Genomic DNA, 121,896 nt, shown 5'->3' with positions numbered 1-121,896 from the left:
AATCATTCCAAAAACGCGTGTAAATTTTAAAATGCTATTTGAATGTGTTTGGAGGGAAAATTGGTTATTTTAAAATAGACAGGAAGACCTATCCAGGCGGCATCATGCAGAAAAGATAATTCCGAGCACCTTGTCTTGCCTGACATAAACAATTGTACACACAACACAGCAACAATTATAAGCAACCAAACATTTGCAGCCGATTTCTGGGTCCAGCGTGCAATGTGGGTGTCCCAATAAATCCGAGTAAATTTGTCGCGCTACATGCCGGAAACGTTGCACTGCATATATGCGGAGAAATAGACAGGCACAATGCCCCGCTGTCAATCGTTTGTCCTGCTGAGGCTTTACACAAACAAACAATCCGTCGTAAGAGCGATGGTAATGTACACACCTCCATAACCAACTGTAAATTTATATAGATATTTACGTCGGTGTTTTGTGTTATCAACCAAGTGGCATAACGATGCCATTATGCGCATATACTCTGACTCTAGTAGGATTCAAACACAAGCCTACCAAACATGTGAACTATACAGCAACCGCAAGTCTTTAGGCAGAAATTCAAAAAAAGGGTCTTAGCGGGTCTTTGCACCAGCCGTTATATCAGTAATGGCATTGGTTAAAGTTTTGTACCAGGTTGGCTTTAAACAATGGCAAAAGCATGGTAAAAGAAAAAAAACTTACAGCAAGATCATGCATGGTCATGCTTTTTCACAACATGAATATACATATAAAAGTAAGTTTATACAAATTTCATTTTGCCACGTTGAATTTGTTTCCTCATTAAAAGGCATTTGCAAATAGCCGGTTATTTTTCAGGTTTATACAGGAAAGTTTACACATATAAACGTCGCGCGGGCTTTAGAACAAAAAAAGGCAATTCAAAATGTACAAAATAAATAGGTTACAAAATAAACGAAGGCCCTTTGAAGAAGAATGGTTAATATAAAAACGGTTGCGTTAACAGCTGTTCTGCTGAGCTATGCTGCCAGTTAAAGCAAGTGATGGCGCCGTTTTTACTTGATCGTTTGTTGAGTGTCACTGAAGGGCGTCAGTCCGATCACAACCTCTGCAAATTAACAACGGGGCAAGAATGTCGTTATAATGTCGATAATTAAGTCCTTTTGAATACAAAGAGACGTTGAACAATTTAAATCCGTAGTAAGATGTATAAGATTTAAAAAAAATCGTATAATATGAAGGCCAAATTCCGTCAAAAATCTTAAACGGGTAAAGGGGTATATTTAAGCCAGGGGTTATTAAACTGGGGTCCATAGACCCCTTGGAGGACCGTGAACTAATTTTAGGGGGTCCAAGAAAGCCTAATTAAAATACTAGTGTATATTTAGGAAGCAATCAAGTTTAAAAAAAATAATATTAAAAAAAACGTTCTATAACTGATATATAGTATTTCGACTCTATTTCACTTACACATATGTGTCTCAAGTTTATTTGTATTTTGACGGGTAAAAAATATTTGTGGACCGCGGTAAAAACAGTATAAGAACCCCTGGTATAAACTTTTCGGTTCACTGATAAGTGAACATTCCTTTTGATGTTTGGTAATTAAGTGTATTTGTCGATCAGGTGTATTTCCTCTATATAAATAGCTCTTATCTTACCCTCCATTGTTGGGCGTAGCATAGGATCGGCATTCAGAGAGGCGCCGATTACCTCGTGCGGATGGCTTAAGTCGCCAAAAGTTTCCGCGCGGTGGCAGCACGTGCTATCGTTAGGAATCCTATTTCCGGCAAGTCGAAAAATTATTTCGCACAGAACAAGTCCGAAACTGCAAGAAATAGTTAGAAAATTTAAAGCAGGACGGGAATCAGCTAAATTGCTAATCTACAAGTCAACACTAAGAAAGCTATTTTGTTAATCTACAAGTCAACACTAAGAAAGCCATTTTGTTAATCTACAAGTCAACACTAAGAAAGCTATTTTGATAATTTACAAGTCAACACTAAGAAAGCTACACTGTCATTTGATTAAACACCAAAATTAAACACCTGAAAGGGGCGAAATGTCAGCACGTTTAAAATTAAACATGTTTAAATTCGAGGTGTTTAGGCTTTTGTCGTTTATTCTGCCAGGTGTTTAATGCTAGTATTCAGTGTTTCCAAACAAATTTCACAATATATTATGAGGTATACAATTTTATTATACCAAACGAAACGAGTAATAATATAAATATCGCATTTTTCATACAATGCAGGTGTTTATGCAAACAAAAATGCGTATGTGATAAAAAGAAAAACAGAGAAAAAGAAGATATTTTACAAATTTTAAATCTTTTTTTAATATTTATAATTGCTATGTTTGGCAAATTTTCAAGGTGGGGCCTTTCGTACATTGTTTAAAAACATATAAAAACACAGAGCAGTAGGATGGATAACTTAAATCCCGTGTATATTAACAGGCTCGAATATCAATGAAATATAATTTAACAATTTGTACAACAAGTGTTGTTCTTCCACAAATTTAATGTCCATTCCATCCACTAATATACCAATGCAAAAAAGCTGCTGTGCCGTCCACTCCAAAGGTTTGCCCAATAAAGGCCTCGAAGAGTTTTTCTTTTTAGAAGACGAGTTGAGCATGGCTGCCTAAGAAATAAAATTTAGATCAATATAATACACTGCAGTGATTAAATTATACACTGTCACTAAACAACTCTTTATTCATTTGCTCATAGTAAATTTTTCAAGTTATTCACCAGAAGCACTACATGTCATGTCATAAAAATATGTTTTAGTTTGTCACCAAACACTACAAAAGCATATTATTATGACATGTACTAGGTTTGGTGGCAATGTACTCTTTGAGCATAGCATTAGAAAATGTATTATTTATGTTACACTGTAACCTAAAGACAGCACAATGATTACAAAATAAGTTCATTTTTATTTGTATTGATATTTCCATGACCCTCTAAAATTAAAAAAAGGGTTCACCCTACTATGAAAACCCAATTAAATCATTAAATAATTTCAGATAAAAAGTAAATATGTGAGTCAGAATATTGTATTGGCCATTATGTTTTATTAAAATAATTGCTTAAACTAGTGATAAACAATCTGACCAAAAAAAGTCGCCCATTACTGGGACATGCAGACCAAACGTTATACACAAGTTATGGAACACAACACATAAATTAAAAATCTATTCAATTATATGTATTCACAACAAATTTTAAGGTTCGATAAATGAACTTGGGAAGAAGAAAATTTGAATTTGTTTACCTTGTGTATCAAGTTTAGTAGATTTATACTCTTTTGTTGTTTTCCACTTGAACTTTGTCACAGACTTTTATTTCACCATCTTACACAGCAGTTAAAATTCCTGTAAATAAATAAAAACTCTAATTATGTAAACTATATCATTTTATTAGCGTCAGTACTCAGTAGCATACCAAAAGTACTACATATTAGATTTTACATTTAAAGCTTCAATGTAAGATTTAAACTATGGAAATGATAAATTAAAACTAAAACACATATTAAAGGACTTCAGAAATTTTACAGAGATAAAACAAAAAAATAATTTGCTGGCTGCTACTAACAAAATAAAAGCCAAATGGGAATAAACTATATTAATGTAAAACATGTAAGTAAAATTTACTTACATTTTTAACCTAATCTCCTGTGAACCAAGTTTTTCTGAAGTTGAAAAGAGCAAATGGTTCGCTGTCCTTGATTGCCCTGAAACAAAGCAGTGTAATCTAAATACCTTTAATAATAATGATTTAATAAAAGCATACTTGATTGTTAACAGAATAATTAAAGTGCTACTTTAGACAAGAAATAGCTTACAAACCTGTTTCGTTTAATTTTCCATGTCTACATGTGTATGGCACCAAACTATTATGAAATAGTCTTTTACAACTTTCATTGCTTTTGGATTTATGAATGAAATACCTAAAATTCTGAAACAAAAATCCAATTTCAAACATTTCGTTTTCGCTTGGAAAACTTTTTTTAAACATAAATTTCACACTCTAGAGTCTAGACCTGCCTGTCTTCAAGCGTCTTGCACAGCTAATAAAACATTATCACTACACATTTATGAAAAAGCAAATTAAATAAATAATATATATATAAATCACCACTATACACATTAGTATTTGTTTAACATCAATCTTAGTAACTCGAAAGCCAAAAATACGCAAAACCGTCTTTAACTGTAATGTATAACTTGTACTGGTTAAAAGTCAAACTTTTTTTCGGCATTTTGAATTCCCGCGTTGGTCACAGTCACAGACCAGTGGATATGCTTTGTTGATGTTCATCGGACCGAATCAATTTCAAATAGTTTCAATCATGAGTTGATCTATTGAATGTACTTTGTATGTACAATATGATAAAAACTTGTTTTATAACAAAACAAAATTTACTATAAATAGTTAAAATATATCGTAAATCAAACATTTAATAAATAATACTTACTATTCGTCATACGTTAAACAATATAAGCTTGAAAAATATAGAGGCTTCACGGCGATACAACATTGCCCTAGAAAAAAGTCCTTCCCAAAGATTGTGTTCGTCACGCGTATTTTATTGCTGGCGCAATTTAAGTAGGTCATGGCGGCGCAAGACCGCACAGCTTCGCTTTTTACTTGGGTGGTACAAAGTTATTCGCAAGCTACATAATGAAATCAAATATTGGATTTAATGGCACGTCAAGAACACAAACCCGTATTTTTATGATTGTCGTTATATTTAAAAAAATGAAATGACGCCTAATAAGCCGTACAGATGTTAAGTGAAACCACGAATTAAGTCATTCTGTTTATTGTGATCTGTTACGATCAATCGATCATACATGCAAACTTGTATAGTTAAATATTTGACGAAATCGTACATAAAACAACTGTTCAGTGCTTTAAAATACCTATACCCCTAATCAACATCTTATAACGTCAACATAAATGACTTGAGCTATTGCTTTACAAGAATGTATCGAATTAAACAGGTCTAATAATTGACGTGTTAAAATATGAAGTGTTTAATCGTAAACATGTTTAAATTCGTCTATTGTGCTTAAAATCACCCAATAATCGTTGTTAAACACGTCAAAATATCAGGTGTTTAACATAGAATCGTTCAGGTGTTTATAATTTAAACACCAAAACTAAAATTAAACACGAAGGTGTTTAAATTAGGTGTTTAAGTGTTTAGACTTTAAACGTGTATAGACCGTTTTGGTGTTCAAATTTAAACACCGTTCTGACAGTGTATTTTGTTAAATTTTTGTTAAAGCCCATTTCAATGTATGTGTATAAGTAGAGATATCTGATACTTAACATTTTATTCCAATACGGATACCGAGTATTTTAAGCAAAAAGTACCGCGATACGATCTAACAGCAAATGACGATATTACTATACTAAAACAAGAAAAATTAATGAAAGAGAATCATTTTAAAAGTTTTTTTTTTCAAAGTTATTCAGATAAAATTTTCGGCCTTTTAGATGACGCCTGACAGTGGTTAAAAAGTCGGCGAATAACTAATAAAATTAAGGGCCGCGTTACAACAAATTACGCTTAATGTGTCACGCGGTTTACTTGTAGACATCGGCCTTTACGGATCCTCTTCCACCCTCTGAGTTTTCGGGAGGAAAACAACATCTTTTCTCCTCGTAAAGTGATGACTGTGGTTCGGATCCGGAGAACTCAAATCCAGAAATCTAGGAAAGATCCAAGGAAAACATCGTTACTACTACAGGTTTAACCACAAAATTGGCGGTTGAAACAGAACGAGTTCTGGATAACACATAAATGGACTCCAGCCCTAAGACCGAAAAAAGAACAACGTCAACGTCGAAATAAATCAAAATTCGAAATAAGATCAATTTACGACTAATAGGCCTACCTATATTTGCAATAATGTCTAAACCCTAAACCCGTCGAATGGTCAGAAATCGGGCCTTTGCAACATTTAACCTAACCCCAAACCCCACCCATAAGTACATCACTAACTCCCCTATTATTTTTAACCCTAACCCAATTTCTAGCCCCTACCATATGTCCAAGGTATGGTCATTATATTATTCAAAGGATTTTTAAGCCATAACATGGTTATGTGGCACACTTAACTATACAAACCTCGATTGAAAAATATTATTAAAGTTATTGTGTTTGGTGATTCAAACTCATCCCATATTTTGTCTATATCTTTCTTTACCTTTACACGCCAATCTTCGTTGACAAGGAATTTCGTGGAAGACAGATTGCCGTGTATGACGTCACAACAGTGGACGAAGTACAAGCCGCGCGCGCTCTCGACTGCGAAGCGCGCTAGCACGTCACGTGACAGATCGTGGTCAGCTGTAAGAACCTATTGGGTCAAATGAGTTTCGAAGATGTTAGCCCGAGTTAAGGCATTTGAGTAATCCAACGCTTGTTATTATATTCATGCTCATAGAACGTTTCTTTGCCAGGCAATGTTTTAAGCTCAGAAGTAAAGCTACGTGAAGGTCAATATGTCATACTGCATATAGGATACAAACAAAGCAAGTAGGTATATTAAAAAAACACCACCTCACACCGCTTTTTTGCGTTAAAGCTACAAGAAACGATTTTGCTGAAAACTTATGATATGAGTATTGAAAGTACGGCGTGCGTTAGAGTGTCAAGAGACTTTTTTGCTGAAAATTCATAATATGACTATTAAGACTGTCAACCTACACAGACTGCTTCGAAAACCAGTAGCTCAAAGTACAAGCAATTTGCAAATCACGTCCACACATAAACTAGTACTGTAAGCCTCTAGAAAAACAGGCGACTTTCCAACATAAAACAACTAAGATTGGTAGAAGGTTACCGCGAGCAAGCGTTTTTGTAATGGCAAACATAGGGAAAATATTCCGATTGTCTGTCGAAAGTAGCCTCCTTCTTTACCTCAGCCTTTCTTAACCAGGGGTAAATTTCCTCGTTTTAAGGAGTGAATGAGCCATAATTCAAAATATCCACGTCGGTTGACGGGAATCATTTTCGTTGTGCATTACTTTACCAGACATATCCAACAACTCTTTGCCAAAAAGCAAGGGCAGCCGTCGCATTGAATATAACTGGTGGAATCTGTTTTTGAATATTTGAGCACCATTTTATATATTCTGGGTAAGTCTGATATTCCTCTTTGTTAAAAAGGTAAAACGGTAAAAAAGAACCCCATTTTTTACCTCCCTTAAGCTACCGTGCTTCATGTGTTCCATAACAATAATGAAGGTGTCCTTCACGTCGACGCACAGGCCAAAGACCCGTACCACGTTTTCTGAGTTGAACTGGAGCATGTTTCTGGCGTCGGTGAGGAGCTGTTCCTTTCTGAAAGAAACATAAAAGTTGACAAAATTCAGGTAGACTTCGTACATTATCGTGGTTATTGTAGGTGTAATTAATTTTTAACCAGTTAGAATAACTGTTAAATATTCTGCCTAACCTGGTCAAGGCCGGGTATTTCGTCTCTAGTGTAAACTAAGATTAGACCAGCAGTTCTCAACCAGTATTGGAAACGTTTTAAGGAAAGCCACAGATCATTTTAAATAAAGCTAGATTTATTGAAGAATTGAGTTTGATTTGTGTCACTTTATTTTACAGGAAGAATGGTTTGGGGAGGAGTTGTAAATGAAAATGTAAATTTATTGTTCAGCAAGTATCTCACTAATGCACGGTTGAATAAATAATCTGTTTTGAAATATGTTTTGCTGTTTTTTGTTCTAAACCTATTTTATAGTTTTTTTTTTCTTTTATTAAAAAATATTGCCCCACAGAATTTTTGTGTCACGAAAATGGGGAGGAAAACAGGTTGAGAACCAAAAAGGTTGAGAATGTTTCATTTAATTTGTAGATATACGGTAGTGCTCCATAATGGGGCGTATCTATACGATGGGCTGCAAAAATCCATGAAACTGTTATTTAGCAAATGTGCTCATTTTGAAAAAGAAGCTTTGTCATAAAATTCATATCAACTTCTTTACTGAGATAGATTAGGGCGCTTTGACAAACATAACTAATTAACCGCGATGGGCTTGGGTTTTTCGAGCAATTATTATCTGATTAAACCTTGGCCTGCAAGCGAAGCACATATTATGATGGTGGACTTTGAGCCACAAAGAAATATAGCGGCAAACCGACTGTTTGCATTTGGGTTATGCAACCCACCGCGACGAAGTCAGCTCGAATTTGGGCTTCTTCAGTCGAACAGGTGACATCCTGTACTTGGCTGTGTAGGTAAAGTAAAGATTGGAATCGCCTGACTGTTTCTTCTCCTTGAGTTCTGCTGAACGTATGCAGTTGAAAGAAGGCAGTCCTGGAAAGAAGTTTGTACATATTTCAAGCTACCGGCATATAACGCTGCTATTCGTATGGTTTGTTTGATACCAAGTATTTCACGATTGTAGACGTAAAGATAGAACGGAAACACACAATAAGACCTAATAAGCAATGAGACCTAAAGCAGAATAATCCATAAAACTGCAGTATTAAAACCAACGACATAATAAAGCCAAATACGCAATAATATCTGCAACAGAATAAAAACTTAATCTTCTGAATAAGACATAAACCTGTCGGAATAAGTTCTAAATTCATCGGAATAAAGCCTACAATTGGAGGCCATCGGTCTGGCATCGGCCGTTATGGTGTCGACGTTTGGGCGCCCTAGGTTAAATGTTTTGGCACCAGATTTTTTTGGCTGTTGGGGTTATTGGTGGGTTGGGTTAGAAAATGGGTTGGGGTTGAAATTATTAGGGTAGTTAGTGATGTACTTAGGGGTGGGGTTTGGGGCTAGCTAAAATGTTGTATAGGCCTGATTCTGGCCATGTGTTATTCCGACGGAGTTTAGTTTTTTTTTGCTCTCTTCTCCTTTTTTTTGCCTTTCGACTATTAGGTATTAGTGCTATTTTGGTCTTATTCCGAAGTGTGTTTTATTCCGACGTTGATGTTGTTTTGGTCTTATGGCTGAAGTCCGATAGAACAGTGTGTCAGTGATATGCGACCGCATCAAGTTCATGTGAAACGATGTTCACATAGCGTTATGTTTTTTTTTTGTGCCGTTTTGTTTTTTTAGCTAAGTGACATTACACCACAGCGTGTTATATGTTTGATATAGGCATTTCCGCCACGCGATTTGTTTAGCAGTACGTAGCAGGAAAGGCCTTACCATTAGATGACATAAGCACGAGTAAACAGATTGTTGCAACCACTTTTTGTTGTGATGTTGTTGAGCTTGTTTTACGTGCAGTCTGTCTGGAAAGCTATCACTTTAGGTGGGTTATTAGTGTTGTTCTAACTTTGACTTTAATTAATGTTTTTCTAACTTAGAGATGTAATACATAACTTTATATAGCCGATGAGGCGAGTTTAGAAATACTTTCAAAATTTGTTGAAATGCAGCTTAGCTAGGAATTGTAGCATTAAAACCGATATACTAATTTCCAGTCGAGTAACGATACAGCCCTTCATTATTACGAAGTGAATCTATTTTAACCGCGACCTTACCGAATGCGTTGACCATGTGCTGAATGTCCTTGAGATCACCAGATTCGTCCTTGGTGTCCTCGGTTAACCTCGTACTGGCCGAGAAGGTTTCTTGCACTGTCTTGCGACATTCCACTTGCAGGCCGAACGTCAACGCCGGCACCAGGCTGTTCAGCCGCTCGTTAAGCTCCTCAAATGTCGCCTGTAGCATTTTGTTTACTTTTTGTCAGTTTCGGCCTGACCTCATTGCAAACAGCAAATTTCTGAAGTCTATTTGTATTATGACGTGATTTATGACGTCATCTCTAAAATTCTTGCCTACACTAGTCCATGCGAAGCAAAACATTTTTATAGGGGTCCGCGGTAAAAAAAAGTTTTAGACACACGTTGCAATGATAAAACTCAACGAAGGCTATGGATTGAATTTTGCTTTAAAGATAATACTGGTTATAATAACAGTATACATCGAAAGCCATTGCAGACTAACCGAATCTGTCAATCAATGACGCAAGCAAGGCAGGCTAGAAAAACAATGGTCCCAGTAGGATCGGAGGTCGTGAGTTCGAATCTCACTGTAGGCTACTTGTTTTTCTTAACAACTAGTGTGTTTAAACCCAACAGTGCTACCACATTTACCCCGACGATGCTGCCAAAAAAGGTGTACCAAAACAACATAATGTCAAACTTCATTTTGCGACAATACATTTCGACAAAGTAAAGTCCCGCATATGTACTGATAAATGTGCGCGAATATTTATACTTAAAAAAGTCACCTTGACTCTGTTCGCGTAGCAAACGTCACGTAAACGACGTAGAACGGACTTTCCTTTGGTGAAGGTCTTCAGGAACTGTCTCGCCTCCTCCAGAGTTTTAACCAGGTCGATAAGGGCCTCTTTGTACACCGAACTGTTTCCGCCCTGCAAAGACAAAATATCGAAAAGCTGTGCGTCAGTGGTTGACAAATTTTCGCGTATTTCTGGCTGCCTGAATAGCGTTTTTGCAGCATGATTTGTGTAATAACTGTTTTTGTGAATTTGCTTAAAATAGGCAAATTTTCGGTAGTTTAATTGGCCAACTTTAATCGTCGAGAAACCCTGCCTAAGGCTATTTCGCAAAAAAAGCGGTAACGGCAAACTTATTTCTGTTGCAATATGTATAGGATAAAGCATAAAATCAATAATGTGGTATCAACTAAAAAAGCAGTGCAGACAAACGCATTTTGAATGGCAGCTTTATTGGGCGTTATAATTTAAATCATTGAGTGGCAACGTTCGCACAAAATATATTACAAAAACATATATACCTTGTCAGTTTGTTTGCATCGAAATGAATTAAATTAACTCACGGTGGCCCCTTGGAACCAAATGACATCGCGTTTTTTTGCGCTATAAAGTGGTTTGCCGAGCGACAGTGAGTTTTAAATTGTACAACACTGGTATTCTAGCTTCGCCCCACTAATTACAAAAATTGTAAGTTGGCTACCTTTTTAGCTAGATTTGTCAAGCTTCCGTACCACAACCTTCCACCGCATTCGAAACAATGTTAAACATAAATTCGCCTTCGACGCAAATATGTTTTGCCAGCTTCTATCTCAGGGCAAAATTAATTAATACTCTAATATTGGCTTTCCTTGCATAAACTATAATCGGCACTATACGCCTTTAAACATCATTAAATTTATTAATCAAAAACAGCTCCTCTGGTAATTGTAATGACATATTAACTAGGCCTGGTAGCAACATTCTATATATATTATTAAATTTAGTTTCAATAATTACGTTTAAAAATAGACGTTTCTCTCAAATGCAAGCAGTAGATTATCTTTACTTGACTTTTAAAAGAGGTGATTTTTTTAACGCCGCCATTGGCATTGAGGCGAAAAAAGTTTAATCCATATCAAACGATTTATTTCTCTTTCGCTTCACCTGTTCGACCAAATCATTTAAAGGTGTAACGAGGCATCGTATCCGCTCCGAAAGGCGTTGGCAGCGTTTCTTATTGGCCTGAACCTCGTCCACAGTTTGGTAAATCTTCACCGACACCTTGACAACGCAATTCACTATTTCCAAAGCCATGCTGAAATGCCAATAAACGCAGCTGGGTCGTGACAAACGAACTATATGCAGCAGTGTTTCATTGTCAGGCTGTCTCGGCGAAAGACGAAAAGCACACCACTGTGAACGGGCCTAAAATATACCAGGGGAAGTTTGCTAGCGATTGCGTCAGTCTTGTGGTCGCACTCGGGTGCGAAAAGGCAAGAAGCGAAAAGAGAGGAAAGAGATTGTCCGAAGATGAATGCTCAGTTGGAAATTGTACAGATGACTGAAAAATATCAGGGAACCTTCTGTTGTTGGAGTGGCGTGGCCAGCCGAAAATTTTGGGGGGACCAAAAAGTTTAAATTTTGTTTAGCTTTTGTCATTGTATTAACTGCCGTAACGAACTCAAATAACAATGTTAGCAAACCGTTTCGAGTAGCAACTAACCGAGTGTTAACGCAATACTCAATAACCATTCAAAAACCAAAAACTGTCTAAAACTAGTAAAACTACATTAATGTTTAGCAAACGCAATATTAACTACATCATTTGTGACGTAACAGTGCAAGACAATGGAAGGTGTGGCATGCTGGTGATCGACTGTTGTGGTATTGCTCATAAATGCTAAAAAAGCAAATCATTATGAGTAAAATATTTATAAACTTTTTTGAGGGGCATCGCCCCTCAGGCCCTCCCCCTGGCTACGCCTATGTGTTGTTGACAACGATCTCCGCACAAAACGCGCGACCCACTTAGCTTTGTTTTCAACATTGCGCTAACGCCTGCAAAACAACGTTTAGAACTAGAACTGGTAAAATTAAGAGTTTTCCAATAATAATAGTGCGACACTACTTGAACTACTTTTTAAATTTCGTGACGATTTCATTGAAAAATTGCGTCATGAAGCAGGCCTAAACCGACTTTGTTTGCAGGGATAGTGTGCCAGTAGAGATGCTGTAGCTCCAACCAAAGAGAACTAAACCTCCAACCAAAAAAATGTCAAGTGTTTTAAAGAACATGTATTCTAATCTGTTCTGGCATTCGCTGAAAATATGTGGTTAGATAAGAGGTTCTTTATTTTGTCTTTGAATTCATTTGGTCGTGAAGTTGTGACTGCTGATCACCTTAAGTTTAAAAATAAAAACGTTTAGCGTTTCTAGTTTGTAGCCCGTTTATGTTTTTGTTGGAATTCTTTTAAACAAGGTTGTCTATTTCAACATTTTACCGATTGATTTATAAACCAGAGAATTTTCATTCGCCAACAGCATAACAATTTAAGAACAATTAAAAAACTCAACAAATTTCGCCTATTCGTTATAATTAAAAGTATTCCGTAACTAAGACGCAATCAAGGCTTGCTTCATGTGCAACCGTATCATACGACCAAACCAAAATGCATTGCTTAGCTAGAAACAATGATCACATTACCATGGAGTTGCCACTCATTTGTTTAAATCGCTCTGTTTCAACAACCGACCAGGCGTGCAAACTCGTTAACTCAGCCCAGTCAAGTAATTTCGCCAAACACGGTGTGTCAGTTCTAAACGTCTGTTATATCAGGTGTAAACTGTGGTCAACTGACAACTATTAGTGCGTGAGAGAGTTATACGGTCTACACAAAATAATATTTGTGGATGTCAAAATTTCTTGATAAAGTAATAAACGTTTTGTAAATATACAACTAAAATTATCATATTTTTAGTAGTCGCAACCAGGTATCGAGAAACTGAATCATAAAACTACATAAAACAACACAAATATTATAAAATATGTCATTTTTAAAACAGCCACCCAGTCTAGAGTTCAAAGGCATTGAAACGTATCGAAGCGTATTAAAAAAAATCGACAAGTTTTTGCTAAACCGGATACCACAACTGGATATAATTATAAACGCGAAGGGTTGCTCATAAATTTTCTTACATTTTACGTTTAGTGTGAAGAAAAATTTATTTTAGTTAATTGAGTTACAAAAGTATGTTTAAATAAGGTAAAAAACTTTGCCTACAGTACTGAACTGTAAAAATGTGGTATGCGGTTTAACGTAGCATAGTAACCTTTATTAACCGGGTGGCGTGATCAGATTTGTGTTATGAAAATACCGGCTCAAGTATTTAGTGCTCGCAGTTAAAGTGGCTTGGAAAAGTAGATATAAGTCATGAAACATATCAATATAGTGTTGGAAATGATTTACATAGTTGTATATTGTGATTTATACAGTTGGGCGCTGGTCTAGAATCCTATCACGGCGTTAAAACAAGTAAAAAGCAACGCACATTATCTCGGTTGAGGTGCAGGTTAGCGTTTAGTTGTGGGTTGGTCAAGTATAGTTATTTAATAACATTGCTTAACCTACCCAAACTCTAACCAGCACCCTAATTCAAATAGCTTTCGTTGTGGTAGGATTCTAGACCAGCGCCTACTGATGTTTTAAACTGATTTTTGTGCCCATCACTTTTGTTGTGTAAAACAGGACAGCTTGGCGTCAGGCCTACAGACTGATTCAGTCAGTTGTAACAGCTTTATTCTATTTGCTAAAATAGAAGAAAGGCTGCTCTCAAACCAGTACTAACGCTCAGGTTGGAAAAGCACTACGTAGATAACGTTGGCCTTCTTGTTGCTGGGCGTTGTTTAGCGTGCAACTGATGGAAACGCTGCTGAAGCGTGACGTCAATGAAGGAAGGAAACTGCAAGCGTGATTGTACTTTTGCTGTACTGCGAATTTCTGTTGCAGATAGGAAAACATACTCGGGATTGTTTAGCGGTTTCCCCAATATTCAATCTGCGATATGTTCTAGTTTTTGTCACTGTCTCTTTGAACGAACTGGGTTATTATAACTAAAAGCGTGCAAGTTTTTCTGGAGTTCTGTTAAGAGATTTGGGTCGCCAAAGCTTCGTTGTTATACTGTACTTACGCTCAGTAATTGGATCGCTAAAAGAGAAAAATACTGAATAACAAAAACGGCGCTCGTAGTATAAACTCTTAGTACCGTAAACATCTCTTGTTGTGGTAGGTTAGTGCGGTGGTCTCCGACATTTCAGCTTTCTGTTTCACCAGATTGAAGTTTGGCCGCTCGAAAAGTGTGTTAGTTGCTAAGTTGCTGGTGTTTTAGAGGTAATTTTGTGCCAGAAACAAGATCATTTTTTAATGTTCGCGTTCGACGCGAAACAAGTTGTAGTTATGTGACGTCATATGTACGCGTTCAAAAAGCTGTGGTAAACCTTTTGGCTACTTTTATATCTTCTGTTTTCGTTTTTGATTCATAGCTTTTTGTATGCTTTTTGGGTTATCAAGATTGACTCGCTTTAGAACGGAAAGATTATTTCATTACGTTAACACGTAAGCAGATATTTGGTATCATGTTTATTGTAATGCATTGCTCAAAAATAGCACGGTAATCAGGATAGGATAGGATAGGATATGGTTTTATTTAAAACATCAAAACAAAAATGAAAATCGACGAAATCATAATGTTTGGCAATATTGACATTCCCAGGAGACATCGAAAGACCGTAAGGACGTAAGGTTTATTTTGTCAAGTGTTTCCTGGCTTCGATTTAGTTCGAAAAACTGTCAAATTAAAATGCTAAACCAGGACCGTAACTTTTAAGTTAGGGCCGCAGTGCAAACTACTCCAATATGGAAAGAGGCAGTCCAAGGATATTTTTTGGATGAGTATGTATAAATTTACGTCATCAAACAAGTAACTTCGAGAAACTTGCTGATTTTAATCAAACTCGTGTTAAAAAGTGCAAATGAAAGCAAAGTAAACACAATTAAGTAAGCAAGGCGTCGCGTGAAGGGCGATTTTTTTTAAGTGCATTCGGTTCAAATTGCAATAGTTTTATTCAGAGGACACTTGACGTATTGGTAATAGTTGAGATGCTTTTAGCAAACAAAGTGTAAGTCATTTACCAATCATATGGCAATTGCAAAGACAACAAAATTGCATTAAATACTATAGTTTCGCAAAAATTGCAATTAAACCAGTGTTTCCCAACCTTTTTGTTGTGCCCCCCCTTTCAAGTTTTTTAAAAAAATCTACGCGACCCCCCAATTTTGGTGTTTATCACATAAATCATATTACAATCGTTAATGGGATTTGCAGCCTAAAGCAAATTTACTCGTAATACAGTAGATTGCTACTCAGTGCAAATGGATTTTTACCCGAAACGTACAATTAATGTTCTCCCCGTCTTTTTATTTTTATTAAAACTCTTTGGGATTTTATTTAAACTCTTTGATATAAGTCGCCTCTTTGTAGGCTACAATACACCACCGCTGTCCAGCAATAACACTTGCCAGAAAAAAAATTTAGCCTCTAACTCGACGCACTTTAGACTAAAATTGTTCTACTTATCGAAAAAAAAACATTTTTTTTTCTCTTACAGGAATAGGATAATGAGGCTGGCATTTGTGTTGTTCACTTATTTTCTGCCCCTGGACTTTCCCAAATGGCTGCAGAACCTTTCTGGGCAACCGACAGTTCAAAACGACATCCATTCTGAGAAGCAAGTTAAGAGGTTGGCTACCTAGTAGTTTATTACACGGTCCTAAACGATATAGGTTTTCCTAGCCAAATCAAGTTTTAAAGGAATAGTTAAAAAATGGCCTTTATTCGGCCTACGCTTTTAACGCATGCAAATAGTGTCGAGTCAGCAGCTCATACTTTTTGGGGGTCAAGTAGTCTTACTTAACGTGATGATATGATTCGAAACATTTTACGCCTGAGACTCGAGTCAAGAAGAGCCTTAGCGTTTTAGGTTTCGTTGGTCAGCTGAAATATTTTCTTTCAATATTGTCGTTACAGCACACATACGCTTCATTAACCGCTTGAAGCTTTTAGCGTTTTGTCTGCACTGGTGATTTTTATCGACACGATTTCGTAAAATGTAGCTATACTTTGGTGCATTTTGTGACAAACCGTAAAAACCATGCTGTAACCTGCATAGGATGGCAAAATAAAGGGGCCGTCAGCAATGGGTATTTTTGTTTTCACTCTTGTCTTTGCCATGCGTTTTCCGGTGGGCCTAGAGTCGATTAAAAATATTTGCGTCTCGTTTTAGTTAGTGCGGGAGGTATATAAATTTATGGAATCGAACGCTGTTGCGTTTAAACGAAGCTATTTTTTATTTCGAATCTAGCATTGGACCCTCGAGTCACAATTCAGCTCAAAGTCGAGGACCTTAATTATGCGCTTTGTGTCCTAATCACATCCCATTAACCCAGACGATTTTCTAGTGCTTTAGCAAATGCATGCTGTTGACCTTCCTCAAATCTGAATTTTTCACTAATACTAATGGCAACTTGTTTGTTTCATTATGCGAAAGGACTGACATGGGTGACAAAGTAAAATGGGAATATGTATGAATGTGATAAAAATAGATTGGTTTACCTTTCGACACAGTTAATGACTACGGCAGTCCAAAAAATGAGTCACTGTTTTTATTTTGTTTGTAAGAGATTTATTTATCCCAAAGTATAGGAGAGATAAGCTCTTTCAGACAGTGTTGTTCAAGTGATAGGGATAGCGTTTTAAACAGTCGAAAGCTATATAAAGCAATAAAAAACACCACTTTACTCGCATGACTAACAACAAACCAATCCTAAACTAAGTATTTCGTGTTTTTCCGGCTCAGCACACAAAAGCCAGACGATGAAAAGATCCGGCTCCGCAAAATGCTGCAAGTCTGGGACAGCAGCCCGGGCCGCCACCCCGTCGGGGCCAAGACGGTCGGCCTCGGCCAGATGCTGGTCTGCGGAACCTTCACCCTCGGCCTTGGCGCCACCGTGGTCAGTCTGTCGGTCATGCCCTTTAAATCGGTCGACTCGTACAGCTGGTATCTACTCTTGGTGATGTCCACCTACTACTTATGGGAGCGACTGCTTAAGAACACCCAGAACGCGCTTATTTTCATGTTCGACGACTTGCAGGTGCGTTGGTCAACGATTTGTTCACGAGTGTATTTAAGTTTTTGAGTTTATGCTGTTAGCAAGGTATTTTCGTAACGTCTCCAACTCTCCATACAGCCGCGTATGGCGGCGGCGTTGTAACAACAACTTTGGCTCCAAGTTAACGACTTGGCTTGAGTGCGCTTAAGTATTGTTTTTAAATGACCTGACTTATACTTTGACAAAACGAACCTAGTTAAGATAAGTCATTTGTAAAAATGAAATTATTTTGCCTTAAGTCAATTATGCAAATTACCTAGATTAACAGTATTTGCATTTATTAAATACAGTTTTGATAAAACCGGGAAGTTTTTTTTGGATTTTGCGGTTGCTAATATAGGGATGTCCGTGAAAAAACGGATCGGAGCTGATACCCGAAGCCAAGTATCTATACTTGTCCCACACTATAGGGTGGCAATGGCATCTGTGCCGATCCGATACCAAACATGAATATATAGGCTTTACAGCCATGTTTTGCGATTCAGCGCTGATTTTTTTTTTTTTTTTCCTTTAAAGATAAATTTATCAAAAAACAGTGTAGGTTAACAACAGGGGGTATATGAACTTCTTAAGCAAAGTTTGGGCTTTATAAACTTGGAAATAAAAGTTTAATCTCATCCATTTTGCTTGTTTAGGCATATAGTGATGACGTCATTTTATATGGAATCGGATTGCGACACTTTTTTGTCAAATATCAAGTATTGGTATAAACATAAATGCGTGCCTGAAGTCTCCTAGTAAGAAAGCAACTCGTTCCACAATGAAAAACTTATTGGCTTGCAAACTGTACTGGGCGTCTTTGTTTTCGTATTGGAAATCTTCACATTAGGGAAGTACATCATTATTAAACTCAAAAACAAATTCCAACAGGTCAAGCTCTACCGTTCTTTGCCACTTCGTTCTTTGTCAAGGCAATACGGCCGCTTATGTGACGTTACGGTTCCTCTTTTCGTCCGAACCCATCTTTATCGCCTACTGATTTTCTTGTCTGACATCAATATGCAGGTAAGTGCGAACAGGAATAAACTTAACGCAGCACCAAGTTTTCCTGAGAACAGTTTTTTAACCTATTGTTTTTCGAAAACATTAGCAGGGTTGCCAGATGGCAAAAATAATTAAAAAAAACTTAGCTGAAAAAAAGCCAAATCTACTACAAACTCTAACAAAGCCATTTTTTTTCCTTAAATTAATAAAAAAATGCAATAATTGGTCATGCTTGTACCTTGAATTTCTCTTTTTGTGGCCATTTTTTCTTAATTTTTTGTCTCTTTGTAAATTTTCTTGGAAATTTTTTATCTTTTTGTAAATTGTTTTTGGCAATTTTTCTCTTTTTGTGTTGTCTGATCTCTTCTTAACATAATACCCATAAAAGTTTTGAATAAAACAAAAATAGCCTAAAAAATTCAAATTTTATTGGGATTTTTTTGGAAAAAATAAGAGGTTCAAGAAAAGTCTAAATTTTCAAATTTGGCTTTAAAAAATCCTAACTGGCGACCCTGAACACTAGCTTAGTGCTAACTAATAATTTTTCTTAATTTTTTTTTGTTCGTAGGAAGCGGCTGACCCAGTGCTGGAAAATTACGAGAACGTGGGATCGTTGTTTAGACGAGCCATAAAGAGCGAGTTGAGACCTCTTCATTCTGCCGAGGTACAAATTGATAGGGTAGCACAGTGTTTCTCAGCCTTTTATGGCTAGCGGCACCTCTCAGAAATGATAAATAGATTGCGGAACCCGTGTAAGATTTTCCGTAGGTTATTCACTATAACAGTGTTTCCCAACCATTTTTACACTAGTGCCCCCTTGGGCTCAGTATTATTTCATATCGCCCCCCTCATCTTGCTTTACAGTAAAGTATTATATTAATCGTTGTCTAACATCATATTGTCTTCACTTTCGTTTCGATAAGCTGTCAGTGATATTTTAGGTTGCCTAATACATTCACTATTGGAATTTATACATACATTATTTTACCAGGTTATGTCATTACCAGGAAAAATTCATATCTTTCTGCACCAAGACTTTAAATCCTTTTCTAGTCGCGGGCCACAACCAAACTCATAAATGTCTCTGTGGGCCGCGCTTAATGTTAACTAAGAAAAATGTTAGAACAACCGTGAATCAGGCGGGCCTCGGATTTTTTTATCCATATTAATAATGAAAAGTCTAATAGTGTTTGTTAATCTTTTGAAGTCCGGGCGCACCTGGCGAGCGAAGCGAGCGCGATTTTTGGGGGGTATAACGGCATGTCTTTTAAATTTCCTGCTAGTTTTTATTACATTGGCGAAAAAATAAAAAATGTTAAAAAATATATGTCTAATATTTTTGAATACGTTTTCCGTTTGTCCGCGACACACTTGGCAGCCTTCCGCGTCCCAACGGTAAAGAAGCGCTGATCTAGTCCAAAGACAGCATCAAAACGTAAACAAACTGGACGTAGAAAGATCATTCGCGCAGCGCGAAAATTTTTCGCCCGTACTAAGTTAAAATATTCAAAAAGTATTTAAAATGGACTCGTGTCTAGTTGTCAAAGAGTCGGCGGGTAGAGGGCCGTAGATTGGCGACCCCTGCTTTAAATATACAAACATTTTGCTGCGTATAAAACGGTGAAACGCAACAACAACCAACAGCTTTACATAAGAAAGCCAATTATTACGTAACAATGGTCGGGAAACTACTACAAGTTCGCAGTACGGTAGTTGTCATGTAAGTTTAAAAATTACCTACGTCCTACAGTGCTGTTTGTTACTATTTTTATGTGAACTTTTTATAAAATTTTGATATAAGTACTTTCATGTAACGCCCCCTTATGTGCGTTCAGCGCCCCCCAAATCATGAAAAGACTCAAAACGCCCCCTTGGAACTCGCCAACGCCCACAGGGGGGCGGTACCGCCCACGTTGGGAACCTCTGCACTATAATGTCGCAATAAACGGAACTGGAACAACACACATAAGCTCTACACAACGTAGAAAGATATAATTGGATTTATTCCACTCTAATCATACACAAAAAAAGAGTTGAGCAAAAATCAGATTCCGAAAGATTCTCCAATATCTCAGGGCACCCTCGAGCATTAGAAATGGCACTTTGAGGTGCCGCGGCACCCTGAAAGAGAACCACTGGGGTAGCACAATAACATTTGAAATATTTAAAATCAATCGAAATGGTGAAAGCGAAACAAACTTCTTGCGATTTGTTTTTTTAATTCTTGTGAGCTGAGCAAATACAAATGATCTCTATGTATTGAAAGTAATATTTAAAGTTGCGAAATACAGGTTTTTAATATTTTTAACTAATTGTCGAAAAACAGAAACTGATCCTGTGAAATAAAATATTGGAAAAACGCTTTGTCCATAATTACAAGTTACCGTCTATAAAATTAAAAATTTAAGTCTATAAAAAAAAAAAAAAAATTTTGTAAAACATGTGGCGTCAAATGAGTAAACCGGGATTTGCGTTTCAAATACTGGAGTATTTACAAAGTTTTCCAATCCTTCAAAGTTCGTCTCGCAACACGGAAATCAACTCAATTGCAAAATGCAAGAGGCCGAAGGCTTGTCCATCAAATTTAGAACTTCGCCAGTTCCGTAATTTGCAGCATTGTTACGTAACATAGACTTAATGGTCGACTTTGGACTTTACCGTTCGTCACAATGCTGCAAGTGTTGTGCCCAACTGTCGAAAAGTAGGCTACACTCGTTTTAGTTTCAAACTTTAGGAGCATTTGTATGTCAAAGATAAGATTTTAGTTGCTTACTTTTGTCGTAATTACGAATTGGGTTAATTTTGATTTTTGAAGGTCCACGGCACGCAAAATTTGTTTTAAAAATTTACTGGTCCCTAAGCTAAAAAGGTTGACAACCGCTGGCTTGAAGTGTCCGGCCGAACAGGACTGAAAATACCCGCCACAGCTTCCAAAAGTGTAAACAAAACCATGCAATTTTTTTGGCAGTTTCTCAGTAGCCCGCTGTTTGATGATTGCCGTTTCCTTGCGCATATTAATAATAAACAGCAATGCGTCCGGCCTGCAGGTCACGTATACGCCGGAGAGATGGCCCAGATAAGCGATTGCTTTGCAGCTGTTTGCTAAAGCACTGCAACATATAAAAAAATGCTGCTGCGGGCGATGGGCGAGTTTTTTTTAGCGATTTCAACCCCTTTTTCGACTTGACGAAGTTTTTTTGGCCTGACCAGTGAACTTCCAACTTCCAAGGCAATTTTTCGATGCAAAATGCGAACAATAATGTCAACGTGTTGTTATAACAAATCAGATTACTTCTTTTATTCTATTTAGGCATGTTATTTCCTGTATTTAAATAAATAAATAAATTTATTTTTTATACTTAAGAACCTCAAAGAATTATATGTGTAATTAAATTAAACCCATTAGTGAGAACTGTGTACGGAAAGTGTTACACCGTTTTTGTATTTTATTGGTGCTTAATGATTAACAAGTTTGTTGCAAAAACTAGTTGTCTTTGTTTGGCCTCCTATACGGTTTTGCGAAGGCCTTCTATAGGAAATATATATTTTGATTAAACGCATTCTAGCAGCATTACGAACATCAACAACATAAAACTCACCAATAGGGAGCTACAGCATTTTTGTGCAACGAAAATGGGCCACGAAAGAATAAATAACATGTTTTTAAATATGATCTGCTGTTTTTGTTGTAAATATATTTCATAAAAATTTATTGATCTACAGCATTTTGCGCAACGAAAATGGTCCACGAAAGAAAAAGGTTGAGAACCACTGATCTAATAGATAGCCTCTCCATTGCAAATATGCCAGGACAACGGCTTCTCGACAAAGTCGTACTTTGACCGGAGTCGACCTTGGTTATCTTTAACTTACTCTGCAGGCTTGGTTTGTTTACCTTGTATAACAGAGCTACCGGATACGAATTTAGGTCAATTTGCACATTTTACAGGGTTTCGTAAACTTTTTTACCGCAGACCCCATAAAAAATATGTTTGCCTTGCGTGGACCAGTGTAGACAACAAATTTTAGAGATAACGTGATGTCACAATACAATAAATCTCCAAAATACTTTTTATTCAACGCCTTTCTTTAAAAAAATGATTACTTTTGAAATATAATCAGGGCTTCAGGGACCCCCTAAAACTAGGTCACGTACCCCAAGGGATTCATGGACCCCATTTTAAGACCCCTGCTTTAAACATAATTAAATTCCATGTACGTTGAAATCCCTTGTAGTCCAGATAATCCGCTTATCATTTTAGTTTTTTCCAATTTAGATTAGAATTAGCGAATTCCTAAAAAAAACGAATTTGAACTAGAATAACATTTGATTACTCACAATCAATTTCATTTAAATTGCGAATTATTCTCCAAATAATGTGAATGGTTAATATTTGTGTGATAATTTTTATGCATTTTAGCATAGCTAAGCTTTTAAGACTATATAATCGCCTTTAAGTCTTTCCGACCAAAGAGTTTAAATTCAAATTCTTTGTTTTGACTGAGAGACTAAAAATGCCGTTCGACAAACTAGCATTTTTGGTAAAATCCAAATTAGATTAGAGCTAGAATTAGAGCACACAAGCAATTCACAAATTGGATTAGAATAAGAATTAGCCGCATTTTGCTCTAATTCATTGAATTAGAAAACTAGAATTATCTAGTTGTCCAAGTCTGCTTACTAGGCATACTTGAAACATTCCAGGTGGTGAGCCCGGCAGATGGAACGGTGCTGCAGATTGGTCGAATCGCCCAAGGCGTGGTGGAACAAGTGAAGGGCGTCAACTACTCCCTGAGGAACTTTCTTGGGCCTCGATCGGGCCGCGGTAAGGTTTCTGCTTTTGTTTACCGCCGTCGAGTGTTTTTACCTTTACTGGATCAACCGTTCTTTTTTAGTGGTAAATATTTTACACAGAATATTTAATTTTGATTTGTGTGTTGTCTTTAACCAGTGGTTCCTAACCTTTTTTGTCTTGTGAATCCTGTGCCCTTATAGTCGATAATAAAATCGAATTCCCCCCTACAAATTTGGTTTGCTAAACTATCGTTTACATTAGTATTTTAATGTAATTCCTAGAAAGTACATCCACTTTTTGCATTGCTGCCTTGAGTCGATAATACGAGAACTTTATTTTTCTTGGCTCATATATGGCAAATGCAGCAATAACACATAGCGCGGACAACCATTGTGACAACCCCCCCCATTTTATGATTTTGTTTGAATGCTCTCCGTGGCGAATGTAAGGTTGTAAGACGCCACGTGTGGCGTTCAGCCATTCGACATGCCGCAAAGCAGTAGTTCTTAACCTTTGCCAACCTGTCGAACCCCCAAGTCATTTTGCAAGCTTTCGTCGAACCCCAAATTTTCGTTCAGTATTTCTTTTTTCGTCCTATGTTTACCATCAAATTGTCCGGATCCAGGATTTTTGTATTGAGGGAACACGAAAGTTGTCATGGATGACTCAAACATGACGTCATAAAACATTTCGTCTTAAAACACCTGCGGTTCTGTAGCCGACCCGTGCGCTAATATGGAACTGGAACTGGGCTTAATCAAATGGTTTGATTGGTCAAACTTTCAATTTAAAAGGTTTCGTGACGCTTTGGAACACAAAGTAGACTCGAATTTAATTTTAAATAACAGCATTTATGTTTCAGAGGACGTTCTTGTCGAACCCCTGAAACAGCTTCGTCGAACACCAAGGGTTCTATCGAACCCTGGTTAAGAACCACTGCCGTAAAGCATAGACCCCAGTCTTAAAGGCGTAATACATATACTGGTAACTTATCGTGTCAGTATAGGATCTAACCGCGTATAAAAATGGACTAGAGTTGTATGACTGATTGTTTCAGTTTTGCAATACAGTCAGCAACGGATTGCCTGGAGCACAAACCTTTGTAAATTAAACGTGCAACTATAAGTTGTTTTCTAAAGCACTTTTAACCTTTAAAATATCTCGCTGCCAACGTTTGCTTGTCGCGTGCTTTCAACGCATATTTTAACAACTAAATAATGTTAGGTTTTTTGTTCATCTAACATACTTTACAACAGTGTTTCTCAGCCATGGTTAGCGGCGGCCAAAAAAGTACAGCGTGAGTACAGCATCGAAGCTTTGACGATCATTTCTCTTTGCTGGAGTTTGTAAGCGAACTAAGCCTGGCTAATTTATCGGTGCGAATTTAATTACACTGAGCCGTTTCTTTGTACTGCTTTGGCTATATTCTAATATTTGGATAACATTTATTCAGGACATCCCAATAAATCTAACCGTATACAGCTACTGCAGTTGGCGACCCAACCAGAACAAACGGCGACCAAATTTTTGAGAAAATCGTTTTAAAACATGACGATTTTGACAGATTCGAACAACCCTCTTCAGAAGTACGACCGCCAGCTCTTGCATGACCCCAAGCGGAACAGTCTGTACAGCTGCGTCATTTATCTCTCGCCAAGCGATTACCACCGATTTCACTCGCCCGCTGAATGGCGTATGGAGCACAGGCGGCATTTTGTTGGTGAGTCGCATTTGCTTTTTAATAAAGCTTCAAACGTACGATGAACATTAACACTTTTATATATATTATTTTGATTGTTGCCGTGAGAGTTTCGAGCAAGTAACGTTCAACAACTCACAGTTGCAATATAGATGGGAAGGTTTTAGTTTCATTTTAATCTAAATAAAAAAACTAGAAAAAAAACAGTAGAAAACTGGCGGCTAAAACAAAGCCTATAACAACGAGCAAACTTGCATATTTAAATTGCAATCTCACCGTTGTTAAAGTATTTCCTGTATTCCTAAGCAATAAAACCTCAGGCCATAGAAGAGCATACAGGCATTGTTTGGGAATAAATCTGTTTTACGGTTTCCAGATACATAAACTCTTTTATTTAAAACCACAAAGCAATTTTGTTCACATTCACGACCACTCGGTTTGCTGCCATTTTGATGTTTGAGTAGGGCGACTCTAGTTTTGCCACGTAAACTGGATTGTTTAAAACGGACACTAACAGTCGAGCTTTCAAACAGAAACTGTTTGTTAAATACTACAGTAGATGTTGAACTTTTACCCTACAGAGTCCCATAGAGCAGAAAATCGATACGGCGAAAGAAGACAAAGACACAAAATCATTTGAGCAAAAAAGCGCGAATGACGCGCAATTCTTAGGCCATAAGTATTTTATTTTGAAATAAAGAAAAGCAAAATTAATTAAGTTAAGGGTGGTGGCTATGTATCTTTCCAAATATTTAAAAACGAACTATTATTTGCGTCTGTAGTGAAGTTCCAGTTCATAATTTTTATCCTATTTATGAACTCAGAGCGTATGCCAGAAATGGCGTTAAACACGGCAGCTTGCGCTAAAAAAACACAGCGGTGCGTGGCCTATACGGGCTTATACGGGCGGCACGTGTGTTGTTTTACCGCTGTAACCACAATTGTCGTTTGCCACGTAAAATCAAACCACGTTTCAACTGTATAGAATTGGTTGTGTCAATTGCAAAATATTTTACGTTGTTGTGTTATACGATTCACCCCTTGGGTAGTCATGACGTCATTAGAAAGCTTTCATGAATGAAAATGTGGAATTATTTATTTTCTGTCAAGTTGCAATAGAAATTGCGAAAACCTTTTAATTAGTTCCTTGGGAAAAAGGAATTTAAGGAAACATCCAGCTTCCACCAACGAGCGGCGCCAATTGCTAAAAAACACAGTTTTGTGGTGCTTATATACGGTTGTTTTACCGCTGTCAAAACGCCACAACGTCAATTGTCGTTCGCCGTAAAAAATCAAATCACGTAAATTGGCGTGAAAATCCACCTCCATCAACGACGTTGTATCTTATATTAAACCTTCGTGCATATGTCAGAACCAGCGTCGAAAAAAAGACAGTTTACGGCGCTTTTGCGGTTGTTCTACCGCTGTCAAAACTCCATAACCTCAATTGTCGTTCGACGCGTAAAATCAAACCACGTATATTTTGGCGCGAAAATGAAGCTTCCATCCACGTGGTTTGAATTATTTTGTATTAAAACTCAAGAAAAGAACCAGCGTCATACACAGCGCATTGCGCTAACAAAACACAGTTGTGTGGCGCTTATGCGGCGCCATTCAGATCTTTGTGGTTCGATTTACGTGGCGAATGACAATTAAGGTTACGGAGTTGACTCGTATATATCAAAACTCCGTGCGTAGGCCAGAACTAGCGTCAAACACAGCGCCAAAAAGCACAGTTTGCTTATACGGCTGTTTTTTCCGCTGTCAAAACCCCGCAACCTCAAATGTCTTTTGCCGCGTAAAATCAAACCACGTAGATCGGCGTGAACATCCAGCTTTCACCAGCAGGTGGCGCCATATCGACTGGTGCTCTCTCCACGGCGGCCCGTAACGCCACAGTCTTGGACGCCGTTTCGTTAGTGGCCAGGAAGCTAAAGGCCGCAACTCGCCCGTCGGTTCCACTTTTAAGAAAACTTGCGCCGAGCATCGCTATGTTCCTCGTATGGTACTCGAAAAATGCCTCGTTGATTGCGTGCTCCCCCAGCACGAAGCTCTGCGTCCGCTTCTCGTTCTCGAATGTGGTGAGGTTGAGCAGCGAGTAGACGGGTAGAAAGTCGACCTACGCGCGTAGTGAAAAAATTAAAACGTAAAAAGCGACAATTTCACCTTTTTTTTTTCAAGAAAATAAAAAGTATGGACGCTCCTTTGGGTAAGTAAGCCTCACTACAGTTTTTATTGCGTGATTTCCTATATTTCCTAAGTTTAACGATAATCAATTTACGAAAGTTTCACAAAAACATTATACCTGGCCCGCAATCGTAATTTCTAATAGTTATCCGACCCCCGATGGTCAGGCCTTGTATTTATCTCTCCCTTCATAAAAAAGGCTCGGTGAAACCTGGCCGATGGCGTCACGTCTCCTTTTAATCCAAAAGCTTCGTCAATTCAACCAAATAAATGCATTTTGTCGCGATCGCGTGATTAAGCTGCTAAGCTGCCTTTGCCGCAGAGAACTACACGTGTTTTTATGATTATTTGGTTCATAGTACCGTGCTTATTTTTTCATAGTATCGTGTTTATTTATAGTAGCGTGCTTATGTTTTCATAGTATTGTGCTCATTTATGGCAGCGTGCTTATTTTTTGGTCTTAGAAGATGTTAACCCTGATTATAGTATACAATGAGCAAGACACAAAGTCTGGCCTGCGTTGAATGTCGAATTTACGACCTCGGCCAAACTGGGTTCAACGGTAGAAGGAATTTTTATAAGCGCAAGGCGAAAAGCCGTCAGCGCATAAGTTACCGTGCTGGAGTCCACATTCTGGCAGTCGATCAGCGTTAAGTTGCCGATCCTCGAGTAGGCCAGCACGTTGTAGAGCATTGCGCTCACGCCCGAGCTTGATAGCAAGTCGCAACAGATATGAGCGGTATCTGCCGCCCACCAGTGGCGACCCGCCGTAGCTCCTCTCAGCGCGCCGTCGCTTATATCGTCGAAGGTCTGCGACGCACACTCGCAGTTTGCCGCCGACTTGAAGATGGTTTGGAAAACCCGAAGATTGAAGCAACTGAACACAAGCGCAGTAAAAAGATTGGTTGGTTGGTTGGTTGGTTATATAGGTTGGTTGGTTGGTTGGTTATATAGGTTGGTTGGTTGGTTGGTTATATAGGTTGGTTGGTTGGTTGTTTAGTTGGTTGGTTGGTTATATAGGTTGGTTGGTTGGTTATATAGGTTGTTTGGTTGGTTGGTTGGTTATATAGGTTGGTTGGTTGGTTGGTTGGTTGGTTGGTTGGTTATATAGGTTGTTTGGTTGGTTATATAGGTTGGTTGGTCGGTTGGTTATATAGGTTGGCTGGTTGGTTGTTTGGTTGTATGGTTGGTTGGTTGGTTGGTTGGTTGGTTGAAAACTCCACAGTAGTTTTAAGAGTACCTTGGGTATTTTAATGCTGATTTTGTATACTTAAAAAGCCCGAGTAAAACCAGGATCAGACATTCTTAAAAAGAATATCACTTTCGCTCATACTGGCATCGTCATTTCTATGACTAAAGTTAAATCACATATACATATAGCAAGTCTATACGCAACTTATTTTTTTACCTTTCTATTATGAGGTCGTTGTCGTCTCCCCAGACCTTGGTAAAGCAGGTACAGTTCTTGACTTCACTGTCCGAAGTTACCCGCAGAAATGTGTACTTGGCGTCGGCCGTGGTTAAGACGTGAAGTGTTGTGCAGAGTAGACACGTAACAAGCACCCAGCGGCCTAAGTCCATTAAGCGTGGCATATTTGTTGGAGTCCGGAATTGCTTCACGTTAGAGCATGTTGCAAGATTTGGTTCAAATCATTTCTAACAGTTTTTTACCATTGATTTTTTTTGCGTTTACGTTCGATTATACAGCCTATAAAGAACAATATTTAACGTAAACCGCAGACGTTTTTGCTAACATGTAAATCTGAGACCTAAAAACTTGTTTTTGGGGGGGTCCGAAAATAAAAACTTTACTTTGTAGCATAATAGTTAGAGGTTGTAGTAAGATATAGTAAGAATATCAAAGCCTATACAGAAGTATAGGTAGCATTTTGGACGTTTCGAATACCTCTTTACTCATTTTCAACTAAGAAGAAATAAAAACATTTACTTTGCAGCATAATGGTTGGAGGGAGTAGTAAGACGTAGTAAGAATATCAAAGCCCATACAGAAGTATAGGTAGCATTTTGAAAAATTAAGTTGAAAATAAAAAAGAGTTATTCAATACGTTAAACATGCTACCTACTTCTGTATTGGCTTTGACATTCTGAGAAACATTTACCAATCAATAAAATGGAGTTCAGTGAAGATACACTTTTGACGAACATGTCAATCAGGGTAAACTTTAAGTGCAAGGGGAATATCACCCTTCAATGAAGAGTGGTTTTGCTGAATCGTAAGCCGTCAGTCAACAAGTGAAGGTTTGCCCCACTCTCCTGTAGTTCAGCTTTTGTGTTGTGACAGTACCTACGTTTAGTTCGAACCTGACAGTGCCACGCCCGTCTTTGCTAACTGTAATGTGTGTTCAGCACCTCCATCAATCATATGGCTCGTATTAATCTTATAAACGATCTCTCTTCACCGTAAAGCAGTGGTTCTTAACCTTTGGTAACCTGTCGAATCTCTATGTTATTTGCAAGCTTTCGTCGAACCCCAAATTTTCGCTCCGTATTCTTTTCTTCCTCTTAGCAGCTAAAACTGGACATATTTAAAATATAAACTTGCATTTATATAGGTTAAAATGTTCAAACTACAATTTATAACATTACATGACTCCTTGGCACATAAAAGAGATTCGAATTTAGCTTAAAATAACAGCATTTATGTTTCGGAGGACGTTCTCGCCGAACCCTTGAAACAGCTGCGTCGAACCCCAAGGGTTCTATCGAACTCAGGTTAAGAACCACTGCCGTAAAGGACGCGCTTTCGTTATGATATTTAAGTGTCTACCTTAAAATCCAGTCAGATTTTTATCGCTGTGTGTTCGTGTCACCTTCACACTAACTAGAGAAAACCGCTTTGAAGCGTTCATGTTTATATAATAGACTGGGTTTACATAATAGAAAGTTAGCTATACAAACTCTTGGGAGTTAAGCGTATTATGTCTAGTTGTCGACCTTCAAAAAACAGGAGTGGGCGATTCAGTATATACGGTCTGTCGGCCCATAATAAAAAAATGACTTCGTTGAGAAAAGACTGCGGCTTGCTCCCTCTGATTACTTTCTCTTTAAAGACGTGACCTTAAAATCGTGCCCATGTTATCCCAGTAGGCTAATTGACGTTTAGCATGACCATCTGATCACTTTGCGCTGGGTTATCTTTTCCTACATGCCTTTGTACCTGTGTCAATGCCTTGTAAAATATGCATATTCAAGTGGTCAACAAAACTGTCCTAGCGCTTTCCCTTAAACCATTATAAACAAACCATCACAAACAGCGTGTTTTGGTTTAATTCTATTTCGAGCGACGAAGCACTGTTGTGCGAAAGTTTGACAACATTACAAACCAATTTGTCGTTTAACATTGCCAGCTGATATCTTTATTTATTAGACATTGTTTTTATCAATAACGATACACGTAAAAAGGGCGTCTACACAGTGTTTCCCAGTCACAAATAAATAACCAGTCAAGTCATAATACGAACAAGTCAATTCATCACAAAAATATCACAAAACATATAGCCACCTTATCGTTTAACACAGGGGTTCCCAAGCTGTGGGCCATGGCCCCTTTTTCAAGGGAGCCATGGAAAATTTGAAAAAGAAGAGGTCCATTTAGTTTATTATCTATAAGTCTACTCCACTATAACAAAAGAAATCAATTAAAACTTCATAAACTCTTGAAGCTACGAGAAGAGACGGCAACCCGATTGAACTTTGAGAAAGATAGTTTGACCACATTTTGGGAAAAACTAAGCAATTCATACCCTAAGCTTAATGATATGGTCATGCCATTGCTTTTGCCTTTCCCATCAACATAACGTTGTGAACATGGGTTTTTAACAATGTTATATCTGAAGACAAAGCAGCGTGGCGTCTTTGATATTCAATATGACATTCGGCTGGCTCTTACCACAACTAAACCAGCAGTTAATACATTGTCAGAGCAAAATCAAGCTCAACCATCACATTAACTGAATATGTAATAACTAATTAATGAACTGTTTATTGTGTGTTGTACTTATATCATTTTATCATTCTAACTCCCGGATATACTTTTAACAAGTTTTTAATTAAATTGGCGTTTCATTTTTTTTAAAAAGGTTAAAAAAAAGCATATTTTTTTCAAAAGGTTAAAAAAAATAGGGAGAACCATTGATTTTTCAAAACTTTCGAAGGGGGCCACGGTGACCCCTAGTTTAACATGCACAAATTGAGATAAAGAACCTGATTTTACAAAAATAATGCCTAATGAAATCACTTCATTTCAACCCAATTTATTTGCCCAAAAGACTTAAGTAAAGTCAGTTAAAAACTAGGAGTCATTACAACACTGCGCCTACAATTTCTAAATCAAGTAAAATGATGAAAATCAATAACGAACCATCGAATAACCTTGGCTTTGAAAAACTTTCAAAATGTCAACGTGACGACGGAGGACGTGGCGAAAACCAATGATAAACAGTATCCGGCCTTTTCGGGGTTCAATCGATTTTCAGCTACCCGTTTGAAGGTTGTCGCGGCGGTCGCTTGCCAACGTGGAACTTCGCGTGTGACATCGGAGCGAGGCATTGTGCGCGATGTTTATTGAAATAACAACAATCCGACGAAATGAAAACGCAAGTTCCATTGTCAAGGCCGGCGCCGCCTTTGGCGATAAACTTTGGTTTAAATTTATGCGGGAATTTTGCTCCGCCGCCTAAAATCTACGTGGCCTCCTGTTTCTTTTGTTAGCCAAAGGCTCGGACTCGAGATTTCCTTAAGCTGCCTTTTCCTAAAAGAGATGTTTTGCGTTTGCACAAAGACCACGTCAGTTGAGGAATAAAGCATAGTAAATAATTTGTACCATGAAACAGCTTCTTAAGATGTCACACTTGCCAACAATAGCGACTCTTTTTTACAAACCTTATCTTTACGGCCAATGCTCTGCTTGCCATGATTTCAGACATTCTTAACAATACTTTGCAGTGTTTTACTTTAATTTCGGCAATACCGATGCAGTATCTCTATTTATCGCTTTCTGTACCTACAATAAAGCTCACCTTTCCTCTTGAAAAAAAAACCCAGATAATTCTCTGTACTCGAAATCTCAGTATTGGAGCCGCCTCTGGCTAACCGAACTGGGCAGCGAATGGTGACATTTTTATTTGTACAAGGCTCTGAGATAACAAGAAGGCCTTAAAGAAATCGATGTTTCTTTGTCAACGCCCGATTGATTGTGTGCCCGACTCCATAAAGTTTATACGCGCGCACCGAAAGAATTGTTGTCGTCGTCGGGATATGGAACCCACGAAGCGCTTTGTCGTTTTTTTGTTGTATTTTCGGACCAAATTGGACGAACTTGGGAAGCAGTTGTGTGGCAGTTATCAGCGCGACCTAACCCCGGTCGCCCGAACGCGTATGATAAAAGCGTGAAGAGCATCTTTGATACACTCTCCCAAATATAAACATCTTTATAATGAATTGCAGAGCCAAAAAGGTCGAGTAGATCAACATCATTTTTATTAGGAGGTTTCGATACAAGCTTGCATATTAAAACTCAGAATGACAAGAATTGCGTCCCGCCTTTTATAAGTGATGCTTGAATTGCTTTCAGCCACATTAACTGAATATTATACAAGTTCGTGTCGAAACGTCTAAATCAAGACTGTTTAGTAAATCACAGAACGTTAAAGTTGTACACCTTTATCAAATCTGGGGAAGTTCGTGGCTCGACAAACAACAAGAAATAAAATCTTGGTCTTTAGCGTTTACGACCAGCCTAACTTTGTGTACGCAACTACGCATGCCTTGATACACCAGGAAAAAGCTCGAACCAATATATTTGGACAACAAAGAAGTTACCTAAAATTCCGCTTTATCGAAATTGATTTTTAGGAGTTTTTAAAATGCTTGAAATAACATCGTTTCTGACAAAAACAGCTTTGTGCGACTTCTGGCTAGGCCTGAACATTCTGGTCTACAAATGCCTTGAAGCACCACAAATATGCTCGAGCCAAAATTATTGGACAACAAAAAAGTTACCTAATCAAAATAGATTTCTACGATCTTTTGAAAGGCTTGACTTAACATCTCTCTTGACAAGAACAGTTTATACACCATCTGGCTATGTTTGATGGACACTCTGGTCTTTACACATGTCTCTATACACTGGCTATAAACGGAGAGTCATCAAACACTGTCGCCAGCGCTTGTGGAAAATCTCTTTAGCCCCTTGCTTCACGGTCGCTTCATTCGGCTCCAGTCCCTATATCGCGCTTGTGTCAATATGACGTAACAATGCCAGTCGAGCGTACGCCTCCCCTGACCCGCGTCACCGGAGGCCGAGGGTGGATTTTATCTCCGACCCAGCTTCGGAATGTACAACTTTGAATCACTTAGCGCAGTGGCTCCAAGATGCCATTTTAACGCGGGTACCGAGAGATATTTAAACTTATTTAGGATTTTCAATTTTTTTTATTAGAAAGCTTCTTGATAATTTTTTTGTGTACGATAAAAGTGCTAAAAATAAAAAAAAGTTTTTTCAACCTTGCCGCACAGTTAATGTGCTGTTTCAATCTCGTTCATTGTAAAGTTACATTTAACCACTCAGCAAAAATACGAGCAAGGGTGCCGCGAACTATTTATAATTTCTGTTGGGGTGAAGTCAAAAAAGGTTGCGAAACACTGATTAGTGCTTTTCAATTGCAAATGGCCTTTTTCTTATGACCATTTTGTGCCTCAACTACACGTGCTTTTTCCACTCCATAATCGATTAAGCGGGCTCCTTTGTGTTTTTCCTTTATTGTTTGTCTGGTATATATTTTTTTTCGCCTATAGTTGCAATTATATTGCCCGGAAGACGATTGGACAGATAAGTGATCGAAGCGCTGGCACTTTAACGCAATTTTGCCGAAAGAACAATTTTACTATTGAAAGAATGCCCCGCTGCAACAGTATATTCATAATCGTTTAAACTGGCCATTTAAAGCAACTGAGGTCCCTAACCGCCGAGATGGGAAAATTAACAGAGAGTCGAGAAAAAAATGTGAGTCATTTTTGAAGCGTGAAACTAAATGACTGTGAACTGACGTATGGAATCCTGTAGCAATCCTTCCAACCTCATTTTTTTGCACAAACGTTTGCCTGACGCCAATTTTCTTTGAACAAAAATTATGTTTTTTTAAGCTTCGGTAAAACTTTTCACGCACTGGTAACAAGAAAGCAGTAGGGAAAATTACCAAATCTGGATTTTTATTTTGGCGTTACTTACCTTTGATAACAGTGACGTTAATTGACAATTTGCTCACTTTGCCTTTGCGTCTCAGTGTTGCGTAACGCAAACAAGTTTCCGGTTAAATCCGCACAATAGAACATTCCCGACTCCGTTTTGACTTGTGGTTAGTCTTCTGAAGCTAGAAACTAAAACCTCGGTTTTAGATTTACTCTTGTAAAGCAGCTCGAAATGCTTTTTGATTTTAGTATTTGTAGCTCTGCTCCAAGGATGGCGACGCATACAGTTTAATTTTGTGAAAATTATCGATCGCATATAAGTATACCGACATAAATGTCTAATTTTTTTGTCTTTCGCGGTTTACTTTGGACGAATACCTCAACATAAAGTTTTTTTTGCTGGTGCTTGTCCGTGTTACGTTTCTTAAGTTTGCAACTGCGGTGTTTGTAACTCTAACAAGGATATAAACTGATGTCCCTGTGGAAAATTTAACTTTTAACCGGACTGGCAGAATCTTGTCGGCATTTTGGCGACTATCATTTTTGCTTAAATTCCTCGTTTTTTAGTCTCGTGTCAAAGTTAAATGCTGTGTTCGCCCAGAAAAATATTGATCGAAAGGGTTGTGCGAAGAAAATAAAAAATTATTTTTAAATGCAATTTTTTTGGAACCAATTTTTTCGGTTTTCTGGCTGATTTCGGCCGAAATAGTCGCCAAGTCGCCAGCATACTGCCTTTAACCTAATCCGACTCTTTGTGCCTGCAAAGTATTTTACACCCGCATGGTAAAATGCATAGGATCACCGTTTAGATCTGCTTACAATGGCTAACAATGATTTCAACTTGCGCTTATAGTTCAGGTTCAGCCTAACAGGCCGCGGTTTACCAGCTTTCCCCATACTCCATCCCTCACACACGAGCGGTTACTGGTTTCATAAACTTTGTTGCCACAATGACTAGGGAACGTATTCCCAGGCGCCCAAGGTCTTTTGTTATAATCACGCCTGCAATGTTTACCTCGCGACTTGGCGAGCTTTAAGGCGGCCTGTCAAAACTTTAAGTCTGTTTGTCGTTCCATGTTTTGAACAAATCGCAAGAGTAAAAAATAATAAAAATAACTCGAAGGTACGCCTTTTTATGACGCCATCCGAACACACTTAATTGGATTTATAATTTATCTTTTTTTATATCAATCGCAGTATCAAAAAAGTTGCACTTATATTTTATGTAAAAGTTTTTATTTTAGCTGAAGGCGTCTATGCGACAATGCCATGGTATGCCTATAGATGACTAAAGAAAAAAATTGCTGTTGGTACCAAATATTTATCTGATTTTTGTCGTAATATTTTTAGACGACGCCAGATTTTATAAACAAAGATTTAGGGTAAATTGATTATAGCCTATTCAAAAATTGAAAATGAATAAAGAGGTCTTACAGTTATCCGCTCCCCGATAGTCAGGTCTTACAGTTATCCGGCTCTTCATAAGAAAAGTTTGGTGAACCCTTGTGTAAACCAACCTTAACACTTTTACCACCATCACACTCCAGGTGACCTACTGAGCGTCAACCCGCGTCTGGCGGCCTGGATTCCCGACCTTTTCGTCCTCAATGAGCGAGTGGTGCTGAGCGGAAGTTGGAAACACGGCTTCTTCTCTATGACTGCGGTGGGAGCCACCAACGTGGGATCAATCCTGGTGTACGGCGATCAGGTAAGAAATTGAGAGATTTGGGCAAGCTTATTAGGAATTTGGGCAAACTTATTTAGGGATTTGGGCAAACTTATTTAGGGATTTTAGCAACCCTTATTAGGAATTTGGGCAAACTTATTTAGGGATTTTAGCAACCCTTATTAGGAATTTGGGCAAACTTATCTAGGGATTTTAGCAACCCTTATTAGGAATTTGGACAAACTTATTTAGGGATTTTAGCAACCCTTATTAGGAATTTGGGCAAACTTATTTAGGGATTTTAGCAACCCTTATTAGGAATTTGGGCAAACTTATTTAGGGATTTTAGCAACCCTTATTAGGAATTTGGGCAAACTTATTTAGGGATTTTAGCAACCCTTATTAGGAATTTGGGCAAACTTATTTAGGGATTTTAGCAACCCTTATTAGGAATTTGGGCAAACTTATTTAGGGATTTTAGCAACCCTTATTAGGAATTTGGGCAAACTTATTTAGGGATTTTAGCAACCCTTATTAGGAATTTGGGCAAACTTATTTAGGGATTTTAGCAACCCTTATTGGGAATTTGGGCAAACTTATTTAGGGATTTTAGCAACCCTTATTAGGAATTTGGGCAAACTTATTTAGGGATTTTAGCAACCCTTATTAGGAATTTGGGCAAACTTATTTAGGGATTTTAGCAACCCTTATTAGGAATTTGGGCAAACTTATTTAGGGATTTTAGCAACCCTTATTAGGAATTTGGGCAAACTTATTTAGGGATTTTAGCAACCCTTATTAGGAATTTGGGCAAACTTATTTAGGGATTTTAGCAACCCTTATTAGGAATTTGGGCAAACTTATTTAGGGATTTTAGCAACCCTTATTAGGAATTTGGGCAAACTTATTTAGGGATTTTAGCAACCCTTATTAGGAATTTGGGCAAACTTATTTAGGGATTTTAGCAACCCTTATTAGGAATTTGGGCAAACTTATTTAGGGATTTTAGCAACCCTTATTAGGAATTTGGGCAAACTTATTTAGGGATTTGGGCAACCCTTATTAGGAATTTGGGCAAACTTATTTAGGGATTTGGGCAACCCTTATTAGGAATTTGGGCAAACTTATTTAGGGATTTTAGCAACCCTTATTAGGAATTTGGGCAAACTTATTTAGGGATTTTAGCAACCCTTATTAGGAATTTGGGCAAACTTATCTAGGGATTTTAGCAACCCTTATTAGGAATTTGGACAAACTTATTTAGGGATTTTAGCAACCCTTATTAGGAATTTGGGCAAACTTATTTAGGGATTTTAGCAACCCTTATTAGGAATTTGGGCAAACTTATTTAGGGATTTTAGCAACCCTTATTAGGAATTTGGGCAAACTTATTTAGGGATTTTAGCAACCCTTATTAGGAATTTGGGCAAACTTATTTAGGGATTTTAGCAACCCTTATTGGGAATTTGGGCAAACTTATTTAGGGATTTTAGCAACCCTTATTAGGAATTTGGGCAAACTTATTTAGGGATTTTAGCAACCCTTATTAGGAATTTGGGCAAACTTATTTAGGGATTTTAGCAACCCTTATTAGGAATTTGGGCAAACTTATTTAGGGATTTTAGCAACCCTTATTAGGAATTTGGGCAAACTTATTTAGGGATTTTAGCAACCCTTATTAGGAATTTGGGCAAACTTATTTAGGGATTTTAGCAACCCTTATTAGGAATTTGGGCAAACTTATTTAGGGATTTTAGCAACCCTTATTAGGAATTTGGGCAAACTTATTTAGGGATTTTAGCAACCCTTATTAGGAATTTGGGCAAACTTATTTAGGGATTTTAGCAACCCTTATTAGGAATTTGGGCAAACTTATTTAGGGATTTTAGCAACCCTTATTAGGAATTTGGGCAAACTTATTTAGGGATTTTAGCAACCCTTATTAGGAATTTGGGCAAACTTATTTAGGGATTTTAGCAACCCTTATTAGGAATTTGGGCAAACTTATTTAGGGATTTTAGCAACCCTTATTAGGAATTTGGGCAAACTTATTTAGGGATTTTAGCAACCCTTATTAGGAATTTGGGCAAACTTATTTAAGGATTTTAGCAACCCTTATTAGGAATTTGGGCAAACTTATTTAGGGATTTTAGCAACCCTTATTAGGAATTTGGGCAAACTTATTTAGGGATTTTAGCAACCCTTATTAGGAATTTGGGCAAACTTATTTAGGGATTTTAGCAACCCTTATTAGGAATTTGGGCAAACTTATTTAGGGATTTTAGCAACCCTTATTAGGAATTTGGGCAAACTTATTTAGGGATTTTAGCAACCCTTATTAGGAATTTGGGCAAACTTGTTTAGGGATTTTTGCTTTCGATATAATTTTCACTTTTATAAACTTTTTTCTTCATAATTATTGACCTTTTAAGGTCGAAACACAAAAATTTGTTTCGCCAATTAACCCCCAAGTACACTTGTTATCGTACCTACCATTACTACCACTTTATTTTATCAAACATCACTATAATCTCAAAAGAAAGTTTAAAATTACCTTTGGCCATAGGCAGGGTTACCATACTGTGCTTATTTCTAAGATTTGTGCTTATTCAGGTTGCAGTGCCTTAGAAAATACTAATGTGCTTATTTATAAGATGTGCTGTGCTTAGTTTTTAGTTATGTGCTTAGTTTGGCTGATTTTAGAATCGATTAAGCCTTACTATCACTACAGTTTGTATTGCATGGTTAGATGGTTTCTTATATTTAACGATAATCAATTTAGTAAAGTTTGACAAAAAATATCTGGCCCGCGATCGTAAATCCTAACAGTTATCCGGCCTCCGATGGTCAGGCCTTACAATTATTCGGCCCTTTATGAAAAAACTTTGATGAACCCTGGACGAAGGCGTCACGTCTGCTTTTATATTAAAAGCTTTGCCAATTCCACAAAATACACGTATTTTTGCGATTAAGCTGCATTTGGCGCGGAACAACAAGTGTTTTCAGGACTATTTATATTTGTATGTCCCCTCCACCCCCCAAAAAAAAAAAATCCTGTATCTTCGACTAGTCATCCGTAGCCTTTTTTATTTTTTCGTATTAGCTTGTTTTTTGGTCTTAGCAGATGGTAACCCTGGCTATAGGTGTACGGCACCACCGGGCGCCGAAAAGGGTCGTCATATAAAGTCTTGTGAAAAAAAAAAGTTTAAATCGAGGCGTTGCTCATTTTTGCAGACTCTACGCACCAACCGTCCTAACTTCGTACCGGGAACTTACTACGACCACGAGTTCGACTCGCACGGCGTACCCTTCAGCAAGGGCGACTCAGTGGGCGAGTTCAAACTCGGGTCCACCATCGTACTCATTTACGAGGTGAGTAAATCGATGAGTTGCAAGGAAAGCGCCTTGTCTTATAATTTCTATTCGAAAAGGTGCTATAGATCTGTATGAATTAAATACAATATCATTAGTTACGAGCTTGAAGCTCGGCTCATCACAGGAAATATAGAAATACGTTTGATAAGTGGATTTTTCGAAATTGAATTTAAAGACTCGAGTCAATGCACTTACGTCACTGTGTTTCAATGACTTGACTTGACTTAAGTCTTTTGGGCGAAATGACTGTACTTGACTTAAGTCTTTTGGGCGAAATGACCGTAGTTGATTTAAGTCTTTGGGCAAATTAACATGACTTGGCGTAAGTCGTTTGGGCAAAATGATTTGACTTGACTTAAGTCTTTTGGGCAAAATGACTTGACTTAAATCGTTCGAGCAAAATTATTTCACTTGACTTAAGTCTTTTGGACAAATAACTCTGGTTGAAATGAGGTGTTTTCATTGATTCGTCCCAATTTTTGCACATAAAACAACTCGCCTGCTGTATATGTTGAGTTTTTGTGATGCCTGCGTGCTAAAGCGTGTTCACCGACAATATTTAGTTTTTATTCATGCTACATTATTCTGTAACTAAAATAGAGTGTATTTCCTTGCGATAAGTAAAACTTAAATCCACGATTTTTTGCAGGCTCCGAGGCACCAAAGTCACGTGGCCCCCCTCAGTCACGTGATCAAGTACGGTCAACCAATCACGAGCTGACACGTCTAAATAGCAGCCAATATCCTAGGTTACGTAATTGTCAAGTCTGTATTAGGTTTACTACCTTATCTAACATTTTTACACCTAAGTAATTGACTTAAGGCTATCGCAATTTGGTACAATTAAACACAAATAATGTAATACATGCAGATTGAGATTTAGATACATTTCCGAGTGGCAATATCATGAAATTATGGCATATAAATATATACCAATTAACTTGGAGCTGAACACACACACACACACAACACGATTAATGTAATATTATAATTCCATAACGCCACCTTTTATTGCCCGATGTTCGATATACGTATTTTGTCTTTTATACTTTTATTTATGATCTTATTTGTTGAACCTCGACTGTTGCATGCTGCAAACCATACAATTAGGTCAAATTTACACAATTATAAGATTGTTTAGGAATTATTTTTCCCTTTTCTATGCGCAGTAAATAATGAATTGTGTTTTTTTTTCAGTAATTTATATTTCTCGATAGAAAAATATTCTTCGCTGATTACTCTTAATTCCTATTCCTTATATTCGACTATTTTTTTTTTGTTGCTCGCATGGTTGTCGGTCCTTTCGGTGCGTTAATTAAACGCAGATTACGAAGTATAAACTATTTAATTCATTCCAATTACGATTACCATTCTCTGGTGCGAGTTTATTTTTGCAATAATTTGCAAAGAGATCTCTCCTAAACATAAATATGCTCTTTGGGCACTTTAAATTCCAACTAAAGCTAAATCAGATATTTTTCCGAAATCTTTAATTGTATTGCAAAAATATTATTATTTTGTACGCATGGACCCGAAAAGTATGCGACTATAGTCGATAAATTTTACCGAAAATACGATGAATATTGCAGTGCGCCCTGTTGCGCAAATCGCGCCATACCTCCATTTAAATGTTCGCGAAGCGATATGACTTTCAAAAAAATTACTAAACGATCAACTTGACATTTTTAAAAGGTAAATAACGTCATGAGTTTTCTAGTTGCTGCAATTTTTACGCCTTCTATTTGAGAATAAGATATAGAAAGCGATGTCTAATAATATCGGATGTGAGCTGCGGAGTCGGACTCGGGACTCGAGTAAGACCGCGTAAAACTACCCGAGTCCCGAGTCCGACGTGCGCATGCGCAGTATCAAATTTTAAAACTGTAAAGGCGGCAAAATGTAAGTAAAAAAAAGTGAAAATTGCAAATGTGAAATATTTTTAAGCCATGTAATGCGGGCGGACCAATTTTGACACCAATATGAGTGGATTGCAGAAAATCCACCTTAATTTAGCTGCGTAAATGGGTAAAATACAGGCTGTAGAGTCGGAGCAGGACTCGGGACTCGACAAAATCTTACATTTGGCCGGAGTCGGACTCGGGACTCGGGATTCGCACTCGGGTGTATTTTTTGGGCCGAAGTCGGACTAGGGAGTCGGACTCGGGTTGTTTTTAACCGACTCCGCAGCCCTGGCCGGAATTTTCGTTTTACTAAACATTGTAATGTGCTACGAGCCGATTTTACGACACCTTTATGTGCTAAAAGTCAAAAACAAGTTCAAGGGGTCGGGGTCGCGTCTTGACGTTTGCTTTACATTCCTATGTGTACAACCTGAACGCGGCGCCGTTGATTTTTGGGTTTTCCCGGAAATCTACTAAAAAATCCTAACAGTAATTCAGGACCGTTTACGGCAGGGGTTCTTCAAATTTTTGTCGCACTGACCAATTTGGTTTGCGTTGGCCAGGGTGGACATGATTTTTTTTCTACTGATGGCGTTATGATAACGGTGGACTTTGGAACCCTGCGGTTTCGGTCGTATTAATGTGCAAATATTAAACTTAAATCGAGGCGAAATACACCTAAGGATATTCAAAAGCGTTTTTTTGTATAAATTTAAAAAATCTTTCTATTTAAGTTATTCACAAAGGTTCTAATAAACCTTTATGATTTGTCCACGAACCCCCCGGAGGATCCATGGACCCCAGTTTTAAGAACTTGTGGTAACGGTTTTGTGTTCGTTAGAGTTAGGCTAATCGAGATTACATTACTTCAATTTGTATATCTTTGTTTTTTGCGATATATATTGTCGTTATAATTTTGGTGTGCTTTTCCTCGATTAGTTGATTACCAACGATGTCACTATACGCTGCGATTCGCCTTGCTTTTAAATATTTACCAAAATATCTTTTTTTTAGCTTTTAAATCTTAAAAAAATTGTTTTTCTGTTTTCTTCTTTCAAATCATCCGATAAAAAATAGTATTTCTACTTTCAGCATCCGATAAAAAACCGTATTTTTTTAAACATATTTACAAAAAATATTATTAATATCAATATTAAGCCTTTAATTTCCGTGCCTCTTTGCTGATAACGTTTTTTCTTTAAAATTACAAAAAATAATTAATAAAATTATGTTCAAACTATCGTGTCGTACTTTAACAACAGTTAAACTTTTAGGTTACAACGTCTTTCAAAGCATGTCTTTGTTAGAATAATCTCCAAAGTGTGTCGCTAACTTTAAGATTTTCGCAAGGCTTCCTGAATTTGTTGATCAGTTTGAACCAAAACAAGCTGCGATGCACGTGACCCAAGAGCTGGTATGGAGTCGGCTTCTTTGTTTCCGATTTGGCATTTCTTACGTCACAACACGTTTACGCACTGCATCAACGGAAATCGAAAAACCAAACTAAAAACATGCGCAACGCAGTGGATTTTTTCGAATGTATACTTCTAGCTGCTGAAATGTTTTAGAAAAACATGAATCCAATATATATTTCGCAAATATAGTTTTCTTTAGAATATTGTAAAAAAGGGTTATATTTTGTGTGTCGAAAACTGATTTGCAGTTCATTTAGAAAACTAGTATTTTGGGTGGCTAATTTACGTCGCAAGATAATTTAAGTCATGCGAATTCCTTGAAAAAGTTTGTTGGCCAATGTTTACTGCTCAATAAACTGTTGTAGAAGTAAATGCATCAAGGTATATTGGTAGAAGGTACATTTAGTCAGAGAACATCAAGAAAGCAAAGCATGGCGACCTTTATAACAAAAGTAAGGTAATGTTTCTTGCAACTGCTGGCCATAAATAATAATAATTGTATATTAGGCCTATGGCCTAAATTATTTTCGGCGTTTTTCTGTTGTGCTCAGTAGTAAAAAACATCCAAAAGCAATAGTTGTTTGGCGCTAAATCAGGGGTCGGCAACCTACGGCCCGCGGGCAGGATTCGGCCGGCCCGCCGCCTCTTTGACAAACTAGACACGAGTCCATTTCACATACTTTTTGACTATTTTAACTACTAGTGCGAAAATTTCAGCGCTTCGCGCGAATGTTTATTCTACGTCCGGTTTGTTTACGTTTTGATGCTGCTTTTACAACTAGATCAGCGCTTCTTTACCGTTGCGCCTTTGGAAGGCTGTCAAGTGCGTCGCGGAAAAACGAAAAAAAGCATTTTAAAAAAATATCCGAGGCCCGCCTAATTCACAGTTGTTCTAACATTTCAATAACACAATTCTTAGTTATCAATTTTGTGCGGCCCGCGGAGACCTTTCTGAGTTTGGTTTTGGTCCGCGACTTTAAAAAGGTTGCCGACCCCTGCGCTAAATATTCCTGCTTGTACAATGCTGACATCAATATAGGCTACGTGAAAAGTTCTTTTTAGGTAAACTGCGGTACCATACATTGTACAAGGATAAAGTAATGCGTTTTTTGGCGCTTTAATAAAAAAAATAGTTTCAATGCGTTCGAAAATAGTTTTGTGTTTTAAAGGTCTTTATTATTCATTTAACTGCGTCGTTTCGTTTGAAACCTTTTATTAACCGCACTGGGGAGGAATTGACGGGTTTGCGCTTGTAAGAGAGAAATATGGAAAAAAACTTTGAGAACCACTGAATTAGTCTTTTCAGATAAACTGCGCATTCTACAAGAATCGAGGACTATGTAAATTAGTGCGGAAAATGTTTTTGAGAGTTAAGTTTCCACCGAGAAATGGCCTATGTGTTTAGGGCAAACATCTTTTTTAAGTTATCAAGCGATGAAAAGCGCCTCGAGCTACGGATATTACACACCTCAGAAAACCCAAAGTAGTCCTAATTGGAAGAAAGCTAATACGTGACGTTACGTAAATGAGATATCAAACCTACACTTGACTTCAATTTCACCGAAAGCGGTCAGTTGCAGACTTGGACAACTAGATTTATTTTAGCTTTTAAAATTTAAATTAGAATTAAAGATTAAGCATTTCAGTTTTTACAAATTAGATTCGAATTAGGTCAGTTCAAGTTTTCACAAATTATATTAGAATTAGAATTACGGAATTCTTGAAAAAGCGAATTTGAACTGGATTTTCATTTAATTATTTACAACCAATTTCGTTTAAATCGCGAATTATTCTAATAAGAATGTAAATGGTTAATATTTGTGTGTTGATTTTATAACTTTTAGCATAGCATATGCTTTTTAGACTGTAAAAATTACATACAAGTCGTTCCAACCAATGGGTTTTAATTCAAACTCTTTGTTTTGACTAAAAGACTAAAAATGCCGTTGGACAAGTAGCATTTTTGGAAAATCCTAGAAATTTTATCGTCGATCACCAAGAAAACTAGAATTATCTAGTGGTCCAAGTCTGGTCAGTTGTTCGTTAGCTGAATGTAACGATTTATAATTATTATATACGCAAAAAATATTGAATAAAAAGTTTCTGAAATACGATTTCATTAAAGTTTTCTTCCTAAATTACGCTAATCTACTTCGTCAAAAGCGTAGTTGGAATAAGCGAAACCACACGACAATGCCCAAGGCTGCAGCAAAGTGGATGATGTAAAAATCCGCCTTTAAATACACTTGGGCCATGTTGTTGAGGTCGGTCCAAACGGCTGGAAATGGATCTGGATAAACCGGTTTCGAATTAGACAGGGCTCAAAAACTGAAATAAATACTCGACCTCCACGTTTGCGACGCTGAACATTTTAGACATCGTTTTGTACCATATTTCTGAACCACCGGTCGCCTTTAAAAGGACGGCAACCCTTTTTCTTTCAGATTTTCATAGAAGGATGTAGATGTACTATCTAAGACTCTTGATGGACTTTTGCCGAGACATTTCACTATTTGGTTACAACTAGAAAACAGGCATTTAACAAACTATTCTACAACAGGTTTTTTTATAATAACCAACAAGATTTGATGGGATCTCACAGATTAAATAGATTTTTCATCTTTATTTTTTTTTTTTGGACACTGCATATCTTATTTATTGCTCTTTAAAATTAATTTAATATTTACCAGTAACATAGCAATACCCGAAATAGTATCAACTTAGCAGCTCAAAAGTGGAGTTTCCGATACAACAGTAGACTTGTACGACAGCAATAACAAATGTCAGACGCTATTTGCGATGGACGATCGTTTGAGTGGTTCCCAAGTATATAATCGTATTAATAAGCGCTGTGCCTTCGGGCAACAAAAGCTTAAGTTTCGACGCTTTTACTTGTTGCGAGCGTCAGAATAGAAAAAGAAGAGTAAAACTTTATAACAAGACAACGCGTACAACTTTCCTGGCCATTATTGCAATGTTTTCGTAGAATCAAAGAGTTTTTTAGTTGTAGAAGAACGAGACAGTCTTCGTCGTGTAGTATTTTCCACAGACGATTACGAGGTTAAGGGTAATTCAGAGTTGCGAGTTTATTATTATGATATTGGTCACCGTTACAGTTCCTTATGGTTGAGCTAACCGGACTATGGGGGCCGGGATATGGTTGATTTGCCAGTGACCAACCGAAAAAATACTTTTACGGGATATTCACCGTTTAAATATTCTCGGACGGTTTTAATTTATCCCGACGGCTACTCATAAAAAACATAGGCAGAGCAGATAAACAAAGACGACCTCAATTTGATACATGTTAAACAAAAATTGTCCGGAGTGTTATAGTTCCTATTTTTGCGTCAGTCTGTGTTGTCATATATTTAAGTCGGACTTTTTGCTATTAAATGAAGTGTTTTAATGAAAGAAAGTGCTTCAAAACCGCACTAGTCGCGTCATATTAAATTGTTTTCGTGTCGAAAAGTTTCCAATAACTTACCTAATGACGTCATTGTCGTTCGAAAAGTACAGTGAGCAAGCTGATGAGTAACGAAATTCTTTCTAGAATAGTTTACAATAAATCGGAATTTGACCAATTATCACGCCCATTGATACAAAAAAGTCTTTTTTTCTTACTCAACTAAATTTTGGGAATTTTTGATTTTTTAAACTATGAATATATTTATTATCAATAATTATTTAATATGGGCAGGATATTAGACAACTCTTTTGTTGGTAAACAGTGTCCAAACAGAACCACAAAGGGTATGAAAAAGATCTACAAACAAATTTTGTAATTTATAAAAAGCAAAATACTAATAGTTACGCAAAATGCATCACCAGTTCTGCTTGAAAACCTAATTCGAAAAAATATATATAATACAAGGTGTGATTCATTTAAAAAGAATCTTCAAATATTCTTATTTTGACAAGCTGGTAAGAGTAGGAAAAGTTGAGGATGCCTTCAAGAGTCATATATTCAATAAAATTTTCTGAAATCAAGGAATAATATATTAAGGCTATTTTTTGTCTAGAAAGTTTTATTAAAAATAAGCCGTCGGTCGTAGTTTGCTCAGGCGTGATGTACTCTAAAATAAGCTCTATTTATATCCCACGAACCAGGTTTCCATTATATAGAGTTAAACTTGTAAACCGAACGCGATGCGTGACTTGCTCGTCGCGAAGAAGCTCGCTCTTCCTCTGCTTCTCCTCCTCATCATCAACCTCTCCACGGCGTTGGTTCCTCCGGACACTCGCATCCGCGGCTGCGAGAACTTCCTCGACTTCCTCACGCGAACCGCAGTCCAGTACTCGGCCTCCTACTTCGCCGACAACCCTCGCGGCAACGGCACCTCACTAGACCCGGGGATGGTGGACCCTCCGACGCCGGCTGCCCTCTTTAAGGCCTTCTACGGAACCACGGCCACGCCGGCCAACTTCAAGGAGGCCCTGCTGCAGATGTACTACGCCGACCCTGGACGCTTCGGCCCGGCAGATGACCAAGACCGCAATCTGATCCAGCTGCGCTCCAACATCTACACCTACGCTCAGGCGTCGAGCTGGCAACTGGCGAGGCGCAAGTTCGGAGTGCTGGTTTACCTGGGACTGACCGACCTGGCCAGCGCCTCCCGTGATTGGGTGCGCTTGCGCTGCTTGCGCAAACAATACGTGAAGCTCGCTGAGACGTTCGTCGTCACCGAGCTGGAGAAGTGAGTTTTGAACTCGATCGTTCGATTTTGTGTTAAACTAAATGTTCTAAACGAAAATAGGAAAAGCTTGTTAAAGCGAAATGGGAGATTAAACTTTTAACTCGATCGTTCGAACGCTGTTGTTTTGTATGAAATCGACTGTTGAAAGCAAAATGGGAATCTCGTTTAAAGCGAAATGGGAAAAAGAGAAAATGAGAAAAGCTTGTTAACAGCGAAATGGGAGATTAAAGTTTTGAACTGAATTGTTTGATCTCTGTCCTTTTGTGTGAAATCGAATGTTAAAAGCAAAATAGAAAAAAGCGATAATGGGAAAAATTTGATAAAAGCGAAATGGGATATTAAAGGTTTTTTTAAGTTTTTAAACTCGACCGTTCGATCGCTGTCGCTTTGATGTGAAATCGAATGTTGGGAGAGAAATGGGAAAAAAAGATATACGCGATAACATGGTGTTAATATCGCTACTCGTCGGCAACTAGGTTTATATCGGTACTGATCGGACCGAAATAAGAAGTGAGATTTAACGACGTGTGTTTTTTTCCTGCGAAAGTTTACATGCGTGTGAAACATCGGACTATTTTCTAACGTGAGGAGTTCTCGACGTTCTCGCGCCAAGTGGCATTTGTCAAATGTATATGTAAACATAGCAAAACAGATGCCGACGTGCTGATCGAGACATGGTTAAATTTAAACTGGGGCACTTTCAAACGATTCACGGCAAGGTTGTTTGTGTGTTTATGAGAAATTTAATACTGGTGGTCAGAATTAATTTATTCCGCTTCATTTTAAAAAGTTCTATTCTATGGCAACCAGAAGTGCAATATTTCTAGAAACTATATACAGCCATCGACTTGCAGCCGCACCGCGTTTAAATCCCGGACAAAACGCGATACGTGACAATACGCTCTGAGTAAGGATTTCCACACTTATGACTGTTGTCCATGTTTTTTCGGCAGGATTCGCAACGAGATCGGCGAGTTCAGGTTCGGCCGGTTCTTGGACCTCGGCTCCGGCACCACCCTGGCCTTCGTGGTCGACGACACGGGAAGCATGGACGGCGAAATTGAGGCGGCCAAAGAAAGGGCCAAGGTTGGACGTTGCTTGTATTACGTATATTTCAACCAGGGCTGCAAAGTTTTGAGGTCTTTGCGAAAAGCGGATTTCACTTTTTGTTAAATTAAAAAACAAATGTAGAATCACTTCGGTATTTTTCAAGCTCAATTGACCTAAATGACCAATCCAAATAAATTAGAGATAACGTTCCAAACGCTACTGGTCGTTATTTTGGGTATGTTGTGTTTTTGTTTGTTCGAACGATTTACCAAAGATTTTATATTCATGACATTTTTCACAGATGATCCTTCGTCAGCGGCAAGGATCGTTGGACCAGGCCCAGGACTTTATTCTCGTTCCTTTTAACGACCCCGGTGTCGGACCCTTGACGGTCACCAACAACCAGGACGTTTTCACAGCAGCCATAGAAAAGTGAGATTGACGAGAACGTGAACATAAAAAGGGTCGAGACTACGAGACTTCCACTCACATTATGCGTACCTGAGTTTTTACCAAGCTCCTTGAAATATTCACCCCCACAAAGCAACACAATTTCTTCGTATACAAACAACAGTAAAGGTGTTGTTTCAGGGATGTCCGATAATATCGAAAGCAGACTTGTACAACTGGACAATTCTAGTTTTCTAATTCATTGAATTAGAGCAAAATGCGGCTAATTTGAATTCTAATCTAATTTGTAAATTGCTTGTGCGCTCTCATTCTAGTTCTAATCTAATTCGGATTTTACCAAAAAATGCTACTTTGTCCACCGGCATTTTTACTTTCTTATTACAGTGAAAAAAAAAATTGAATTCCAACTCTTTGGTTGGAACGTAATTTTCACAGTCTGAAAAGCATAATATATGCTAAAAGGCATCACAATTAGCACACACATATTTACCATTCACTTTTTTATTAGAATAATTTGCGATTTACTGAAACTGATTGTGAATATTCAAATGTAATTCTAGTTCCAATTGTAGTTCAAATTCGTTTTTTTTAAGAATTCGGTAATTCTAATTCTAATCTAATTTGAGAAAACTCAAAATGATCTAATTCTAATTCTAATCTAATTTTAAAAAGCTAAAATAAATCTAGTTGTCCAAGTCTGATCGAAAACTGATACCCGACGCCCAGCTGTAGTATCGGTACCGATCAGACACCAAATTACTATAGGAATTTCAGACTTAGTTTACTATCCAAAAAAAAAGTGATAGATTAACATCTTGAGGTAACTATAAACGTTTTTTCACTAAAAGCAAATTAGGGCTTACTAATCTGAAAAACATGATCATGGAACGTTTTGATTTCATTAATTTTGCTAGAATAAATCGTTTTCAGACCAAGATATTGTAGGCAATGAATATTTTTAACTGAGCATTGTTTTACTTCAAACGGTTCAAGCGACTTTACAGTTAAAATATCTTTGCAGATGTCACGTTAATATCAACTAGTTAATAAGACAAGTATCCTAGAAACCATCGTGATTTGGACTCGTGACAACTTACCAACTCCCCTTTTGAATATTATGTGATGAAAAAACTTTTTGTCATAAATCGACGTATATGCTGAGAAATTTTGTCAGTTAGATCTTCAGTTCGGAATATATAGCGCGTTAGAACCTAAATATTTCCTTGATAATTACGAGATTTGGTATTGGATCGGATCGCGATACTTTTTGTCCAAAATATCGGTATCGGAATGTAATATCAAGTATCGTACATCCGTAATTGAAACCACTATTTCAAGATTTTTTTACACACAGCCTTCACGCTGACGGCGGCGGTGACACTCCTGAACTGGCGATGCGGGGAATTTCGTTAGCGGTTGAAAACAGCAGGTTCGGCTCCACTATCTTCGTGATAACCGATGCGGAGGCGAAGGACATCGAACTACAGGTTGGACTAACATTGGATAGTCACGATGACATAACTAATAGTATTACCCCACTTCACCGTTGGATGATTTAATTCCTTCCTTGACCCTGTTTTTGTCTGTGGAACTACATCGAACTACAGGTTTCGACTGAGATGAAATATTCCTAGATAATAGTATTACCCCAACGGCACCGTTGGATTTTTTAATTCGTTTCTGAACCCTGTTTTTGTCTGTGAATCGGTTGAGCAAAGAAATAAAAATTTTACGTTTTTAATGCGGATTTTATGTTTCTTATGCACATAACTACCCATAAAATGCCGTAGACTCCTATAGGTTTACTGTACTTGTATCAAATAATAATCTAGCTCATGTTTGAATTGCTTGATGCGGGGGTGTCGGTGGCAATATACAGGCGGCACTCCGCTCCGCCCAGTAGATTAACCGGTTAAGCGCCCAGGCGGCACTCCGCTCCGCCCAGTAGATTAACCGGTTAAGCGCCTTTTCTACAAGCATGGAAACTGCCTCGGGCCTTTCGTCGGACTTCGTAAAAGTTAGTGGCAGTCTCCTGTATCGATCCTATCTTGCGATCGGTTTGCCAACGCGCCATATTAGAGGTTACAAGGAACAGGAATTCTCACGAATTACGCATGAATTTAAGACAGCATATTGAAGAAGCCCTCAGGATCCATAACAAAACTGAGACGTGTGGAGATGGGCACGAATCTTGTTGACTTCACGTTGGAATTTATTTTCTTCCAGACCTATGTTTATCAATAAAAGATCCACACACATATGTGTGTTAACAAGTGAGATCTAGCTTTTCTAAAGCTGCTTTTGGACCAACGACTACAGCTTACGTACCATTAGTACACCGAAAATTATTGCAGTCTCACCGAATCTGTCGATCAATGATGCAAGCAGGGCAGGCTAGAAAAACAACTAGCCTTCTGTTAGGTTCGAACTCACGACCCTCGGTCAGACCTAAGTTTTACGCGATTCTTTGGCTTTTACTTTCCAAACGAAAACACCTTATTTAAGCTTTAATTTTAAACGATAACCAAAAAGACAAGCATTTAAAGTTAACTCATTGTTTATTTTTTTATTTCAGGATCTGGTCGTGGCTCAAGCCAAGAGAAAAAATATCAAGATCACTTTTCTACTGACACAAAATATCTATAAAGTCATGTGTAGTGGAAGAAGCCATCCGTAAGTGATGAGATATTGCAAATTTACTTTCTAACTTTGGGCGTAATGGTTCGAGGTTGTAGTAAGGCGTAGTAAGAATATGAAAGCTCATACAGAAATATTTCCAACATGATGTTGAAAATGAATATAGAGTTATTCGAAACGTTCAAAATGATAACTTCTGTATAGGCTTGGATGTTCCAATTATTTTCTAACTCTTCCTAAATGCTGTTAAAATATATAAAATCACATTTTTAGGTTTCGTTAAGCCCTATTTTTAGGATGACGGTTTAAAAAATATTAAACTAAAAAAGTTAGATGTTGAATATACAGTATGTAGATTTTAACTTTTAATACAATGCATATCCTGGGGAATTCGAACCTTCACCCATATATCTGAACGTGTGTGTATCCAGTGGGGTGCGGTATCTTCAAGAAATTGATGCTTGCACTAAACTTGTTACCAGAGCCTAATGGATTAAAAGCACTTGAATACTGACGTCACGTTATGACGTAACTTTGTAACGTCGTTTTTTAAATTCTTCATGATTCTGCACACAAAAATCCCAGACCCGCCCGTCAATTAAATCTATACAGATATTAGTAAATATCAGTTGTTGTAAACTAATTATTTAAATAAAGTACCAGTCAAGTTTTTTGTAAAATAACTTGTTTTCAGTTTTATTTAATAAAATACTTCAATCCAAGTCATTTTTTCAAAAAATTGAATTAAGTCAAGTCAAGTTAGTTAAAAACAGTGACTTAAGTGCACTTAAGTCAAGTCAGTCATCACAACACTGGTAAATATACATAGACATTACTCGTACTCAGGGCCGAATTAGCGGTGAAGCCTAAGGCTGTTTAATAGAAAAGGGACTAGTTTTGCAAACTAAGCTATAAAAAGTAATAAAAAATAAAGTACATGCATGAAAAATTAAAATTATTGACTGCAACAAAAAGTAACCTTAAAAAAGGGCCGAATTTTTCAAGGGCCTAAGGGTATAGCCTTAGTAGGTTAATACGCACGGCACAGTATCCATACGTAGCCCCGTATGGTTAATGTTTTGATGGTTAATCAGCTAATCGATGTTTAGTACAACACCCCGTTGTTTTACGTATAGCGGCCCCGTGGGATCGCTTGGCTATCGACGTTGCAACACTCCTTCGTTCAAGTTCGGCCGGGAGCTGTACAACTACCTGGCGGAAAGCACTGGTGGAAACGTCCTCGTCGTCTCCAAGTCGTCTTTTTTCAGCGCTACCGAAGTGATTGACAGCACGATCAAGCAGGGCGTCGTCGATATCAGCTTCGAGGTTCTTTCGAGTAGGTGGCGGGGTTTTAAGCATTTACCTCTATTTTTATCATGGGCTAACATCGAAAATTAAAAACATAGCCGGATTGATGTTGACGACAAGCGATGACTCTTTTTGCAGAGAATGTCGATTTATTTCGTGAAAAATTTAGCGAGAGATCTCGGCAATTAGGTGTTAATATGGCTGAATATTAATTTCCATGAAATATATACAAGTATTTTTCGCTAAAAGTGTGTTTGCTTTGCTGAAGCCAATTCAAGGAATGTAAAATAATTAGCTTATTAAAGGCACAACTTTCGGAGCTATTGCTCAAAAACAATCTCGGCGCGCCAATTACGTCCAGGTCGCTTAAAACGGCGATGAACAGATCTTTTTTCGATGTATGATTTATGTTCTCGATACAAAGGTCGCAAACTAAAAGTGCTTTGCGATAAAAATTAAATGATGTATTAAAGCAACTATAACAGACCTAGGCAAACTACGACCCGGCCTGCCAAGCAATATAATCCGCCCGCGATCAATTTTCAATAAAACCTTTTTCGGCAAACATTAGCCTTAACCTTGTTTTATTGATTTCAGAATTTGTTATTGAATACATTAGACTTGTAACAAGGCATCTCACCTGTTACTACTCTTACCAGCTTGTCAAGACAAGGGTGTTTAAAAAATCTTTTGAAAGCATACACAAGTTGTATCATGTGAATTCGAGATCCCCTTTTTTTGAGACGGCCCGCCAAGAAATTTTCTGTTTTTTTATGCCCAATACTAAACTTGAAGGTAGTTCTTGATAAAGGACTATTAGGCAAGAATGGACATTCCGTATCGATAAATCATGTATTTATTTTCTCCGTGTAACAGCATTATCCATTTCGTTACGCTTAGTGATGTTTTATTCTTTACATTGCTTCTGTTTTCCTTCGCTGAATGCATTACTTGTTTGGCCGTATTACCAGTCCAGTTTTTCTCGAAGTAATCTAAATGACGCTGAGCTGTTGGTTCTCTCTGTTCATCGAAACGCCGCTAGAACTACTAAAAGAGCAAATTAATCGTTTGAAAATTCGAAGTGGGTCCCCGGTCGCGTTTTTGCGATCCCTTTGCTGTAATATACAACAACAAACCAAAATTATAAAAAAAGGATATAGCCATGTTTAAAAATGTTTACAAACCTTTCAATAATTAGACTTTTATTGTCAGCCGTTTACTTTTTTGCCGCGAGATGTTTGAAAAGTTAAACTAAACAATGCACGATCTTGGAATATTATAGTCATTCATTCAAACCATCTTAGAAAATTAACAAACCTAGAAAATTAACCAAGCTACGTTTGAACTTGACTTTGACTAACTGAGATTTGACGACACGGTGGTGATTACAATTTTAACACGAAAGTTTGTAAAACTCTGAGAAGCAACAGTGAAAATTCGGCCGTGGCACCTTTTGAGGTGGAAAATTCAAAGCTAATTGGCATGCTAAAACCCGAATTACGCCGTCTCCACTTGAAGTTTCCAACCTCGCATTTCTGTTGATTTTGCTACCTTCAGGCTATATTAGGCATGAAGAAGCATACGTGCGTTGCGAGACTTTGCGAAAATCGTTTGGCAATATTGGATACAAATGTTTGCATATGCCCTTATTATAACGCTCTTAACCCAAAATATTTGTACGGAACGTATGTCAAAAATATGATAGACGATATGAATACTGTTTGTAGAGTCTTCTTTAAGTAGGACATAAATGCACGTATGTAGGCTATATACACATTGCTATATGGCTAACCACAGTGTTGTAATAACTCGAGTCACTGTTTTTAAATGACTTGACTGAGCTCTTTTTCTCTTTTACGTTCATGTTATTTTCAAGTAAGGTGTTGCTCATAGTAGGACGAGTTTACTAATTTTACCAGCAATACTTTTTAAGATACGGATGACTTGAAATTGACTTGCTTCGATTATGACTTGACTGGGATTCGATTTGTTATTGATTCAGAAAGACTTGATTTTGACTTAAGTTATTTTACATATGACTTGACTTGGACTTAAGTCATTTCGAAATGACTTGTTTACAACGCTAACCGTCCATTCAGGACCAATTTCATGATGATAAATTTCATGATGACGCGTTCATGATGATACATAATTCTGTTGCAACCAAGAAATAAATTTATTGCGGCTGTCGTAAACTGTATTTTCTAAGTGACACCTTCAATTTTTTAAATCAAATTTCGGCTTAAATTCACGTAGGCTAAGCAAACTTGAAAAAAATAGGGTTGTACGCGGCCGGAAAGCCTAGTCACCCTGTCTAACGATGGATACCTAATTTCCTTTTTTCTTTTCACCCTTTTGCAGGCAAAGAAACGCGAAACTTTGCCGTCCCCGTCGACACTGCCTTGACCGAAATGTTCTTCCAATTTCTCGGCTCTTGCCGTGACATCACCATAACCCACAATGGCAAAATACTTCCTTTGAAGGTAAGTGTTAACATTTACCAAGATCACAAATTAGCTAAATTGCTTTACAAGCTACGTTTGATCTCTTGACTGGCGTTTAATCACAGTTACAATAATAGCTTTAGAATCATTAAAGTCACATTGGTGACTGACAACCTATGGTAGCCTAAGGTCATTTCACAGTTCAATTTAGTACAGGACTTATTCTGTTGCTGACCAACACAATGGAAAGCGCTATTTCCTTTCAATTAACCTCATTGAATTGTAATGTGTTGCTGTTATTTCCAAATAGCAATTTGTCAATTAGAATTTGTTTCTATGGGATCAGACGTTTTTTAAAGGAATATTATTATTTCTTTAAAAGAATGTCTGATCCTGGTTTTACTCGGGTTTTAAAAGTGCGAGTTTTATTGTTAATATACGCGCCAGCGAAACAGTGATGACAAGCAGAAACCTGCTGCCAATGGTTTTGGATTCCATAAAGATACGCCGTTTTATATATTTTGTTTCTTTAGGATACCGTTTCATTAGGCAATTTCTATGAAGGCAAGATTCTGGTTGGAGACAAATATGGCGATTGGATGGTTAACGTTACTGCGCTAACAACATGTACAGTCAAGGTAACCATATAACGTCTAGTGATAAAATAAACATATAGATGTAATTTTAATTTTAACTCTGTTAGTAATCCAACGTTACAAGTATCTGTCCTGTTTTAGACCGTAGCACGCTCGACTGAAGGATTCCTGTTGACTTTGGCGAAGCAAACTACAGTTATCGGAGAAACGGCGGTTTATGAAACATTTGAAGGCAGGAGATTTTATCGAGTATCCGTAAAAAAAGATTATACCTTGCAGAACGATAAAATTTCTTGAAGGTGTTGGATAACTAAAAATCTTTGTACAAGCCACCAGGACTGGATAAGGGTACTGTAGGCCTAAGGTTGTTCACTAAAGAAGAGCCTAACTTTGCAAACTAAGCTAAAAAAATAAAAGTATATACATGAAAGAAAAAGAAAATTTAACCTTAAAAAAAGTTTATGGTCGAATTTTTCGGGGCTAGGCTATAGCCTTAGTAGCCCCTTATGGTTAATCCGGCCCCTGTCCGCCACGTAAAATGGTAGCATATACCACAAACACATGGCTTACCCCGAAGGCCAATAGACCAAACTTTAAAAATAATATTATGTCATCGATTCTTAGGTCAGCCACTATTTTCGGACCAAGTTACTTTGCTGTTGAACATTTACGGTGGAAACAAGCTTGGAAGAGTGCGAGCTGTCAAGCTGATCTCCAAGGACACTGGGATGGTCGTACGGACCTTCAAGTAGATTTGCACTTAAACGATATACGCATCATAACGGAAGCGTAAATAGAAAATATGCCTCTTTTAGTTGCTAGGTATAAAATGTACCGTTAAATCGCCCGAACAAAACACAGCCGATGATTTCAATAAAATATTACTCTTCCTGAAAGATGTGAGGCTTACAACAAACTTGGTTTAACCCCCAAGAAAAAGAACGCCAGAGGACTTTAAATCAGATTACGAAGTACATCAACAAAAATATTATTGGCTGTAGTACTATACTGAAAACATTTTAGTAGTGAAAAAATAGAAAATGTTTTGGGCATTTGTTTTATTTTCTTGAAACTGATTACAGCTGCAATAGCAACCGAAACACAATGATGTAAACAAGCCATTTTGAAATGAGTTAAGTCCAAGCCATAATGAGAGCAAGTCTGTTCCAACTCCTTGTCATAAAAATTAAACGTTAAACTATTAAAATTGGTGAACTCGTCTGATTATGAGCAACACCTCACATACAAATAACACAAAACGCAACACATAGCAAGCAATTTGTTTTATGTGCAAAAACTGAGATAAATAACCCAATTAAAAAAAATCCCTACTAAAACTTTATTTCAACCAAAGACATTTGTCCAAAACTTAAGTCAAGTCATATTTCTCATAAGACTTAAGTCGAGTCAAGTCATACTGTCCAAAAAACTTAAGTCAAGTCAATTCATTTGAGAATAGTGACTTAAATGAACTCATTGACTTAAGTCATTACAACACTGTCAACACGCCTTAAACAAATTGTAAATGTTAAAGCGCGGCCATTTAGTGATTACACCTTATTAACATTAACAGATTTTCGTATTTACTTAACGCAGAGTCACGGCCAATCCACCACCGGAGTTTCGAATCCCGATAGTGCGCCCGCCCACCGACCCAGTGCTCGTGTTAGTAGAGGGGACAGACCTCTCAGGTGTGGCCTACTCACGCGTCATGACCACGACCATTGAGTTCGTGCATGTCAGCATCCAGTGCTCGGACATCAAGACGACCGTGTTCAGGTAGGGACGTCTGTTTTGTCAGTTGAGCGTGGTTTTGCAGTGGGTAGCGAAGGCTGGGGAACTATTAAATGATTTCACGTACAGTTACTTGGCTTTAAACAACCAGAAGTGGGTGCTGAGTTAAACTTAGGTTTAATGAACAAGACAAGAATGCTGTGTTAAACTTAGCTCTATTTAACAATACATGGATGCTGTAATAAACTTAGGTTTAATTAACAAGACTTGGATGCTACACCAAACTTGGCTCAAATTAACAATACGTGAATGCTGTACAGCATGGTTGCTGTATTAAACATAAGGCGTTAGACATAAGACGACCATAAATTTAGGTGCGGCCCTCTGATTTGTCAGTTCAGCGTTTTATGCAGTGGTTAACGCAGGCTGAAAGAAACTGCCAAACCATTTCACGTACAGTTACTTAGCTTTAATTAGCAAGACGTGGATGCTGCATAGCAGTGGTCGGCAATTTTTTTTGTTTCGGCCAAAATTCTCTTTCAAGAGCTATTGAATGCCCACTACGTGAAAATTATACGACAACATGGTTAAAAGTAAATGAGGTACATATATGTTACAACCGAACATATTAAAGGTCCTGCTGATTTTTACTTACGTGCGTAACTGACGTCTTAGTGAACATTTTTTTCTAAATTACATGCCAAGATGGATTCGTAGCAGATGCATTGTTAGATTAGCACAGATAATACTAAAAAATGTGTTTTTAGAAAAAATGTGTTCCATTGAGATTTATAAAATTAAAAATCCATATCAAAAAATAGAATTTAGCTAAGGCAATAAGTCGAACATAATTTAAATTGAACCACCTGAACCGTTTTATGTAACATTTTAAGAACCAGAAATAAACCGAACAAATTAAAATGAACTTAAACCTCCACCATTCATCTCTTTCGCAGACCCGGGGACTCGATACGACTCAACCTTGCGATCACCAACACTGCTGAGAAAGCAACGTCACTTCAACTTGGAGTGAGTGACACCCAAGAGTACGTCAGTGACGCTGTGACACCCTCATCGGTGACACTTGCCGCAAACGGTGGCACCGCGGAAGCATCATTCGGGGTTACCGCTCCTGAAAAAGCCCTGGCTGGATCGGTTACATTGATCACCATATCAGGTGAGTTTTACCTAAAATTGTAGATCTCACACTAGGTAACTTGAGGAAGTTATCATTCTCATTGAGTTTAGTTAAGGTTATATTTCAGTTAGTAGCAGCAAGTCATTTTTATGACTGTTTGTTTAAATGTTAGAGCAGGGTTTGTTACCCTCGCACCACCCACGGGGTGCTAAATCAAAGAAAATGTATTACTGTAATGTTTATGCTCAGTTCAATGTTAAACTAACTGAGATTTTATTATTGTGTTACTGTATCATCAGTTAGTTGTATAACAATAAAATCACAATGGTTTTGATATTTAAGCAATTCTAGAAGGGGTTGCGACAATTGGTTGGTGAATTGAAATGGAAGCGAGAATTGGTTAGTGATTTGAAAGGTGTTGCAGCAAGAACAAAAGGTTAAGAAGCGCTGTGTTAGATTAACTTAAGGTCTAATTTTCATCTGACACTGCGCAGTTATAATCTCAAGATTGAATGACTCGTTGCGAGCAATTTATGTGTTAAAGATGTCTGTCATCTAGCGTGTTACAGGAGGATTTTGGCAGCAACACAAAACTTTTTTCCTTGGCAGCGAAGAGCAAAACATCGAATTCCTTGCTTTACAAAACCTGCGAGTTGGTGGTCGGGCAGCTCGAGCGCCCTCGTGTGGGAACTTTCACCGTAAAGGCGAAAATCAACTCGAGGTTTGCGGAAACGACCATGACAAGTCTTGTGCAGAACGAGTAAGTGGTAAATTTAATATGACTATACAATATACATAACGCCAGATATGTGCTATACGTAGCACTAAAAGGTTTTTTTCGTCAAACAAATCTTGACGCACATTTTAAAACAAATCTCTAGCGGGACAGCAAAACAGAAGTAATTTTCGATAGACGTAGTTCATACTCTAAACAGTTTTTTATTGGCGCATTGTGGGACTACGTTGGTAGTTAAATCACGGAAAGCCATACGTAAAATATAGTTTTGATTAACATATGTCTGTGCCTGTAATCAGAATTTTCTTTCGAAAAACGAAATCTGCCTGAATCCAAATGGTGAAAACAAACGATTCTGGTTGGACATCGATGACAAAGAATAAAAGAAGTACAGAACTTTTTTTTTCGGCTTACTAAGTTCTGTACTTACCTTATTCTGTATGTCTGTGCCTGGTTGCAAAAGTTTGTGTTGAAGCTGGAAACAATTTTTTTTTACTGAAACAAAATTATGAGACGTATACTTAACACAAGTTTGTCTTTAAACGGTATGGTAAAACAGTTATATGAGACTTAATAAGCTGTGAAAAATAAAAGTAACTCGATCAAAATTTTTCGAGCGTTTATGTAACGTGCTAATACCATAGGCGTAGCCAGGGGGGCTTGAGGGGCCATGCCCCCCCCCTCCAAAAAATATATTTATAAATATTTTACTCTTAATAATTTGTTTTGTAGCATTTCTGAGCAGTACCACAACATTCGATCACAGGCATGTCACGCCTTCAATTGTCATGCATTTTTACGTCACAAACGATGCAGTTAATATAACGTTTGCTATACAATAATGTAGTTTTACTACTTTTAGACAGTTTTTGCTCTTTGACTGTTTTTTGAGTATTGCGTTAACACTCAGTCAGTTGCTGCTCGAAGTGGTTTGCTAGCATTGTTATTTGTGGTCGCTACGGCAGTTAATACATTGACAAAAGCTAAACAAAAAACAACTTTTTAGCCCCCCCAACATTTTCCGATGGCTACGCCACTGGCTAATGCTACAGGACCAGGAGCCTAACAAAATAAAACCCTTCTTTTGCTTTACAGTGCGGACGTGAGTAGAAAGGCTGACTTTTACGTCTTGCTTCCCAAGGACGCTTTTATCACAGCCTTCAGCATGACTGTTGATGGTGAGACGTACGATGGAACAATCCGAGAAAAAGAAGAGGCAAAACGTATTTTCAACCTAGCTCGGGTAAGCCATATTACAAGTTTAAGAGACGGGCTTCAATGTAACTTACATATACTAGTGCTTCGTTTGTAGAATGTTGTATTTCAAAAAACGCCGAGGTAACACTTTTTCGTTTGACAAAAATGCTTTATACAGTGTTTGATAACATTACAGGTTATAGAATATGGCTTCTATCGCGATGCCAGTTTAATTTAAATAAAAAAAGCAACTTTCCCTAAACTAGCCGATCTCTTTTAATACATAATCAGCACCATACCGAATATACGCCGGGTTTACAAATATCCGAACAGGTCGCCCTTCGATTAAGTCCTGGTAATCATAGTGACACAGGTTGATATAATAATTGCATAGTGTTGTAATGAGTAAAGTCATTGACTTGATTGACTTGACTTAAGAGCACTTATGTCACTGCTTCCAAATGACTTGACTTTACTTAAGTCGTTTAACCAAAATAACTTGACTTGATTTAAGTCTTTTGGACAAGTGACTTGACTTGCACTTAAGTTATCGTCGAATGACTTTACTGGGACTTGTTTGCAACGCTGTTGATTGATGACTTGTTGTTTTTGCAAAAGACTTGACTTGGAATTGACTTTCTCTAATTATAATGTGTATTTATTCAAAAAGACCTTACTAGGACTTAAATTATTTTTCGAATGACTTGACTGGGACTTGAGTAATTTCAAAATGCCTTATTTACGACACTGCAATTACATAACTCAGGAACGGGACCTGACTGCTGGTCACGTGGCCGCTAGAGACACATCGAATTCTGTCTTCAAAACCTCGGTCAACCTCGCACCAAGGAAGACGGTTACCTTCGTTCTGACCTACCAGGAACTGCTGCAGCGAAAGCTTGGCAAGTAAGAACAGTGTTGCTTAGCGTACCTTGAAAAACTCGGTGAGCGGCTTCTTAAATGGTTACACTTGTCTATTGAAGTAAGCTAACAAACCTCTGTTACAAATGCCAATAGATAGTTTGAGTGAATAACACATTTAATCTAACACTTTACATTTGGTCTTATTTTTACAACGAGTAAATTTTATGATATTCAAAACACATCATTTGAGGATTTTAAATAAAGCATTGCCAGGAATTTGACCAATTAGTTGATATGGTGTCTTTTAAATGAGAATGTTTTATGTCAAATAGACTGATCATGCCATACTTTGAGTGACAATCAGTGTTCCCAAGTTAAAATCTTGACTTCAGTGCACTTAAAACATCGTTTTCAAATGACTTGACTTGACATATAGATTTTGGACAAACGACAAATTAAATAACTTAGATTAAAATTAAGGGTATTAATTAAATACAGTTTTAGTTAAATACACTTTACATTTGGCGAAAAACAGTTTGCTGGTTATTTGTTTTGTTTTGGTAGTTGCTACGTAAAATAGGTAAAACAGGTTGATCGATTATTATTTATTTTAAATCGTTGTATTTGAATTCTAATGACCTGACTTGCAATTGACGTGGATCGCGCATTGTTGGTTCAGTTCAATAGCTTCATACCTCTAATCGAGGGGTTCTTGAACTTTTTTTAACGTGTCCTCTTGATTTTTTTTTCTGCTTCGCGTGGCCACGGTAGTCAAACAAAAAATCAAAAAAGGACGTCATAAATTGACGTCACAATGCAAATAGACCTTATAAATCAGCTGATTTCGGTGCAAAAATGTGAAAGTGAAACCGTTTTTTTTTAATGATCTATTTTCTTAAAAAAAAAAAAAAAATTGACACTAATATTTTAATTAGGCCCTAATGGAAACGCTAAAACTAGGACCCCAGTTCTCTAAGCACTGCATTTTGATACTTATTGACACGACATCTTCCTGTACACTTTTTGTCAAGGTTCTTGTACGACGTCACTGTTCGCATGCTCCAACCGGTTGACTTCTTCAGCATTGATGTTTCCATTTGTGAGACTGAAGTGATCGAGTCTGTCCGAGTTCTCGGCTTCGAAACAGACCAAACGGCAGTGGCTGGACCGACCGAAGTACCCGGAGTTAGCGTGTCGAAGAATAGGTAATTAGGAAAAGTATATTCTAATGTTCAACAAAAAAAGACTTACGGCAAAGGCTTATTTATGTACAAACGTTTCGACTACCTGTTCGGGCAATCTTCTGCAGGGAAATATAATTACAACGTTATAACGTGGTCCTTGTTGTTTTTCTTTTACGGCTTGTCGGGTATGTCATGTATATGTTTTTTCGCCTATAGTTGCAATTATATTGCCCTGAAGAAGTGTTCAAAGGCGTCCAACGAAATAAGCTGATTTTTCTCAAGTTTAGATTGCGAAGCTAAATCGACATTTCGTGGTGTTGTAAATTGCAAACTTTTACAGCAACTTTGTTTCGTTAGTTCTAGCAAACCCAACGTTTAAACAATCAATTTCATTTTGCACTGCTATTTATTTGAAACTGTACTAATTGAAATTGCACTAAGTAAAAAAGAAAAACTATAGTTCATCCGAAAAACACTGCAATTCCACAAAGGGTATGCGTAATTCGACCTGAGTTTGATTGCCTATCTATGGATCTAATACCAACGGATCAATGCCGAAAACGCCCCTTAATTCGTGTTAAATGTGCGCAGGAGCACGGCCGAAATCAGATACTCGCCGTCGGTCACCCAGCAGGAGGCAATCTCCCCGTTCGGACTCAACGGGAAGTTTTCAGTCGATTACAACCTGACGTTGAGCAGAAAGAAGGGAGATTTTGTACTGGCCGGAAGGTAATGATCAGGAACTTAACGCCAAACACAATTCAACACGAGAATATAGCTTTAAAAACTGACAACAAATATTTAGGATAAAACGTCAAGATTCAAGATTTAGGATAGCTAAAATACCTTGTGGTTATTGATTCGAGCTGCCCATTAATGTTAAAAGTAACAATAATTGGATAATAAAGAGTGCGTAGATAAATGTATTAGTTTTGTCGTCTCGTGTTTTAGTTGTGTTTTGACATAAATTGAGCCTTTGAGAAAATACGTATAACATTACAATTTTTATGATCAGACGCTAATCAAATATGCGCACCTACACTCGAATCATAGTTGACTCCTTTCTTAATAGAATCTAGTTGGATAACTACATAAACTTATTTGTTTATTCTTGTTCAATGTATCATTCCCTAGATTCCAAACACTTTCTATGCAGTTAGCCAAAATCTGATCAACTCACAGGTTTAGAACTGGAAAACAATGTTGAATTATTATGCTTACAATCTTCTCCATATTTATAGTCCAACTCACAATACACAAGTTCTCGTACACAGTGAACATTTATCCAGGGTCGCCCAAAATAATTTGTAGTTGTCTTCCATACCTACTTGACCTTATGAAAGTTTCCTCCCCTATCAGCTACTTCGCACATTTCATCAACCCAGAAGGCTTGCCGATCCCGAAAAGAGTTGTCTTCGCTCTAGACATTTCGGGATCTATGTATGGCCACAAGATGGATCAAGTGAGATCAGCAATGGCCAGTATCCTGGCCAATCTTGGAGCGCTTGTAAGTTGCCTATTTTTTTTCAGCTGTAATATAATGCGGACATCGTATTGTAACTGTAAACTTTTCCTGCACAGTCGGAGTACCATTAACTTGAGCTTCTTGAGACTTGACTTAAGTCTTTTGGACTAATGAATTGGCTTGAAATAAAGTGTTTTTATTTTTATATCTAAAATTTGGTTATGTATTTTAATTTTTGCAAATAAAACAATTTTCTTGCTATATTTTGCATTTAATTTATTTTTTTACTTGAGTTATTACTCACAATCGGACGAGTTTACCAGTTCTAACACTTTGACGTAATAGTTTTAAGGCAAGAAATTGAGTTGAAGTTGACTTGCTCTAATTATGACGTGACTTGGGCAACCGATGACTTGGACTGGGACTTGACTTGTTATTCATTTGAAAAGACTTGACTTGGACTTAAATTTTCGAATGACTTGACTGGGACTTTAGTCATTTCAAAATGACTTGTTTACAACACTGTTATTTAAAGCTACGCATGTCTCTTTCAGGACGCTTTCGGCATCCTAGTTTTCAACGGTACCGTGACGCCCTGGGAACCGGCCGGACCCAACGTAACAATGGTTCCAGTCACCCCCGAAAACGTGGGTAAGGCAAACAAATTCCTCGCCGAAATTCGACCTCGAGGGGGCACGAATATACAGGCAGCTCTATACGAAGCTATCCTGACGCTGAGGGAATACGTGAAAAAGGGAATTGAGGGTAAGAAAAGTTAATATTACTTTGAGTCAATAGATATTTTACTTGAAATAATTCATGTAATTTAACTTGAAATATTTTACTTGAAAACAATCATGTAAGTTTTGTGCGCACTATTTAGGTCAACATTTATGACTAAATATATTATTGATGAGCCATGCTCCACCACTGATCTCGCCGAATTTAACGATCGGGCGAGACAGTGAGTCGAAAAATGAAAACTCTCCATTTAAAATACCAACTTTGAAGACTCGAATATATATATATATACTAAATGCACTACAATGATACATAAACAATTGTGTAAAGAAGCTTGAAAATAGAGCAAAAACTGAATTTAACCAAGTGTGCGCAAGCCAAAAGGTTGTTACCCACTAATGAAGTGGAGCTAACTATCTCAAGCAAAAAAATATTATTACATTAGCTTAAATGTTTAAAGACTCTTTTACGCGGAAAAGCGGGAAAACTGCGGCAAAGGCCCTTTTCACCGCAAAAAGCAGACTTTTAGTGAATCAATAAATTACATAGGATTAATTCGTTTTAAGCAAAAAACATAACACAAAAAATAATTTATTTCAGCAAATTAACCGATTATTACTCGATAAAAACGTTTAGGCCTTCTCTATAATCCCAATAAAGTCGATTTAAATATTTACTATGAAAAAGTAAAACTATTTCTCGATAACACCGTTTACCTTTCACATTGTGTCAAAACAACGTTACTCATTTTACAGCTTTAAACAAGGTGCACATAGGAAAATTCAAACGTGACGAATATTGCGCAAAGTACCCTTTTCACTGAATTGCAACGTTTACCACAGTTAGTTGCGGAGTATATACAAGAAAATTATTCTTTACTGATACTTAGGTTGGTTTTGTTTTTCAGGCACCGCTCTAGGTGGACCACTTGGGTTTCTCCCAGCAGCCGACATGATTCTTCTGTTAACTGATGGTCGCCCAAACATTGGCATCACAAACCCCAGAACTATTGAAAAGGGAGTCTACATCTTGAACAAGTAATTTATCCGTTTAACCGATAGTGGACCGATACTAGAAAAAGGCTGCCCACCCCTGCCTTGATACAATACAACATTGTTTCTAGAGTCAATAAAAACGCACCTTCTATTTAATAAAACTAGCGTGTGTTTCTTTTATCAGTGGTTTATCCTATTTTTTTTTTATTTCCTATTTTTCGCCGATCAGAGGTTATAGACACATTAAGCAACGTCAATACCTCCGTGTTATATAACAAACTGTGATTATTTTTCTACAATGAAGGCCTATAAAGCTTTTACCTTGAAAATGTAAAAATAGTTATTCTGAAGCAATAATCTCCTATAATCCGTTAACATAGATTATATATTACAGTGACAGCTTTGCAATCAACACTGTCGGATTTGGAAGTCTAGTCGACATGAAGTCGCTTAAAAAGATCGCTGCACAAAACAAAGGATTTTCAACTCAAGTTTTTATGGACATTGATGCCCATGTGCAAGTGAGTTGACAGTTCTTTTTGGTTTATTTGCATTTTTATTATTTGCTATTTAATTTACGGTACGTTTTAATGGCATGCTGTTTTTTCATGCGGCTTGGCACCCCTGATAAAGGTGACCTACACAGTTTATACCGCAAAAGAAGATTTAGGCAATGTTTTATTTTTTCTGCAATTCAAAGTTTGCCAATAAATAACAAATAATGTTAAGACTGTTTAGAAAAACATTTATATAAAATTAAATTGGATCTGTAAATTTTACAAATATATATATTTCGAACAACTAATGATGCCTATATTTCATAAGGTTTCTGTTTTATATCTGTTGTTATTAACATTCTTACCATCATCTGATACGAAAGCCAGAATTTTTTTTTTTACATTTTCTGTCTGCGGAAATTCCTTACTTCCAAAAACCTATTAAATAACAAAGGTATGCTAAAGCACCACATTGTCGTTTTTCAACATCTAGTTCGTGAACGCTTTAAAGCACATCCAAACTTCCCTAGTTATTTTCAACCCTAATGTCCAATTAGAACTGAAATTCCTATGTTAAATTGGTATCGGATCGGGAGCGGTACCAGCCTAGTATCGGATGAGTACCGATACTAAACTCTGTATCGGGAATAGTCTTCGATTCGATATTATCGGACATCCCTAATACAATACTTCCAACTCATCCACGCAACAATGCAAGTTCCTAGGGTCAGGGGTTAAAATCCCGGCTCACCTGGAAGACGTTATAGAGGAGAGAGAAGAGAAAAATCCTTAGCTACAGGATCAGGTTCCTCCTAAAGGTCAACTAAACTCCTGAAGGTCGACTAAAACTGTTTATTTACCACACGGTTGATGAGGCATTTTAAACCACTTCCGGAAGCTATATAGATCATTTTAAGTCTATTTCTACATAAAAATACCACACAACGCTTTTGACGGCGTTTTCCAGATCGCCACCTTTTTCGAGTCGATCTCGAACCCTATCCTGACCGATGTTGTTGTGGAGTATGAGAGAGATAAGCTGATCGAGACGACCGAGACCACTTTCCCCGCTTACTACGCCGGTGGCGAGCTCATCATTAGTGGGCAGATGCAGACCGACGATGTGACCATAGTGGCAAGGCCTCGCCATCGTCGGCAAGTTTCTCAGGACACCATTTCCTATAGCTTTAAAGGTGAGCGTCAGGTTCAATTTCACGCCATTATGAGCAATACATACACCCCGAATCTGTCGATCAATGATGCAAGCAGGACAGGCTAGAAAAACAAATAGCCTGCAGTGAGGTTAGAACTGCACTGAGGTTTCTAAAAGCCGTGATCGTTGGTCAAAAAACAGCTTCAGAAGGGCTAGATCACAGTTGTTAACACACATTTGTATGTGCATGTTTCGTTGCTCATAAAAACATATTGTAAAATTCAGTTAGAGATAACATAGTTTTCGGCCATATTTGCTTTTGGCATTACTTGGTCGCTCTCCGTTGGTCTGTAGGGAAATGTTTTCCGACAAATGTATAATCCCAGATTTCTTTGTAATCCTTGTATTTAAAGACTTGGACAACTAGATATTTTTTAGCCTTTTCAAATTAGATTAAGAATTAGAATTACCGAATTACACTTAATTAGGCCTATTCACAATCAATTTGATTTAAGTCGCAATTTATTGTCATAATAATGGGAATGAGTAATATTTGTGTGCTAATTTTATGTTTTAGCATAGCATATGCTTTTTAGACAGAAAAAATCACTCAAATTCTTTGTAATGATTGAGAAATAATGCTGTTTGAAAAGGTAAAATAATAAAAAAATGCTGTTGGACAAAGTAGCATTTTCGAGAAAATCTGAATTATATTAGACGTATTTTGCTCTAATTTATTGAATTAGAAAACTAGAATTATCCAGCTGTTACTGTCTGTTAATATGCAAACATTACAGTTTTTGGTAATTTTATATTCCATTTTTGTGCATTATCTAAATAATTTTGAAAAATTATGACCTAACATGATAAAAAAATGTTCTTACTTTTTTGCCAAGTCAAAAAATAATTGCCCAACAAATTATGTACGATACTAGAATATATTCGCATTAATTGCAGGAAGAACACGAACAACAGAGAAGGTCTTTACGGAGGACATTCAACCGAGGTCGATCGGTGTTTGCGACGACGAAGACAAGGTAGTGTGGGGCTCGAGTCAGCTAGTTGAACTTAAGTTCTTTATACAATAGAAGGGCGTTCTAATTAACACTTTCTTTTGACTCCAAACCCAGGTTGCGTGACTAACTCGCGAGCCAACCACAATAGACTAAGGTGATTAGAATAGTATTAATTGATGAACGAACAACCAGTTTTAACCTATAGATCAGCGGAGCAAGTTAGTAGCCTACAGTGGTTCTCAACCGGGGTGCCATTTCCAATGCTTAAGGGTGCCAAGAGAAATTTGAGAATTTTTAAGAATCGGATTTTATTCAACTCTTACAACTTTTTTAAAAGATTAGAGTGAAATAAATCCAATTATAACCACTACATTGTGTGGAGTTGATGTGTGTTGTTCCAGTTCAGTTAATTAAGTGACACTATAGTAAATTACCCACAGAAAAATCTTGTACGGGTGCCGCAATCTATTTATTATTTCTGAGGCGTGCCGCTAGCCATAAAAGGCTGAGAAACACTCAGTTAGCATAATGCAGAAGCCACTTACAAATATATCAGCGCACTCTAGGACAATAAAGAAGGGTAGTTTTTAAGCGAATTGCTTGTCTGAAATACACAAGCCCAAAGGCTCACGAAAGGGAAATGTTCAAAAGAAAAACGCTGATTAATATACAACACTAAGGTGAGTTTAACATTGCTTCGACACAAAATGCGAATAACAAATAAATCTGCCACACAAACACGTACTTGTAATTGACCAACCAAATACTTATGAAAATGTAGTTTAATCCAAACACTCGAAGCCGTAAGTTTAAACTAACCAATCACAGGTCAGATTCTCAAGCAGTTAAACGACATGGTTAGGCATTCCGGAAGACAATATTTTGATTTTTACGGCCTTAAGGTCAGGAGTGTGTTTGCGAAGTTGTGCAAATTCTAATGCTTTCAAAATTTACATATTAGGTCAAAATTTGTTAGAATTTTTTTAAGTCAAAATCGAATAAAAATGCACATCAATCGTTTACAAAATTAAAAGAAAAACTATAGTCAGCTTTTTGCAATTGGTCGTTCAGTTTTTTTTTTTAATTTATTGTTCAATTTCATCAAAAAATTAGTTTTGATTTATATTCAAAAGTCACATTAACCGTATTATATCTTCATTGGAGCAATATAAGGTATAAAAAACACGTGATTAAAGACGCCTAGGTTATTTAAATCAATGTATTTCTAACAGGTCAAAATTTTGTCAAAATAAATTATTTTTAGGTAAAATTTGTCAAAATTTCTTAATTTTTAGGTCCAAAAATAATCGCCTTTCTTATCAGCTACAAATTCAAAGTGCTTATAAACACTTAAAATCGTTTTCAAACTGAAGAATGTACACTGCTATACAGGCAATTAAAAATCAATTAGACCAAAATGATCAGTCTGAGCAAAGAGACTTTAACAATCTCTTTGGTCTGAGTTATAACGAGAAGGCATTAGCAGCTATCACTTGCTATAGCCCTAATGAATTTACGTTCATTTTTGAATTAGGCGCATATATTGCACACAACATTCATTTTCGAATAGACTACTCGTATAGGAAAATAAAATGTCCTGTTCGTATGAGTAGCGTCAAATTACAATTTAATATCATGGGTGCGTATGGAGCAATACAATGTTATTTAAACCTAACGACCACTGTCAGATAACATAATTATTTTGAAGTTCCATGCTAGCACTTTCTCTAATCAGTTCACTATAATGTTCAAATAAATCAAGTTGATACATAACACCTGAACTGTGTACATTGATTCGTTGTATTTCGTTGTACTGACGAATAGAAGGACGAATATGAGGACTAATATACTATGTACCCAAATAGAGATAAAAGTGTACCCAAATAGAGATAAATGGTAAAATAAATCATTCCAAATACTTGTATATGAACTTTATTTCGTTTAAACAAAGTATAAACAATGTGGTTGTATATGTGGTTTGAAGTATATGTGTTTTGTGTTGTTTTGAAGCCAATAAATGATATAGCACCTAATATCCAATCAATAAAAACGAGGAATAAAAGTGATTTGAAATCAGCTCTATGTAAATCACCAGACAACTTAGGTCATTAATAAACTAAGTAAAGACAAATTGTATTGGATTCTCGACAAGCTTTCGCACAACCGTGCTTCATCAGGTCAAAGTAGAAATAAAAATAATTAAAATACACGTTGAAGCACAAGCGCGTGTAATTATGTCACATTACGCCTCGTAGCTCGCCTTACTACACGCAATCGCCAACGTAGTTTAAAGCGCAGACCTCCTGTTAGTATTGTTATTTCGTCAGTCGCACACGTCTTTCCAAACATATGTTTATGGATATGTTAGTCTTCAATATTGTTATAGCCTTTTACTAGTGCTTTTGCTTTTACGTGCATTTTAGCTATTTTCATTTCTACTTGATGGAGCACGGTTGTACGAAAGCTTGTCGAGAATTCAATACAATTTGTCTTTACATAGTGCCACCTGATTCCTCTCAAATAATTTATGTCATTATAAAAATCTAAAATTCTACGTAAATTCCAAAAACGTTTGTCTTTCATGAAATGAAATTGAAATTCAACAATACGCATAGCCATAATCCAACGAAACTCCATTGACAAATGCAACGTTATATATTTGTTTGCTTCAGAACACTTTCGCACACTTTCGGTCACTCAAGGTCACCTAAAGTCACGTACAAGGTTGTGCACTTCGCGCAACAAACGCCCTACTAAGCAACCTTGGACAACTAGATAATTCTGGAAGTTTACCAGTTTTAGTAGTATAAAAGTATTGTTTATGACACAGACTTGACTTGAAGTTGACTCGCCATAATTATGACTTGACTGGGACTTGACTCGGGCAACCGATGACTTCGAAATGGGACTATTCGAAAAGACTTGAATTGGACTTAAGTCATCAAAATGACTTTTACAACATTGACTGAAATACGTTTATTTCCTCAGGTGTTGAATTTCACTCAGCGTTTACATGTTTTCATGCAACTCAAACACCTTCTTCGTCAAATCGACGCGACCACAAACAAAACCATTGAGGAGAACCTTAAGAAAATCGCTTTGAACCGATCCTTGCAGTAAGCATCTGCGAATAATTAACTCAACGAATAACTGAAGTGTGTCTGTGACATTTTACGTTTTTAATGTTGCTATTATACTCTCATTTATACTGTGTTTATATGTAGGTCTTAAAAAACAATTTGAAATTATCCAAATTATATCTTCATAAACATTCAAAAGAAGAGAAAACACTTTCCTCGCGCTAATGTAATCATGTAAAGCATTTAGATGCAATTTTCTAAAAATTGAAAAGTTCATCGCACGGGCTCTGAATTTAGTAAACAGTTTTGTTTTTTTGAACAAATGGAATAACTCTTTACTCATTTTCAACATTGTTTTATTGATTCAACATGACTATGTTGAAAATGAATAAAGAGTTATTCGAAACGTTTATAATGCTTCCTACTTCTGTATGGGCTTTGATATTCTTACTACGTCTTACTACAAATACCTCCAACCATTATGATCCGAAGTTTTTATCCGCTAACAAAATATACACAATTAAACTCTAAACTCTAACAAGTCGCTTCGGTGCCCCTCAAAATACCACAATTAACAAGGTTCCAACAGCCAAACTATACCATTTGTTTAAAAGTGTTGACAAATGACTTGGGTTCAAATGAAATGATTTTTTAATTATAAAATTGGGTTATTTATCTCAAGTTTTGAACATAAAACAATTTGCTTGCTTTATGTTGCGTTTCGTGTTATTTTTTAGTTACTGCTCATAATAGGAGTAGTTTACCAATTAAAATAGTTTAACGTTTCACTTTTATGACAAGGACTTGACTAGAAATTGACTTTGCTCTAATTATGACTTGACTAGGACTTGACTTGTTATTTATTAAAAATGACTTGACTTGGACTTAAGTTCTTTTAAAATGGACTTGACTTCGACCTAATTTTTCTGGGACTTAATTCATTTTAAAATGAACTCTTTACAAAACTTGTGTTTACAAAACAACTTCTCCTCAGGTTCGACTTTGTGACGCCCGGCATCACTTCCATGATCGTCCTTAAGCCGGAAGACATCAAGGAGCTGGAAGAAGCCCTTACCACCACAGCTGCTCCTACTACCACAACGATTGCCTTCACGTCTGTTCCCAGGCTAGCAGCATTGGTTGTAGGTGCTGGCGGGTTCGGTAAGATTCCCCATCGCTCTAGCCTACACTTTTTGGTTTCTCGCTTGTGACAACTGTTAGATTTTCACGGTAAAGTCTAATCAGGTGACGGCTAGAGTTGTGCTATCCGGATAGCGGCTAACCAGTTAACCGAGGACTTTTTTTGCCATCTGATATCCGGATACATTTTAAACGATTACCGTAACCGGATAGTATTTGTTATTAAAGCTGTCCACAAAAAAAAAACGAAAAAAAAACCTTTTTAAAAATCAAAAAGTGAAACTGATATAGAACTCCAAAAACTGCTCTCACTAGAAACGGTTATACTTTGTAACTTAAAGCGTAAAGCTTTATTTTAAATGAAAAAACTACAGAACGAATGCTGTCTTTGCTGCGACTTGCAACATCCATCCCCATTTTCCGTTCCTTTTATAACTCATCAGTCCGTTTTCGCCAATGTTTCTTCAGCTAAATATGTTTGTCGAAAAGCCAAACAGGTTCATAGAATGCAGTTTGGAAGTATCGCTTACTCTCGCGAACACTGAAGACCTAGGTATACTAAACTACGAACGCAGTTAATCTACAGACTGATGTTGGCCAACCCTAGTGAATGCGTTGACTTGACTTAATTACTGATCCTCACCGCTAAGGTCGGGCCCATAAGCATTGCACCAGGCATGATTAACTTGAATCATTTTTAGGGCATTTGACACCTTGCACAAAACTAAGGAAACAAAAGCAACCGTTGATCGGCATACTACTATATTACAGCTTGCCAAAACATATACGCCTAATTTATCCGTGTTGGCTGCAATGTAGGCTTTGTAATTCTTTCTCGAAAGTGTTTTTTTTTTAGTCAAAAATGTGCCTATAATAAACGTTTCCTAATGCTCTTTCTATACTTTTATAATTGTGCTCAGCAAATCATTTAATTGTTTCACGTGTCTTCAAATTTGGGTTTTAGGACAAAGCTTGACCCAGCACGTTTTGCTTTAAGTATACACACCTGGGTGTTTTGGAGAACTACTGACTATCTGTAATGTAAATTACCGCTTAACCATTGCGGCGTATCTGCAGGTACGATTATTACGTGGGAGGAACCACCTCCAGTCACAGTTGATTTTGTCCCGCTAATCGCCCGTCCACCCCCTTCCATTGCCCGACCACCCGTGTCCGGTTCGTCGCGGGATCGAATGGTAATAGCAGGCGACCCGCACATTCTGGTCGACCTGAACGAAAATATCGCCATCTGCTTCAACTGGCACGGCAAGGATAGCGAGGTGAGATATCACTACACTTTAAATCAGGGCTGGAGTTGGTCTAAAAATAAATCGAGTCCGACTTAAGCCCCCCAAAAAGGAACCCGAGTCCGATTGCCTAATCCCGAGTCCGACAAAGGCTAAATGTACGAGTCCGGTTCCGACTCTATGCTACAGCAAGTATTTCACCAATTTACGTAATAAAATAATGTAGATATTAAACAATCAATTCATATAATGATGTCACATAATTCTTCCACTCACAATACATGGTTGAAAAATATTCTCACATTTGCTATTCCACGTTTACAATTTACAGTTTGCTGTCTTATCAGTTTTAAATTTAGTTCTGCTCATGCGCACGTCGGACTCGGGACTCGGGTAATTTTATGTAGTCTTACTCGAGTCCCGACTCCGACTACGCAACCCTGCTTTAAATTGTTCTGTGATACCGAGCATGGGTGTTTTCGTAGTGGCAGACCACGCAGATGTTTAACGACATGCAGTCAGTTTGGTGGAGCCCGACATTTATTTTATAGACAAAAGTGAGGTCTGATTTAACAAGTTGGAGAAACACTGCAGTGAACAGATAACAAAACAATGTAAACGATGAAAGGGGGGCACCGAGAAGATTTATACTTTAGTTAAGTTGGCTATACAGTATACTTCGTAGCAGTAATTAATCTCAGGAGTAAATTTTAAATGCTTTTACTATAATTTTGAAATCTAAGGTACATTCAAATGCCTGCAATTCGACGCCCTTGGTACAATTTCATAGCGTATTTTGTATACGCCGTATGCATAACTTAACGTGTGTACATGCGTTTATTTTATTCGCAGATGTACAACATCATAGCCGACAAGGCTTCTGGCGTGTTCGTAAACGTAAAGTTGTTAGACGTGCCAGGCGCCAGTAACAAGACCAAACCAAGTTTCTTGGGTGAAGTCGGGATTGTGCTGACGAAGCACAACATGACGATTTTTGTAAGTATACGAACACTTGCTTGGTTGAGTGTTGCTTAACACGTGTTTTAATGTACTGAAAAAAGGTGCTAACTAACATGTACGTTAAGTGTACTGGGCGACAATAACTGATCAGGAAGAAGCTGATTATGACAATATGGCTAGCAGTTGGGCCAAGGCAGTGTTTCGCAACGTCAAAACATCGTACACAAAAAGTTGTATCAAGAAGCTTACCAATAAAGCAAAATATGGAATCCTAACTAAATTAGACTATCTTTCAACACCCTTGAGAGGTGAAAATGGCACCCTAGAGTGCCGCAGCACCCCGGTTAATATCCACTGGACAAAGAGCTTATAGAAATAAACGAGTGGGTTGACTTTGGTACTGTCCCGATGGATTTTTGCAAACTTATGGATCTTTAGGGTTTTACCCATTTAGCCATGTTTGACATCTGTAAGTTCTCGACAAATCAAATTATTCCATCGACGTTTATGTAGTAAAACTAAAATATCTAAACGATATATTTCAGAGCTACAACCAGTTATTACGTGAATAAAATTACAACGGTTTTGTCATTCATGCATCTCTGCCTTATATGGGTTTACGTTCATTAACTACAACAAAACAGTTATCATTTTAATGTTCGTTTGTTTAGAGTTGAAAAATAAAGCGAGGGTTTATTTACTTTTCAGGTTAGTCCCAGGTTCCTTGTCGTAAATATTGGGAATCGAAACGTCCTTCAACTTCTGAGCAACCAAACAATGTCGAGGTTACGGGGCGGGGTCAAGTTCGAGGTCAAGATCATTTCGAAACGAAGCTCTTTGTTCACCATTACGGTCGACATGTCTCTGCAGTTTCAGGTATACATTTTGACATCAATAGCAAAACTAAAATCGATTGAATGAACAGCACTGTCATTTGAAATCAGACTCGGTCAATCGCGATATGCAAGAAAAAATACATTTTGACAATAAGATGGCTTTACCGAAGAACCCCTCTCATAACTATTTTAATTTCCAAAACAATCTATCCCACAGACGATCTTGTATTTATGAATACCAAATGCGTCGTTTTTTGAAGCGCGATGCTTTCAATTTTTAATTTGGGCTTCTTACTTTTCAACCAAAAAAAGTATGTTTTCAAAGATATTGTGCATATCATTCACGAACTGACGTGATAGTTTTATGTAGGTGTTCGCCAAATTCCGACTATCCAAGCGCACGTTCCGCGACCACCTTGACTTTTCTGTGAGCAACAACAAGGGCTTGTCGCAAGCCGCTGGAGGCGTGCTCGGACAGTTTCCTCGGCGTGCTCGGACAGTTGCCCTCGACCTCAAGCCAAACTCAAGAACTGCAACGCTGAAGATGAGGTTTGTCCTTAATGGATTTAACAGATAAAGCAAAAAACAATAAAGCGGGCGCAGCAGGTTCTAAGTCAATCACTCTAGGGTGCCATTTTTAACGCTCAAGGGTGCCGAGAGATACTTTGAATTCTTTAGGATTCCAATTTTTGGTTTATTGGTGTTTTTTCAACCTTGTTGCACAGTTAATGCGCTGTTTCAATCTCGTTTTTTGCAACGCTACTGTTAACCAGTCAGCAAAAATACGAGCAAGGGTGCTGCGAACTATTTATAATTTCTGTAGAGTGGCGCAAGCCAAAAAAGGTTGCGAAACACTGGTCTAAGCGATAGAGATTAACATTGGCAGTGTTTTATTGATAAAATGGTTTGGGATCCTGCGTATCTGTGGTTCTCAAACGTATAAGTTTTAGGCTATAACTTGAGGCCAAGTCAAGTGTGTTTTGTTTGTGGTAAGAAAGAATTAATCTAAAACTGAATTGAGAGTATCCTAAAGGCCCTAGATTTTCAATATTGTTTTGTTTTTCGGTAATTTTTTTTGTGCATAAAATTTGACATGTTTTCGGTGCTGTACACACAAAAATATGTTATTAAACTTTCATCAAGCTTTTTTGAAGGCACGGTACGGTTCATATTTACGGCATAGTCGCCAGCCTTACGGAATGGAGCACTTCAATAGGCATAAAGTTTAGGCAACAAAACAGAATCGTTACTTTTGCAGATCTGTTATCGTGAATAGGAATATCCAATGCTTGACATTGTTCCGATACCCGATATTTTTGACAAAAAGTAAGGCGACCCTGAACCAGCTATGGTCAAAAATGCAAAATAGATTAAATTGAAGCGTTCAAACGCCTTTTTCTAGGTTATTACGACAAAAAATATAGTTGCCCCAAGTTGTAAACCATGGCTGAAAATCCTATATTAATTTAGCATCTGGTCGACACCGATATACCACTCGGGTATATCGGACGAGCACCGATACACTCAGTATCAGATCCGATATTATCGAACATCTCATCGCGAACCTTTTTATTTTGCAGGAGCCACGCAACTCAAGTTGTGAACCACACGATGTACGACACCTACACGAAAGAACAGGTGAGCTGTTGGTTCGTCAGCAACCTGTTCGAGATCACCGCCCACAATCAGACCGAGTACCAAGTTAAAGAAATATTTTCACACAAGAAATAAAAGCGCTTTCGGGTGTGTTTTTGGTGTTATGTAAGCTGCTTCCTTCTCTGATTGTGTCAAACGATTTCTTTCCATTTCTTAGTTCTTTAAAGCAGGGGTCGGCAACCTTTTTTTACACTGCGGACCGGTTTAAAACTGAAATTTTTTCGCGGACCGGCCTTAAAAACAGCAAATGTCCAGGAAAGGAAATTTACAACAACTTTTTTCAATGTACTAATTAAAATGCATGCGCTTTTTGAAAATTTCCATTGTTTATAAGCATTGTTTGATTCTATTGCACTTCTGTGTGGGCACGCTTGAACATCAAAAACACATTATATATGGTCCGTTTTTCATATATTGTATGTACCAGGATTAAATTTTACGATAAAAATGCATTTTCGGATGTTGTAAACGTGCTATGTAACTCATATGGTCCCCTCACGAGTGCTTGATACTTTAGGTTTTTTTTTATAATACCAATCAACCATAAAGTATATTTCAACGAAAGATAATGTGTTTTGAATATAAAAATACATTTAATAGATTTTTAGGTTTTTTACGACCTTTTATGTACGCTTTTGGGTTTTGATCAAAATTTTAATCTGGCAACCCTGCTACGGACCAGTAACGAACTCCTCGCGGACCGGCGGTTGCCGACCACTGCTTTAAAGCACTCATGTTCCCTTGCACGCTTAGCGTCATGTTGGATTTCTGCCAGTAGTTCACTTTTGGCATTCGTGTTGATTTTTGTTTAACGACCACAATCAGTACAAATAGTTCTACTGTAAATTTCAATCACTTCTGCACAGTTCCATCCATGTAGAGACGTGCAGAGACGTTTTGAATTTAGCAATGTTGGGTTTAAGCTACTCTGAAATACTACATTTCCGAGTCATGCTTTCAAAAATATCGTAGTCATTAAATAAATATATTCGAATCTACTGTTTGTTATTAGTAGTATGTCGAGGCAGGAAGTCAGAAATATTATGTCGGAAAACTAAACTCAATTTTAGAAAAATATCTTTGCCACGTTTAACAGCGGAGCACTCGGTTAGATAGAACTAAAAAGTAAGAAAAGTCGAGTTTCGTTTATTGTGGCTAAACAGTTGCAGCATGTAAGCATAAATGTATTTATTTCGCCTCAGCACGTTTTAAGCGACATTGCGCTCTATGCTGACGCGTTGTAGGATATTACAACATCCGTTTGCGTAAAGGTAAGAAGTTTAAATAGCTCTAAACCAGCAGTTCTCAACCAGTGGGCCATCGCAACAATTTTAGGTGGGCCACAGAGAAATTTCAAAAAACTAGATTTGAAGAATTTGAATTCATTTGTGTCACTTCATTTTACACTTTACAGGAATAAAGGCAATGGGGAATTGAGATGGAAAGTTAATTTTGTGAAAATAAATTAATTGTTCAGCAGCAAATTACTCACTTATCCACAGTTGAATAAATATTCTGTTTAAAATATATTTAGTTCTAAACCTATTTTATAGTTTTTTTTATCTTTCATAAAAAAATATTGAGCCACGGAATTATAGTGGCAACGAAAATGGGCCACGAAAGAAAAAAAGGTAGTGAACCAATTCTCTAAATTATGTGACAAAACTGCCAAAACAAGTTGTCGAGGACTGAAAATTTCGTAATAACTGCTGCGTAAGTTCTAGAAAACTGAAAGCCACGCTAGACACGAAATGTTTCTTTGCAAAGAAGTAGCTGCTACTGAGGACTCAAGTATGCTGCTTTATTAAATATATGCATGTACAATTGTACATTGTACGTCGTCACTTCTATTTTTTCTTCATAAAAAAACAAAAACAGTCAGGATAACAACAAATCTGTTGTTAACTAGCAAGGAAACGCTGTAATTACTTTTTAGATGCATCCTTGAAAATATATTTTATAATTTTCACAGGTTGCTGGCAAAAAGGGAGAAGCACATTAACGGCAATACACTTCGGATCTTGCGTTTGACATTGAACTTACATCGATACCAGCGCCAGTCGGGTCGTTTATACTCCATACTTGAGTCCTCAGTAGCAGCTACTTCTTCTTTGCAAAGAAACATTTCGTGTCTAGCGTGGCTTTCAGTTTTCTAGAACTTACGCAGCAGTTATTACGAAATTTTCAGTCCTCGACAACTTGTTTTGGCAGTTTTGTCACATAATTTAGAGAATTGGTTCACTACCTTTTTTCTTTCGTGGCCCATTTTCGTTGCCACAATAATTCCGTGGCTCAATATTTTTTTATGAAAGATAAAAAAAACTATAAAATAGGTTTAGAACTAAATATATTTTAAACAGAATATTTATTCAACTGTGGATAAGTGAGTAATTTGCTGCTGAACAATAAATTTATTTTCACAAAATTAACTTTCCATCTCAATTCCCCATTGCCTTTATTCCTGTAAAGTGTAAAATGAAGTGACACAAATGAATTCAAATTCTTCAAATCTAGTTTTTTGAAATTTCTCTGTGGCCCACCTAAAATTGTTGCGATGGCCCACTGGTTGAGAACTGCTGGTTTAGAGCTATTTAAACTTCTTACCTTCACGCAAACGGATGTTGTAATATCCTACAACGCGTCAGCATAGAGCGCAATGTCGCTTAAAACGTGCTGAGGCGAAATAAATACATTTATGCTTACATGCTGCAACTGTTTAGCCACAATACACGAAACTCGACTTTTCTTACTTTTTAGTTAGATTGAACCGAGTGCTCCGCTGTTAAACGTGGCAAAGATATTTTTCTAAAATTGAGTTTAGTTTTCCGACATAATATTTCTGACTTCCTGCCTCGACATACTACTAATAACAAACAGTAGATTCCAATATATTTATTTAATGACTACGATATTTTTGAAAGCATGACTCGGAAATGTAGTATTTCAGAGTAGCTTAAACCCAACATTGCTAAATTCAAAACGTCTCTACATGGATGGAACTGTGCAGAAGTGATTGAAATTTACAGTAGAACTATTTGTACTGATTGTGGTCGTTAAACAAAAATCAACACGAATGCCAAAAGTGAACTACTGGCAGAAATCCAACATGACGCTAAGCGTGCAAGGGAACATGAGTGCTTTAAAGCAGTGGTCGGCAACCGCCGGTCCGCGAGGAGTTAGTTATTGGTCCGTAGCAGGGTTGCCAGATTAAAATTTTGATCAAAACCCAAAAGCGTACATAAAAGGTCGTAAAAAACCTAAAAATCTATTAAATGTATTTTTATATTCAAAACACATTATCTTTCGTTGAAATATACTTTATGGTTGATTGGTATTATAAAAAAATCCTAAAGTATCAAGCACTCGTGAGGTGACCATATGAGTTACATAGCACGTTTAAAACATCCAAAAATGCATTTTTATCGTAAAATTTAACTCCTGGTACATACAATGTATGAAAAACGGACCATATATAATGTGTTTTTGATGTTCAAGCGTGCCCACACAGAAGTGCAATAGAATCAAACAATGCTTATAAACAATGGAAATTTTCAAAAAGCGCATGCATTTTAATTCGTACATTGAAAAAAGTTGTTGTAAATTTCCTTTCCTGGACATTTGCTGTTTTTAAGGCCGGTCCGCGAAAAAATTTCAGTTTTAAACCGGTCCGCAGTGTAAAAAAAGGTTGCCGACCCCTGCTTTAAAGAACTAAGAAATGGAAAGAAATCGTTTGACACAATCAGAGAAGGAAGCAGCTTACATAACACCAAAAACACACCCGAAAGCGCTTTTATTTCTTGTGTGAAAATATTTCTTTAACCTGGTACTCGGTCTGATTGTGGGCGGTGATCTCGAACAGGTTGCTGACGAACCAACAGCTCACCTGTTCTTTCGTGTAGGTGTCGTACATCGTGTGGTTCACAACTTGAGTTGCGTGGCTCCTGCAAAATAAAAAGGTTCGCGATGGGATGTTCGATAATATCGGATCCAATACTGAGTGTATCGGTGCTCGTCCGATATACCCGAGTGGTATATCGGTGTCGACCAGATGCTAAATTAATATAGGATTTTCAGCCATGGTTTACAACTTGGGGCAACTATATTTTTTGTCGTAATAACCTAGAAAAAGGCGTTTGAACGCTTCAATTTAATCTATTTTGCATTTTTGACCATAGCTGGTTCAGGGTCGCCTTACTTTTTGTCAAAAATATCGGGTATCGGGACAATGTCAAGCATTGGATATTCCTATTCACGATAACAGATCTGCAAAAGTAACGATTCTGTTTTGTTGCCTAAGCTTTATGCCTATTGAAGTGCTCCATTCCGTAAGGCTGGCGACTATGCCGTAAATATGAACCGTACCGTGCCTTCAAAAAAGCTTGATGAAAGTTTAATAACATATTTTTGTGTGTACAGCACCGAAAACATGTCAAATTTTATGCACAAAAAAAATTACCAAAAAACAAAACAATATTGAAAATCTAGGGCCTTTAGGATACTCTCAATTCAGTTTTAGATTAATTCTTTCTTACCACAAACAAAACACACTTGACTTGGCCTCAAGTTATAGCCTAAAACTTATACGTTTGAGAACCACAGATACGCAGGATCCCAAACCATTTCATCAATAAAACACTGCCAATGTTAATCTCTATCGCTGACCAGTGTTTCGCAACCTTTTTTGGCTTGCGCCACTCTACAGAAATTATAAATAGTTCGCAGCACCCTTGCTCGTATTTTTGCTGACTGGTTAACAGTAGCGTTGCAAAAAACGAGATTAAAACAGCGCATTAACTGTGCAACAAGGTTGAAAAAACACCAATAAACCAAAAATTGGAATCCTAAAGAATTCAAAGTATCTCTCGGCACCCTTGAGCGTTAAAAATGGCACCCTAGAGTGATTGACTTAGACACTGCTACGCCCGCTTTAGTGTTTTTTGCTTTATCTGTTAGATCCATTAAGGACAAACCTCATCTTCAGCGTTGCAGTTCTTGAGTTTGGCTTGAGGTCGAGGGCAACTGTCCGAGCACGCCGAGGAAACTGTCCGAGCACGCCTCCAGCGGCTTTCGACAAGCCCTTGTTGTTGCTCACAGAAAAGTCAAGGTGGTCGCGGAACGTGCGCTTGGATAGTCGGAATTTGGCGAACACCTACATAAAACTATCACGTCAGTTGGTGAACAATATGCACAATATCTTTGAAAACATAATTTTTTTGGTTGAAAAGTAAGAAGCCCAAATTAAAAATTGGAAGCATCGCGCTTCAAAAAACGACCCATTTGGTATTCCTAAATACAAGATCGTCTGTGGGATAGATTGTTCTGGAAATTAAAATAGTTATGAGAGGGGTTCTTCGGTAAAGCCATCTTATTGTCAAAATGTATTTTTTCTTGCATATCGCGATTGACCGAGTCTGATTTCAAATGACAGTGCTGTTCATTCAATCGATTTTAGTTTTGCTATTGATGTCAAAATGTATACCTGGAACTGCAGAGACATGTCGACCGTAATGGTGAACAAAGAGCTTCGTTTCGAAATGATCTTGACCTCGAACTTGACCCCGCCCCGTAACCTCGACATTGTTTGGTTGCTCAGAAGTTGAAGGACGTTTCGATTCCCAATATTTACGACAAGGAACCTGGGACTAACCTGAAAAGTAAATAGACCCTCGCTTTATTTTTCAACTCTAAACAAACGAACATTAAAATGATAACCGTTTTGTTGTAGTTAATGAACGTAAACCCATATAAGGCAGAGATGCATGAATGACAAAACCGTTGTAATTTTATTCACGTAATAACTGGTTGTAGCTCTGAAATATATCGTTTAGATATTTTAGTTTTACTGCATAAACGTGATAGTTTCATCGATGCAAAAACTTGATTTGTCGAGAACTAACAGATGTCAAACATGGCTAAATGGGCAAAACCCTACAGATCCATAAGTTTGCAAAAATCCATCGGGACAGTACCAAAGTCAACCCACTCGTTTATTTCTATAAGCTCTTTGTCCAGTGGATATTAACCGGGGTGCTGCGGCACTCTAGGGTGCCATTTTTACCTCTCAAAGGTGTTGAAAGATAGTCTAATTTAGTTAGGATTCCATATTTTGCTTTATTGGTAAGCTTCTTGATAAAACTTTTTGTGTACGATGTTTTGACGTTGCGAAACACTGCCTTGGCCCAACTGCTAGCCATATTGTCATAATCAGCTTCTTCCTGACCAGTTATTGTCGCCCAGTACACTTAACGTACATGTTAGTTAGCACCTTTTTTCAGTACATTAAACACATGTTAAGTAACACTCAACCAAGCAAGTGTTCGTATACTTACAAAAATCGTCATGTTGTGCTTCGTCAGCACAATCCCGACTTCACCCAAGAAACTTGGTTTGGCCTTGTTACTGGCGCCTGGCACGTCTAACAACTTCACGTTTACGAACACGCCAGAAGCCTCGTCGGCTATGATGTTGTACATCTGCGAATAAAATAAACGCATGTGCACACGTTAAGTTATGCATATGGCTTATACAAAATACGCCATGAAATTGTACCAAGGGCGTCGAATTGCAGGCATCTGAATGTACCTTAGATTTCAAAATTATAGTAAAATCATTTAAAATTTACTCCTGAGATTAATTACTGATACGAAGTATACTGTATAGCCAACTTAACTAAAGTATAAATCTTCTCGGTGCCCCTCTTTCATCGTTTACATTGTTTTGTATCTGTTCACTGCAGTGTTTCTCAAACTTGTTAAATCAGACCTCACTTTTGTCTATAAAATAAATGTCGGGCTCCACCAAACTTACTGCATGTCGTTAAACATCTGCTTGGTCTGCCACTACGAAAACACCCATGCTCGGTATCACAGAACAATTTAAAGCAGGGCTGCGTAGTCGGAGTCGGGACTCCAGTAAGACTACATAAAATTACCCGAGTCCCGAGTCCGACGTGCGCATGACCAGAACTAAATTTAAAACTGATAAGACAGCAAACTGTAAATTGTAAACGTGGAATAGCAAATGTGAGAATATTTTTCAACCATGTGTTGTGAGTGGAAGAATTATGTGACATCATTATATGAATTGTTGGTTTAATATCTACATTATTCTATTACGTAAATTGGTGAAATACTTGTTGTAGCATAGAGTCGGAACCCGATTCGTCCATTAAGCCTTTGTCGGACTCGGGATTAGGGAATCGGACTCGGGTTCCTTTTTGGGGGGCTTAAGTCGGACTCGATTTATTTTTAGACCAACTCCAGCCCTGATTTAAAGTGTAGTGATATCTTACCTCCCTATCCTTGCCGTGCCAGTTGAAGCAGATGGCGATATTTTCGTTCAGGTCGACCAGAATGTGCGGGTCGCCTGCTATTACCATTCGATCCCGCGACGAACCGGACGCCGGTGGTCGGGCAATGGAAGGGGGTGGACGGGCGATTAGCGGGACAAAATCAACTGAGACTGGACGTGCCTCCAACGCAAAGGACGGACCTGCAGATACGCCGCAATGGTTAAGCGGTAATTTACATTGCAGATAGTCAGTAGTTCTCCAAAACACCCAGGTGTGTACACTTAAAGCAAAACGTGCTGGGTCAAGCTTTGTCCTAAAACCCAAATTTGAAGACACGTGAAACAATTAAATGATTTGTTGAACACAATTATAAAAGTATAGAAAGAGCATTGGGAAACGTTTATTATAGGCACATTTTAGACTAAAAAAAAACACTTTCGAGAAAGAATTACAAAACCTACATTGCAGCCAACACGGATAAATTAGGCGTATTTGTTTTGGCAAGATGTAATATAGCAGTATGCCGATCAAGGATTCCTATTGTTTCCTTAGTTTGTACAAGGTGTCGCATACCCTAAAAATAATTCAAGTTAATCATGCCTGGTGCAATGCTTATGGACCTGACCTTAGCGCTGCGGATCAGTAATTAAGTGAAGTCAACGCCTCACTAGGGTTGGCCAACATATTTTAGTAGACCTAGGTCTTCAGTGCTCGCGAGAGTAAGCGATACTTTCAAACTGTAAACCTGCTTGGCTTTTCGACAAACATATTTACCTGAAGAAACATTGACGAAAACGGACTGATGAGTTATAAAAGGAACGGAAAATGGGGATGGATGTTGCAAGTCGCAGCAAAGACAGCATTCGTTCTGTAGTTTTTCCATTTAAAATAAAGCTTTAAGTTACCGGTACAAAGTATAACTGTTTCTAGTGAGAGCAGTTTTGGAGTGGTATATCAGCTTCACTTTTTGATTTTGATTTATTTTGTGGGCAGCTTTAATAAAATGCATCCGGATACCAGATGGCAAAAAAGTCCTCGGTTAACTGGTTAGCCGCTATCCGGATAGTACAAGTCTAGCCGTCACCTGATTAAACTTTACCGTAAAAATCTAACAGCTGTGACAAACGGAAACCAAAAAGGGTAGGCTATATCGGTGGGTAATCTTACCGAGCGTGCCAGCCATACCACCCAATGAAAAGCCTCTGTCCCCGAAAGGTCTCCCGGGAACAGATGTGAAGGCAATCGCGGTGGTAGTAGGAGCAGCTGTAGTTGTGAGAGCTTCCTCGAGCTCCTTGATGTCTTCCGGCTTAAAGACGATCATGGAAGTGATGCCGGGCGTCACAAAGTCGAACCTGAGGAGAAGTTGTTTTGTAAACGCAAGTTTTGTAAAGAAGTCATTTGAAATGACTTAAGTCCCAGTTAAGTCATTTGTAAAAATAGACTTAGGTCTAAGTCAAGTAATTTTTTGAAGGAACTTAAATCCAAGTCAAGTCATTTTTAATAAATAACAAGTCAAGTCCTAGTCAAGTCATAATTAGAGCAAAGTCAATTTCAAGTCAAGTCCTTGTCATAAAAGTGAAACGTTAAACTATTTTAATTGGTAAACTACTCCTATTATGAGCAGTAACCCAACTAAAATATAGCACGAAACGCAACATATAGCAAGCAATGTTCAAAACTTAAGATAAATAACCCAATTTTATAATTAAAAAATCATTTCATTTGAACCCAAGTCATTTGTCAACACTTATAAACACATGGTATAGTTTGGCTGTTGGAACCTTGTTAATTGTGCTATTTTGAGGGGCACCGAAGCGACATGTTAGAGTTTAGAGTTTAATTGTGTATATTTTGTTAGCGGATAAAAACTTCGGATCATAATGGTTGGAGGTATTTGTAGTAAGACGTAGTAAGAATATCAAAGCCCATACAGAAGTAGGAAGCATTTTGAACGTTTCGAATAACTCTTTATTCATTTTCAACATAGTCATGTTGAATCAATAAAACAATGTTGAAAATGAATAAAGAGTTATTCCATTTGTTCAAAAAAACAAAACTGTTTACTAAATTCAGAGCCCGTGCGATGAACTTTTCAATTTTTAGAAAATTGCATCTAAATGCTTTACATGATTACATTAGCGCGAGGAAAGTGTTTTCTCTTCTTTTGAATGTTTATGAAGATATAATTTAGATAATTTCAAATTGTTTTTTAAGACCTACATATAAACACAGTATAAATGAGAGTATACTAGCAACATTAAAAACGTAAAATATCACAGACACACTTCAGTTATTCGTTGAGTTAATTATTCGCAGATGCTTACTGCAAGGATCGGTTCAAAGCGATTTTCTTAAGGTTCTCCTCAATGGTTTTGTTTGTGGTCGCGTCGATTTGACGAAGAAGGTGTTTGAGTTGCATGAAAACATGTAAACGCTGAGTGAAATTCATCACCTGAGGAAATAAACGTATTTCAGTCAATGTTGTAAAAGTCATTTTGATGACTTAAGTCCAATTCAAGTATTTTCGAATAAAGTCAAGTCCCATTCGAAGTCATCGGTTGCCCGAGTCAAGTCCCAGTCAAGTCATAATTATGGCGAGTCAACTTCAAGTCAAGTCTGTGTCATAAACAATACCTTTATACTACTAAAACTGGTAAACTTCCAGAATTATCTAGTTGTCCAAGGTTGCTTAGTAGGGCGTTTGTTGCGCGAAGTGCACAACCTTGTACGTGACTTCAGGTGACCTTGAGTGACCGAAAGTGTGCGAAAGTGTTCTGAAGCAAACAAATATATAACGTTGCATTTGTCAATGGAGTTTCGTTGGATTATGGCTATGCGTATTGTTGAATTTCAATTTCATTTCGACAAAGACAAACGTTTTTTGAATTTACGTAGAATTTTAGATTTTATTAATGACGTAAATTGTTTGAGAGGAATCAAGTGGCACTATTTAAAGACAAATTGTAATGAATTCTCGACAAGCTTTCGCACAACCGTGCTTCATCAAGTAGAAATGAAAATAACTAAAATGCACGTAAAAGCAAAAGCACGAGTAAAAGGCTATAACAATATTGAAGAATAACATATCCATAAACATATGTTTGGAAAGACGTGTGCGACTGACGAAATAACAATACTAACAGGAGGTCTGTGCTTTAAACTACGTTGGCGATTGCGTGTAGTAAGGCGAGCTACGAGGCGTAACGTGACATAATTACACGCGCTTGTGCTTTAACGTGTATTTTAATTATTTTCATTTCTACTTGATGAAGCACGGTTGTGCGAAAGCTTGTCGAGAATCCAATACAATTTGTCTTTACATAGTTTATTAATGACCTAAGTTGTTTGGTAATTTACGTAGAGCTGATTTCAAATCACTTTTATTCCTCGTTTTTATTGGTTGGATATTAGGTGCTATATCATTTATTGGCTTAAAAACAACACAAAACACATATACTTCAAACCACATTGTCTATACTTTGTTTAAACGAAATAAAGTTCATATGCAAGTATTTGTAATTATTGTTTACAATTTATCTCTATTTGGGTACACTTTTATCTCTATTTGGGTACATAATATATTAGTCCTCATATTCGTCCTTCTATTCGTCAGTACAACGAAATACAACGAATCAATGTACACAGTTCAGGTGTTATGTATCAACTTGATTTATTTGAACATTATAGTGAACTGATTAGAGAAAGTGCTAGCGTGGAACTTCAAAATAATTATGTTATCTGACAGTGGTCGTTAGGTTTAAATAACATTGTATTGCTCCATACGCACCCATGATATTAAATTGTAATTTGACGCTACTCATACAAACAGGAAATTTTATTTTCCTATACGAGTAGTTTATTCGGAAATGAATGTTGTGTGCAATATACGCGCCTAATTCAAAAATGAACGTAAATTCATTAGGGCTATAGCTAATGACAGTTGCTAATGCCTTCTCGTTATAACTCAGACCAAAGAGATTGTTAAAGTCTCTTTGCTCAGACTGATCATTGTGGTCTAATTGATTTTTAATTGCCTGTATAGCAGTGTATATTCTTCAGTTTGAAAACGATTTTAAGTGTTTATAAGCATTTTGAATTTGTAGCTGTTAAGAAAGGCGATTATTTTTGGACCTAAAAATTAAGAAATTTTGACAAATTTTACCTAAAAATAATTTATTTTGACAAAATTTTGACCTGTTAGAAATACATTGATTTAAATAACCTAGGCGTCTTTAATCAAGCGTTTTTTATACCTTATATTGCTCTAATGAAGATATAATACGGTTAATGTGACTTTTGAATATAAATGAAAATTAATTTTTTTGATGAAATTAAACGATAAATTTAAAAAAAAAAATGAACGACCAATTGCAAAAAGCTGACTATAGTTTTTTTTTTAAATTTTGTAAACGATTTATGTGCATTTTTATTCGATTTTGACTTAAAAAAATTTTGAAAGCATTAGAATTTGCACTACTTCGCAAACATACTCCTGACCTTAAGGCGTATCCGTAAAAATCAAAATATTGGCTTCCGGAATGCCTAACCATGTCGTTTAACTGCTTGATAATCTGACCTGTGATTGGTTAAATCTGACCTGTGGTTAGTTTAAACTTACGGCTTCGAGTGTTTGAATTAAACTACATTTTCATTATTATTTGGTTGGTTAATTAATTACAAGTACTTTGTGTTTGTGTGGTAGATTTATTTGTTATTCGCATTTTGTGCCGAAGCAATGTTAAACTCACCTTAGTGTTGTATATTAATTAGCGTTTTTCTTTTGACCATTTCTCTTTCGTGAGCCTTTACGCTTGTGTATTTAAGACAAGCAATTCGCTTAAAAACTACCCTTCTTAATTGTCCTAGAGTGCACTGATATATTTGTAAGTGGCTTCTGCATTATGCTAACTCAGTGTTTTAGCCTTTTATGGCTAGCGGTACGCCTCAGAAATAAAAAATAGATTGCGGCACCCGTACAAGATTTTTCTGTGGGTAATTTACTATAGTGTCACTTAATTAACTGAACTGGAACAACACACATCAACTCCACACAATGTAGTGGTTATAATTGGATTTATTTCACTCTAATCTTTTAAAAAAGTTGTAAGAGTTGAATAAAATCCGATTCTTAAAAATTCTCAAATTTCTCTTGGCACCCTTAAGCATTGGAAATGGCACCCCGGTTGAGAAGCACTGTACTAACTTGCTCCGCTGATCTATAGGTTAAAACTGGTTGTTCGTTCATCAATTAATACTATTCTAATCATCTTAGTCTATTGTGGTTGGCTCGCGAGTTAGTCACGCAAACTGGGTTTGGAGTCAAAAGAAAGTGTTAATTAGAACGCCCTTCTATTGTATAAATAATAACAAGTTCAACTAGCTGACTCGAGCCCCACACTACCTTGTCTTCGTCGTCGCAAACACCGATCGACCTCGGTTGAATGTCCTCCGTGTAGACCTTCTCTGTTGTTCGTGTTCTTCCTGCAATTAATGCGAATATATTCTAGTATCGTACATAATTTGTTGGGCAATTATTTTTTGACTTGGCAAAAAAGTAAGAAAATTTTTTTATCATGTTAGGTCATAATTTTTCAAAATTATTTAGATAATGCACAAAAATGGAATATAAAATTACCAAAAACTGGAATGTTTGCATATTAACAGACAGTAACAGCTGGATAATTCTAGTTTTCTAATTCAATAAATTAGAGCAAAATACGTCTAATATAATTCAGATTTTCCCGAAAATGCTACTTTGTCCAACAGCATTTTTTTATTATTTTACCTTTTCAAACAGCATTTTTTCTCAATCATTACAAAGAATTTGAGTGATTTTTTCTGTCTAAAAAGCATATGCTATGCTAAAACATAAAATTAGCACACAAGTATTACCCATTCCCATTCTTATGAAAATGAATTGCAACTTAAATCAAAATGATTGTGAATAATTAAGTGTAATTCGGTAATTCTAATTCTTAATTTTATTTGAAAAATCTAAAAAATATCTAGTTGTCCAAGTCTTTAAATACAAGGATGACAAAGAAATCTGGGATTATACATTTGGCGGAAAACATATTCCCTACCGACCAACGGAGAGCGACCAAGTATTGCCAAAAGTTGAAATAGCCGAAAACTATGTTATCTCTAACTGAATTTTACAATATGTTTTTATGAGCAACGAAACGTGCATATACAAATGTGAGTTAACAAAGGTGATCTAGCGCTTTTGAAGCTGTTTTTTGACCAACGATCACGGCTTTTAGAGACCTCAGTGCAGTTCTAACCTCACTGCAGGCTATTTGTTTGCTCATAACGGCGTGAAATTGAACCTGACGCTCACCTTTAACGCTATAGGAAATGGTGTCCTGAGAAACTTGCCGGCGATGGCGAGGCCTTGCCACTATGGTCACATCGTCGGTCTGCATCTGCCCACTAATGATGAGCTCGCCACCGGCGTAGTAAGCGGGGAATGTGGTCTCGGTCGTCTCGATCAGCTTATCTCTCTCATACTCCACAACAACATCGGTCAGGATAGGGTTCGAAATCGACTCGAAGAAGGTGGCGATCTGGAAAATGCCGTCGAAAGAGCTCTGCGTTATTTTCATGTAGAAATAGACTTAAAATGATTTATGTCTTGCGGAAGTGGTTTAAATCTGCTTAATCAACCGTATGTTGAAGGTGAGCCGAAATTCGAACTCCCGACCCCCGGAACTTGCATTGTTGCGTGGATGAGTTGGAAGTATTGTATTAGGGATGTCCGATAATATCGAATCGAAGACTATTCCCGATACAGATTTTAGTATCGGTACTCATCCGATACTTGGGTGGTATCGGTACGGATCCTATACCAAACTAGTGTAGGAATTTAAGCTCTAATTTATTATCAGGGGAAAATAACTTGGGAAGGTGTGGATGTGCTTCAAAGCGTGCATGAAATCAATATTTGACAAATGACAATTTCGTATTTTGCATACTTTTGTTAATTAATAAGCTAAAAGACTTTTTAAAGTAAGGAATCTTCGGCAGAAAATAAAATGTAGAAGAAAGATCCTGACTTTCGTATCAGATGATGGTAAGAATGTTAATAACAACAGATATAAAACAGAAACCTTATGAAATATAGGCATCATTAGTTGTTCGAAATATATATATTTGTAAAATTTACAGATCCAATTTAATTTTATATAAATGTTTTTCTAAACAGTCTTAACATTATTTGTTATTTATTGGCAGACTTTGAATTGCAGAAAAAATAAACTTTGCCTAAATCTTGTTTTGCGGTATAAACTGTGTAGGTCACCTTTATCAGGGGTGCCAAGCCGCATGAAAAAACAGCATGCCATTAAAACGTACCGTAAATTAAATAGCAAATAATAAAAATGCAAATAAACCAAAATGAACTGTCAACTCACTTGCACATGGGCATCAATGTCCATAAAAACTTGAGTTGAAAATCCTTTGTTTTTGCAGCGATCTTTTTAAGCGACTTCATGTCGACTAGACTTCCAAATCCGACAGTGTTGATTGCAAAGCTGTCACTGTAATATATAATCTATGTTAACGGAGATTATTGCTGCAGAACAACTATTTTTACATTTTCAAGGCAAAAGCTTTATAGACCTTCATTGTAGAAAAATAATCACAGTTTGTTATATAACACGGAGGTATTGACGTTGCTTAATGTGTCTATAACCTCTGATCGGCGAAAAATAGGAAATAAGAAAATAGGATAAACCACTGATAAAAGAAACACACGCTAGTTTTATTAAATAGAAGGTGCGTTTTATTGACTCTAGAAACAATGTTGTATTGTATCAAGGCAGGGGTGGGCAGCCTTTTTCTAGTATCGGTCCACTATCGGTTAAACGGATAAATTACTTGTTCAAGATGTAGACTCCCTTTTCAATTTCTGGGGTTTGTGATGCCAATGTTTGGGCGACCATCAGTTAACAGAAGAATCATGTCGGCTGCCGGGAGAAACCCAAGTGGTCCACCTAGAGCGGTGCCTGAAAAACAAAACCAACCTAAGTATCAGTAAAGAATAATTTTCTTGTATATACTCCGCAACTAACTGTGGTAAACGTTGCAATTCAGTGAAAAGGGTACTTTGCGCAATATTCGTCACGTTTGAATTTTCCTATGCACCTTGTTTAAATCTGTAGAATGAGTAACGTTGTTTTGACACAATGTGAAAGGTAAACGTTGTTATCGAGAAATAGTTTTACTTTTTCATAGTAAATATTAAAATCGACTTTATTGGGATTATAGAGAAGGCCTAAACGTTTTTTATCGAGTTATAATCGGTTAATTTGCTGAAATAAATTATTTTTTGTGTTATGTTTTTTGCTTAAAACGAATTAATCCTATGTAATTTATTGATTCACTAAAAGTCTGCTTTTTGCGGTGAAAAGGGCCTTTGCCGCAGTTTTCCCGCTTTTCCGCGTAAAAGAGTCTTTAAACATTTAAGCTAATGTAATAATATTTTTTTGCTTGAGATAGTTAGCTCCACTTCATTAGTGGGTAACAACCTTTTGGCTTGCGCACACTTGGTTAAATTCACCCAATTGGTTTAATGTTAGACTGAACACCTGACAATACGACAGACAAAACATTTTTTTTATTATATTATTTGTGAACCTGTTGTTGCGAGGTACCGCGTTACATTTTGACTACTTTAAAACTTTAGTTTTTGCTCTATTTTCAAGCTTCTTTACCCAATTGTTTATGTATCATTGTAGTGCATTTAGTATATATATATATTCGAGTCTTCAAAGTTGGTATTTTAAATGGAGAGTTTTCAATTTTCGACTCACTGTCTCGCCCGATCGTTAAATTCGGCGAGATCAGTGGTGGAGCATGGCTCATCAATAATTATTTAGTCATAAATGTTGACCTAAATAGTGCGCACAAAACTTGATTGTTTTCAAGTAAAATATTTCAAGTTAGATTACATGAATTATTTCAAGTAAAATATCTATTGACTCAAAGTAATATTAACTTTTCTTACCCGCAATTCCCTTTTTCACGTATTCCCTCAGCGTCAGGATAGCTTCGTATAGAGCTGCCTGTATATTCGTGCCCCCTCGAGGTCGAATTTCGGCGAGGAATTTGTTTGCCTTACCCACGTTTTCGGGGGTGACTGGAACCATTGTTACGTTGGGTCCGGCCGGTTCCCAGGGCGTCACGGTACCGTTGAAAACTAGGATGCCGAAAGCGTCCTAAAAGAGACATGCGTAGCCTTAAATAACAGTGTTGTAAACAAGTCATTTTGAAATGACTAAAGTCCCAGTCAAGTCATTCGAAAATTTAAGTCCAAGTCAAGTCTTTTCAAATGAATAACAAGTCAAGTCCCAGTCCAAGTCATCGGTTGCCCAAGTCACGTCATAATTAGAGCAAGTCAACTTCAACTCAATTTCTTGCCTTAAAACTATTACGTCAAAGTGTTAGAACTGGTAAACTCGTCCGATTGCGAGTAATAACTCAAGTAAAAAATAAATTAAATGCAAAATATAGCAAGAAAATTGTTTTATTTGCGAAAATTAAAATACATAACCAAATTTTAGATATAAAAATGAAAACACTTTATTTCAAACCAATTCATTAGTCCAAAAGACTTAAGTCAAGTCTCAAGAAGCTCAAGTTAATGGTACTCCGACTGTGCAGGAAAAGTTTACAGTTACAATACGATGTCCGCATTATATTACAGCTGAAAAAAAATAGGCAACTTACAAGCGCTCCAAGATTGGCCAGGATACTGGCCATTGCTGATCTCACTTGATCCATCTTGTGGCCATACATGAATCCGGAAATGTTTAGAGCGAAGACAACTCTTTTCGGGATCGGCAAGCCTTCTGGGTTGATGAAATGTGCGAAGTAGCTGTCAGGGGAAGAAACTTTCAAGGTCAAGTAGGTATGGAAGACAACTACAAATTATTTTGGGCGACCCTGGATAAATGTTCACTGTGTACGAGAACTTGTGTATTGTGAGTTGGACTATAAATATGGAGAAGATTGTAAGCATAATAATTCAACATTGTTTTCCAGTTCTAAACCTGTGAGTTGATCAGATTTTGACTAACTGCATAGAAAGTGTTTGGAATCTAGGGAAAGATACATTGAATAAGAATAAACAAATAAGTTTATGTAGTTATCCAACTAGATTCTATTAAGAAAGGAGTCAACTATGATTCGAGTGTAGGTGCGCATATTTGATTAGCGTCTGATCATAAAAATTGTAATGTTATACGTATTTTCTCAAAGGCTCAATTTATGTCAAAACACAACTAAAACACGAGACGACAAAACTAATACATTTATCTAAGCACTCTTTATTTCCAATTATTGTTACTTTTAACATTAATGGGCAGCTCGAATCAATAACCACAAGGTATTTTAGCTATCCCAAATCTTGAATCTTGACGTTTTATCCTAAATATTTTTTTTCAGTTTTTAAAGGTATATTCTCGTGTTGAATTGTGTTTGGCGTTCGTCAAGTTCCTGATCATTACCTTCCGGCCAGTACAAAATCTCCCTTCTTTCTGCTCAACGTCAGGTTGTAATCGACTGAAAACTTCCCGTTGAGTCCGAACGGGGAGATTGCCTCCTGCTGGGTGACCGACGGCGAGTATCTGATTTCGGCCGTGCTCCTGCGCACATTTAACATGAATTAAGGGGCGTTTTCGGCATTGATCCGTTGGTATTAGATCCATAGATAGGCAATCAAACTCAGGTCGAATTACGCATACCTTTTGTGGAATTGCAGTGTTTTTCGGATGAACTATAGTTTTTCTTGACTTTCTTACTTAGTGCAATTTCAATTAGTACAGTTTCAAATAAATAGTAGTGCAAAATGAAATTGATTGTTTAAACGTTGGGTTTGCTAGAACTAACGAAACAACGTTGCTGTAAAAGTCTGCAATTTACAACACCACGAAATGTCGCTTTAGCTTCGCAATCTAAACTTGAGAAAAATCAGCTTATTTCGTTGGACGCCTTTGAACACGATTTCTTCAGGGCAATATAATTGCAAAAAAATATATACATGACATAGCCGACAAGCCGTAAAAGAAAAACAACAAGGGCCACGTTATAACGTTGTAATTATATTTCCCTGCAGAAGATTGCCCGAACAGGTAGTCGAAACGTTTGTACATAAATAAGCCTTTGCCGTAAGTATTTTTTTGTTGAACATTAGAATATACTTTTCCTAATTACCTATGCTTCGACACGCTAACTCCGGGTACTTCGATCGGACCAGCAACTGCCGTTTGGTCTGTTTCGAAGCCGAGCACTTGGACAGACTCGATCACTTCAGTCTCACAAATGGAAACTTCAATGCTGAAGAAGTCAACCGGTTGGAGCATGCGAACAGTGACGTCGTACAAGAACCTTGACAAAAAGTGTACAGGAGGGTGTCGTGTTAATAAGTATCAAAATGCAGTGCTTAGAGCAGGGATTCTTAAACTGGGGTCCTAGTTTTAGCGTTTCCATTAGGGCCTAATTAAAATTTTAGTGTATATTTAAGAAGTAATCAATTTTTATTTATTTTTTTAAGAAAATAGATCATTAAAAAAAAACGGTTTCACTTTCACATTTTTTCACCGAAATCAGCTGATTTATAAGGTCTATTTGCATTGTGACGTCAATTTATGACGTCCTTTTTTGATTTTTTGTTTGACTACCGTGGCCACGCGAAGCAGAAAAAAAAATCAAGAGGTCACGTTAAAAAAAGTTCAAGAACCCCTGGATTAGAGGTATGAAGCTATTGAACTAAACCAACAATGCGCGATCCAAGTCAGTTGCAAATCAGGTCATTAGAATTCAAATACAACGATTTAAAATAAATAATAATGGATCAACCTGTTTTACCTATTTTACGTAGCAATTACCAAAACACAACAAACACCAGCAAACTGTTTTTCGCCAAATGTAAAGTGGATTTAACCAAAACTATATTTAATTAATACCCTTAATTTTAATCTAAGTTATTTAAATTGTCGTTTGTCCAAAATCTATATGTCAAGTCAAGTCATTTGAAAACGATGTCTTAAGTGCACTGAAGTCTGTATTTAACTTGGGTACACTAATTGTCACTCAAAGTATGATTTTACAGTCTATTTGACATAAAACATTCTCATTTAAAAGACACACCCTATCAACTAATTGATCAAATTCCTGGCAATGCTTTATTTAAAATCCTCAAATGATGTGTTTTGAATATCATAAAATTTACTCGTTGTAAAAATAAGACCAAATGTAAAGTGTTAGATTAAATGTGTAATTCACTCAAACTATCTATTGGCATTTGTAACAGAGGTTTGTTAGCTTACTTCAATAGACAAGTGTAACCATTTAAGAAGCCGCTCACCGAGTTTTTCAAGGTACGCTAAGCAACACTGTTCTTACTTGCCAAGCTTTCGCTGCAGCAGTTCCTGGTAGGTCAGAACGAAGGTAACCGTCTTCCTTGGTGCGAGGTTGACCGAGGTTTTGAAGACAGAATTCGATGTGTCTCTAGCGGCCACGTGACCAGCAGTCAGGTCCCGTTCCTGAGTTATGTAATTGCAGTGTCGTAAATAAGGCATTTTGAAATTACTCAAGTCCCAGTCAAGTCATTTGAAAAATAATTTAAGTCCTAGTAAGGTCTTTTTGAATAAATACACATTATAATTAGAGAAAGTCAATTCCAAGTCAAGTCTTTTGCAAAAACAACAAGTCATCAATCAACAGCGTTGCAAACAAGTCCCAGTAAAGTCATTCGACGATAACTTAAGTGCAAGTCAAGTCACTTGTCCAAAAGACTTAAATCAAGTCAAGTTATTTTGGTCAAACGACTTAAGTAAAGTCAAGTCATTTGGAAAGCAGTGACTTAAGTGCTCTTAAGTCAAGTCAATCAAGTCAATGACTTTACTCATTACAACACTATGCAATTATTATATCAACCTGTGTCACTATGATTACCAGGACTTAATCGAAGGGCGACCTGTTCGGCTATTTGTAAACCCGGCGTATATTCGGTATGGTGCTGATTATGTAATAAAAGAGATCGGCTAGTTTAGGGAAAGTTGCTTTTTTTATTTAAATTAAACTGACATCGCGATAGAAGCCATATTCTATAACCTGTAATGTTATCAAACACTGTATAAAGCATTTTTGTCAAACGAAAAAGTGTTACCTCGGCGTTTTTTGAAATACAACATTCTACAAACGAAGCACTAGTGTATGTAAGTTACATTGAAGCCCGTCTCTTAAACTTGTAATATGGCTTACCCGAGCTAGGTTGAAAATACGTTTTGCCTCTTCATTTTCTCGGATTGTTCCATCGTACGTCTCACCATTAACAGTCATGCTGAAGGCTGTGATAAAAGCGTCCTTGGGAAGCAAGACGTAAAAGTCAGCCTTTCTACTCACGTCCGCACTGTAAAGCAAAAGAAGGGTTTTATTTTGTTAGGCTCCTGGTCCTGTAGCATTAGTAAAAAGTTGGAAGTTTTTGTTTAGCTTTTGTCAATGTATTAACTGCCGTAACGAACACAAATAACAATGCTAGCAAACCGTTTCGAGCAGCAACTGACCGAGTGTTAACGCAATACTCAAAAAACAGTCAAAGAGCAAAAACTGTCTAAAAGTAGTGTAGTGACGTAAAAATGCATGACAATTGAAGGTGTGGCATCCTGTGATCGACTATTGTGGTACTGCTCATAAATACTACAAAACAAATTATTAAGTGTAAAATATTTATAAATTTTTTTTTAGGGGGGGCATGGCCCCTTAGGCCCCCCTGGCTACGCCTATGGCATTAGCACGTTACATAAACGCTCGAAAATCGTTCCGTTCATCGAGTCACTTTTATTTTTCACAGCTTATTAGGTCTGATATAACTGTTTTACCATACCGTTTAAAGACAAACTTGTGTTAAGTATACGTCTCATACTTTTGTTTCAGTAAAAAAAAATTGTTTCCAGCTTTAACATAAACTTTTGCAACCAGGCACAGACATACAGAATAAGGTAAGTACAGAACTTACTAAACCTAAAAAAAAAGTTCTGTACTTCTTTTATTCTTTATCATCGATGTCCAACCAGAATCGTTTGTTTTCACCATTCGGATTCAGGCAGATTTTGTTTTTCGAAAGAAAATTCTGATTCAGACACAGACATATGTTAATCAAAGCTATATTTTACGCATGGCTTCTTTTCCGTGATTTAACTACCAACGTAGTCCAACAAAGCGCCAATATAAAACTGTATAGAGTTTGAACTACGTCTATCCAAAATTACTTCTGTTTTGCGGTCCCGCTAGAGATTTGTTTTAAAATGTGCGTCAAGATTTGTTTGACGAAAAAACCTTTTAGTGCTACGTATAGCACATATATGGCGTTATGTATATTGTATAGTCATATTAAATTTACCACTTACTCGTTCTGCACAAGACTTGTCATGATCGTTTCCGCAAACCTCGAGTTGATTTTTGCCTTTACGGTGAAAGTTCCCACACGAGGGCGCTCGAGCTGCCCGACCACCAACTCGCAGGTTTTGTAAAGCAAGGAATTCGATGTGTTGCTCTTCGCTGCCAAGGAAAAAAGTTTTGTGTTGCTGCCAAAATCCTCCTGTAACACGCTAGATGACAGACATCTTTAACACATAAATTGCTCGCAACGAGTCATTCTATCTTGACACAGCGCTTCTTAACCTTTTGTTCTTGCTGCAACCCCTTTCAAATCACTAACCAATTCTCGCTTCCCTTTCAATTCACCAACCAATTGTCGCAACCCCTTCTAGAATTGCTTGAATAACAAAACCATTGTGATTTTATTGTTATACAACTAACTGATGATACAGTAACACAATAATAAAATCTCAGTTAGTTTAACGTTGAACTGAGCAAAAACATTACAGCAATACATTTTTTTTGATTTAGCACCCCGTGGGTGGTGCGAGGGTAACAAACCATGTTCTAACATTTAAACAAACAGTCATAAAAATGACTTGCTGCCACTAACTGAAATTTAACCTTAACTAAACTCAATGAGAATGATAACTTACTCTAGTTACCTAGTTTGAGATCTACAATTTTAGGTAAAACTCACCTGATATGGTGATCAATGTAACCGATCCAGCCAGGGCTTTTTCAGGAGCGGTAACCCCGAATGATGCTTCCGCGGTGCCACCGTTTGCGGCAAGTGTCACCGATGAGGGTGTCACAGCGCCACTGACGTACTCTTGGGTGTCACTCACTCCAAGTTGAAGTGACGTTGCTTTCTCAGCAGTGTTGGTGATAGCAAGGTTGAGTCGTATCGAGTCCCCGGGTCTGCGAAAGAGATTGAATGGTGGAGGTTTAAATTCATTTTAATTTGTTCGGTTTATTTCTGGTTCTTAAATGTTACATAAAACGGTTCAGGTTGTTCAATTTAAATTATATTCGACTTATTTCATTAGCTAAATTCTATTTTTTGATATGGATTTTTAATTTTATAAATCTCAATGGAACACATTTTTTCTAAAAACACATTTTTTAGTATTATCTGTGCTAATCTAACAATGCATCTGCTACGAATCCATCTTGGCATGTAATTTAGAAAAATGTTCACTAAGACGACAGTTACGCACATAAGTAAAAATCAGTAGGACCTTTAATATGTTCGGTTGTAACATATATGTACCTCATTTACTTTTAACCATGTTGTCGTATAATTTTCACGTAGTGGGCCTTCAATAGCTCTTGAAAGAGAATTTTGGCCGAAACAAAAAAAATTGCCGACCACTGCTATGCAGCATCCACGTCTTGCTAATTAAAGCTAAGTAACTGTACGTGAAATGGTTTGGCAGTTTCTTTCAGCCTGCGTTAACCACTGCATAAAACGCTGAACTGACAAATCAGATGGCCGCACCTAAATTTATGGTCGTCTTATGTCTAACGCCCTCTGTTTAATAGAGCAACCATGCTGTACAGCATTCACGTATTGTTAATTTGAGCCAAGTTTGGTGTAGCATCCAAGTCTTGTTAATTAAACCTAAGTTTATTACAGCATCCATGTATTGTTAAATAGAGCTAAGTTTAACACAGCAATCTCGTCTTGTTCATTAAACCTAAGTTTAACTCAGCACCCACTTCTGGTTGTTTAAAGCCAAGTAACTGTACGTGAAATCATTTAATAGTTCCCCAGCCTTCGCTACCCACTGCAAAACCACGCTCAACTGACAAAACAGACGTCCCTACCTGAACACGGTCGTCTTGATGTCCGAGCACTGGATGCTGACATGCACAAACTCAATGGTCGTGGTCATGACGCGTGAGTAGGCCACACCTGAGAGGTCTGTCCCCTCTACTAACACGAGCACTGGGTCGGTGGGCGGGCGCACTATCGGGATTCGAAACTCCGGCGGTGGATTGGCCGTGACTCTGCGTTAAGTAAATACGAAAATCTGTTAATGTTAATAAGGTGTAATCACTAAATGGCCGCGCTTTAACATTTACAATATGTTTAAGGCGTGTTGACAGTGTTGCAATGACTTAAGTCAATGAGTTCATTTAAGTCACTATTCTCAAATGATTTGACTTGACTTAAGTTTTTTGGACAGTATGACTTGACTCGACTTAAGTCTTGTAGGAAATATGACTTGACTTAAGTTTTGGACAAATGTCTTTGGTTGAAATAAAATTTTATTAGGGATTTTTTTAAATTGGGTTATTTATCTTAGTTTCTGCACATAAAACATATTGCTTGCTATATATTGCGTTTTGTATTATTTGTATGTGAGGTGTTGCTCATAATCAGACGAGTTCACCAATTTTAATAGTTTAACGTTAAATTTTCATGACAAGGAGTTGGAACAGACTTGCTCTCATTATGGCTTGGACTTAACTCATTTCAAAATGACTTGTTTACATCACTGTATTTCGGTTGCTATTGCAGCTGTAATCAGTTTCAAGAAAATAAAACAAATGCCCAAAACATTTTCTATTTTTTCACTACTAAAATGTTTTCAGTATAGTACTACAGCCAATAATATTTTTGTTGATGTACTTCGTAATCTGATTTAAAGTCCTCTGGTGTTCTTTTTCTTGGGGGTTAAACTAAGTTTGTTGTAAGCCTCACATCTTTCAGGAAGAGTAATATTTTATTGAAATCATCGGCTGTGTTTTGTTCGGGCGGTTTAACGGTACATTTTATACCTAGCAACTAAAAGAGGCATATTTTCTATTTACGCTTCCGTTATGATGCGTATATCGTTTAAGTGCAAATCTACTTGAAGATCCGTACGACCATCCCAGTGTCCTTGGAGATCAGCTTGACAGCTCGCACTCTTCCAAGTTTGTTTCCACCGTAAATGTTCAACAGCAAAGTAACTTGGTCCGAAAATAGTGGCTGACCTAAGAATCGATGACATAATATTATTTTTATAGTTTAGTCTATTGGCTTTTGGGGTTAGCCATGTGTTTGTGATATATATGCTACCATTATACGTAGCGGATATATAGATTTTCATTAACCAAGGCCTATACTCGAAATTTTATATCGTTCTACAAGGTACAATATTTTTTTACGGATACTCGATAAAATCTCCTGCCTTCAAATGTTTCATAAACCGCCGTTTCTCCGATAACTGTAGTTTGCTTCGCCAAAGTCAACAGGAATCCTTCAGTCGAGCGTGCTACGGTCTAAAACAGGACAGATACTTGTAACGTTGGATTACTAACAGAGTTAAAATTAAAATTACATCTACATGTTTATTTTATCACTAGACGTTACACGGTTACCTTCACTGTACATGTTTTTTGCGCAGTAACGTTAACTTGTCTCCAACCACAATCTTGCCTTCATAGAAATTGCCTAATGAAACGGTATCCTATAGAAACAAAATATATAAAAGGGCGTATCTTTATAGAATCCAAAACCATTGGCAGCAGGTTTCTGCTTGTCATCATTGTTTCGCTGGCGCGTATATAAACAATAAAACTTAAAGTTTAAAAACCCGAGTAAAACCAGGATCAGACATTTTTTTAAAGAAATACTAATATTGCTTTGAAAAATGTCTGATCCCATAGAAACAAATTCTAATCGACAAATGGCTATTTGGAAATAATAGCAACACATTATAATTCAATGACGTTAATTGAAAGGAAATAGCGCATTGTGTTGGTCAGCAACAGAATAAGTCCTGTACTAAATTGAACCTTGAAATGACCTTAGGCTACCATAGGTTGTCAGTCATCAATGTGACTTTAATGATTCTAAAGCTATTATTGTAACTGTGATCAAACGCCAGTCAAGAGATCAAACGTAGCTTGTAAAGCAATTTAGATAATTTGTGATCTTGTTCAATATTAACACTTACCTTCAAAGGAAGTATTTCACCATTGTGAGTTATGGTGATGTCACGGCAAGAGCCGAGAAATAGAAAGAACATTTCCGTCAAGGCAGTGTCGACGGGGACGGCAAAGTTTCGCGTTTCTTCGCCTGCAAATTAAAGGTGAAAAGAAAAAAGAAATTAGGTATCCATCGTTAGACGGTGTGCCTAGGCTTTCCGGCCGCGTACAACCCTATTTTTTCAAGTTTACTTAGCCTACGTGAATTCAAGCCGAAATTTTTAAAAAAACTTGCCGCAGGACGATTTAAGATGTCACATAGAAAATACAGTTTACGACAGCCGAAATAATTTTATTTTTTTGGTTGCAACAGAAATATGTCTCCCCAGGAACGCGTTGTGTGCTGAAGCACAAACTTGGCCCTGACAGGACGGTTAATGTTGTATACAAATCATTTGGAAATGAATGAAGTCCAAGTCAAGGTATTTGTAAAATAACGAAAGTCAAAATCAATCTCTTTCTGGAGCATAATGGTTGGAGGTAATGGTTGGTAGTAAGACGTAATAAGAATATCAAAGCCCATACAGAAGTAGGTATCATTCGTTTCGAATAACTCTTTATTTATTTTCAACATAGAGAGAAGTCACAGATGGTATCTCGTTCTGAAATCAATAACAAATCTAATCCCAGTCAAGCCATAAACGGAGCAAGTCAATTCCAAGTCATCCGTATCTTAAAAAGTATTGCTGGTAAAATTAGTAAACTCGTCCGACTATGAGCAACACCTTACTTAAAAATAACATGAACGTAAAAGAGAAAAAGAGCTCAGTCAAGTCATTTAAAAACAGTGACTCGAGTTATTACAACACTGTGGTTAGCCATATAGCAATGTGTATATAGCCTACATACATACGTACATTTATGTCCTACTTAAAGAAGACTCTACAAACAGTATTCATATCGTTTATCATATTTTTGGCATACGTTCCGTACAAATATTTTGGGTTAAGAGCGTTATAATAAGGGCATATGCAAACATTTGTATCCAATATTGCCAAACGATTTTCGCAAAGTCTCGCAACGCACGTATGCTTCTTCATGCCTAATATAGCCTGAAGGTAGCAAAATCAACAGAAATGCGAGGTTGGAAATTTCAAGTGGAGACGGCGTAAGTTCGGGTTTTAGCATGCCAATTAGCTTTGAATTTTCCACCTCAACAGGTGCCACGGCCGAATTTTCACTGTTGCTTCTCAGAGTTTTACAAACTTTCGCGTTAAAATTGTAATCACCGCCGTGTCGCCAAATCTCAGTTAGTCAAAGTCAAGTTCAAATGTAGCTTGGTTAATTTTCTAGGTTTGTTAATTTTCTAAGATGGTTTGAATGAATGACTATAATATTCCAAGATCGTGTATTGTTTAGTTTAACTTTTCAAACATCTCGCGGCAAAAAAGTAAACGGCTGACAATAAAAGTCTAATTATTGAAAGGTTTGTAAACATTTTTAAACATGGCTATATCCTTTTTTATAATTTTGGTTTGTTGTTGTATATTACAGCAAAGGGATCGCAAAAACGCGACCGGGGACCCACTTCGAATTTTCAAACGATTAATTTGCTCTTTTAGTAGTTCTAGCAGCGTTTCGATGAACGGAAAGAACCAACAGCTCAGCGTCATTTAGATTAATTCGAGAAAAACTGGACTGGTAATACGGCCAAACAAGCAATGCATTCAGCGAAGGAAAACAGAAGCAGTGTAAAGAATAAAACATCACTAAGCGTAACGAAATGGATAATGCTGTTACACGGAGAAAATAAATACATGATTTATCGATACGGAATGTCCATTCTTCCCTAATAGTCCGTTATCAAGAACTACCTTCAAGTTTAGTATTGGGCATAAAAAAACAGAAAATTTCTTGGCGGGCCGTCTCAAAAAAGGGGATCTCGAATTCACATGATACAACTTGTGTATGCTTTTAAAAGATTTTTTAAACACCCTTGTCTTGACAAGCTGGTAAGAGTAGTAACAGGTGAGATGCCTTGTTACAAGTATAATGTATTCAATAAACAATTCTGAAATCAATAAAACAAGGTTAAGGCTAATGTTTGCCGAAAAAGGTTTTATTGAAAATTGATCGCGGGCGGATTATATTGCTTGGCAGGCCGGGTCGTAGTTTGCCTAGGTCTGTTATAGTTGCAGGCCGGGTCGTAGTTTGCCTAGGTCTGTTATAGTTGCTTTGATACATCATTTAATTTTAATCGCAAAGCACTTTTAGTTTGAGACCTTTGTATCGAGAACATAAATCATACATCGAAAAAAGATCTGTTCATCGCCGTTTTAAGCGACCTGGACGTAATTGGCGCGCCGAGATTGTTTTTGAGCAATCGCTCCGAAAGTTGTGCCTCTAATAAGCTAATTTTTTTACATTCCTTGTATTGGCTTTAGCAAAGCAAACACACTTTTAGCGAAAAATACTTGTATATATTTCATGGAAATTAATATTCAGCCATATTAACACCTAATTGCCGAAATTTCTCGCTAAATTTTTCACGAAATAAATCGACATTCTCTGCAAAAAGAGTCATCGCTTGTCGTCAACATCAATTCGGCTATGTTTTTAATATTCGATGTTAGCCCATGATAAAAATAGAGGTAAATGCTTTAAACCCCGCCACCTACTCGAAAGAACCTCGAAGCCGATATCGACGACGCCCTGCTTGATCGTGCTGTCAATCACTTCGGTAGCGCTGAAAAAAGACTACTTGGAGACGACGAGGACGTTTCCACCAGTGCTTTCCGCCAGGTAGTTGTACAGCTCCCGGCTGAACTTGAACGAAGGAATGTTGCAACGTCGATAGCCAAGCGATCCCACGGGGCCGCTATACGTAAAACAAGAAAGGGTGTTGTACTAAACATCGATTAGCTGATTAACCATCAAAACATTAACCATACGGGGCTACGTATGGATACTGTGCCGGATTAATCTACTAAGGCTATACCCTAAGGCCCTTGAAAAATTCGGCCCTTTTTTAAGGTTACTTTTTGTTGCAGTCAATAATTTTAATTTTTCATGCATGTACTTTATTTTTTATTACTTTTTATAGCTTAGTTTGCAAAACTAGTCCCTTTTCTATTAAACAGCCTTAGGCTTCACCGCTAATTCGGCCCTAAGTACGAGTAATGTCTATGTATATTTACCAGTGTTGTGATGACTGACTTGACTTAAGTGCACTTAAGTCACTGTTTTTAACTAACTTGACTTGACTTAATTCATTTTTTTGAAAAAATGACTTGGATTGAAGTATTTTATTTCATAAAACTGAAAACAAGTTATTTTACAAAAGACTTGACTGGTACTTATTTAAAAAATTAGTTTACAACAACTGGTATTTACTAATATCTGTATAGATTTAATTGACGGGCGGGTCTGGGATTTTTGTGTGCAGAATCATGAAGAATTTAAAAAACGACGTTACAAAGTTACGTCATAACGTGACGTCAGTATTCAAGTGCTGTTAATCCATTAGGCTCTGCTGTTAACAAGTTTAGTGCAAGCATCAATTTCTTGAAGATACCGCACCCCACTGGATACACACACGTTCAGATATATGGGTGAAGGTTCGAATTCCCCAGGATATGCACTGTATTAAAAGTTAAAATCTACATACTGTATATTCAACATCTAACTTTTTTAGTTTAATATTTTTTAAATCGTCATCCTAAAAATAGGGCTTAACGAAACCTAAAAAGGTGATTTTATATATTTTAACAGCATTTAGGAAGAGTTAGAAAGTAATTGGAACATCCAAGCCTATACAGAAGTAGTTATCATTTTGAACGTTTCGAATAACTCTATATTCATTTTCAACATCATGTTGGAAATATTTCAGTATGAGCTTTCATATTCTTACTACGCCTTACTACAACCTCGAACCATTACGCCCCAAAGTTGGAAAGTAAATTTGCAATATCTCATCACTTACGGGTGGCCTCCACTACACATGACTTCATTGATATTTCGTGTCAGTAGAAAAGTGATCTTGATATTTTTTCTCTTGGCTTGAGCCACGACCAGATCCTGAAATAAAAAAATAAACAATGAGTTAACTTTAAATGCTTGTCTTGTTGGTTATCGTTTAAATTTAAAGCTTAAATATAGTGTTTTCGTTTGGAAAGTAAAAGCCAAAGAATCGCGTAAAACTTAGGTCTGACCGAGGGTCGTGAGTTCGAACCTCACTGCAGGCTAGTTGTTTTTCTAGCCTGCCCTGCTTGCATCATAGATCAACAGATTCGGTGAGTCTTCCATAATTTTCGGTGTACTAATGATACGTAAGCTGTAACCATTGGTCCAAAAGCAGCTTCAGAAAAGCTAGATCTCAGTTGTTAACACACATATGTGTGTGGATCTTCCATTGATAAACATAGGTCAGGAAGAAAATAAATTCCAACGTGACGTCAACAAGTGTCGTGCCCATCTCCACACGTCTCGGTTTTGTTATGGATCCTGAGGGCTTCTTCAATACGCTGTCTTAAATTCATGCGTAATTCGTGAGAATTCCTGTTCCTTGTAACCTCTAATATGGCGCGTTGGCAAACCGATCGCAAGATAGGATCGATACAGGAGACTGCCACTAACTTTTACGAACCGAAACATAAGCTAGATTATTATTTGATACAAGTACAGTAAACCTATAGGAGTCTGCGGCATTTTATGGGCAGTTATGTGCATAAGAAACATAAAATCCGCATTAAAAACGTAAAATTTTTATTTCTTTGCTCAACCGATTCACAGACAAAAACAGGCTTTAGAAACGAATTAAAAAATCCAACGGTGCCGTTGGGGTAATACTATTATCTAGGAATATTTCATCTCAGTCGAAACCTGTAGTTCGATGTAGTTCCACAGACAAAAACAGGGTCAAGGAAGGAATTAAATCATCCAACGGTGTCATGGGGTAATACTATTAGTTATGTCATCGTGACTATCTAATGTTAGTCCAACCTGTAGTTCGATGTCCTTCGCCTCCGCATCGGTTATCACGAAGATAGTGGAGCCGAACCTGCTGTTTTCCACCGCCAACGAAATTCCCCGCATCGCCAGTTCAGGAGTGTCACCGCCGCCGTGAGCGTAAAGGCTGTAAAAAAAAAAAAAAAAAAAAAAATCTTGAAATAGTGGTTTCAATTACGGATGTACGATACTTGACATTACATTCCGATACCGATATTTTGGACAAAAAGTATCGCGATCCGATCCAATACCAAATCTCGTAATTATCAAGGAAATATTTAGGTTCTAACGAGCTATATATTCCGAACTGCTGACAATATTTCTCAGCATATACGTCGATTTATGACAAAAAGTTTTTTCATCACATAATATTCAAAAGGGGAGTTGGTAAGTTGTCACGAGTCCAAATCACGATTATTTCTAGGATACTTGTCTTATTAACTAGTTGATATTAACGTGACATCTGCAAAGATATTTTAACTGTAAAGTCGCTTGCACCGTTTGAAGTAAAACAATGCTCAGTTAAAAATATTCATTGCCTGCAATATCTTGGTCTGAAAACGATTTATTCTAGCAAAATTAATGAAATCAAAACGTTCCATGATCATGTTTTTCAGATTAGTAAGTCCTAATTTGCTTTTAGTGAAAAAACGTTTATAGTTACCTCAATATGTTAATCTATCACTTTTGTTTTTGGATAGTAAACTAAGTCTGAAATTCCTATAGTAATTTGGTGTCTGATCGGTACCGATACTACAGCTGGGCGTCGGGTATCGGCTTTCAATCAGACTTGGACAACTAGATTTATTTTAGCTTTTTAAAATTAGATTAGAATTAAAATTAGAGCATTTCAGTTTTTTCAATTTAGATTAGAATTAGAATTAGATCATTTTGAGTTTTCTCAAATTAGATTAGAATTAGAATTACCAGTATTCTTGAAAAAAACGAATTTGAACTAGAATTAGAACTAGAATTACATTTGAATATTCACAATCAGTTTCAGTAAATTGCAAATTATTCTAATAAAAAAGTGAATGGTAAATATGTGTGTGCTAATTGTGATGCCTTTTAGCATAGATTATACTTTTCAGACTGTGAAAATTACGTTCCAACAAAAGAGTTGGGATTCAATTTTTTTTTCACTAAGAAAGTAAAAATGCCGTTGGACAAAGTAGCATTTTTTGGTAAAACCCGAATTAGATTAGAACTAGAATTAGAGCGCACAAGCAAATCACAAATTAGATTAGAATTAGAATTAGCCGCATATTGCTCTAATTAAATGAATTAGAAAACTAGAATTGTCCAGTTGTCCAAGTGCTTTCGATATTATCGGACATCCCTGAAACAACACCTTGTTTGCTGTTGTTTGTATACGAAGAAATTGTGTTGCTTTGTGGGGGTGAATATTTCAAGGAGCTTGGTAAAAACTCAGTTACGCATAATGTGAGTGGATGTCTCGTAGTCTCGACCCTTTTTATGTTCACGTTCTCGTCAATCTCACTTTTCTATGGCTGCTGTGAAAACGTCCTGGTTGTTGGTGACCGTCAAGGGTCCGACTTCGGGGTCGTTAAAAGGAACGAGAACGAAGTCCTGGGCCTGGTCCAACGATCCTTGCCGCTGACGAAGGATCATCTGTGAAAAATGTCATGAATATAAAATCTTTAGTAAATCGTTCGAACAAACAAAAACACAACATACCCAAAATAACGACCAGTAGCGTTTGGAACGTTATCTCTAATTTATTTGGATTGGTCATTTAGGTCAATTGAGCTTGAAAAATACCGAAGTGATTCTACATTTGTTTTTTAATTTAACAAAAGGTGAAATCCGCTTTTCGCAAAGACCTCAAAACTTTGCAGACCTGATTTAAATATACGTAATACAAGTCCAACCTTGGCCCTTTCTTTGGCCGCCTCGATTTCGCCGCCCATGCTTCCCGTGTCGTCGACCACGAAGGCCAGGGTGGTGCCGGAGCCGAGGTCCAAGAACCGGCCGAACCTGAACTCGCCGATCTCGTTGCGAATCCTGCCGAAGAAACATGGACAACAGTCATAAGTGTGGAAATCCTTACTCAGAGCGTATTGTCACGTATCGCGTTTTGTCCGGGATTTAAACGCGGTGCGGCTGCAAGTCGATGGCTATATAGTTTCTAGAAATATTGCACTTCTGGTTGCCATAGAATAGAACTTTTTAAAATGAAGCGGAATAAATTAATTCTGACCACCAGTATTAAATTTCTCATAAACACACAAACAACCTTGGCATGAATCGTTTGAAAGTGCCCCAGTTTAAATTTAACCATGTCTCGATCAGCACGTCGGCATCTGTTTTGCTATGTTTACATATACATTTGACAAATGTCACTTGGCGCGAGAACGTCGAGAACACCTCACGTTAGAAAATAGTCCGATGTTTCACACGCATGTAAACTTTCGCAGGAAAAAAACACACGGCGTTAAATCTCACTTCTTATTTGGGTCCGATTAGCACCGATAACCTAGTTGCCGACGAGTAGCGATATTAACACCAAATTTTTCCCATTATCGCTTTTTTCTATTTTGCTTTTAACATTCGATTTCACACAAAAGGACAGAGATCAAACAATTCAGTTCAAAACTTTAATCTCCCATTTCGCTGTTAACAAGCTTTTCTCATTTTCTCATTTTCCCATTTCGCTTTAAACAAGATTCCCATTTTGCTTTCAACAGTCGACTTCATACAAAACAACAGCGTTCGAACGATCGAGTTAAAAGTTTAATCTCCCATTTCGCTTTAACAAGCTTTTCCCATTTTCGCTTAGAACATTTAGTTTAAGACAAAATCGAACGATCGAGTTCAAAACTCACTTCTCCAGCTCGGTGACGACAAACGCCTCAGCGAGCTTCACGTATTGTTTGCGCAAGCAGCGCAAGCGCACCCAATCACGGGAGGCGCTGGCCAGGTCGGTCAGTCCCAGGTAAACCAGCACTCCGAACTTGCGCCTCGCCAGTTGCTCGACGCCTGAGCGTAGGTGTAGATGTTGGAGCGCAGCTGGATCAGATTGCGGTCTTGGTCATCTGCCGGGCCGAAGCGTCCAGGGTCGGCGTAGTACATCTGCAGCAGGGCCTCCTTGAAGTTGGCCGGCGTGGCCGTGGTTCCGTAGAAGGCCTTAAAGAGGGCAGCCGGCGTCGGTGGGTCCACCATCCCCGGGTCTAGTGAGGTGCCGTTGCCGCGAGGGTTGTCGGCGAAGTAGGAGGCCGAGTACTGGACTGCGGTTCGCGTGAGGAAGTCGAGGAAGTTCTCGCAGCCGCGGATGCGAGTGTCCGGAGGAACCAACGCCGTGGAGAGGTTGATGATGAGGAGGAGAAGCAGAGGAAGAGCGAGCTTCTTCGCGACGAGCAAGTCACGCATCGCGTTCGGTTTACAAGTTTAACTCTATATAATGGAAACCTGGTTCGTGGGATATAAATAGAGCTTATTTTAGAGTACATCACTCCTGAGTAAACTACGATCGGCGGCTTATTTTTAATAAAACTCTCTAGACCAAAAATAGCCTTAATATATTATTCCTTGATTTCAGAAAATTTTATTGAATATATGACTCTTGAAGGCATCCTCAACTTTTCCTACTCTTACCAGCTTGTCAAAATAAGAATATTTGAAGATTCTTTTTAAATAAATCACACCTTGTATTATATATATCTCTTCGAATTAGGTTTTCAAGCAGAACTGGTGATGCATTTTGCGTAACTATTAGTATTTTGCTTTTTATAAATTACAAAATTTGTTTATAGATCTTTTTCATACCCTTCGTGGTTCTGTTTGGACACTGTTTATCAACAAAAGAGTTGTCTAATATCCTGCCCATATTAAATAATTATTGATAATAAATATATTCATAGTTTAAAAATCAAAAATTACCAAAATTTAGTTGAGTAAGGAAAAAAAGACATTTTTGTATCAATGGGCGTGATAATTGATCAAATTCCGATTTATTGTAGAATATTCTAGAAATAATTTCGTTACTCATCACTCATCAGCTTGCTCACTGTACTTTTCGAACGACAATGACGTCATTAGGTAAGTTATTGAAAACTTTTCCACACGAAAACGATTTAATATGACGCGACTAGTGCGGTTTTGAAGCACTTTCTTTCATTAAAACACTTCATTTAATAGCAAAAAGTCCGACTTAAATATATGACAACACAGACTGACGCAAAAATAGGAACTATAGCACTCCGGACAATTTTTGTTTAACATGTATCAAATTGAGGTCGTCTTTGTTTATCTGCTCTGCCTATGTTTTTTATGAGTAGCCGTCGGGATAAATTAAAATCGTCCGAGAATATTTAAACGGTGAATATTCTGTAAAAGTATTTTTTCGGTTGGTCACTGGCAAATCAACCATATCCCGGCCCCCATAGTCCGGTTAGCTCAACCATAAGGAACTGTAACGGTGACCAATATCATAATAATAAACTCGTAACTCTGAATTACCCTTAACCTCGTAATCGTCTGTGGAAAATACTACACGACGAAGACTGTCTCGTTCTTCTACAACTAAAAAACTCTTTGATTCTACGAAAACATTGCAATAATGGCCAGGAAAGTTGTACGCGTTGTCTTGTTATAAAGTTTTACTCTTCTTTTTTTCATTCTGACGCTCGCAACAAGTAAAAGCGTCGAAACTTAAGCTTTTGTTGCCCGAAGGCACAGCGCTTATTAATACGATTATATACTTGGGAACCACTCAAACGATCGTCCATCGCAAATAGCGTCTGACTCTTGTTATTGCTGTCGTACAAGTCTACTGTTGTATCGGAAACTCCACTTTTGAGCTGCTAAGTTGATACTATTTCGGGTATTGCTATGTTACTGGTAAATATTAAATTAATTTTAAAGAGCAATAAATAAGATATGCAGTGTCCAAAAAAAAAAAAATAAAGATGAAAAATCTATTTAATCTGTGAGATCCCATCAAATCTTGTTGGTTATTAAAAACAAACCTGTTGTAGAATAGTTTGTTAAATGCCTGTTTTCTAGTTGTAACCAAATAGTGAAATGTTTCGGCAAAAGTCCATCAAGAGTCTTAGATAGTACATCTACATCCTTCTATGAAAATCTGGATGAAAAAGGGTTGCCGTCCTTTTAAAGGCGACCGGTGGTTCAGAAATATGGTACAAAACGATGTCTAAAATGTTCAGCGTCGCAAAGGTGGAGGTCGAGTATTTATTTCAGTTTTTGAGCCCTGTCTAATTCGAAACCGTTTTTTCCAGATCCATTTCCAACAGTTTGGACCGACCTCAACAACACGGCCCAAGTGTAATTAAAGGCGGATTTTTACATCATCCACTTTGCTGCAGCCTTGGGCCTTGTCGTGTGGTTTCGCTTATTCCAACTACGCTTTTGACGGTATAGATTAGCGTAATTTAGGAAGAAAACTTTAATGAAATCGTATTTCAGAAACTTTTTATTCAATATTTTTTGCTTATATAATAATTATAAATCGTTACATTCAGCTAACGAACAACTGACCAGACTTGGACAACTAGATAATTCTAGTTTCCTTGGTGATCGACGATAAAATTTCTAGGATTTTCCAAAAATGCTACTTGTCCAACGGCATTTTTAGCCTCTTAGTCAAAACAAAGAGTTTGAATTAAAAGCCTTTGGTTGTAACGACTTGTATGTAATTTTTACAGGCTAAAAAGCATAAGCTATGCTAAAAGGCATAAAAAAGAACTCAAACATATTAACTATTTACATTATATTAGAATAATTCGCGATTTAAATGAAAATAGTTACAAATAGTTAAATGGAATATTCAGTTCACATTCGTTTTTTCAAAAATTTCGTAATTGTAGCGGCGCTCTATGTTTACCGACGCACACAGTAATACTGCACCGAACCGGACATATTGCCTTTTTCCTTTCGTTCTTTCCTTTGCATTGCAATGTGTAATCGTCTACCTTTTTTCGCTGAACACGAACTCGAAGCAACACAGAAAGCGTCTCGCTTCAATGGTGACCCCGGAATTTCACAAACGACTTTTCTGAAACAAGCATGGCAAGTGAAGAGACGCAAAACGCAGTGGCAATAAAACTACCCACGTTTTGGACTGCTCAAGCACGAGTTTGGTTTCGACAAGCTGAGGCACAGTTTGCAATTAAAGGCGTTAAAGACGATCTAACCAAGTATTACTATGTTGTTTCGGCGTTGGACCAGCACACTGCAACTCGTTTGTTAGACCTTCTTGATCAGCCACCGGGCGTGAACAAGTACCAATCAATCAAACACCGGCTGCTTACGACTTTCAGTCTCACGTGTTCGCAAAGAGCCAGCGCCTTGCTTGATATGGCTCCTCTAGGCGATAGAATTCCATCGGCATTAATGGACGAGATGCTGGCATTGCTAGGTGACCACACACCGTGTTTTCTTTTTCGAGAATTGTTTTTGAGGCACATGCCTGCGGAGGTGCGTACGGGCTTAGCAGGGAAATATTTTGAAACTAACCGCGATTTAGCGCAGCAAGCTGATGCCTTATTTCTAGCAGCCCGAGAAAATACCTCACAACTTTCAATTAGCAAACTACAACGTCAAACGCCTCGATCAAGACTGAAGCCACTACGCGAACAAAGTGTAATTTGCTTTTATCATCGACGATTTAAAGACAAAGCTCATCGATGCATCCCCCCCTGTTCATTCTCCCAGGGAAACTGGCAAGCCGACCATGTTTAGCTGCTACAATGGCCGGCCAAGCTACTAGCAGCCTTTTCTTTGTTTGGGATCGCTTAGCAGGTCGTAATTTTTTAGTGGATACGGGCGCAGAGATTAGCGTTTTGCCTCCCACAGGACCTGAGCGTCGCGCGAATCCTTCCGACAAAACTCTTGTCGCTGCTAATGGCACCAAAATTCGAACGTACGGTTCTCGTTCGATATCAATGGCTTTTCCTTCAGGCAGATTTAATTGGAAGTTTGTTTTGGCTGATGTTGCTCGGCCATTACTTGGCGCCGATTTTCTGAGGGCCCACGCACTACTCGTCGATCTCAAGCGCCAACGCCTTATCAACGCTGAAACGTTCTGCAGCTCTCCAATCAAAAGGGCGCCGAAATTAGCACCTCGCCTCAATGCAATCGCTTCGGGCACGTCAGTCTACACACGAATTTTGGCTGAGTTTCCAGGGATTGCAACGCCACACTTTTCGCAAGCACTGCCTAAGCATGGTGTACAACACTTCATTCCTACAAATGGACCACCGGTGTACTCGCGCTCGTCGACTGCCTCCCGAGAAACTCGCCCTCGCCAAAAAGGAGTTTCACAGTATGCTTCAAATGGGCATAATTCGACGTTCGTCTAGCCCTTGGGCATCGCCGTTACATATGGTTCCAAAGTCTTCAGGAGGATGGAGACCGTGCGGAGACTTTCGTCGACTAAACGAAGCTACAAGACCTGATCGCTATGCCATTCCTCACATTCAGGATTTTTCGGCGAGATTAGCAGGTTGTCGAATATTCTCAAAAATTGACCTTGTTCGAGGATACCACCAAGTTCCTGTAGCACCAGAAGACATACCTAAAACTGCAGTCATCACGCCGTTTGGGCTTTTCGAATTTCTTCGAATGCCTTTTGGATTAAAGAATGCGGCGCAAGCGTTTCAACGTCTAATGGACACGGTCTGTCAGCCATTGGACTTTGTATTTGTTTACTTGGACGATATTTTAGTTTCAAGCAAGTCTCCCGCTGAACATATACATCATTTAAAGAAGCTTTTCAAACAACTTACCAATTATGGCCTTGTCATAAATTTAGGCAAGTGTCAATTTGGCTTACAACAACTTGATTTTCTTGGTCATCGGATAGACACGAACGGTGCAAGGCCACTCCCTAGCAAGGTGGAAGCAATTCAACATTTCCCGCGGCCCACATCAATCAAAGGACTTCAGGAATTTGCCGGTATGATTAATTTTTATTTCCGTTTTATTCCTGAATTCGCACGTATTATGTCGCCTATATACGACGCACTCGCGGGAAAACCTCAAAACTTACCTGGAATGACCGTTTGTGTTTGGCTTTCACGGAAGCTAAAAGCGTCCTTGCCAGTGCAACATTATTGCATCACCCTTTACCCGAGGCACCCACCGCAGTGACAACCGACGCTTCGCAGCATTCAATCGGCGCAGTTCTTCAACAGTTCATCGATGGTGCGTGGCAGCCATTGGCATTTTTCAGCAAACGACTGCGAACTCCTGAGCAAAGGTACAGTGCATTTGACAGGGAATTACTGGCATTACATCTCTCAATACGCCACTTTCGTTACTTTTTAGAGGGTAGAGTATTTACAGCTTACACAGACCACAAGCCGCTTACATTTGCTTTCTCTTAAGGTTTCAGCTCCGTGGTCTGCACGACAGCAGCGCCATTTAACCGCAATCTCCGAGTTTACAACAGATGTTCGTCACATCGAAGGCAAGCGAAACCATGTCGCCGACGCGCTCTCCCGCGGTTCCATCAGTACGTTACTACTCGACATGGACTACACCGCACTCGCGCGTGCACAGCTCAAACAGGAGGTACAAGCTTATCGCACCGCAATTTCTGGTCTCAAACTGGAAGACATCCAACTTGACCAGTCCGGAACAACGATCCTGTGCGACGTATCTACCGAATCTCCGCGCCCTATTGTACCGAAGTCATGGCAACGAAAAGTTTTCGACATAGTTCACGGACTTTCGCATCCTTCGGTTCGGCTACGCGCAAACTAATCGCATCAAAATTTGTATGGCACGGCCTGCATCGTCAAGTTGGTTTATGGGCTAAACAATGCATGGACTGTCAAAAGGCCAAGGTTCACCAACACGTCCGCGCGCCTTTGGTTAATTACCCGCTTTGCAAAGCTCGGTTTGCTCATGTCAATATCGACATCGTCGGTCCCTTACCACCTTCACAAGGGAACAAGTATCTGTTAACGATGGTCGATCGTTTTACTCGATGGCCGGAAGCCGTTCCCATGCCGGATGCGACAACCATCACGTGTGCACGAGCTTTCGCCTTCCACTGGGTTGCTCGATTCGGAGTTCCCTCCGACATCTCGTCAGATCGAGGTTCGCAGTTCACGTCGGAGTTGTGGACTATTTTCAACGAACTACTAGGCATCCGGCTACACCGTACGTGTTCATTTCATCCGCAAGGGATCTCACAGAAAGGGTTTACCCTCGACATGGGTGGCCGGCACAAACTGGTGAGCATCGACCGGTTAAAGCCAGCACATTTGGATCTTTCAGAGCCAGTGCTGGTGGCTCAACCTCCACGCAGAGGGCGGCCAACAAAACCATCACCTCTACCTGATCCGCCACCGCCTTCAGATGCCCAGCAGCCGATGTCCGTTCGTCAGCCACCGGAGTCGTTACCGCCACCCTCGGACGAACAGTTCTTACGCACGCGCGCTCGCAGTTATTTTCGCTTTCCGTCGTCGTGATTTTGTATTCGCCTATTTTACGCAGTGTTATTGAGTTATTTGTCCGTTTCTGGAGGGGGGTTATGTAGCGGCGCTCTATGTTTACCGACGCACACAGTAATACTGCACCGAACCGGACATATTGCCTTTTTCCTTTCGTTCTTTCCTTTGCATTGCAATGTGTAATCGTCTACCTTTTTTCGCTGAACACGAACTCGAAGCAACACAGAAAGCGTCTCGCTTCTAATATAATTTAAGAAAACTTAAACTGACCTAATTCTAATCTAATGTGAAAAACTGAAATGGTATAATTTTAATTTAAATTTAAATTTAAAAAGCTAAAATAAATCTAGTTGTTCAAGTCTGCAACTGACCGCTTTCGGTGAAATTGAAATCAACGTGTAGGTTTGATATCTCATTTACGTAACGTCACGTATTAGCTTTCTTCCAATTAGGACTACTTTGGGTTTTCTGAGGTGTGTAATATCCGTAGCTCGAGGCGCTTTTCATCGCTTGATAACTTAAAAAAGATGTTTTGCCCTAAACACATAGGCCATTTCTCGGTGAAAACTTAACTCTCAAAAACATTTTCCGCACTAATTTACACAGTCCTCGATTCTTGTAGAATGCGCAGTTTATCTGAAAAGACTAATTCAGTGGTTCTCATAGTTTTTTTCATATTTCTCTCTTACAAGCGCAAACCTGTCAATTCCTCCCCAGTGCAGTTAATAAAAAGTTTCAAACGAAACGACGCAGTTAAATGAATAATAAAGACCTTTGAAACACAAAACAATTTTCGAACGCATTGAAACTATTTTTTTTATTAAAAATGGACAAGATATTTTAAAAGCGCCAAAAAACGCATTACTTTATCCTTGTACAATGTAAGGTACAGCAGTTTACCTGTAAAGGCTGAACTTTTCACGTAGCCTATATTGATTTCAGCATTGTACAAGCAGGAATATTTAGCGCAGGGGTCGGCAACCTTTTTAAAGTCGCGGACCAAAACCAAACTCAGAAAGGTCTCCGCGGGCCGCAAAAATTGATAACTAAGAATTGTGTTATTGAAATGTTAGAACAACTGTGAATTAGGCGGGCCTCGGATATTTTTTTAAAATGCTTTTTTTGGTTTTTCCGCGACGCACTTGACAGCCTTCCAAAGGCGCAACGGTAAAGAAGCGCTGATCTAGTTGCAAAAGCAGCATCAAAACGTAAACAAACCGGACGTAGAATAAACATTCGCGCGAAGCGCTGAAATTTTCGCACTAGTAGTTAAAATAGTCAAAAAGTATGTGAAATGGACTCGTGTCTAGTTTCTCAGTAGTAAAAAACATCCAAAAGCAATAGTTGTTTGGCGCTAAATCAGGGGTCGGCAACGACACGAGTCCATTTCACATACTTTTTGACTATTTTAACTACTAGTGCGAAAATTTCAGCGTTTCGCGCGAATGTTTATTATACGTCCGGTTTGTTGAGGTCGGTCCAAACTGTTGGAAATGGATCTGGAAAAAACGGTTTCGAATTAGACAGGGCTCAAAAACTGAAATAAATACTCGACCTCCACCTTTGCGACGCTGAACATTTTAGACATCGTTTTGTACCATATTTCTGAACCACCGGTCGCCTTTAAAAGGACGGCAACCCTTTTTCATCCAGATTTTCATAGAAGGATGTAGATGTACTATCTAAGACTCTTGATGGACTTTTGCCGAGACATTTCACTATTTGGTTACAACTAGAAAACAGCCATTTAACAAACTATTCTACAACAGGTTTTTTTTTTAATAACCAACAAGATTTAATGGGATCTCACAGATTAAATAGATTTTTCATCTTTATTTTATTTTATTTTTTTGAACACTGCATATCTTATTTATTGCTCTTTAAAATTAATTTAATATTTACCAGTAACATAGCAATACCCGAAATAGTATCAACTTAGCAGCTCAAAAGTGGAGTTTCCGATACAACAGTAGACTTGTACGACAGCAATAACAAGAGTCAGACGCTATTTGCGATGGACGATCGTTTGAGTGGTTCCCAAGTATATAATCGTATTAATAAGCGCTGTGCCTTCGGGCAACAAAAGCTTAAGTTTCGACGCTTTTACTTGTTGCGAGCGTCAGAATGGAAAAAAGAAGAGTAAAACTTTATAACAAGACAACGCGTACAACTTTCCTGGCCATTATTGCAAAGTTTTCGTAGAATCAAAGAGTTTTTTAGTTGTAGAAGAACGAGACAGTCTTCGTCGTGTAGTATTTTCCACAGACGATTACGAGGTTAAGGGTAATTCAGAGTTACGAGTTTATTATTATGACATTGGTCACCGTTACAGTTCCTTATGGTTGAGCTAACCGGACTATGGGGGCCGGGATATGGTTGATTTACCAATGACCAACCGAAAAAATACTTTTACAGGATATTCACCGTTTAAATATTCTCGGACGATTTTAATTTATTCCGACGGCTACTCATAAAAAACATAGGCAGAGCAGATAAACAAAGACGACCTCAATTTGATACATGTTAAACAAAAATTGTCCGGAGTGCTAAGTTCCTATTTTCGCGTCAGTCTGTGGTGTCATATATTTAAGTCGTACTTTTTGCTATTAAACGAAGTGTTTTAATGAAAGAAAGTGCTTCAAAACCGCACTAGTCGCGTCATATTAAATTGTTTTCGTGTCGAAAAGTTTTCAATAACTTACCTAATGACGTCATTGTCGTTCGAAAAGTACAGTGAGCAAGCTGATGAGTAACGAAATTCTTTCTAGAATATTCTACAATAAATCGGAATTTGATCAATTATCACGCTCATTGCTAAAAACATGTCTTTTTTTTCTTACTCAACTAAATTTTGGTAATTTTTGATTTTTTAAACTATGAATATATTTATTATCAATAATTATTTAATATGGGCAGGATATTAGACAACTCTTTTGTTGATAAACAGTGTCCAAACAGAACCACAAAGGGTATGAAAAAGATCTACAAACAAATTTTGTAATTTATAAAAAGCAAAATACTAATAGTTACGCAAAATGCATCACCAGTTCTGCTTGAAAACCTAATTCGAAGAGATATATATAATACAAGGTGTGATTTATTTAAAAAGAATCTTCAAATATTCTTATTTTGACAAGCTGGTAAGAGTAGGAAAAGTTGAGGATGCCTTCAAGAGTCATATATTCAATAAAATTTTCTGAAATCAAGGAATAATATATTAAGGCTATTTTTGGTCTAGAGAGTTTTATTAAAAATAAGCCGCCGATCGTAGTTTACTCAGGAGTGATGTACTCTAAAATAAGCTCTATTTATATCCCACGAACCAGGTTTCCATTATATAGAGTTAAACTTGTAAACCGAACGCGATGCGTGACTTGCTCGTCGCGAAGAAGCTCGCTCTTCCTCTGCTCCTCCTCCTCCTTATCATCAACCTCTCCACGGCGTTGGTTCCTCCGGACACTCGCATCCGCGGCTGCGAGAACTTCCTCGACTTCCTCACGCGAACCGCAGTCCAGTACTCGGCCTCCTACTTCGCCGACAACCCTCGCGGCAACGGCACCTCACTAGACCCGGGGATGGTGGACCCACCGACGCCGGCTGCCCTCTTTAAGGCCTTCTACGGAACCACGGCCACGCCGGCCAACTTCAAGGAGGCCCTGCTGCAGATGTACTACGCCGACCCTGGACGCTTCGGCCCGGCAGATGACCAAGACCGCAATCTAATCCAGCTGCGCTCCAACATCTACACCTACGCTCAGGCGTCGAGCTGGCAACTGGCGAGGCGCAAGTTCGGAGTGCTGGTTTACCTGGGACTGACCGACCTGGCCAGCGCCTCCCGTGATTGGGTGCGCTTGCGCTGCTTGCGCAAGGAATACGTGAAGCTTGCTGAGGCGTTCGTCGTCACCGAGCTGGAGAAGTGAGTTTTGAACTCGATCGTTCGATTTTGTCTTAAACTAAATGTTCTAAGCGAAAATGGGAAAAGCTTTGTTTGTTAAATGGGAGATTAAACTTTTAACTCGATCGTTTTTTTTGTATGAAATCGACTGTTGAAAGCAAAATGGGAATCTTGTTTAAAGCGAAATGGGAAAAAGAGAAAATGAGAAAAGCTTGTTAACAGCGAAATGGGAGATTAAAGTTTTGAACTGAATTGTTTGATCTCTCTCCTTTTGTGTGAAATCGAATGTTAAAAGCAAAATAGAAAAAAGCGATAATGGGAAAAATTTGATAAAAGCGAAATGGGATATTAAAGGTTTTTTTAAGTTTTTAAACTCGACCGTTCGATCGCTGTCGCTTTGATGTGAAATCGAATGTTGGAAGAGAAATGGGAAAAAAAGATATACGCGATAACATGGTGTTAATATCGCTACTCGTC

At 37.7% G+C, this 121,896-nt stretch overlaps 8 protein-coding genes, 1 long non-coding RNA gene and 1 pseudogene across 10 annotated transcripts in view; 4 read left to right on the top strand and 6 right to left on the bottom strand.

Moving 5' to 3' along the window:
- Positions 1-941: 941 nt before the first annotated feature.
- Positions 942-11,557, bottom strand: LOC146166752 (mixed lineage kinase domain-like protein). Its single transcript, XM_083390813.1, has 9 exons — positions 11,408-11,557; positions 10,256-10,399; positions 9,504-9,684; positions 8,166-8,313; positions 7,187-7,328; positions 6,190-6,342; positions 5,571-5,692; positions 1,626-1,792; positions 942-1,072 (listed from the first exon to the last, which is right to left on the bottom strand). The coding sequence occupies exons 1-9, from the start codon at positions 11,555-11,557 to the stop codon at positions 1,020-1,022; spliced, it is 1,260 nt and encodes a 419-aa protein (XP_083246939.1). The 3' UTR covers positions 942-1,019.
- LOC146166753 (uncharacterized) lies at positions 2,168-3,692 on the bottom strand. Its single transcript, XR_014500728.1, has 3 exons — positions 3,629-3,692; positions 3,246-3,345; positions 2,168-2,609 (listed from the first exon to the last, which is right to left on the bottom strand). It is a non-coding gene; the product is annotated as an uncharacterized LOC146166753 (long non-coding RNA).
- Positions 11,558-15,913: 4,356 nt separating the features above from the next.
- Positions 15,914-42,464, top strand: LOC146166750 (phosphatidylserine decarboxylase proenzyme, mitochondrial-like). Its single transcript, XM_083384442.1, has 9 exons — positions 15,914-16,040; positions 17,157-17,451; positions 18,340-18,474; positions 19,022-19,117; positions 23,159-23,279; positions 24,814-24,969; positions 35,892-36,052; positions 39,245-39,382; positions 40,035-42,464. Exons 1-9 carry the CDS (start codon positions 15,919-15,921, stop codon positions 40,104-40,106), a joined length of 1,296 nt encoding a protein of 431 aa, XP_083240568.1. The 5' UTR covers positions 15,914-15,918; the 3' UTR covers positions 40,107-42,464.
- LOC146166751 (uncharacterized) lies at positions 25,337-28,916 on the bottom strand. Its single transcript, XM_083384455.1, has 3 exons — positions 28,544-28,916; positions 27,751-28,012; positions 25,337-27,067 (listed from the first exon to the last, which is right to left on the bottom strand). Exons 1-3 carry the CDS (start codon positions 28,726-28,728, stop codon positions 26,753-26,755), a joined length of 762 nt encoding a protein of 253 aa, XP_083240581.1. The 5' UTR covers positions 28,729-28,916; the 3' UTR covers positions 25,337-26,752.
- A 4,352-nt stretch (positions 42,465-46,816) lies between the features above and the next one.
- Positions 46,817-78,471, top strand: LOC146166749 (inter-alpha-trypsin inhibitor heavy chain H3-like). The gene is made up of 30 exons (XM_083381693.1): positions 46,817-47,398; positions 48,352-48,484; positions 48,750-48,880; positions 50,214-50,346; positions 51,435-51,532; positions 52,633-52,832; positions 55,166-55,287; positions 55,782-55,886; positions 55,986-56,076; positions 56,469-56,592; positions 57,441-57,623; positions 58,535-58,755; positions 59,326-59,476; positions 60,548-60,695; positions 61,416-61,555; positions 62,545-62,718; positions 63,289-63,426; positions 64,057-64,204; positions 64,717-64,927; positions 65,811-65,940; positions 66,293-66,419; positions 67,363-67,588; positions 68,506-68,585; positions 71,553-71,680; positions 72,639-72,805; positions 73,862-74,064; positions 74,884-75,027; positions 75,700-75,867; positions 76,198-76,376; positions 77,408-78,471. Exons 1-30 carry the CDS (start codon positions 46,851-46,853, stop codon positions 77,556-77,558), a joined length of 4,902 nt encoding a protein of 1,633 aa, XP_083237819.1. The 5' UTR covers positions 46,817-46,850; the 3' UTR covers positions 77,559-78,471.
- A 1,959-nt stretch (positions 78,472-80,430) lies between these two features.
- LOC146166748 (inter-alpha-trypsin inhibitor heavy chain H5-like) lies at positions 80,431-86,005 on the bottom strand. Its single transcript, XM_083388915.1, has 6 exons — positions 85,942-86,005; positions 84,775-84,974; positions 83,813-83,956; positions 82,963-83,130; positions 82,454-82,632; positions 80,431-81,424 (listed from the first exon to the last, which is right to left on the bottom strand). The coding sequence occupies exons 1-6, from the start codon at positions 85,955-85,957 to the stop codon at positions 81,274-81,276; spliced, it is 858 nt and encodes a 285-aa protein (XP_083245041.1). The 5' UTR covers positions 85,958-86,005; the 3' UTR covers positions 80,431-81,273.
- On the bottom strand, positions 85,979-111,476 carry LOC146166746 (uncharacterized; annotated as a pseudogene). The gene is made up of 22 exons (XR_014494671.1): positions 110,931-111,476; positions 109,977-110,109; positions 109,586-109,716; positions 108,079-108,211; positions 107,060-107,154; positions 105,756-105,955; positions 103,107-103,228; positions 102,551-102,617; positions 102,018-102,141; positions 100,987-101,169; positions 99,857-100,077; positions 99,186-99,336; positions 98,041-98,188; positions 97,180-97,319; positions 95,989-96,162; positions 95,283-95,420; positions 94,549-94,651; positions 92,187-92,326; positions 91,115-91,340; positions 90,176-90,255; positions 87,099-87,226; positions 85,979-86,126 (listed from the first exon to the last, which is right to left on the bottom strand). The product of XR_014494671.1 is annotated as an uncharacterized LOC146166746 (transcript).
- LOC146166747 (inter-alpha-trypsin inhibitor heavy chain H4-like) lies at positions 92,653-94,545 on the bottom strand. Its single transcript, XM_083388917.1, has 3 exons — positions 94,504-94,545; positions 93,782-93,992; positions 92,653-92,780 (listed from the first exon to the last, which is right to left on the bottom strand). Exons 1-3 carry the CDS (start codon positions 94,534-94,536, stop codon positions 92,677-92,679), a joined length of 348 nt encoding a protein of 115 aa, XP_083245043.1. The 5' UTR covers positions 94,537-94,545; the 3' UTR covers positions 92,653-92,676.
- A 2,653-nt stretch (positions 111,477-114,129) lies between the features above and the next one.
- Positions 114,130-114,804, top strand: LOC146166745 (uncharacterized). Its single transcript, XM_083384879.1, has one exon. It carries the CDS (start codon positions 114,130-114,132, stop codon positions 114,802-114,804), a length of 675 nt encoding a protein of 224 aa, XP_083241005.1.
- Positions 114,805-120,856: 6,052 nt separating this feature from the next.
- LOC146166744 (inter-alpha-trypsin inhibitor heavy chain H3-like) overlaps positions 120,857-121,896 on the top strand; it is a 31,337-nt gene continuing 30,297 nt past the window's right edge. The window contains exon 1 of the mRNA XM_083384870.1: positions 120,857-121,440. Coding sequence (XP_083240996.1) covers positions 120,890-121,440 — 551 coding nt within the window. The 5' untranslated portion in view covers positions 120,857-120,889. The remainder of the gene's footprint in view (positions 121,441-121,896) is intronic.

The sequence above is a fragment of the Ascidiella aspersa genome, chromosome 1, assembly GCF_963924565.1.
Source record: "Ascidiella aspersa chromosome 1, kaAscAspe10.2, whole genome shotgun sequence".
Lineage (NCBI taxonomy): Eukaryota > Metazoa > Chordata > Ascidiacea > Phlebobranchia > Ascidiidae > Ascidiella > Ascidiella aspersa.
Note: the sequence above shows the minus strand (reverse complement) of the source record. Positions and strands in the feature narration are given on the sequence as shown.

Bases quoted from the DNA above. Each gene is read 5' to 3' on its own strand.
- LOC146166750 (XM_083384442.1), top strand. From the start codon at position 15,919: ATGAGGCTGGCATTTGTGTTGTTCACTTATTTTCTGCCCCTGGACTTT. The intron at 18,475-19,021 runs GTAAGTGCGAAC...TTTTGTTCGTAG, and splicing joins TGTCTGACATCAATATGCAG to GAAGCGGCTGACCCAGTGCT. The intron at 23,280-24,813 runs GTAAGGTTTCTG...CGATTTTGACAG, and splicing joins TGGGCCTCGATCGGGCCGCG to ATTCGAACAACCCTCTTCAG.
- LOC146166747 (XM_083388917.1), bottom strand. From the start codon at position 94,536: ATGGCCAGTATCCTGGCCAATCTTGGAGCGCTT. The intron at 93,993-94,503 runs GTAAGTTGCCTA...TGTCTCTTTTAG, and splicing joins TGGCCAATCTTGGAGCGCTT to GACGCTTTCGGCATCCTAGT. The intron at 92,781-93,781 runs GTAAGAAAAGTT...TTTGTTTTTCAG, and splicing joins CGTGAAAAAGGGAATTGCGG to GCACCGCTCTAGGTGGACCA.
- LOC146166745 (XM_083384879.1), top strand. From the start codon at position 114,130: ATGGCAAGTGAAGAGACGCAAAACGCAGTGGCAATAAAACTACCCACG.
- LOC146166752 (XM_083390813.1), bottom strand. From the start codon at position 11,557: ATGGCTTTGGAAATAGTGAATTGCGTTGTCAAGGTGTCGGTGAAGATT. The intron at 10,400-11,407 runs GTGAAGCGAAAG...TTGTCTTTGCAG, and splicing joins TAAATGATTTGGTCGAACAG to GGCGGAAACAGTTCGGTGTA. The intron at 9,685-10,255 runs GTGACTTTTTTA...AAAATGCTACAG, and splicing joins GCTACGCGAACAGAGTCAAG to GCGACATTTGAGGAGCTTAA.
- LOC146166749 (XM_083381693.1), top strand. From the start codon at position 46,851: ATGCGTGACTTGCTCGTCGCGAAGAAGCTCGCTCTTCCTCTGCTTCTC. The intron at 58,756-59,325 runs GTGAGTTTTACC...TTTCCTTGGCAG, and splicing joins TACATTGATCACCATATCAG to CGAAGAGCAAAACATCGAAT. The intron at 75,028-75,699 runs GTAAGTATACGA...TTTACTTTTCAG, and splicing joins AGCACAACATGACGATTTTT to GTTAGTCCCAGGTTCCTTGT.
- LOC146166748 (XM_083388915.1), bottom strand. The intron at 83,957-84,774 runs GTAAGATATCAC...TTTTATTCGCAG, and splicing joins GGCACGGCAAGGATAGGGAG to ATGTACAACATCATAGCCGA. The intron at 81,425-82,453 runs GTTTGTCCTTAA...TTTATTTTGCAG, and splicing joins ACTGCAACGCTGAAGATGAG to GAGCCACGCAACTCAAGTTG.
- LOC146166751 (XM_083384455.1), bottom strand. From the start codon at position 28,728: ATGCCACGCTTAATGGACTTAGGCCGCTGGGTGCTTGTTACGTGTCTA. The intron at 28,013-28,543 runs GTAAAAAAATAA...GCTTGTGTTCAG, and splicing joins AACGACCTCATAATAGAAAG to TTGCTTCAATCTTCGGGTTT. The intron at 27,068-27,750 runs GTAACTTATGCG...CTACGCGCGTAG, and splicing joins AGAATGTGGACTCCAGCACG to GTCGACTTTCTACCCGTCTA.